Source organism: Myiozetetes cayanensis, unplaced genomic scaffold, assembly GCF_022539395.1.
Source record: "Myiozetetes cayanensis isolate MyiCay16 unplaced genomic scaffold, myiCay2020 scf2-11, whole genome shotgun sequence".
In the NCBI taxonomy this organism is placed as follows: Eukaryota; Metazoa; Chordata; class Aves; order Passeriformes; family Tyrannidae; genus Myiozetetes; species Myiozetetes cayanensis.
The window spans coordinates 91,796,663-91,940,841 of record NW_026087411.1 but is presented as its reverse complement, the minus strand read 5'-3'; the positions used below and the strand labels follow the sequence as shown (position 1 = coordinate 91,940,841).

General features: G+C 36.9%; 2 protein-coding genes across 4 annotated transcripts; one reads left to right on the top strand and one right to left on the bottom strand.

Moving 5' to 3' along the window:
- The first annotated feature begins 51,078 nt into the window (after positions 1-51,078).
- MCPH1 (microcephalin 1) lies at positions 51,079-92,487 on the top strand. Of its 2 annotated transcripts, XR_007629010.1 has the most exons (10): positions 51,079-51,122; positions 53,234-53,325; positions 55,659-55,777; positions 59,260-59,344; positions 59,844-59,964; positions 60,261-60,395; positions 62,982-63,980; positions 71,709-71,817; positions 79,943-80,014; positions 92,318-92,487. XR_007629010.1 is itself a non-coding variant. In XM_050316099.1 (8 exons), the coding sequence occupies exons 1-8, from the start codon at positions 51,104-51,106 to the stop codon at positions 71,771-71,773; spliced, it is 1,635 nt and encodes a 544-aa protein (XP_050172056.1). In that variant the 5' UTR covers positions 51,079-51,103; the 3' UTR covers positions 71,774-71,917. The 2 variants fall into 2 exon arrangements, 1 of the variants encoding a protein (XP_050172056.1); XM_050316099.1 differs by lacking the exons at positions 79,943-80,014; positions 92,318-92,487 and having other exon boundaries at positions 71,709-71,917.
- A 4,117-nt stretch (positions 92,488-96,604) lies between these two features.
- On the bottom strand, positions 96,605-137,855 carry ANGPT2 (angiopoietin 2). 2 transcript variants are annotated; one of them, XM_050316100.1, is made up of 9 exons: positions 137,420-137,855; positions 116,269-116,424; positions 114,071-114,192; positions 112,346-112,578; positions 109,925-110,052; positions 103,167-103,268; positions 102,458-102,624; positions 99,228-99,358; positions 96,605-97,895 (listed from the first exon to the last, which is right to left on the bottom strand). In XM_050316100.1, exons 1-9 carry the CDS (start codon positions 137,702-137,704, stop codon positions 97,735-97,737), a joined length of 1,485 nt encoding a protein of 494 aa, XP_050172057.1. In that variant the 5' UTR covers positions 137,705-137,855; the 3' UTR covers positions 96,605-97,734. The 2 variants fall into 2 exon arrangements, with proteins under 2 accessions (XP_050172057.1, XP_050172059.1); XM_050316102.1 differs by lacking the exon at positions 116,269-116,424.
- Between the last annotated feature and the right edge of the window lie 6,324 nt (positions 137,856-144,179).

Sequence of the window (144,179 nt, the reverse complement as noted above, 5' to 3'; positions counted from 1 at the left end):
TACAGAAAGGTCTTCAGCAATTGTTTCACTAAGACAAGAGCAAACAGAAGAGCAGTTCTCTAATGACTGATGGTACTGAGAGGTCTGTTACATGGCTTGTTGCTTGACCTGTAATGTGGGATAAGAAGCTTCTTTTCACTGCAGCAATGCCTCCAGGTAACGTTTAAGGAGTCTTTTTCTTAATGAAGGCTGCTCTATTTCACAGACATTACCATCATCGTTATAGTGGCACGACAGCACTGGAAACTAATCCTCTTCCAAAGGAAATACAAAAACTATGTCCAAAATTAGCAGGCCTTTAAGATAAAGACAAGGTTATTAGAGTGAAATCAGTGTTAGGGGAGTGGATATCCATGGCTTTTTTATGTATTCCCCTTGCCTTAATCTAGTTCCATTTCCCAAATGTTTATTTGCAGGTGGATCTAATCTTCCAGATTTTATTTAATCTAAAAACCAGCTCATGTGTACTAAGGCCATCACACAGTGTGAATGGAAGGAAGCAAGTGAGGAATTTCAGGAGATTCACTTCAAAAGTTCACTCCTGGACTAAAACATTGTGTCCATATTTTCCATAAATACAGAAGGAGTCTTCCTGCTGGTGTAAATTTACTTCCTCTTTAAATGATATAAAGTCCATTACATTGGTTTTTGCTCATACAAGAGCTGACATTTTACATGCCCATATTCAAAGACAACTTGCTTGTAGTGGTAAATGTATATTTTGTAAACCTGGATACAAGTAACATCAAAGGCAAATCAGCACAAAGTATTTCTTCTAAACATGAGACTGCATATCTCAAACAAGACTCCTGTACATGCATCACCCTTGTAAAAATGATAGATATATTCATCATACCATAGACAAGATGAGCTGCTGACATTTTATGCTATTTCTCTGTGTTCTGAATTTATTAAGATTATATAAAATGCAGCATCAACCACTCTATGCATAAAATTTGTATTTGTTGGACATTATTAATGGAGAACACAAAGCCTCTATCGGTATGTATATGTACATGATCCTTTAAACTATGGTTTGCACGGTAACCATCATTAATTTTAGAAGTCATCCAGTCATATTCCTGCACAAAGCTTTGAGAGTGTAAGAGTAAGCTCACATGTGCACAAGAATGATAAATGTATTCCTTTGCATCACAGATACGATTTATATTCACAGCTGCAGTGCCCATCATTTTTATGTAATGCAATACATTGTAATGACTTCTAAGTAAATAAATACTTTAAAATGAAATAAATCAGGGAACTTCAGGCAAGAGCTTGTTCAAATTTTTCAGTGAAACTTTTATTATTTGGGAGAGACAATTTATCAAAGGTTTTTGTGGGATTAGTACGAGTGACACTTACTGGGAAAGGTTTCCGATCTCTAATATGGACATGCTATAAATACAAAAGCAATGCAGGCAACAGAAGAACTCGTAATTGTGGGAGATCTTTTGATGTACCAAACTCTTAGGAGTCCTTCTTTCTCATGATACTTTTTTTTTTTCTATGAGTGGTACTTTTCTTATATCTGCAATTAACTTAGTCCAAAGAGAAAGAAAAGCTATCAGACATATACTAGAGAGATGGTCTCGTCCCATCCGTTAAAGATTTCTGAACACATACCCAATATATATGCTTATTTATTTATAAAATATGTATATTTACATCTGTATAATATATTAAAATATTACAAAACATATACAAAAGTAGAAATAAAGAAGTATAAGATAAACACTATTTTAGAGTTTATTTTATTTATTAATGGTACAAAAATCATAGAATTATACAATGGTTTGTGTTGCAAGGGACCTTAAAGATCATCTAGCTCCAACCCCCCTGCCATAGGCAAGGATGCCGCCCACTAGATCAGGTTGCTCAAGGCCCCACCCAAACTGCCCTTGAACACAAGGCATCCACAACCTCTCTGGGCAGCCTCAGAAGTGCTTCACCACCCTTTGAGTAAAGAATTTCTTCCTAACATCTAACTTAAACCTGCCCTCTTTCAGTTTAAAACCACTGCCTCTTGTCCTGTCACCATGTGTCCATATAAAAAATCCCTCTCCCTCCTTTTAATAATCCCCCTTTAGGCACTAGAAGTCCTCGATGTAGTCTCCCTGAAGCCTTCTGCTCTCCAGGCTGAACAACCCCAGCCTCAGCCTGTCTTTGTAGGAGAGGTGCTCCATCCCTATGATCATTTTTGTAGCCTTCTGGACTTGCTCTAAGAGGTCCTGTCTTTCCCGCCTTAAGAATCCCAGACTTGGATGCAGTACCCCAAGTGGGGTCTTGTGAGGGTAGAGTAGAGGGGCAGAATCACCTCCCTTGACCTGATGACCACTCCTCTTTTGATGCAGCCCATGGTGGCTTTCTGGGCTGCGAGCACACAGTGTTCATTCATGTCAAGCTTTTCATCCACAAGAACCTGAAGTCCTTCTCAGCAGGGCTGCTCTCAATGAATCCTTCTCCCAGCCTGTACTCACGTCTGGGACTGTTCCAACCCATGTGCAGCAGCTTGCACTCAGACTTGTTGAACTTCACAAGGTTGTCACGGACCTGCTTCTCTAGTTTTTGTTTTCTTCCTGCTCCCCAAGTGATTACTGTGAGCATCTTGAGGTGTGTGCACACCCTACTTTGGAGACCAGTGAACTACACTGCCCATCTCAAAGACATGAGTCCTACTCTCTCATCTGAATTTAAAAGAGCCAGGACTTGGTTTCTCACAAAAACATCTTCCAAGTAGTCTCGACTTTGCTATGACAGTTAAGATAGTAGTGCTATACTCCTTTTGTTTGAATTCTTCTAGTTCACCACTACCAGGAACATGCATTGTCATTTCTGCTATCATGAGTCTTGATCAATTGCAAGACAACTCACTAGAATTCAGTATATATTAATGACATCTATATTCAGCAAAACTGCTGTTGTCCAGCAGAATGCTCAAAAAGTTATCTTTTAATATTTCTATAAGAGCATATAAGTTACTCTCAAATTAACCTCATTTCTCAGTCGCCTTTTATGCATACTCAAATAACTATCATACAGAGATAAACAGTTGCGTACAGGAATGCTTATTCAGTCTTGTTTACGCTCCAACATAATTCCTTAATGCCCATTTCTAAGTCCCAAATAGAAAGTCCTCAAAAGCATTCTAGTTTTTCTTTACTGAATACCTGTCTCTGCTTGCCTGATTTTCCAGATGCTCCATTCAAGTCATGGATGCATGTGCAGAATTCATTTTTCAGAAATACATGCACCTCTCTTTACTGTAATGAGCCATTGCTAACCATGACAAGGGAACCCAGACTCTGTCCATGCTGTGGGAAGCCTGAAAAATCAGTTGCAGTCAACAACACAAATAATTTAGTCTGCTGTGATGGCAGGTTGTACACTGTTTGTATAATGGCTAGCTCTTAGAGAACTCCCATAATGGTTAGAAAATAGAGCAGCCTGAGCTCATCCCAGGAGATGTGGGATTAACCGTATGGCTTTCAGTTATTGTGAGGGGCAAGATATGCCACCTGCCTTCAAAACTGATCTGCCCAAACCAGAAAATAGTCAAGTGGGCCAGGCTAGGCCTGAAACCCTAATGACTAGACAAGCCAGGGAACAGAGACATTTAAAGCTCTGCTTATGGTCTGGAGCCATGACTCAGAAGTTTCTTTTTCAATAAAAAGTGTTCTTACTGCTACAACCAGACTTATCACTGCTGTGTCTTCATCTGGTCTTGTGATACTTTTCATTATGTAAGAGTTCAAGATGCAAAAGAAGGAATGAAAAATTCATTTATTCATATGGGAAAAGAAAATAATGCTATTTTTAGTCAGTCAGTATATTTAAAGTCACCTAATAACTGAATATGAAAACCTACTGATAAGACCAGAACTACAGCTAACTTTTTAATATATTGTTGTGAAATCCCAGATATTATGTACAGTCATAATTTAATCATGGTAATAGTAACTTTGATACCTTTGATAATCAATGAACATTATCTCTGGTAATAAATTAACACTGTGAATTTTACATTGCTGATATAAAATCAATAATAGGTCATAACATTCCAGTTCATCAGCAAGTACTTCATTTTGTGACAGTCATCTTACTATACCAGTTAAAACATAGCTCATTCCAGGGCTGTATTGTTCATACGGGGGTTTTTCTCCTCATGGAGAGACGGGTTCCAGACAGATCCTGGGTATATTGACTCCTGCTTATATTGACTCCTATGCAAACTTGTAGAGTTTTAACTCAAAATGAAAAAAAAATGGTGTTATTTAGAAATTAAATTCTGCTTAATTGTCTTAAGTGGAAGTAGAAGTGGAGACTCATATGCTTCAAAGTGAATGGTAAACAGGAAGATAGGTTTTGGCTGACCGGTCATGGCCTGCATACCAGACTATGTTTATGACTTGCCAAAGGAAGAAAACACTATTCTAGGCCTGCACAAACTGATATTGATGCTCTTTGACCATTCTGAAACATTAAGAATTATGTTTGAAACCATTGGCAAGTACAATGAATAAGCCATGATGAGGCAAACTGTGCCCTCCCAATAACAAATAATCCAGAATTCATTCTCTGACAGAGAATCTTGTCTAAAATACTATCATGCATAAAACCCCTTGTTCAGAATACATATACATATACATTTCGTTCTTCAGGGCAGGAAGCATATTTGCTTCACAGTCTGTGAAGCTCAAAGAAATCCTCAGTGTTGCGAAAACAAAGTACTTATTGACACAATAGTGTCTAGTTGATCTCTTGGAATTATGATGATGTTTGGTCTCACTGACTGCAGTAGCAGCATTTATTGAAGAACTGTTAAGAATTCTAAATGTAACACAAAAGCCTGGTTTGTCAAAAAATGAACATGGAGGGACCAGGGAAAAACAAAGAGAGCAGGCAGAAGAGGCAGGCCCCTGCTTTAGTATTCTCCTGAGCACTCAGAAAGAGAGCTAATGACCTTGCCAGTACACCTCAAGCCTAGACTTGGAGCCATCCATGGGCCCTGTATTGTGTCAGTAAAAATACTGCTGACTTTTTCTTGAACTTGTTCAGGGATATATCTCTTAATATGATCTTCTCAAATTTTCATGGTTAAATGTCTCATAATACTAAAGTCAGAATGTGTTACATGTTTTTTCCATTCGTAATGTCACAGTGACACAACAAACTAAAATGACATTTTTCTGATTAAAATATTTTTCCAGCAGCAAGCCACAGATCTGCAACACTACCTGGCAGTGGGATTTATTTTTTTGTAGATCCACTTGCAGAAAATTAAATATGTGGTTGATACCCACTTTTATGCTTAACATAACAGCAGCTACATCAAAAAGTTAGTATAGATCTGGTCCAAGCTTTCATATATTCCTCTGCAGATGACAGAACAAGTCCCATAGAAATGTTTTCCAATAAACATAAACATTTATTTAAAGTAGTTACTCACAGAACAGGTACTTTTTCCCAGAAATGTTACCTGCAGTTTTTTTCTGAAAGTCACATCTTTGCTTTAAGTGGTTTCTGTAGTGTTTACAAAGTCTTCAGACATAAAAAGCTATTAAGAATACAACTGAAACTGCATGTTGTCTCACCCTACAGCAGTTTGTCGTGTTGCCTGCAAACAAAAGTAAAAGACCAATTAGGCTTGAACACAACCTGTGTCACACTGATAACTGACTACCTTCCTTTATTTTTGTATTTTTGTAACACCTCAAGCAAAGGATAAGCTTCCCTTTCAAGCTCCAGCCCACTCCTGACCTAACAGCTCTCATTCAGTTGTGGTTAACTTTCACCTCTGTTTGTTCTGTGAGGTCAGACTCCACTGTCTACTTACCCCATTTTCTAATAACATCTTCACCTTGTCCCATGCAAACTTGTAGAATTTTTACTAAGCATTGCAGATTTTATTTCTCTGCCTTCAAATCACATGTTGAAACTATGATTTACAGCTGAGATCACTGTCAGCAATGCTAACCAATATGTCACCAATATGTCTTCATGCTCACACATTTTAAGCAACCATTAACCTGTCCTGTGCATAGACTGTATACTGTAAAAGTATACTACCTGAGAAAGAGATTATGACTAGCCTTCCTACGTGCAGATAGAAAGATAATATAGGATAAAAAATAGTAATTTTTGTGGGGAACATCAAGATGAGAGGCATTTGTAAAAGAAGAGCAGTACTTCACAACGTGCTACTGAGGTTTTTGATCAGGATCTACCAAAAAAGAAGAATGCCATCTACTAAGCTGGTCACACAGATGAGTTATTAAAAGCACCCAGGAGTCTTTTTTCAGTAATCATTCAACTTAAGTCAGGTAAACCTACAAAATACGAGGAGGGGAAAAGGTCAAGAAAGCAAGGCAGAAGAAACAAAGGGGTGGAGTTTATTTCTAAAAAATAATTCTTTTGTTTATCTAACATACATCTTCACCATAAGAATCTCAAATTTTCCACAATGGCTATTACGTATTTATACCAAACAACCTGGAACATAAAGAGCTCATTTAATACAGCCATTGTTGCTTATGGTGTTTAAAAATTCATAAACTCATTTTATAAGCCCACTTGCTGCCATTAGTGCTAAATATTCTTCCTTAAAAACAGTGCCACACCTGCATAAAACAAAATTGGGTACAAAATGTCAGAAAAAAAGTACAAAAATTATGTGCAGAACTACTTCTGTACAATATTTAACTGGTTTCGACTGCACTGAGGAAAATACTATAATTAAATAATTACAGAGCTTATCAGAACAATATATTTTATAACATTAGTGTACATCAGACATATGGTGGTCCATAATAAGAAGCTGGATGTGCTACAACGTTTATTTCCCATGAGACCTAGTTTGCATGTATGTTATACAGATTGTTCTACAGAAATAATAGAATTGATTCGTTGTTTGGTTGTGTCTTTTTTCTAAATTAAACACTCTAAAAATCAAGCATTCTTTACAGTAAGAGAAAAGAAAATAATATTTGAGGGCAGCATTAGGGAGAATGATGCAAAAGAAAAATAATAGGGTTGTTTTTTTTTCTTTTGTTTATTATGGTAGCATTTGGGAACCTCTCACTTGGACCAGAAAATCACTGTGTCTGGAACAGCACAGGAATATAAAAAGAAAAAAAAAAATGAGAAGAAAACATTGCTGATCCTATAACCCAAACTTAATCATGACTTGGTTTTGATTTTATAACACATAAGTACACTGAGCTTTGTACTCCACTCAGAATGCAAAGCACACATGCACTTTGTAGTCAAGTGCAATTTTTTTGCTTTATTCAAGTTCTAATAGGAAAGGCCTGCTTATGTGTACAAGCACTTACAAGAGGTTTAGATAAAAGCATGTCTCTTAGGTAATTCACAATATTTTTTACCCAGCAAGATAAAGATGAAAGAAGTTTGCTTCCTCAAATTGGTACAGAACATCAAGAAAGCATGTAGATCTGGTCCTATATGCAATCTGAAAAATTTTTCATCATTAAAAGTCACAATAATCTTGAAAATCTCTGGTATGTCTAAAACATCAGGGTACACCAATACTTCTTTTGGAACATGATATTATAAGAAATTCCAGACCTTTAAATTGTGATGATATAGCAAAAATATTGAAAAAATAATGGTGTGGCACCAACTGCAATGTATTATTGGCTATGGACATCAAATTTGTTAAATACAACTAAATCTGGTGGGTGCATGAGGGCAGAAAATTCAAGAAAAGAAGAATGTAAACATATGAAGTAAGGTAGTCATTTTGTTAGACTGAAAAAGTCCTGCAGAACTTTCATCAGGAATGTTGTTTGCTAAAACATCTGCTAAAATGAGAGTTTTCATCTCCTTGGAGCTTTGCCCACTGTATGCCTGAACGATTCCAGGAAAACAAAATTCTCTGTTTAACTATCTCAGAAAGCATGCAAAGCATGCAAAAAGTTATTTTAATTACTGTTCAGTAGAGATTAATATTCAAGTTTTTGAGGTTGTCTTCATGCTCTCAAGTACTGCTTTTTCTTAAGTTACAAGTGTCTTCTTTTTCTTGTCTATTTAAACATTATTTTCAGTCTGGCCACAACAAGGAACTGACATCAACTTCACTGAATAACTTACCATCAATAAAATAGTTGCCTTCTGAAATTTGGCAGAGAAAAACATTGAAATCGTAATCTTCTGCAGTGGTTGTAACCTGAATCAGAAAATCAAGATACAGATATAAACATCCACCATAAATTTATGGCGTGTTTATCATTTTATTTCCACACTTAGAATACTAAACTACTCACAGTTTTAAGTTCCTCTCTTGTAGATGATTGGGCAAAATTATAAACCTGTACTTGTGATGTTATACATTATTTTAATGACGATGTTAACAGAGTTATGAGCAGGATACTGTTTAACTCAACACACTCTGCCCACTTGCCTACTCAGTAATTATGGGAAGAGACAGAAGTAGTTGTGGTGAAGAGTATCAGCAATAAAAAGAGAATGCAAGGCTACTTCAAAATCTTAGAACTTGCAATAGTCAAATGTCATTGCTTCTGAGATACTGTTTTCCAAAAGCAGGATTTGTAATGCAAGATGCTGCAGTACTGTCTTCTTAAGAGTTAGGAGACTGGTAACTATTTTTCTGTTCAAATCAACCAGACAGCCAGTCAGGTCTGCAAAAAGCAAATATTTCTTTCTTTCTACTTGTCTCCCTTGTCATTTTATCTTGGCACATATCCCTTTCCCTCTCTAGCCAGCAACTATTTGCATAACATTCTATTGCAAATGACAATAAGGGTTGTTTTAAACTTTTCCAAAGGTATTTCTCATTTTTCTTGTCAGAAAAATTAATTTGCAATTTAAGCAAGATGAGAAAATAGCTGAAAAAAACATCCAGTGCTAATAGTGTGATTAGCTCTGATACACAGTATTTAAGATAAGCCAATTTCTTTCCTCCTACTCTGTGGGACTGATTGTGCATACAGAAGGTAGATTAAAATACCAATACAGTTGCTCTGATCACGACTTTTCCTTTGAAGATGGCAATGGCACTTGCTGATACTTTCCCAATAACAGATGGGATGGCTCCAAAGGAATCAGAAAACAAGTTGCAACACACTCTCTACCACTTCATTCCACTAAAGAATAGGAGTTTCTGTCACACATCTTTCTGCCTAGCATGAAACCCAAGTGAAGCTGGGGTAGCTGTGCTTCTTAGCAGGGTACTTCTCTGGGTTACCAGAAAAGGCCATTTTTGCCTTACAAATGTGCTATGGTGCATTCTGAGTTTCATGCTGAATTCTTAGGTTTAGTTGAGAATGTTTCCACTGTCTATCCACTGTGCTCTCTTAGGTGCCCTGGCAGGGAGAGAAGGTAGATACAACAGAAGCCTCTTCTCACCCAGAAAAACATCTCCATTGGCTCCCCCTTTGCACATGGATGGGGAGAGGATAAATGGCTGGATCACTTATAGTTCCATACTTTAGACAAAATTATCCAGGTAATGAAGTTGAAAGAAAGCCTTTAAGAACTGTGTAGACAATAGGGGATAAGTTAACCTTTCGGATGAATCAATGCTCTCTTTTCTCCATATACTGCTCAGTGAATGCAAGCTGAATACAACCTGAACACTACATGAATACATGGGTTAGTTAACTGATGTATCACTTCAAATATATTCCTCAGCTGATCTTTCTATATAAAATAATTTTGTGAAGAGTTTCTTAAAATATCTGTGGAAGTATTTTATCCTCTTTTGAATTACTTCTCATCACTGATTTACATCCTTTGTAGCAGCTTCCAAAAAAAAACTCTGTGCAGTTTTAAATATTGCAAAGATATTTTTAATTCAGAATTACCATTGTCTCTCTTTCCTTGCCCCTTTTCCTGTAAAACCCTTTCACTATGATGTATCAAATATCTGTTGTGACCATTTACACAAAAACTGCATTAGCTATTACTTTCATTTGCCCTTCATTTCCCTGCACTACATGAATTTACAAGGAAAGATGTGTTAGGGAGCAGACAAAGGCATACATCTGGCATATCTATTTCTCTTTGGCTCCTGTTAGGAGTGGAGAGCCAGAAACTCGGTGATAAGCATTAGACGTACTGCATATGAAATATTGTTTTTGAAAGCAGAAAATTAAAAACTTCAGCTGGAGTTGTGAAGCCTTTGAATGGGTGTCAGAAATCAGATCATGTAGCCCTCACTAGTACCTTATTTTATTTTGTTCTTTTAAAGATATGCTACTCAATCAATCCTTTCATGCACAATCACACACGCAAAAAAACCCCTGTATTCTCGTCCAGTGATGGAGTAAATCCTATGGCTAAAAAAACCAATATACAGCTATGAGCAAGTGATAAAGCTACCTGCCAGCTCAGCTGTAAAGGCATGTAGGAGGCATTTTTTTTTTCTCCCTTAGAAACAATGTGAATAGGGTTGTGATTGCTACCTGTGGTGTTTTATCACATAAAGCAAAATGTCCATGTTGTGTTGCGACATTTCATCAGTGTCTTATCACTCTTTATTGGATATGTAATGGCAGTTCAAAACTGCGTGGCAACTTTCCTTTGAAATATGATGATGTCAGAAAGCCTGACACCGTGTTAGTTTCCTCCGTCCTTACAAACCTAAAGCCCAGTTCTGCAGAAGTTTCATCAGAAGTTTCATATGGAAAAATTTCAAATGCAAATGCAAGGATTTTGTGGAAAAAATGCTGATTCAATGAAATAAAAATATTTTTATTAGCATTTTGGCTTCAGAGATGAGTAGAGAAAACATAGGCAGGCATCTGAGAAAAAAAATACCTGTCTATGATATCTGTTCTCTTCCTAGCTAACTTGAAAGGCAGTATCTTGGACCCTGAGTCACAAGTTTCACGATTTTAAGAGGTCAGCAATATGTTAATGAAAACTGGAAATTCGACTGTTTCCAATACTGGAACTGCAGAAGACCTCATTGTGTTTTCAGGCTCGGGTACTGTGTCCAGTTCTGGGTCTCTAAGTTTAAGAAGGATGTTGAGGTGCTAGAAGGTGCCCAAAAAAGGGCAATGAGGATGGTGAAGTGTCTGCAGCACAAGTCCTATGAGGAGAGGTTGAAGGAGCTGGTGTTGTTTAGCCTGGAGGAAAGGAGGTTCAGTCCTCATCACTCTCTACAACTACCTGAAAGGATATTGTAGCCAGATGGGGGTCAGTCTCTTCTCCCAGGCAGTCAACGATAGGATAAAAGGGTGCAGTCTTAAGCTGTGTCAGGGAAGGGTTTAGGTTGGACATTAGGAAGAAGTTAAGGTGTTGGAAGTGGAGGTGGTGTAGTTACCACCACTGGAGGTGTTTAAGAAAAGACTGGATGTGGCACTTAGTGCCATGGTCTAGTTGACCATGGTCATAGGTTGGACTCAGTGATCTCAGAGGTCTTTTCCAACCTAGCTGATTCTGGGATTCTGTGACCTGTGTGTTTCTAAGTGATGTAGCAGGTAGCTGACCATTTTCCCTTGGAATCTGGGGGCTTCATTCTGTTCCGCATCCCTGTCTTCCAACTCAGGGGGTTGGTACCCTGAGAACAACTGTCCTTACTATTGAAGACTGAGGCAAAGAAGACATGAAGTACCTCATCCTTTTCCTCATACTATGTCACTATGTTTCACCTCACATTCAGTAAGGGATAGAGATTCTCCTTAACTCCCTTTTGTTGCCCTCTATAGACCTCTATACTCTTCTAGGGATATGGTTATCAGTCATGATTGTGCAAGGACAGAGACTTTACAAGCTGGAACCTATATAAATATAAATAATATACTGAATTCCATGCGGCACAATTACATATAAAAGTGTACATAGGCCCTAAAGAGAGTAAAACCCATCATTCAACAAGGTACCACCTTATGATGGATACAGATAAACAATTCTTACACTGGGAACAACAGGTTGTCTAGCAACAGGTAAACACAAGGTAGAAAAACTGGGGTATTACATCCAGTCCTTCAAAAAGGCTAACTTTTTTTAACTCAGGAAGATATGAACATAGAGCTGTTTAAGAGGATTGTGAAGGAAGGTCTTACCAGTGTAGTGTACAATGGCACTAATACTCTCCTTTTGCTACTTGAAATACACATCCTTGTGTTAAGTTCCCTTTTCACAGACCTGCCCAATTGTCACGCCCTGGCTGACCCAGATCATTATCCTTTGCTGTCATTTCCAACTGATAAGTCCCCAGCTGCTGGAAGAAATTCTTGTTATTAGTCCCTAAATGCATGACCTGACACTTTTCATTATTAAATGCAATCCTATTCTATTACTGCAGTCCTTTAGGTCATCCAATTTCTTCTTTGTATTGATAATACTTCCCAAATTTTGTCATCAGCAAATTTCATTACCACATTTCCACCATTTCTGCCAAGATCATTAATTAAACTATTAAATGAGATCAACCTCCAAAAAGAATCCTTGAGGAAATCTACAGACAATCTTTCTTCATCACAATTCTTTCAACAAATGCATTGTCATATGTTTTTAGCCAGGTTTTCTGTATTTCTATCAATTTTCTGCTATTCTTCATTTCAACTAGTATCTTCCCAAATAGTAATGTACTGGACTCTCAAATGAAGATCAGATAGACTAGATTTTCAAATCATCTAAGACTGATAAAGAGGTTAACATTGGCATGTCTCATAGCTAGGAGTCTTAAAATGGTTAGTTGGCAAAGCTAATATGATTCATGTTCATATTGCAAACACTATTTCAGAAGAATAGATATGTCATCATCTCAGAAAACATCTTTAAAGCAACAAATGTTTTCAACACCTAAATGACTAGGCTGTCATCATAACAAAGCAAAACTGTGGAAAAACCCAAACACTTAAGATAGGAATACAATTAATGTCAAGAATTCTGATTTTATGGAAAACAGGCCTCATCAAATAAAAGGGAATTCGTTTTTTCATAAGACTGATGAATGGAATTATATACACAATACATCAACTTTAAAAGGATTTTACATGCACATTACATTGTATAAAGAAGCATCATATGATAATGATGAAACATATGGTAAATAGGCTAGAAGTTACCACAGACAGTATATACCTTGAATCCTAGACTGACCCTGGAGTCACCCAAAAAGGTGATCACTGTCCTCTTTGGTGTGTATTATATTCTGTACCATCCATGAAAGCCACCCAGGGGCGGCCTTTCTTTTTCTGTTGTTTTTATATTTCATGGAGTGGAATCAGAGACATGAAGAGAGATGAAGTCAGGTGCAAAAATGCCAGAAATCATTCTTATTTGGAATTTTTCAACACACAAAGCTTGCATATGCAAGAGAGCTTGAAATACCTTTTGAAAATGCATGAACTTACTAAGCAAGCAAAATCAGATTCATACTGGAAATTCAAGAGAGTCCCTGAAATGGTGCTATACCATCTCTATGATCAAGATAAAAGACTGACAGACAAGGATGCCAAGAACATGGACATAATGGCAATGTAGTTAAGATCCAGTATAAGATGCTACCTTACTGAAAGACCTTCAAGAACTCACAGAATCACAGAATATGCTGAGTTGGAAGGGATCATCGAATCCAACTCCTGGCCCTGCACAGGACCATCTCCAAGAGTCCCACCATGTGCCCAAGAGTATTGTCCAAATGCTTCTTGAACTCTGCCAGGCTTGGTGCTGTGACCACTTCCCTGGGAAGCCTGTTCCAGTGCCCAGCCACCCTCTGGGGTAAGAACCTTTCTCTAATATCCAACCTAAACCTCCCCTGACACAACTTCAGGCCATTCCCTCAGATTCTGTCACTGGTCACCAGACAAGAAAGATCAATGCCTGCCTCTCCTCTTTCCCTCATGAAGAACTTGTGGACTGCAATGACCTTTCCCCTCAGTCCCTTCTTCTCCAGGTTGAACAGACCAAGTGCCCTCAGCTGCTCTTCATACAGCTTCCCCTCAAGGCCCTTCACCGTTTTCTTTGCCCTCCTTTGGACACTCTCTAATAGCCTAATATCTTCTGATATTGCAGTGCCCACAACTGTTACAATACTCAAGGTGAGGTTGCCTCAGTGCAGGGCACAGTGGGACAACACCTACCTCGACTGGCTGGCAATGATTTGGCTGATGCCAGTACACAGTTGGCTCTCCTGGCTGCCAGGGCACTGCTGACTCATATTCAAACTTGCCATCAACCAGGATGCCCAGGTCCCTTTCCATGTAATTGCTTTCCAGCATCTCATTCTCCAGTCTGTCTGAACATTCAGGGTTTGCTCCATCCCAGGGGCTGAATCCAGCACTTCTCCTTATTGAACTTCATATGGTTGGTGATTGCCCAGTTCTCTGTCGTGGTCTCTCTGCAGGGCCTCCCTGCCTCTGAGGAAGTCAACAGCTCCTCCCAGTTTGGTGTCATCTGCAAACTTGCTTAGTATCCCTTCCAGTCCTATGTCCAAGTAATTTATGAAGATGTTTAAGAGCATAGGACCCAAGATGGAGCCCTATGGAACCCCACTAGTGACAGTACACCAGTCTGATGTTCCCCAATTCACTATTACCCTCTGTGCTCGACCCATGACTCACAACAGGATGTGTTTATCCAGTTGTGTGCTGTACATTTTGTCCAGAAGGACACTCTTCTCACTGAAAAGTTTTCCATTTACTGTGAGTGTTTTTCAGGCAGTCCCAAAGGCACAGGTTCAAGGCTTGATTCTATTCAACATTTCCATTAGTGAGCTAGTGAAGAATTATTACACATGACCATACAGTTAGCAAAATGATAAATAATGATAAGGAAAAGAAATAATGCAGAACAGTCTCTCTCACTTGCTAAGTTTGGCCTCTATTTAAACAGCATTTAATTTACTAATGTAAAATGTAAAGTTCTATTTGTAGAAAGCAAAACTAGAGGTAAAATCCACAAGTATGATAGATTGTATCCTGAAAAGCAGTGACTAAAAAGAATGTAAGAATTATAGTAGACTACCAACTAAACATAAACACTGGGTGCATTGCTACCACTGTGCTGTATACTGTACTGGTGAGAGTAATCCAAGGAGATTGAATTTAGGTCTAGGAGTTATGTCTAGAAAAAGTTGCTGAAAATTCTGCAGTATAGAAAATATACAAAATACCTCAAGGGTTGTAGAAAATGCCTTTCAGTGAGAGAAAAAATAGATCACTCCAATTTTACCGAAAATATGAAGCTATGAGATGATTACAGAATAAAAGTGCATTTGCAGAGAGGAAACACCAGGTGCTAAGGCTATTTAATCTTATCAGGAGAGAGCAAAGCAGAAAGCAGTGGCTTGAAGCTGAATCCACAGAAACTTGTGTAGAAGCTAAGGTACAAGATTTCAATGATGAGAATGTGTAATCTCTGATTTTTTTCCATTACTGGCAAAAAACTTCAATTACAGACTTGATCCATTTTCAAAAGACGTAACTTTGCAAAACAATGTGAAATGCAATGTTATATGCAACTAGATGATCTAGTGATTTTGGCCTTAAATTTATGCATGCCAAATAAATGAAAACATAATCTCTCTATCATCTGTCAGATATGCTCTGCATTTCTTGAACTTTACCAAGAAAGATTATGCAAATATTTTTTTGTATTTAAGAAATACTATTAGTGACACTTGCTTCAGCAGTAGAATAAATCCTCTAATATCAGGAGTGTAACTGTATGGGCATCTAAAGAAGAGTGAAACAATCACTAACACATTCTAGAAATGTAATAATTATATATAAATAGCATTTTCACACATGTCAAGTGCAAGGTCTGATATTTCAACAATGACATGACTAATAGACAGTACTACACACATTCCATTTCCTTTCCAATGACCTGCCCTACCAATGGTATACAGCTCCCATTTCAACACTGACGGATCACAAAATCCTGGATTTTAATCCTGTCACTGGTACAGAACATGGCTTGTCCTGGGCTTCAAGCCATATTGAAAGAAATTCAGCATTTGTGGAGGAAGCAGAAAGAATGAAATATTTCTCTAGCAAGATATTTATTTTCCTTAGTTTTCAAAAGAAGAAGTGCACCTTGAAACTAGTCACTAACTAACTTAGAATGTTAAAAGAAAAACCAACAGAACTTTATGGGCAAAGTAGAGTAAAAGAAATAGATATCAGATGGATATTGCAACCATGTCATCATCTGAGGTATATGACAGATTAAAAAAAATATGTATTTAAACCTCTGAAACATCTGAAGTGCAAATGAACTAAAGAATTACTGTTGCAAGCAATGTTTAGACTACACTAGGCTGATTAGAATAGAACAAAATATTTGCAGTTGGAAGGGTCCTACAACAATCACCATGTCAAACTGCCTGACCACATGAGGACTGACCAAAAGTTAATCCATCATCCAAACACCTCCTAAACACTGACAGGCTTGGAGCTTTGACCACACATTCTAGGAAGCCTGTTCCAGTGTCTGACTACCCTCTCAGTAAAGAAATGCTCCCTAATATCCAGTCTAAACCTCCCCTGGCACAGCTTTGAGCCATGCATCCTGTCACTGGGTGCCAGGGGCAAGAGACTAACACCTCCTTCTCCAGTTCCGCTCCCCAGGAAGCTGTAGAGAGCAATGAGATCACCCCTTGGATTCCACATCTCCGAACAAGACAAGCAAAAAGTCCTCAGCTGCTCCTCATAGGACATTCTTTCCAGCCCATTCACCAGTTTTGTTGCTGGACATTAAGGTGCTGGAGCATCTCCAATGAAGGGCAACAGAGCTTGTGGAGGGTCTGGAGCACAAGTCCTGTGAGGATGTCGTGGTTTTGCCCACCAGCTCATCCCTGGGGCTGAGGATGGTTTTGTCCAGGTGATTTCCGGACAAAAAACCAATCAAAAAGTTCAGTGACGCCTTTGCTAATTACATCTTTAAGAAAACGGAAGAGAAGGTTGGTTGCGCAGTTGAAATTAGGAGCAGCAGCCATGTAGGAGAGACGCGGTGGGCCCGAGGAGGGCCAAGGCCCCCTCCTCCCCGGCTTGGGCCGGGGGGGGGCAGGTGTAATACTGAAGCCTCCCTTCTCTCTTGTGAGAGAGTGAAGAAAAAAAAGTTTAAAAGATGAACTGCTTAGACGAGAAACCGCTGCAGAAGAATTCCAGCCATGAGATAACAGAATTTTTCAAGGTCAAAGCTGCAGTCGCAGAAGAGAGAAAAAAAGTTCGAAGGGGGGAGAGCTGTTTTTCTCCCTTCCGCTCTCCCTCCCTTCAGCAGGGTAAAGACTGAAAAATAAAACCCTACCACCTGTAGAAGTTTGTTGGGGTGAAGAGACCCCCCATGCGGCTCACAGAGGAGCTTGTGGATGCACCAGAGATTTGTGACTTTAACAGAGAAAGCCTTATGCTGGAGTAAAAGCGGCTCAGATGAGGCAGAGTCCTGTTAAAGACTTTGTGACCCTCGAAGGGATCGATGCTTATGCTGGAGCGAGACGGCTCAGATAAGCTCGGGATCTCAGTGAGAGATCCATGCTGCTGCTGTTGAAGATTTATGACCCTGACGGGTATTAGAACCTACGCTGGAACACAAAACGGTTCAGGTAGGGATGTTGGGATCCATGTGTGGGATCCGTGCTGCTGGTGCTAGAGAGAACCTACGCTGGAGCAGAAAATGGCTCAGGTGGGATATTGGGATCCGAGTAAGGGATCCAGACTAGACCCATGCCGAGAAGTCAATCAAGGACTGTTCTCCCATGGGGAGGGACCTCCATAGGAAAACAGGGGTGAACTCTTAAACCATTATCCCCTGTAACCCTGTGGAAGAAGATCCATAGTAAGCAAGTGTCCCCTTGCAAGTCTATGGAAAGAGACCCTTCAGGACCTGGGTAACTCTCAGCCTTCGGTTTTAACCCAGGAGGGGGGTAGGCCCAGCCCTGGAGGCCAACACAGAATAAGAGAGAGATAAAGAAGTTCCAACTGCAACGAAAGTGCTGCAGAGTTACTGGAGAGAGAGAGAGAGAGCTGGAATTCTGAGAACAGAAAAGGACTGCTTCTCCTCCTTGGACTGATATAAAGGGAAGTGGGGGGAGAAGTATCTTTTGTAAATACATAGTACCTTTTACTCAAGTAGAATTGTTGTAAATATGATTCTTTAGTTTTAGTTTGTTAATAATAAATACTCATACTTTTTTTCAATTCAGTCTCTTTTTGTCTGCATAAACCTTCTCTCAACTGATAGTAATTGTATGGGGAGTATAAAAGTAAATTGAGCCAGGGCAAAACCACGACAGAGGAGCAGCTGAGGGAGCTGCAGTTGTTGAGCCTGGAGAAAGAAGGCTCAGGGGGAACCTTATCACTGTCTACAACTGCCTGAAAAGAGGGTGTAGCCAGGTGGGGGTCAAACCATAAGACAAGAAGAAATGGCCTCAAGCTGCACTAGGGAAGGTTTAGACTGCATATTAAGAATATTTCCCTTTCTTCATGGAAAGGGTTGTCAAGCATTGGACCAGGCTGTCGAAGGAAGTGGTTGAGTCATCACTCCTGAAGGTATTTAGAAGACGTGTAGACACATGTAGACATATAGGGACATGGCTTAGTGGTGGATTTGGCAGTGCTAGGGTAACAGTTGGACTCCATGGTCTTCAGAGTGTTTTCCAACCTAAACAATTCATGATTCTATGAAAGAATACATAGATTGTGCGATTTATTCCAAATGTGGGATGAACATTCACACAAGAAAAAAACACAACAGATTGTGATGGGATTCACTCCTGAGTGGGATGGCAGAAGAACAATACAAGAAAATGCAATACTAATCTTCTCTTGAAAATCCTCAAGTTAGTTTTCAACACTGTATTTACAAGGGCACATAATGTTTGGATACTAATGAAATTAACAGCTATTTTGCAAAGTCACTCTAGGAAGCATGGACTAGTAGTAGGAAGCACTTGCCACTGGTTAGAGGTCTTCAGGACTCATGTTCAAGAAATATTTTATACTAAATATTAATCTTCCACAAAAAAAGCATATGTGCATCAGGCTTGTACTGGGTTGGATTAAAAGACACTAAAATGCTCTAACAGCATATACATTTTCTTTTATGTTTCTCATGAAAACGCCTCTTCAATTAAATATTTATAGTAAGAAAATGAAAGACTAATTTCTTTTCTTTTTCTAAAGTCAATTTTTTTTTCCCCTGACAGGTTCATATGTATAAAGATTAATTAGCAGGGTCTGCACCAAAGCCATAGAGCAAATTTAACAGCAAAAATTACTTTTGGAGAAAAATTAAAACAAAAGGGGTGGGGAAGAGAGAAAGAGACAAAGAAAGGAAAAGGGGAAGGAAAGACTCCACAACTGAGAATGGAAGTGATGGGAGTTTCCAGGCAAGTGTCCTCCCCTGGAAGGTGTGCAGTAATTTGGTTGAAAGTTTAAAGAGCTAGAAATGAAAAACAGAATACAGAAATGGAAAGAGAAGGTCCTTAGCACTAGAAAAGGCTACAGGTCCAAAGGCATTGTGCAACATCGCTGATACATGCCAGCATTAAATTATAGGAAAAAAATCTGAGTAAGTGTGAAGAGTAACAGAATTTGAACTTAAATAGAGATTCTTGGTTTTGTCAATTAATTCAACAACTTCAGTCATTGGGGGAAATGTGCCTTTTCATTTGGTTTCTTATGTGCTAATCAATTCCTAATTACTCAAACGTATTGAATAACTCACTGTTTGTGCCATACAGATTAATGAATGACATTGTAAAGAACACAATATCACACTTGGAGAGCAAGGGATTCATGTATTATTCACTCTACATAAATATATAGTTACCCTTTTTTTGATCTAGGCCAGATTTTGGGACTTGCAGGTTGTTTGTGTGAAGAGATGCTGATAATGCAATCTTGTTTATTCAAATCAACGTTTAAAAAATAGAAAATCCTCTTTCTGTGATCAGAGGAAAAAAATAAGTCTCTTAGCTTGCAACTCTGCCCTGGAATTCTCAGTCCCAAAAGCTTCTTTTCTGAGGACCACATTCCCAAGAGTGGATCAGGCTATGCCTGGTGCTTCCTTGGTAGCTCCTCTCTTTTCTCCTATGAGTTTTCTGCCTTAACAACACAACAGCCTAAGGATGGAAAGCCTGAGTTAAGAATTAAATCAACAGCCCACCTGAAGTGCATGTACACTAATGCACGCAGTATGGGCAACAAACAAGAGGAGCTGGAGGCAATTGTGCAGCAGGAAGGCTATGATGTAGTTGCCATCACAGAAACATGGTGGGATGACTCGCATGTCTGGAGTGCTGCTATGGAAGGCTATAAGCTCTTCAGGAAGAACAGGCAGGGGAGGAGAGGTGGAGGGGTGGCTTTATATGTTAGAGACTCTCTGGACCCTGTTGAACTTGAGGTCAGCAACAATAAGGTTGAGTGCCTGTGGATCAAAATCAGGGGGAAGACCAACAAGACTGACATCATCATGGGTGTCTGTTACAGACCGCCCTACCAGGATGATGAAGGGGATGAATTATTCTACAAGCAGCTGGCGGATGTCTCAAAATTGTCAGCCCTTGTCCTTGTAGGTGACTTTAACCTGCCGGATATCTGCTGGGAGCTCAATACTGCAGAGAAGAGGCAGTCTAGGAATTTCCTGGAGTGTATAGAGGACAATTTCCTTCATCAACTGGTAAATGAACCTACCAGGGGTAAGGCCCCACTAGACCTGCTGTTTACAAACAGAGAGGAGCTGGTGGTAGATGTAGTGGTTGAAGGCCGCCTAGGAAATAGTGATCATGAAATAATAGAATTTTCAATACTCAGAGATTCAAGAAGAAACAACAATAAAACCTCTACGCTGGACTTTCAGAGGGCAGATTTTGACCTATTCAGAAGTCTAGTCCAGAGCATACCCTGGGAAACAACCCTTGAAAACAAGGGAGTCCAGGAGGGATGGATGTGCTTCAAACAGGAAGTTTTGAGTGCACAGGAACAGGCCATACCGGTGTGCCGAAAGGCAAGCCGGCGGGGAAGACAACCAGCCTGGTTAAACAGGGAGATTCTGAAGGAAATCAGGGATAAAAAGAGAGTTTATCGACTATGGAAGAGAGGGCTGGCTACTTACGAAGAATTCAGGAAGACAGCTAGATCATGCAGAAAGAAAATCAGGGATACAAAAGCGCAATTTGAAGTTAAATTGGCCACTTCTGTTAGGGATAACAAAAAGTCCTTCTATAAATACATTAATAACAAAAGGAGGGGCAAAGAAAACCTCCATTCTTTGATGGACTCGGAGGAAACATAGTTAATAGAGATGAGGAGAAGGCTGAGGTACTTAACACCTACTTTGCCTCAGTTTTTACCAATAAGACAGGTGGCCCTCAAGGCAACTGGCCTCTGGAGCTGGTAGACAGAGAGAGAAACCAAATAGCCCCCCTGTATTCCAGGAGGAAATAGTTAGTGACTTACTGAGCCACCTGGATCCTCACAAGTCTATGGGACCAGATGGGATCCATCCTAGGAGTAATGAGGGAGCTGGCAGAAGAGCTCGCCAAGCCGCTCTCCATTATCTTCCAACAGTCCTGGCTCACTGGGGAGGTCCACATGATTGGAAGTTGGCAAATATCACCCCAATCCATAAAAAAAGGCTGCAAGGCTGACCCTGGTAACTACAGGCCTGTCAGCCTGACCTCGGTGCCTGGCAGAGTTATGGAACAGATCATCCTGTGTGCAATCACACAGCACCTACAAGATGGACAAGGAATCAGACCCAGCCAGCACGGGTTTAGGAGAGGCAGATCCTGCTTGACCAACCTGATCTCCTTTTACGATCAGGTGACTCACCTGGTGGACGAGGGGAAGGCTGTGGATGTGTCTATCTGGACTTCAGCAAAGCCTTTGACACTCTCTCCCATAATATACTCCTGGAAAAGCTGGCAGCCCATGGCTTGGACAGGGGCACTCTGTGCTGGGTTAGGAACTGGCTGGAAGGCCCAGAGAGTGCTGGTGAATGGGGCTGATCCAGTTGGGATCCAGTCACCAGTGGTGTCCCCCAGGGATCAGTGCTGGGCCCAGTCCTGTTTAACATCTTTATCGATGACCTAGATGAGGGGATTGAGTCCATCATCAGCAAATTTGCTGATGACACCAAGTTGGGAGGGAGTGTCAACCTACCAGAAGGCAGGAGGGCTCTGCAGAGGGACCTGGATAGACTGGAGAGATGGGCTGACTCCAATGGGATGAAGTTCAACAAGGCCAAGTGCCGGGTCCTGCACTTTGGCCACAACAACCCCCTGCAGCGCTACAGGCTGGGGACAGAGTGGCTGGAGAGCAGCCAGGTGGAAAGGGACCTGGGGGTGCTGATTGACAGGAGGCTGAACATGAGCCAGCAGTGTGCCCAGGTGGCCAAGAAGGCCAATGGCATCCTGGCCTGCATCAAGAACAGTGTGGCCAGCAGGAGCAGGAAGTGATCCTTCCCCCTGTACTCTGCGTTGGTGAGGCCACACCTTGAGTATTGTGTTCAGCTCTGGGCCCCTCAGTTCAGGAAGGATATTGAGGTGCTGGAGCGGGTCCAGAGAAGAGCAACCAGGCTGGTGAAGGGACTTGAGCACAAGTCCTATGAGGAGAGGCTGAGGGAGCTGGGATTGTTTAGTCTAGAGAAGAGAAGGCTTAGAGGTGACCTCATCACTCTCTTCAACTACCTGAAGGGAAGTTATAGCCAGGTGGGGGTTGGTCTCTTCTCCCAGGCAACCAACAACAGGACAAGGGGACATGGGCTCAAACTCTGCCAGGGGAAGTTTAGGTTAGATGTTAGGAAGAAATTCTTTACAGAGAGGGTGATCAGGCATTGGAACGGCCTGCCCAGAGAGGTGGTGGATTCACCATCCCTGGAAGTTTTTAAAAAGAGATTGGACATGGCCCTTAGTGCCATGATATAGTAATTAAAGTTGGATCAGGGGTTGGACTTGATGATCTTGGAGGTCTTTTCCAACCCAATCTATTCTATGATTCTATGATTCTTTTCTGAGGACCACATTCCCAAGAGTGGATCAGGCTATGCCTGGTACTTCCTTGGTAGCTCCTCTCTTTTCTCCTATGAGTTTTCTGCCTTAACAACACAACAGTGCCAAAAAGCTCACCAGCCTTTCATCTGCTTTTCTTTCATACCCAGAAATATGTACCCAGGTTTGGGAGTGAGACTGCAGTCTAGTTCTTTGAAGAACTAACTGCTTTATTTTTTCCCCCGTGGTTGTGCTCCTCTGTCTTAATGTGGAAACAACACATTTGGAGGAGGTGAGGGGCTTGAGAGGTGAAAGCACAGAACACAAAAAGGAAAATGCTGTTGTGTAGGCAGAGTAGGGAAGAGGACAGAAGAAGTCATTGTACATAAACAAAGAAAAAGCACATGCCTCAGGAAAATACAGAAAAGAAAGAAAATAGACTTGGAGAGGAAACTGAAACTGGAGATTCGTTTGAATACTTAGCCAGGATCACAAGTCTTCTTCTCCCATGGCACTCACAATCAAGTTCAGTAACCTTCATGAAGACAATGCCTTCCAATATGCTACACTGAAAAAATTATTCCCAGTTTTGTTTGTAATGTTGAGAAAAAGAAGAACATTCTGAAACTGTACTTTGTTCAGCTGAAGATAGAAGTGACTTTCTGTCTTCTGCTGGTCTTTTCCTAAGGTAACCTAATTTCTCCTGATCAGAGATCAGGAGATTCATTCCGGCTTCTGCCAAATGTCATGGCAGCCAACGGTCTGTCGTAGCCTACCTTCACATCTTCCATGCTCTGCTACTCCTGTGAGGGTAGCTGGGACAGGTGCTTGGAGAAGGGTATTCTGACTTTCTGGAGGGAAAGGTTGAGGTCCTTAGGTCACATTTTTTTCTACTGGTTTAATGGTTTCGTACCAAACAGGAATCAATCTTCAGAATTATGATGGCTGAGTTCTTTGTATGACTCACTGGACGGGACAGGAGTGAGGTAAGAAAGAACTGGTCTAGCATTTTAAACCAAGGTCTGTAAAACAATGAAGCATTTTTTTCTGTTGAAGTAACTAAAAAAGAAGGTTATGTGGAAACACATCAGATACCCAGACAACTCAGTGATATACATATACACCTGCATAGAATGAAAACAAACCCTACACACAGACACAGAGCAAAAAACCAAAATGCCTGTCTGACCTTTATGCTCCTTTAGAGCCTGTGTCAATAGATGAGGTGGGATTTGAGCGGGTACTTAAATTTGGTGCATTTCCTCTCCTGAGGTCTACTCTAAAAGTGCAGTTACTCAAGTTCTGCACAGAATATAAGTGCAATAATAGTTTTCAAAGTCAGCCAGGTAATAATATTATGCCAGGAGACATGTCACAAATAAACACTGAATTGAAAGAGCATTTGTAGCACCATGCAAGCACTTATGCATTTATGCAAGTACATTTCACAATTTAGAAGTTTAATCCCAAACTGTGTATATTTTCAAAATTTAATATTTTGTAGTGGAAAAAAACCCTATCAACTATTGCCTTGCTCAAAACCTTGGACTTTCCAAGGATGGATATACCATTTTATGTGTTTTATCACTTTATCACAGGAAGGGTGATAGCACAGTTTACAAGTCCCTCTCCAAAGCAGAGATTCTATTCTTTATTATGGATTTTCAAATCCATAGTCTTGAGTATCTTTAGATATTCTGCACCATACTGTAAAACTCCTTGCAGGAATATGTGTACAAAATATCCTTTAGAGGAATACATGTATAAAATATTCTTTACAGGAACATATAATTTGCTGCATCAGGGCCCATGTGCTTGCTTATTTCATAGGAGCACAAATGTGCTATTTTAATTCTCTCTTTAATGCTTTCATCTACAGAACAACATTTTCCCCTTCTGGTCCATGACTAAACATGGGACTAAATTTATTATAATCTGAAGAGAAGTGAAAGCCAAGGGGAAGATGAGGATGTGTCCAGGGGAAAACATGAAGGAGGTGGTAATTGCACTCTGCTGCTAAATGTAGCATAAATGGGGGCCGCAACAGGTCCTGTGTGGGAAACTTCTAAAGGAATTAAAAGTTCTTGCATATCTGTAGAGAAGTAATATCACTGGGATAGAGAAATGTGGTGGAACAGATCACAGCTTTTTGTCAAAGTTTTTTTACATCAGAGGACAGACCAACATGGGTGATGTTGTATGTAGCTGTTATATTTCACATGATCAGAAATATCAAAATGAAAGCTTCTTTAGACACAAGACTTTCACATGCCTGGGTACACTTGTGGACTTCAGCCACTCTGACGTCTGCTGGGAGAACATATTTGCTGGGTGCAAGTGATCTGGGAGATTTTTGGGCTGTGTGGACAAAAAGTTGAGTTCCTTCTAATGAAGGGGATCAACTGACTAGGGAGATGTTCTGCTTGACCTATAACTCTAATATAGCTAAGAAGTGGTCAAGGATGTGAAGGTCAAGGGCAGCATTGGCTGCAGTAACCTTAAGACTGTGGAGTTCAAAATTCTGAAAAAAGTGAGCAAGACAAACAGTAGAATCACAACCCTAGACCTAAGGAAAACAAATTCCAGCTTGTCAGTAACCTGCTTGGTAGGATCCCATGACAGACATTTTGGAACAAAAACTGAAACTTGGGGTGGCAGCTACTTACTTTTCAAAATGCTTATACATTCATACAACTTCTACTATGCAATGTTCTTTCACTATGCAATACTTTCACCACACTGATAATAGTACAGAGTAGAGAGAGAATCATTAATCACCATATACTTAGCTCTTCAAAAATGTGAGCTGAAATTAGAAGACTATGTTAGAGTATAAATATGAAGACTGAGTGGTGGTTAACATTTGCATAAGATACGTGACATAGGCAATACAGACAATATGGATTATATAATGCACATATTTTTTATAATGAACATCTAATATATGTATGGCAATTTAAAAAAAAATCATGTGTTATCATTGGGCCCTAACTACACATACAACCGTGTATACCAATCTGGGAAATCTGTTAGGAAGATATAACACCTGTAAATGTTCATGAAAGCAAATCGGGAGGGGGGGGGGGGGGGGGGTTAACATTTTTGAGAGTCCATCCCTTGTAACATACAGATTTGAAAATATAACTTCAAGTTAACAAGTACTGGCAGTGGGTAGGGCAGGCTATACAGGAGCCAGAAGACTAAGCAAGGAATGTTACGTCTCTAGGTTTGTTGTATACAGTAGAGGGAGAACATTTTCTCAACAAGGCATGTCATAGCAAACTAAACTAGGCTACCACTCAAGTATTTCATAAAGGGATCTCTACTAATATGGAGGAAGTCTAGCAAAATTACCCTCCTGTGCCTGAAGGTAGTAATTGTAAATGTCCCTGATGTCCTGCTTGATACTATGTGTTCATAGAAAAGTAGATCAAATAATTGCACTATCATAAAAATATGGCAAAGGTACTTCTGCTGATAAGAAAGGTTTCTCTGATATAAATCTAAATTTTGAACTTCAAGAGATACATGATGATAGTAAACTAAATCAGAAAGAATCTCCATGGTTGGAAAACTAAAAGCAGAATGTGGATTTATCTTACCTCCATTTCTCTCTGACCATTACTTGGAATCCTGAACTAACAAATAAAGGAAAAAAAATAATGTTAATATTTAAATATTAACTTTATTTACTTTAAAAAAGTCGAGTCTTCTTTTCTTACCTTTCTTTACCATTTAATCATTTCATTTGTGCAAGGAACAAAGTCTAGGATGAACTCATTCTAGGATACTTAGGAAGGCAAGAAATACACAATTAAAATTTGCTTGGGTACAAAGTGCAGGATCAGATTCTTTATAAGTCAGAATTTAAAGCAGAAAAAAAATTTGCTGGATGTAAGACAAGTAAGAGAAATGTTTAATGAAAGTTGTTTACACAGCACTATTATAAAAATATAGATATGCATGTGCATCCAAAGCATGTCACATCACAGTCTAAAACACTTAATATCACCCTACAGATGACAGCTGGAAGACAATTTTTTGCTTACTCTGTTGGGTTTTTTTTCCTATTTACATGCCTTGAATATGTACAAGGTTTACTTTGAAAGAGGTGATGCATTCCCTCTGTGCTTTCCATATTGGGAAAGGTATTTTGGATATGTATCTGTTTTATCTTTATTTGAAAGGATTTCACAAATAGATTGTTTTATACTTTTCTCCATGATCAAAAGAGAAAAAGACCTGGATAAGGCATGATCAAAAGAAATTTAAAAACAATCCCATAATACTTCATTTGAGCATAAATAAATAAATAAATGCTAGTCAGATAAGGCTGAATAGAGAGATGGCAAATAAAAACAACATATAAATAACAATTAACTTATGACTGTGCCTAAGACCTTTCATGCGCTACAAAGAATCTACAAAGATAAAATCACTAGCAAACAGTAGTTTTACTCTTTAAATGTAAATTAAATTTTTCTGCTTAGAATTGAAAAGATATTTAGTAAAGATATCTTGTTTCTGCAATTTTGCATGGACTCTTGCAAAATATATATCTATTACAGCTTGATATGCGGAACAATTTTTAGAAAGGAAAACCAACAGAATAACCAGCGTCCCACGTGATAGAAATGTCCTTGGCTTCAAAATATAAAGGCAAAACCATAAATGTTGAAATGTCAGTATCCTTAGTGCAACATTTTGTACAAAAATATTGATATTAAAATATTACAAAGAGTTTAAGTCAGCAATTGAGTCAATATTGAACACTATTTCAAAGGCTGTTCCTTTGTCTTTAGGAATTATGACAGTGCAGAAGATTTCAAACCTTTAAAGATTTAGGGATACTTTAATGAGTAATTGTACAGAACTTCGTCAAATTTAGAGGATAGAAAATTTATTTTGCTTATTTTGCATGCTGTAAGGCAATTATTATGCTGTAAATATTTGGGAATTTATCACTTTGAAGAGCTAAAAATTAAGTAAATCAACATGAGAAAACAAACTCAATGGCCAGTATTTTCTTACTATTTTAAATAATCTCTAATATACCCTAGATAATCACCATATTACAGCACAGAATTCACTTCAACATCAAACAGAGGATGACTTACTCACATAAGAAGTGAATTTAAAAGTGTTTTGAGAAAAATCCTTATGGATCTGTCTCAAATCAATGGAGAAAATAAAGTTCTCAAGTGAAAAAAATTGAACAGTTTAATTAAGGTTGAACTCTGAACCACCTATTAAAGGAGCCTTCCAATTAGCTGTAACAAAAGCCTAGGGCAATTTGGGAAACATAAGCACTAAGAACATCCGCCTCTGACAGTATAAAATTGGAACTATAGCTGCTGAATGGTTGTTACACCTGATGGTGCAAAACTTTAAATAATTATCATTAAGTTTGAAAAAGAGAGGGGAAAAAAACCCTAAGGTTATATCCAGAGGGATTAAAGTAGAATGGAAAATAAATGGTTACTCACATGTTCTAGTCTTGAATTTCAAAATAAGGACTAGGGATTGCATTTTCTAGGATGTCTATAGTGATTTACAGATTTATCATTATTATCTAATATAATTATTACCACTGAACCCTGAGGGCACTGTCAGACTGTTCAGAAGTGTTCAATATCTTCACAAGACAAGGAAGACAGGTAACATTTGGGTGCAGGATAGAGGACTAAAGTAATAATGTATATGCTAAATTACTCATCTACATTTGGCAATTTCTTGCATTTTTATAGATGAGAATGGTGGGTTTGCTTGTTATTCAGATTGCTTGTCATTCACTTTGCTGCAAATAATCTTGCAAAATCTTATCAGTTTCAACTGAAAGTTTTTAATTCAGAGAACAAACTCTTTGGGAAAGTCTTTTTCAACTTGATTCAGGTCCTCCTGAGGGTAAATATAGGGTAAGCTATATTGTAAAGCTCAAATAAAAAGTATTTTGAGGGCTATTTGCCATGTAAAGATTTGGTACTCAAGATCTGGCTTTGACTACAGGCATATTTCTAAAATGTGCCTTATCCAACTTCATGCAAAGCACTAAGCATAATCAGATTCTCAATTTTTAAGAAAATACTGGACCACAGTACCTAGATAGTGGTCTCTAAAATTAAAGTTCACCTTATTCTCTACATCTGGCAGTGACAAATGACCAGTGTGGCTATAAAAACTTAATGTACTACTTAATCACAAATAACCATAAGCCATTACTCTGGAGTCACTAAGGAAAAGGTTTTAATTTGAGTTTGATCCATTTATGGACATGATCACTTGACATGGTCATCAGTAAAAACAGGAAACAGCCTTAGGAGCAGCTTAAAATATTCTCCATCTTTTGCTTTTAGTAAAATTATACAGAGCTACACTTTTCCATTGGAAAATAACACACTTCTCAAGCACATGCAGCAATACAGGACCATTTTGTCTTTTTTGAATTTTATACTGGGAATGTATTTATCTTTCAGCATGATAAATAACAAGTTCTCCAGAACTGTGTGCATTAAATGATGCCAGAGCATAAAAGTGGCAATGCTGGTTCATATTACAAGAATATAAATAGATAAAATGTATGATACTTCAAAATACTTTCAGGAACTAAAAATTTTATGATTGGTATATAAGTAAGTGGTAAAATATGAAGATAAGGCAATTTTCAGTGATATAAAATTTATACAAACTACATTATTTTCATATATATGAGTGAAAGGAGAAAGAGGCAATACCTCATAAATAAAGTACATTACCATAATTTTCTACGTGCCCTAAGATATTTATACTGACATATTAACTTTCATTCACTTGTTCAAAACATTTAATCTTTCTAGAAAAAAAAAAAAAAAGATGAGAAGTGCCTTCCAAATTTCTCTTTAAGATTTCCTTCAAAAGACTTCACTATTTTTCTACTGTGTAAAAGAAAATGGGGTTTATGTATTATTAAGAAAGAACATGGACCTCTGGCCATTTCTATTGGCTTCCATCAGTCTGTTTTCATATCTTGGCCCATAAGTTTTTATCTTGGCTGTTAATCTTGCCACTAAATACCAGACTTAGCAAAATCTGAGAGAGTAAGCATAACTTAAGTCATAACATGGACTACATATAGCATGTGATCAGAAGCACACAGTAAATTATTATTAATTATTAGAAAAAAATCTGTTTTCTCTTCTAACAGTGTCCTAGCACTTTAGGAGATGCTTGAAGTTACATCATAGGTCATGGCTAGGCTTCGCGAACGAAGATTTGAAAGGGCTCTACCCACGCTTGCTACAAGCGCGCTGATGGCTTTTGCTTTTGGTCTTCATTCAGTTATTATCACTGTTCTAGGATTTTTCCCTTCTTTGTGGCTGTCATTACAATAAGGATTGGTTTTAAAATGTAGCATAATTAATTTGATATCATCTCTTAAGGGTAAATAATTTTTAAACATTTTAATGGTTTTTTTAAAGGAATGCTACTGTATGTATTCTATGTATTATATTTATATAACATATCATATGTGTGGATGATTACCCTGCTAAGCACTTGATTTACAATAACAAAAAGGTTGTAATGTTTGGAAAGTAATTGTTCAATCTTTCCTAAATTACAACCTTAACTGTTACTCAACAAGCTTTTCGATGCATCTGTAACAAACATTAGGAACAGAATGATTCTGATTACATATTTTTTTTCTAGAGATCATATCTTGCTTCTCTAATTCACTTGCCTTGCAGTCATGACAATTTCCAAAGCAGAGGAGCACCATCTAGTTGTTTCTATATTAAAGCTGTTGCCCTTCTTTTTAAAAGTATGTACTGGTTTTGACAGTATACTTTTCAAACATTTTTATTAACAATAAGATGCTAAAAAAATCATAATTGCTTTAGCTATATTTAGGCATGAATTCCCTTTGTCCTGTTTAATATTTATTTCTACATGAATGCAAGAAGATATTCAAAAAACTAAGAATTTACCATATTTCATTTGCTTGGCTCTATCGTGTGTGTTTGCAAGTAGGATTTGGCAGCCAGACAGAGGACACTTCAGCATTGTGGCATCAGCACTTTGCCCTGTTCTCAGAGATGTGACTGAGACCTGCTAGCATGGTCTCTGTCAAAGTCCTGAGGACAGGGGAAAGCAGCAGATCGAGAAGATACAATTTGTTAATGCAGGATACACACTGAGGCTCTTCGGCCCTTCCTAAAGTAAACCCACCTATCACTCAGGGAGGGTTAGCTTTTTTCACTTAACTGTACTGGTTTTTACCATGTTTGGGGGAACACAATCAGGATTTTTAGTCCCAGTTTCATCAGTATTCTCCTTAATAAATACAGCAGAAATACTTTATGCAGACTGCAAGAAAGTGCAGAGTCAGGATCTTTACTGTAATAAGCTTACCTGCAGACTAATACTGCAGACTATCTACTAAAAATGCAAAATGGATAATTTTACCTATGAGTTTTATTGTTTGTCAGCATGCTTCCATGCAGTATATGTATTAGCACCGTAAGAAAATAAGTACTTGGCAAAAACTTCATACCTAAAGAGATCTATATAAGCCTGCCTATAAAAGAGTCTGGTAGGAAAACTAAGAAGGTCATTGTATCATTTTTACAGTTTCCCAAGTGTAAATTATCTTCACACTTAAAAACTTTCTAAGGTTGAATATCTGAAGGCACCTGGAGACCTACACTATATTCTAGACATCAACTTAATAAATCCAGAAAGACTGTAATACACAGAGGAAAAACTTACTCTTTTAACAGACCTATTCCTTTGCCCTTGGTTTTTAGAAAAAAAATTTTAAGTTACAAACTAAACAGGCTCAATCACTGGACTGGGATGAATAAAATCCCCTATTCTTGGAGACAGCAGCATACAAGTAAACCAAAGATGAAGAACTGTGCATAGGTCTATAGGCTCCATGAGTGAGTTGCTCTGTGAAGCAAGGAAAAGCACAAACAACACTCTAGCTCATTCAAAGTAGAAGTTTGTCTTATCCTACCATATAATTCCTTTTTAAAAGTTGGTACCCTGGGAAACAGATGGATGCTACAAATTCAATTCTTTAAAAGAACTGTTAGAAGCAGCTTCCCAAGAGGTCAGATTTAATATGAAAGGAGCTAAAGCATTCTAATGTTGGAAAAGAAAATGTGAAGCTAAAATCATCAAAATATATTTTCATGAACTAGTGCTAATGGTAGTGCTTTGTTGGCTTTGTTCCTCCAGGAGCCAGTAAGCCAGAGAAACTGCAGAGACTGACAGAAAAAAATGCTTTAAAACAGCAGATGGCATCCAATTTTCTATTTGGATCCTAGAACTCTGCTGAACCTTCGTAATCTGGATCCTGAAAATTATCCTGACCTGTCAGATAAGTACAATTTGAAATAAATAAATAAACCAAATAAAAATAAACACAAATATAGAAGAGCTGATAATTTCACATATAGAAAAGTTAAAATACCCAATACATGCTACAGAACTGTATTAGGACCATTGTGCCAACACCTACTATGTTTCTTAAATCAAAGTCTGGTAACCCTGAATAAGCTAAAAAGAGACAGAAAAATAAACAGAGGAAATACTTCAATATCTATATCTGTCTGCCACCCTCACTGGAAGTGGAACAGTATGTCAAAATATTAAAACAGTCACTGGCAAATCTCCAGGATAACAGCTGTAGCATACACAGCAAAGTCATATATCATAACAAACAATTTCTGTAGGAACAAAGACCATCTAAATAAAACCAAAAATGGTTACAATGCTCTGCTTCTTGGGAAGACCTAGAATGTTAGCCAACACTTGCTCTTGATGACCAGCCCAGCCATGGTGCTCCACATCATGTACTTTCTGCATCCATGAAGAAAGTCCTGACTTAACCCTACGGAGTGAGGTGTCCTTTTACAAGCGATCTCTTTCAAAGACATCAATAAGATGCAGAAAGGCCTTCCTATTGCTTTGTCAACCCCTTCTTGTCTATACCTCACAGAATAGTTGATTCACTTTACTGTCCCAGATGCTCCTGCCTTTCACCAGCCACACTGACGACACTGTGTCAGTACGTGAAAAAAAGAGGTAATTTGTGAAACTGGGGAAAGCTGAGAAAGAGTCTAAGCCCCAAGAGAGTTCTGTCTAGAGAGAAGCAAAATCCAGCATGGTAATGTCCCATTTTATTCCACTCCTAGTCTTTATTCATAGTGAAAGATTAGAACTGTCCCATGCATGCCCAATGGGATGTTAATTCCACACCTACTGTTGAGATGAGGAATGAATATCAAACTTGTTGCAGGCAAGAAAAGACTACAGTACAGATATCTCAAGCACTCAGAAATTCCACAGATACTATAAAAACATTCAGGCCCACTCTGTGAGCAGCAGTTCATACTGCAGCACCAGGGTTGTATTTGTTATGAGGAGAGCTGTCACTCCAGAAAAACTATGAGAGAAGAGGAAGAACCTAGTGTTGAGCTGTGCCTAGGACTACAATTTTCTACCTAAGCTACAGATACACTCACCACAAGTGTCTCACTTTTTGTTCATATGTGGGCAGCTGCAAGCTGTTGTTTTCTCTTGAGTCCACAGAAACAGCCTGGGCAGGGAGAATGAATTCTCTAGAACTGACCTACTCACTCCCACGCCTTCCTCTTCTAATGCCCCAGTCAGCTGCTGGCCGAGAACCAAGGGGCACGTATCTGCACATACTGGTATTTCTGCAGCTGCTGTTCCTGGTCCAAAATGAAGTTTCCACGCTTCTTTTTTTTTTTTTTCCCCCCCCCATTTGTTTTTCAAGAGGAAAAAGGCAGGACAATGGTGAGGTCAAAACAGCAGTAAGGGTTGTTATGATAGCGTGTAAAAGGAAAGTACACTCAGCATTCTGGCAAGTGGAGATAGTCTACTCTGTCGGGGAGCAACACTAAAATTTTTGGTTGATTTTTGAGTTTGGGTGGGGTTTTTTTATGGTTTGTAGAAATCCCTACTTACTTACAGCTACAATGTTTGTTTAAGGACAGATTCAGTTTAGACCTAAAGTAGACATTACAGTGAGCAGAGACTGACTTTTTCAGGTGAGAGAGAGAGGTGGTGTTGCAGGTGGGCAGGAAACATCCAGGGCATGATTGCTGGTTCCTGGCAATACTAGCACACTCAGTTTAATACTTTTCATTTCCATTACTATAAATAGTCCTAATTTATTTCCTTTGTGTAACAGCCGTTAGGCCAGGCTGGATGGAACTCTGATGAACCTGATCTAGTAGATGCTGTCCCTGTCCACACTAGAAGGTTTGGAACTAGATGATCTTTAAGGTCCCTTCCAATCCAGGCCGTTCTATGATTCTGTGAGAACTCATGCAGTCAATAAGCAGCAGTTTTGCTTTGTAAATGTAGTTGCCCAATTCAGTAAGTGAATTATATGGTTGATGATTCTAGTAACATTACTTTTCCCCTAAAGATTTTTCTTTTTTTAATGTTTGTCAAGAAGTGTAGTAGTCAAATGTCATTGTTAAAGGCCTGCTTCCTTCCTAGCAATCTTACCTGGACCTCAGCCATGTTCCTTCCCTGCTACTCCTCTCATTTCTCTGAAACTGTCTTGCTCTCTCTGCTTCCTCTTTCTCTGTTGCAAGTACTGTTGATGAGAGAGTAAAGCTCTCTCCTTAAAAATATGTACAATTTCATCCTGTTTACTCCACACACAGACTGACCTCCTGGTCAGAACAGTAGAGCTGCACCATTTTATTGCAATAAATTACAGCCTCTTGAAACAATGACACTTGAGTTGAAATGTTTCTGCTGTGTATTACAGGACATAAAGGAACTATTATTACAGGACCTAGGAAAAAAGCAAGGAACAAACACTAACTAATTAATTCTTACAGCATTCCTATGCTTCAGAGAAGTAGGAAGGATTAAATCAGACTAAGAAAACAGAGGTCTCTCCTGACATCTTGAAAATATATCATTGCAGGTTTCTCACACTAAAAAATAAAAATGTTTACATGAACTCCATGCTACTTTCTTCATACCTGTTTGTATTCAGAAATGAAACCCTTTGGTCATTATCTATGAAACACTTTGGTTACCCTTTTGTCACATGTGGGAGTGGAAGGCTTACACAAAGTTATTACTAAGCAAAGCCTTGCTGGAAAGTCTCGAGATATAGAAAGGACTCCCTTGCTTTCTAAACGCCTTCTCAGAGAATGCTGAATCTTATCTTAGCCTTGGACTGTGATAATGGTTTAAACTCAAGGAATTATAGAGATTAAACCACTTTGTCCCAAAGGTTTTAATGATGGCAAAACAGATATATTTATATAAATGAATTATCTATTATGACAAATTAACAGAGGATTAGACAAAAGATCTTAATCAGAATTACTTACTACACAACATAAACACTATAAATCTACTAGTAGAGTCATCATCATGGCTAGGTTTCATGAACGAAGATTTGAGAAGGGCTCTACCCACGCTTGCTACAAGCGCGCTGATGGCTAAAAAGGCCAATGCGAGATAGACAAGTCCGGTTGCAGAAGGCACAGCAGAAAGACTCCCCAGGTGATACAGACGAGACGCGATTCTTTCTGCGTTGTCTTTTCTCCTCGAGAGTGATCCTGCGTGTGTTCTCAAAAGCAGCAGCAGCGTTATAGATGGTGTGTCTCCAGGCCTCCCGATTGGAGGCCAGGGTAGACCAATGGTGGTGATCAATATGGCCAAGGCTGAGGGATTGTTTCAGGCAGTCCTTGTATCTCCTCTTCGGGGCTCCTCTCTTGTAGCAGCCAGTGGCAAGTTCCCCATAGAGCACGAGCTTAGGGAGGTGGTAGTCCTGCATCCTGGAGACGTGCCCTGCCCAACGTAGCTGTGTTCTCAACTAGTAGAGTATAATATAGCGTAAAGTAGTATACTGCACTGTAACAAAGCAATTATTGAAACAATATTAAAGCTAGTAAAAATAAATTACTATTAAGTAGAGATCTGATGTAACTCATCCATACCAACACTCATGGCGAGATCTCTTTCTCTCAGCCTCGAAGAGTATCCTTGGAGGGTATCCCCAGCCAAGGGAGGAATCTCTGTACATACACCCCAAGAAGGGTTATGTCAGAAGAACCTGACTGCATGAGAGGGGACTGGACTTCTACAGTATAAAATGATTGACTACTAGTCACACATTCACAGGCCAGCAACCAGCTTATCTGATTTGAAGTCCTGTGAACCAGGATGGTTTTAGTATAATTAACACCAAGACAACACCCTGGCTCCAGCAGTTGATCTTGCATGATGGTTTGCATGATAGCTTGATTGGATTTTAGGTCTTATCAAGGTGGGTCTATCCTGCCACACCCTTGAATTTAGTAAATAATATCTTTATCTCTGTTGGTCAGATAGCCTACTTTCAGATCAAGAGAACAAGAGCAATGTTCCTATGATGTAAAATAAAATACTACAGAAATTGCTAGCTGTGTTTCATTTTTAGTTTTTAGGTGACTTTTGAAATTCAGTTGAGATTGAAAAGTGATGTGAGAATAGTTTTAAAAAATTAAGAAACTGCTTTCCCTGCAGCATTTCAGTTTAATTATGTTCCTGATTTTCTCTTTGTAACCAGAAGCATTGATCAGCCTTGATTCATGTAAAGATCATCTTCTGGAGTTCTTCTTTCTTGTGATGTGATGGATATAACCTAATTTTCTAAAACTATACTTGCTTGTTTACTGTCAGAAGTTTTTTTCTTCATTCTTGCTGCACCCTGCCCCCTCCCCATCAAATATGTGCATTTCCTGTGTTCAGCAATCAAACATAACTTTTGCAGCAATACATGCCATAGCCTGGCTTCACAGTCAGGGTATAGTGGTCCTGATGTTATGACCACAGACAGGTCTGGGACTTGGACATGATTTCCTTTTACTCTCTGAGGCCAGATATTAATAAAGTCCTGGATTCTTTTGTCATACAGCATAGGGTCACAGTCCAGAAAAAGCAAGATCACCACTGGATAATGCAAAGGAGAGAAGCCATGGATAACACCACTGTCAAAAATGAGGTTTTAGTTGATAATATACTGTCTTTTAACAATGAAGTACGCTTAAGAATTTTCTCATTCTCAAGAGTTCCTTTGGGCCCCACCCATTTTTTATCAATCAGATTACTAAAATGAAGTAACATTGTTCCAAAAAATGAGTCTTGGAGGACAAGACCCATTAACCAGAATGCAGTCAATTACGCATTGTGAAAATTTGACAGCTTACTGCCACTAAGAGGGGACAGCAAACAACAACAGTATTACCCTGTGTGTATAGAAGGGATAATTTTTTAAGCTTGTTTCACCTTCAAAGATATCTTATCATGGATGTACTGCATGAAAATTGTGTGCCCAAATACTTAAGGTCTCTGCATTTAAAACAAGAGGAGGCAAATGTTATCCTTGATATTCTTGTGAAATTCAATATGCCCTTGACATTTATTATACTGAGAATTATGACGAGTCTTATTTGTAGTAGACTTGTTAAATTGCTAGAAAGAAGTATACACCATCCCACTTATATTTTCTCTATGCTTCTAATAAGACATACACATCCAAAGTGCTTCCCTCATAGGAAGTGAAAAAGACATAGACCTCACTCAAAAAGACACAGACCTCACCCATCCTACTGTTTTTTCTCGGCTTTGCTACTCCTGAAGTTTCTTTCTGTAAGAACACTTTGTCTCTTCCTCAGCCGTAAGAGATATTAAAATCTTTTTTATAACCCAATACATTGCCAGTAAGAACTCCTTGTTCCAACTGGAAGGTAAAGCAGATGAATTCCACATCACTGACTATATTCCTAGAGCATGAATCCTTTTACAGTCCCATTTGAGACTTTATATAGTACTTTTTATTCAAGCAAGTGTAGTGATGCAACTTTTTTCCTAGTAATATATTCACTTCCTTTTTGTCTGACACAATTTTGCTGCTATTTGCAAGCCCTACATGAGAGTGCAAAAAGCTACTTCTTCGCCCCAATGTTCTGCCATTTTTGAAAATGTAAGGTATAGGCCTCATTTTTCCAAACCAATTAACAGTTTGAGATGTTCAATCCAAACTTCCCTACAAGTCTTGTTTCAGAGGCAGATGATAAGACTATCAGCAACATACTAAGATAAAAGAAATTAACATAGGTCATGAGCAAGCAATGAATTTGTCATTCAACTATATCAACTCATGCACATACTTTGCCTCTTGTAAACATTTTCCCCAGTCAGTGAGAAAGGGTAATCAATCATTCACTTGCTCCTATAGGTAAGAGTAGTTACTTTTTGGCAGCTATTGAACAAGCTGCTGTTCTACAAATTAGCAAATGTATTTTACAATGACTGCTCCATAGGTCCATACCTTATAAAAAAAAATGTTCTGTATGGTAGCCACACTTAAAGTTAGGCACCCAAAATTATCATAAAAAGTCTAATCATAAGTCTGGAGCCTACTACTCACACCAAAAATGTTTTTACAGCTAGCCATATACTCATGAGTCTCAGCCTTAATTTCCAGCCAACAAAAACTGATGCGAAAACTTCAACTAGATGAACAGAAATCAGTCTTGGAAATATTATGTAGAGCTGCTGGGCTTCATGAAAGAATAGCTTTTCAACTTTATCAATAGGCATATGGAAATGTAATATATATGTGGCAAATTAATACAGCAAGAACAAGGTCATCTCTTAGCTCATGTGGTGTCTAGCTTTGTGTTGCACTATATCAGAACTTCATTATGTGAAAGAATAGAGAAACTAGTTAGAAAACCACCTTAAGGTAATCACATTCTTGGACCTTGTACAAAACAACCTTTGATCTAAAATTTTAAGATGTCTTATAAATGTCAAATAACAGGCCTGTTATCTATTTGTGGGTTTCAGTATTTTCCAGTCTGTGGATCTCTACAGCTTTTCCAGCAGATTAAATTTTCATTAAATTCTCACATCCATTGGGTTATTTCATAACAAATACAGTTCATGGTGCAAATCCCTAGTAAGTGATCTCTGTATCTGTAGTTCACTCTTAACTGCAGAGCACCCTTTTATCTTGTTTTGTTATGTTTTGAACAATCTGACAGAGTTGCTTACTCTTCTGATAGATTTCATTGTATTATGATGATCCAAATATATTCTATCTCTGCCTTGATGAAAGAGAAATTAGAATACAACTTCAAACAACTGAAAAGCAAATGGGCTAATCTTTAGCACTCTCAAGTCTCCCACCTGCCATTTAACTTCTTCCTTATAATCCATTCCTGAATTTTATTCCATTTAATATTAGATGCACCATATTCATTACTGGCTTCAGTAGAATCTCATAAAGGATTAGTTTCATCCCTGATCACCAAAAACATATGATGAGCACTCAAAGAAATCAAAATGGGTTTGCTCTTCTTGAACATAAATAGACATTTATCCAACATTTGTCATTTGTTCCTTTGCTGCTTGCCTACTATCTACTTGCACATGTAGCAGCACTGAGGGTTACACTAACTTGCTGCACTTCTTCCACTTCTTCAATATACTGTGATAACAGATTAACTAAGCAAAGCTAGAGGCATGGGAAAGACTTTTTTGCAGGTCTTAGTCTAGATGCTGTTTAAACATATTTGAAAAGGAGGGAGGTGTAAGGCTTGATATGCACACAGGTAACCCCAGGCACCAGGTTTCGGCTGAAAAGACAAAGGGCGAAAGCAGAAACCCACTTTGGTGCTTTTATAACACCACCTTTTGCACACACAACAAAAGGAAAGGCTGTGTTCTCCCTCTGTGCCTTATGGTCTGCCTGGCCCCCCTGCAGGGGCCCCCAGGCATGTCTGTGAGAATTTTATCACTTGTAGCAAGGGAGTTACCTCTCCTCAGACAGATAAAGATACAGAGCATCCTGCATGAGAATGAATTCCTTCCCACATTAAAGCTTTTTCTTGGCAGAAAACGTTTCTTTGAGCAGGTGTTACCCTCTCCCTCCTCACCATTTCTTCCAAATGTCTCTGCATCTAGAGGGGGAAATGGGCAAGCAGAATTAATACAAACAAACAAACCAATTTTCCAGATCAGTAATTTTATTAGAAAATACAGCACAAAAAAAAACTAAATAATGAGCACTTCAGTTGATTTTATCAAGTAATTTTTATAAATATTGTACTAAAACCTAAGTGCTTTATAGCATCCTGAAGACACCATTTCTAATAGTAAAGTATTCACAGAATTATAGAATATCCCAAATTGGAAGGGACCCATAAGGAGCATTGCATGCAACTCCCTGCTCCTCACTGGACTACCTATAACTGAACCATATGACTAAGAGCATCAACCAGTCACTCCTTGAACTCTGACAGGCTCAGTGCTGTGACCACTTCCCTTCAGGAAAGCCTGTTCCAGTGAACAATCAACTCCTCAGTGAAGAATCTTTTCCTAATTCCAGTCTGAACTTCCCCTGACACAGCTTCATGCCACTTCATTGTGTCCTATCTCTGGTCGCTAGAGAGCCATGAGCTTCTCCCTCACTGCTGGCTGCCTTGAGAAAGTTGTAGACTACCATGAAGTCACCTCTCAGCTTTCTCTTCTCCAGGCCAAACAAGCCAGGTGACCTGCTTCTCCTAAGTCTTGCCCTCAAGATCTTTCAGCATGCTAGTCACCCTTGTCTGGACACTCTCTAATACTTTTATATCCTTCTTATATTGAGGCACCCAAAACTGCACACAACAGTGTGGGGGTTACACCATTGCACCCTTGACTGTCTGGCAATGCTGTGCTTGATGCAACCCAGGACACAGTTGGCCCCTTTGGCTACCAGGGCACTGCTGACTCATATTCAACTTGCCATCAAACCAAATCCCCAGATCTCTTTACTCTGGGCTACTCTCCAGACCCTTGAGGGAGTTCACAGCTCCTTCTAATTTAGTATAATTGTCAAACTTAATATACATTTGATTCATTCATCCAGATTATTTATAAAAACATTAAAGAGCACTGTCCCTAAAACTGACTCCTGGAGAACCTCACTGGTGACTGGCTGCTGGACTGATGTAACCCCACATACTACAACTTTCACATTGACCCATCAGCCAATTGCTTACCCAACCTGTTATGGATTACTACTCTCTCTGTTGCATATTGTATTCAGAAAGACACTGTGAGAGACGTATCAAAAGCCTTGCTGAAATCTCAAACTGCCATATCTACTGGCTTCCCTTGGTCAACTAGATGGATGACCTTGTCATAAAAGGAAATTAAGTTGGTCTTTCTCCTCATGAACCTGTGCTGGCAGAGACCAATGACTGTACTGTCTCTGAAGTGCTTTTCACTAACTCCCAGAATAACCTTCTCTATAATTTTACCAGACTCAGAAGTGAGGCTGACAGGCCTGTAATTACCAGGCTCTTCCTTCTTGCCCTTTTTGAAATATGGGACATTTGCCAGCTCCCAGTTGACTGCAACCTCTCCAGACTCCCAAGACCATTGAAAAATAATAGAGAGAGGTCCCACAATGACATCAACCAGCTCTTTCAGTACTCTGGGATGAATCCCATTGGGCTTCATAGATCTATGCATATCCAGGTGGAGCAGAAAGTCTCAAACAAGTTCATCATTGGCTAGGAGTTCATCATCCCCTATTCATGGTCTTCCAACACTGAACTCCAGGGGTTCCAGGAACCATCATCAGTTTTGAAAACAGAGGCAAAAAAGGCATTAAACGTCTCCACTTTATCTGTGTCCCTATTTAAACAACAGACCAACATTACTTCTGATTCTCTTTTTGTTATTAACATACGTTATAAAGCCCTTTTTGTTGTGCTTCACAAATCTAATCAAGTTTTGGCCACAAGAATTTTCTCCCTACAGTGGTGAACAGAATCTCCTTACTCCTCCCATGTTGTCTGTTCTTGTGTCCATTGTTCATATACTTTCCTCCTCTGCCTAAGTTCTAGAAGAAAATCCCTGCTTATCCAAGCCAGTCTTCTGTACCCCTTGTTTGACTTCTGATATTTTGGAATTGCTTGCCCTGCCTAACCATCCTGTCCATCACAGTCATGGGGCTCATCCTACCAGGTTTTGATTTGGCCAATGATGTCAGAGCTCTGGGACAGGGCCAAAGCTTCTAGCTCTTCTTTCTTATTCCTCAGGCTGTACACATTTTTATGAGGACATTTTAAATGTGGTCCATGTACTGAACACCATTGCTAGCAAACCATCCCTCAAACGTTGGCATGCCATCCTCAGACTTTTCTGTAGGGAGCCCGGTTCAATGAGCTCTGCTAACTCCTATGCAAAGATCATTTTCCCCTTTGAGACAGGTGTATCCCATCTGTTGCCAACAGGCTTGGTGTCATGCAGACCAACCCATGATCAAAAAACCCAAAATTCTGCCAGGAACACCAGGCTCAGAGCCAGGTTACTGATCTGTTGGCTCTTCCAGTTTCTTCCCTCATCATTTCCTGCAACTGGAAGGACAGAGAACACTACTTATGCTTCTGTCCCTTAATCAGCTGTCCCAAGGTCAAAGGAAGGCAGCAGACCTCTTCTCTACAAGATCAAGTTGCAGGTGGTTTTGTTCCAAGTGTTCCACCCTTACAACACTGTCCTGATCTACACCACAAGTCAGATGAGCTTCAGCTCCTCCTTTGATAACATGGCCCTGTCCGCCACTTCACACAGGCACTGTTGCTTATAAGTCCTGCACTGACTTAGTTCAGGGAGGCAGTCTAGTTGAAAATTCACAGAATTACAGGGTATATCCAGTTGGAAAGGATCTTGTGAGTTTGGCTAGTCAGGTGCAACACTGAATTCAGACAATATTTGCTCGGATCTTTGTGCATTCAGCTCTTGAAAAACTTCAAGAATGGATATACCACAACCCCTCTGGGTAACCTGTTCCACTCCCTGAGTCTCTCCTCAAAGGACAGATATTCCAGCCCTCCTGACAGCCCTTAACTGAACGTATTCCAGTCTCCCCAGATCTTTCTTGTACAGAAAGAACCCAAACCACACTTTATTATTGCCAGGTGTCCTTCTTGTCCAGATGTAGGACTTTGGATATATCCTTATTGAATTTAATGAGGTTCTTATTGGCCCATTTGGGTCCATTTGAATGGCAGCCTTAAACACAGGGGTACTGACATTACCCCATAGTTGGAGACATTCACAAACTTAATTGATTCATTTCTTACAGCACTGAGGCTCTTACAAAGAGCTTGGAACTTTAGAACTTTAGAAACACAAAAAATATATATTCTCAGCCAGAGTTTGCCTAACCTGGTAACATATCTCAGATAGAGTCTCAACTTATTAATGGTTTCAGGATTTCCTGAATTAGGCATAACTGTGACATATCTAGTAAGCCACCTGAATTCTGTGACCATTTCTGTCAGCGACATCACCCAGCTGGCAGGAGTTCTACAGTTTAAGTTCCTCCTGTATGGAAAAAACCCACATTTTCTTTTTGCTATGAATATGCCTCCTACCAAACTCTTCTTCATTGGGAAGAAAGAGTGAACAACCTCTCCTCAATATCACTCTCCACGTCCCCCCTTTTTACACACCCACATCCCTACCCACTCCCACCTGGCTGTTTTTCAGGCCATTTTGGGGCCCACTAAACCACACGGAATCTGTCATATACCTCTGTTCACACCAGTCACACTTCTCTGAACCTGAACTCTACTATATTCTACTTAACTTGGGAAACAAGCTCTGCTGATGGGATAGTTACAAGTATAGTAATATTCCTTGTTTTGCTGTCTATTCCCAAAGAGACAGTAACAGAAGGCTCCTTTCCTCTGTGTACCACTTCATCCTTAATACAAGTCAGAAGCTCTAATTGGCAAGTAATGCACTTCAGGTGCCTTCAAATGAGCTTTGGTCATTCATGTCAAGGAGACTTAAGAATTTCACATTTACCATTGTTCTCTCTGCTTTGTGCACTGCTTCAGGAGCTGAGTCAGCTGTAGCAGATGCAAGTCAGCACCTTTTCTGCTTCAGTTCACAGCCTGAACTCCAAATTCCCCCAGAAGATGGACATTTCTTAAATTGGTCTCACCTATACAAAAAAGACCTGCCTGAACACATGCAATAGGACCGTGTTTTGCAACAGTACCTTTTGGGCTGCTTAGCCAAGAGACAATAGGATCATGAAGCATTTTGGATATTTGTTGTTAATGCTGTCTTCCATAGTCTGGATCTGCATCTCCACAGAAATGTATGACAAGCAAGCAGCCTGTGTTCAGTAATTCAGTTCTACATTGCTTGGGAAAATCGCAAAGCTTCAGCACAGAATTTCAGTACAGAGGTTAGATAAACTGTCTTTCCCACCCCTTCAGAGCTGCAGTTGTAGCCTGAACTTCAGGCAGTGAAAACTATTCAGAGGGCAAATACATAAGGCTTCTATGCCAGCATGATCAACATAGACACCTGCTTATTAGCATGTTGTTGAGTCGTGCTCTCAGTTATATGATGGGCTGTTACTTTTCAGCATGGTGCTGTGTTTTTATTCCACAGTAGGCCTTCAGGGTCATAGTGCATCAAAGACATTGTCTTACTGGGCGAGTTAAAACTCAACAAGGATAGGTCTCTATCCTATTATCAGTGTTTCACAAACTCAAAATAAAGCTGGTGCTGTGTCAGCACATTAGCTGTGGATTTAAAAACAGTGATTTCTTAAATTACAGGGTAGAAAGAAAAAATAAAATTGGTGTCACTGCCTCAGCTGAAAGAAGAAAATAGTAACTGCTTTTTCATTTCCTGAAGGTTTCATACTTACTTACTTCATGTCATTTTCTTAATTATGAATAACACATCAGAAAATGAACAAAATCATAGAATCATAGAATCATAGAATTAACTGGTTTGGAAGTGACCTCTGAGATCATCAAGTCCAACTCTTGATCCGACCCCACTGCGATTACTAGATCATGGCACTCAGTGCCACATCTAGTCTCATTTTAAAAACCTCCAAGGACTGTGAATCCACCACCTCCCTGGGCATACCATTCCAATGCCTGATCACGCTCTCTGTAAAGAACTTCTTTCTAATATCCAACCTAAACCTCCCCTGGCAGAGCTTGAGCCCATGCCCTCTTGTCCTACTACTGATTGCCTGGGAGAAGAGACTGACTCCCACCTGGCTACAACCTCCTCTCAGGTAGTTGTAGAGAGTGATGAGGTCACCCCTGAGCCTTCTCTTCTCCAGACTAAATAACCCCAGCTCCCTCACCCTCTCCTCACAGGACTTGTGCTCAAGTCCCTTCACCAGCCTCATTGCTCTTCTCTGGACCTGCTCCAGCACCTCAATATCTTTCCTGAACTGAGGGACCCAGAACTGAACACAATACTCAAGGTGTGACCTCACCAGTGCTGAGTACAGGGGAAGGATCACTTCCCTGTTCCTGCTGGCCACACTGTTCTTGATGCAGGCCAGGATGCCATTGGCCTTCTTGGCCACCTGGGCACACTGCTGGCTCATGTTCAGCTTCCTGTCAATCCAAACTCCCAGGTCCCTTTCAGCCTGGCTGCTCTCCAGCCACTCTGTGCCCAGCCTGTAGCGCTGCAGGGGTTGTTGTGGCCAAAGTGCAGGACCCGGCCCAACTCTCCAGCCTATCCAGGTCCCTCTGCAGAGCCCTCCTGCCTTCCAGTATCATTGATGAGATGATGAGAACATTCATTGATGAGAACATTCAACAATTTTGTAAGACTACATGATCAATAATATTATACTTCCTTTGTGACAGGTAATAAATGTCCCTCAAAATTTTTTCCTTGTTCTGTGAAACATAAATAAGAAATGAGAGCAGCAGTAAAGGGTTTTTTGGCAATGGTAAATACTCATCCATCTGACAAGCATATGTAACTGTTTTTTCCCAATATTACTCACAATGGCTATTAAAAAAACTCTTTTTCTTTGTTTTTTTTACCAATGTATACTAATAGTCTCCATAATATATATTAAAATAAACAGGGAAAATATGAGATAAGAATTTTCTCTTGCCTGTTTAGCTTAAACTACCCTGCAAAACACAAGTGGAAAGTTGAAACATTTTCAAGCATCAGTCAAGGAGGAAAACAGGAAAACAAACAAGTCACTGTTGGCAATCTCAGGAGGCTTTCTTCTTGTGGAGAAGCAAAGAGACTAGAATGCCTCTAAGGCTACTGAGGCGTGACTCCTGTATCTTATTTACAGCAGTTCAGCACAAGCTACTGCCAGCCTGTATGTCAGATCACATGTGGTATGAAAAATGGCAACATCGGAGTTTATTTCACTAGTATAGTCCCAATTTTGAGCGATATTAGCACCACTTTCAGCTGGCTTCCTGGTCTGTAATTCTACTGTGAGTCATTAAGTCTAATCAGCTGGAAATGGCCATTTCTGGGCCCAAAGATGTTTTCCTGGTGCTAACTGGTCAGGAAAAATTTTGCTGACTTTTACACCAACTGGGATAGGAGAAAGGAAAAGGCATTTAGGGGCAACATATGGCACAGAGAAGGGGAAAAAATTGTCAGTTTCATAAATCAGGATTCCTGAGATCATGCTAGCATATACCACTTTTTCATAAGAAAACTGTTTTCTAGACAGAGGTAACAAAGATTAAATCTATGTTCCTTTAATAAACCATTTGATCTATGTTACGTTACTACTACATATGAAGAAGAAGAAGGCTTTGTTCAAGTCCTAAACGGGGAAGGTAAATAGGCATAAGATGGGTCACAGGAGCGGGAGAACTAAAGAATATTCTGATGGAGATCCTGAAGGTGCAGTTAAGACCCAGTCATAGATCCAGCTAAGTCTTAGATACAGTTAAGATTCCATCTTATTTACTATTTTAATTATGAACTTGGAAATAAAAGAGTGCGCGCTAATGAAATTTGCAGATGGCCTGAACAGAGGCTTTATTAAAACAGAGGCAGACCAGAATACAAAAACAATTGGATGACCTCACATATTGGAATGTAATGAAATTGAAAACTAATAAACAAGCAGTTATGATGCTATAACTCATGAACTGGAAATATTAGTCTATCACAGAATAATTATGTGGTTCTGAGAAAAGGATCATAGGGTCAATTATGTAAAGTGTATCTAACAGTCCAGTGTTAATGGCATAGTACATGGCAGATACACTGTACCATTTTGTGTGCTACTTAAAAAATCAAAATTCAAACTGAAACAGGCACAGACAAGAACTGTTGGGCTTACTGAGAAAGTGAGGAGCCTACCTTTTCAGAGGAGATGATGATAGTGGCTGTGGACAATCACAGCTGCTTTCTGGAGCTTTCTCCATGAAGGGAGCATGCAAGTTTGCACCTCCTCCAAGCACTTCTTCCTGCCTTTACATCTGTAGTGCTCAAGTAGCATTTAGAGATGATAACTGCAATTGTTATACAAGTGTGCAGGTATTAAGAAATTGACTGACTGGGATTTACTGATTTAGAGGAAGTACTGCACCCCAGCTGTTTTATCTGGGACATAACTCACACTTGGAAATTTAAGAATGTCAAAAAAAAAAAAAAAAAGAAAAGAAAATACAAAATGTTGAAGCTGTTGCTTGCCCAAATTGGAAACATAAAGCCAACCAAACAAAGAAACAAACACCACCCAATAATCAATACACAAAATTAGACTCCACTTAATAATAGCAAACCTTCTTATTTGTTCTAGGTATCTTTCATACACTTCATGTCATGTTTTAGGGAGTAATACAAAACCCACCATCTGAACTCTGTGTCTGAGAAATTAACCTTGTCTCTGTGATATAGCCTTACAAAATACAATCTCAAAGGTCCTTTCTAATTTATAACAATCAATTAAGAGCTGGCTGAAAAGGACTCTTTTGAATTACCAAAGAAGACTTGAGATCTTTTTCATATTTTAGCTGGCTTTGGAAAATTACTTGCATTGTTGGGGTTTTTTTAGTTTTCCAGATTGTTTGGATGCCTGACAAACATTTCAGTATTCATAGGACTTTTACTCTTTTGGGACTATTAATTCTTTTTGATTAGGAGGTCAATGAAATGTAAGATTCACTGTTCCTTCCTTTCTCAACATTATTTACCCGTAAAAGTCTTTCTTCACAGTGCTGCATTCTATAATGTCCTAGTAACTATGGACTGTAAAGAAATCAAGTCAATCTAATAGTTGATGCTACATTCCTAGCTTTATAGTCACCAAGAAATTGCATATCATCAACCCAAACAACAAGCCTATTAAGATGGCACTTACTTAATGTAAGTAAGCTCCATTTGTTGTCATTTTCAGGAATTCCTTGTGGCACGAAAGCTAAAACAGCCTGACGTATTCAAACTGACAAAATAGCAGCTGTAAAAATATATTGCTGCTTTCTGTAAGTACTACAGGATTATAAACGCTAAGGAGGAACTGACAGCAAGACAATACTGGCACAAGAACAGACGGCTATTAACTACCCATGGAATTCTGAAGGGTAGTCACTATCTGATAACTGAGTTCTTGTAAAGCCTGAAGTAACTCTGAGGTCAAAATGTCAACAGTTTAGGGACAAAACTGTAAATTTGTAGGATACTTTCAGCATTGTATGTATTTGTTTCTGTAATAAAAAGGTGGGCATCTCAAGCCCAGTGTTCTCATGAGTAGTCCTAATCTGCTCCTATAATGAATTATAACATCTTCTTGCAACTACTACTCTTCATTTTCTCTATCAGAGCACACAGAAATAATTGTACAATTCAGCATATTTGCCTTTAGTGTCTAAAAAACCTGCTACTACCTTTCATATAAGGGCTCAAACGCAGCCTGTGGATTTTTTACTAAGTGTTTTCAGTGTACATTTAAATCTCCCCTACCTCCACTTCCGAAATTGCCTTCAGATTAATGTTCATAGATGCTGCATTAAGACTAAACTCCCTTTTCCTTGAGGTACAGCTGAGAACCTTGGTAAAAATATTACATTATTGCCCAGCAAAATACTATGTAACGTACCAAGAGAAGTGCAAAGGACAGGTAAATGTAAACAAACATATATATCTGTAGGTTGACTGGTCACTTTATACACATAATGAATACCAAAGTGAAAGGAAGTCTGTCACAGGTTCAGCAGATGAAGGACCCAAGAACTTGTGCTCGACATGTGCCATAGATCTAGTGCCATATCAATGCCCTGGAAATTAAACAAACTCAATCAGTGCTAAAATATTATATAATAATTAAGATATCTTAAATAGCATTGGTACAGCCATCTGCTTGGAAGACTCCCAGGGGTCAAGATTTTGAGTCTGTCCATGAAAGTAAGAATGGGCATAATGGACCCAAAGCTTTCTTAGGTCAGCACTGTCTCTCCAATGGGACATTACTGAAACAAAGAACAAAAGAAAAGAAAACCCCAAAGGATTCACTGTATCTTCTTAGAGTCCAGCAGTATACAATTCAGGGCTTTACTGAGGGAGAGTTGGGTTTGTACACTTTTTATAGTCTTAAAATGGATTTCACAAATTTGTTGAAACGCTTCTAGAAACCATGTGGTTTGCCAGCACTCTGAACACATTTCCACAGCCTGATGAAGCACAGTGTGGAAATATCTCTTCTGAGAAGATACCATCTGCCAGTCTTTTGGTGCTCGCTATCTCTCATTGGGAGTGCACCACTCCAGGTCCACCTTCCATATATGTTTACGATAAGGACCTCTAGCACATCCAGCTTCCACTATTCCCTTTCCAAGCTGACAAGTTTTTGTCTGAATTGTGATTTCTGCTAAGGAAATTACTCAGTATCCTTGTTTTGCATCTCTGTGGTTTTTCCATACCTGTTACATTATTTTTCAAATGATGAAATGAAGCTTGTACATTAAAGATTTCAGGGCAACCATATTTGTCCAGCCACATAGCAACTCCTGAGCTGTATGAGTTGCATAATGAAGCTGTACAGTATCATTTTGCTTCATATACTCCTTCTTTCTCATGGCAAATATCCTTATACTCACTAATTCTATTATTTATTATACATTTTATCATTTTTCCTGGGGAAATCATCAGTTTTTCTCCAATTTCCCTCTGGTATCACATTTACTACACTTCAGCCGTCTAGCACCAAAGCCAGTGCCTGCTACAGTGCACTAACTATAGTTAATAGTAAGTTGCTGTCAAGCAATTTTGTAAGCTTTCATACATACTGTCTCTACTCTTTCTAATCCCTGTTTTGCTGGCTTTTTCACATCAGACACTGCAGTTTGGGCCACCAGAGTGTTGAGAGACTGCTGGTTCTCTGATACACCTTTCTACAGACACAAATTCTTCCTGAGGACTCCTCACTGTGAAGGGCAACACAGAAAACTCAGTGTTGGGTTTGTCAAAACATCCTGGCATCCCAACATGCATAGAAATAGCATGGCCAGTTGGAATAACGAAATTATTCTTCCTCTGTAATTGGTACTGATGGGGCCATGCCTTGAGTTCTGTGTCCAGTTCTAGGACCCTCAATTCAGGAATTACATTGTAGTGCTGGTGTGTGTCCAGATATGGGCAATGGAGCTGGTGAAGGGTCTGGACCATAAGTCACATGAGGAGCAGCTAAGGGAGCTGGAGTTGTTTAGCCTTGAGGAGGCTGAAAGGGGACTTCATTGCTCTCTACAACTACCTGAAAGGGGATTGTAGCCAGGTGGATGATGGTCACTTCTCCCGAGCAAATAGTGACAGGACAAGACAAAATAGTCTTGAGCTGCGCCAGTGGAGGTTTAGGTTGGACATGTGGAAGAATTTCTTCCCAGATTTAATGATTAGATACTGGAAGGGGTTGCCAGGGCATTGGTGGAGTCACCGTCCCTGGTGGTCTAGTTGACGTGGTGGTGTTTGGTCATAGGTTGAACTCGATGATCTCAGAGGTCTTTTCCAACCTAATTGATTCTGTGATTCCGTAGCACAGGTTCCAGCAGCATTCGCTGTCCCGAACCACCCCCAGCGCAGAGCCGGAGCTGTGCAGAGCACACACCTATTTCTGAGCAGGGCTGCCTGGCGGATGCACCCCTTGGCACCCCACATTTGTGCGGACACGACGCAGGCTCGGACCCCTCCGGATCCCCGCGGCCCCGCAGACCCTGCCGGGCTCCCCTCCCCCAGCTCCCCGGCCCGGCCCCGCGCAGGGCGCAGGGCGCAGGCGCGGCGGGGCCGGCGCGGGGGCGGGTTTGAACGGTGGCGGGCGCCGGAGCTGCCCGGGCTGTGGCGCCAATGGAGCCCGTCCTGACAGGTACCGGCCCGTCCGCCCCGCGGGGGCTTCTCCCGAGCGGCCGAGAGGGGACGCCGGGCTGGCGCGGGCCCCACTGTCCCGCTCTCCGTATTTTCTCGGCCCTTGCCCCGGTGCCTCCCGGCGGGGCAGCCGGCGGGGAGCGGCCGGGCCTGGCTGGTGCGGGGCTGCGGTCGCGGCCGGCGGTGGCGGGGGGACGGGGCTCCCCCGCGGGCTGCTCTGGCTCGCCAGGAACCCCTCGGCCCCGGCTGTGCCCGGCAGGCCCGGCGCGGTGTGAGGCGCAGGGCGGGGCCGGGCCGGGCCCGCCTCGCTCGGGCTGCCCCGCCGGCGTGGCTGCTGCTGCTGCTTTGCCCGGAGCCTCCATCCGCTCTTCCTGCCCGGGCAGTCCTGGCTTCCTTCTGCATCTCTCTTAAATTTCTGCCTCGCCAAGTTGCCCTCTAATGGCAACTGAGCGATCACCTTCTTCTCTGAGACCTTCTAAGCATAAGTTGGCCTTTACAGGAACCAGTCTCAGAGCTCTTCTAGTTGAAAAAAGCTCCAAGCGCTTCCTCATTTTCCTTTCCATCAACTATACAAAAACTACAAAGGGCCTTGGCTTTTGTTGGAGTATATTTGATTACCTAAAATGGACTAATTATCGTAAAATATACCTTTGATCCTACTGCAGGTACATGGAGCTTTGAAGTAGCATCCATCTAAATTCCTAGTGTGACCTTTACTGAAATGTTCCGATCTGTTTTTCTAGGAAAATTATAACTCTGAAGGTTCTAAAATTTTTCCTGTAAGAGGAAGATAGTGTCTTTTCAAATGCAAGTGCAGTGTTTCTCACAATAAAAGAATCAAGTTGAAAAAGCAAGTCTATCAAATGCTGCCCTGGTCTAGTAGTAGAATGAACCCCATTGAAAGTGCACTGGAGTAGATTTAAATTCCCATGCGTATCTGAAGTCGTAGTACTGATAATAAGATTTTCCCAGTGGACTGGATAAGGAAGTGGTTTATGTTCAATATTTCTCTTGTATGTCAAAAGTATTTCTAGTAATTGTAAAAATATGTTAATCTTTATAAAAGTACTTCTACTGTTGAATCATTATTCTGGTTTTCATTTAGAAAGAAGACAGATGGCACTACTTTATAATTAATCAACAGGACATGTGTAGTATATTTGCTAAGGATGACCCTTTTAAATTGAAACTCAATTTAATTTATCAGTTCTAAGAGTTGTCTGGCCTATGGTTTGTGTAAAGGTTTTTTTTTGTGAACTGGCATTCCTCTAGTTTTTGGAACTTTCCTGATTCATCATGCAAAACGGGAAAGTGGCATGGCCAATGGAATTGTAGGACACTTTAGTGCTCACTCTAAAATGAAATTAAAATTAATGAAGGGATTATTATGAGCTTTATTTGCTTATCCCTCCATGTCAGTACTTCTGTGTTGGTGTTTTAAAGACCTTGTTTGGTTGCTTAAAAACCTTCTCAACCAAGGCTGATTTAGTTCCTTGAAGAATTCATTAAACTGCTTGATAAAGGAAGCTACTTAAATGTGAATATGTAAAGTTGTGTAAGGCAACTGACATGAAATTTTATTAGCCCCTGTTATATGTACCTAATTTTGGGTGGTTCACTATAAATAAAGTGAAACTCCAAGTCAATGGGAAACTTAAGTAATATTTCTGTAGAGTTTTCTGGGAGTTTGGGGAAGGAATATTTCTATTGTGGTTATTTCATTTTATTCTGTAGCTTGTGTTACATCAACTTGTCTTCAGATTTTTTATTAACCTGAAGTTAGCAGTAATTAAATAATGATAAGGTTAAGCAATCATGTAAAGATAACACATTGCTTGTTAATCTGGTAGTGTGTTTTATGTAAGTGAAGTGAAAAGTTGTTTAACTAGTGCAAGACTTCTAAGTTACTTCAATTACAACTAGTTTAAGGGACATAAATACACTTAAAAAAACTTTCTGCTGCTAAAATCTGATACTCAGTTTACTAAAATATATATTTGCAAGTGAATATAATATGTATAAAAGCAAAATTTTATTGGAAAGGCAGCTTAACCAGTTTGACCATATTATATACTTTATTAGTTGTTTGTTGCTTTCTCTCTTCTTATCCAGGTGTTTCAGCATTTGTAGAAGTTTGGTCATCTAACAGAACAGAAAATTACTCAAAAACCTTTGAACAGCAACTTCTTGATATGGGAGCCAAAGTAAGGAGACTATTTTTAAATATATAGAATAGGAACACTCTTAATTATGCACTAGCTTGCTTGTTCTGCCTGTCATGTATATTTCTTTTTAGTACGAGTTTTTAAAGGGCAGGAAGGAGGAAAATCACAGACCTGAGAGCAGACCAATGTGCTGTAAAATTCCTGCTCTGACAGATGGGAAATGCATTTAAAGCCTCTCTACATCTAGAAAGCTCTTTGCATACTAATGTGATAGCATGCATTTCTTGTGAAGTATTGGGCTTGCCATGTACTGTGGGCAAAACAAATCCAAGTGTTGAAAACCTTTGGTTTACAAATTTGTACCTTAGGTGGTTTTGTTTTCTTTAACTTGTAGGCAGCTGCTCTGTTATTAGCAAAATATTTTCTAACTCTAACAAATACCATGACGTTGTACTCGTTCATTCCCTCTCCCACAAATGTGCTTCAATTCCAGAAAGTGCTAGTAAAAATACATCTAAGAGTCTCAGTTTATGTCAAAATGATTTTTCCATATCAAATATAGCTGACTTGTAGGTGCAAAAGATGTTTAATTGCCAGCTGTAAAATTTCAGCCAGAGACCAAAGTCAAACTCATGTCTTCCCTTCTTGCACATTATCATTGGTTAATGGAGATTTTTACAGCCCACATCATGCTCTAAAAAACACTTGTGTGAACTCCCAGTCCTCTTTAAGTGGGCATGTGTAGATATATCTTACTATAATTAAGAAAGCTTGCTGATCTCCTCCAGTCCTCTCTTTCTGTATGAAATAAGCTGAGAGTCTGACAGAACAGTAGGATAACTGTTTTATTATAAAAGCAAACATAACTCTCAATAAATAACTCAAGTAACAAATATTTCTTGTTCTTTTGGGCTGTACTATCAGATCTATGTAATTCGATTCTGATGATGTTAGGTTTTTCTCACAGAAAATATGACAAAAGCGTAAGGCTTCAAAATTCTTCAGGTTGATCCAAGCAGCCAAATATGGTGGAAGGTGCAGACAGATGATATGAATGAGCCTATTTAGCAGATCCCTATGACTGAAAAGGGGTGGTTGTGCCTCTTCACTCTTCCAGACACTTCCCTTTTATTGGCTGAGCACATGATAGTAAGACTGCCTTTGCTCAGTGTATCAGGAAATTAAATTCTATATTAGTTTTTCACTAGATTGTTGATTCAGACATCTCAAGGTAAGTTCAGCTGAGCAGCAGAAGATGTCTGGGGTAAGGGAGGAGGTGGGAGGGGTGAAAGGGAGGTATAAGATGGTGCTCCTCCATAATTTGGAGGCAAAGCTATATCGAACATCTCTCTCCTTAGGACATGAGCTGTCAGCTGGATACTGGCAAAAGTGAGTAAGCAATTGTATCTGGAGTCATAACTTATTCCAAAAGAGAGTCATCTGTCCTGGATACCTAGATACTTAAAAATCATGGGATTTTGTCTGCTAAGAAGTCATAAACCAGCTTGCCACCAGAAATTTTTGGAGAAGCTGAATAGTTTTCTTAAAGCTAAATACAGACACAGCATACTGGGAGCCAAGTATAGTGATGCAGCTGAGAGAGCAACATTTGGCTGTGCTGAGAAGGTGCTGATGCTGTAAAAAATGGGTTGTATTGATCTCACTATGTCAACAATCACAACTGATCAAGCAGTTCTGCGTGGGGTGTTTAGTCTCAACAAAGGAAATTTTGATTGTGAAGAATGGAATATCTAGAACTGAAAATATTATCTCTTAGTTGTCAATAGAAGCTGAGAACTGACAGTTTGATCAGATGTGGAATATAGCTGTGTACTGACTTTAATTTTTTGTATTTCTCACTTTTTAAAACATTCACGTATAATTTTTTTGTTAGTAGCACCTTCAACCTTCCCTCAAAAGTGATCTTTATTGATGAGAATTGGTTTAAGGAGTGAAATTAGCTGTACTCTTTAAACCTATGTTATTTGCTGAATAAAAGATATAATTTACTATTTCTTTGGATAGTGGCACCTGCTTTCTGTATAGCTGTTGCATAAGAAATTATGTTGCACTACCTAAGTAAGTGATACAGCTAGAGTAGAGAGTTGGAAACAGTAACCTAGAGAAAAGAAGTTAGAAAACAGAAGGCGACTCTCGCCCTCTAGCCTGCATTGGCTTGAAAAATGAGACTTGGGTTTTGGTTGTCTGAGGATTTTTGTAAAGATGGGAAAGATCAAAAGAGTTCTTGACATAATGTTTTGAATAAGTTTTATGCTAATGATTTATACACTAAAAATAGACTACAGTAGCTAGTTTCATTAGCATTTTCCTATTATCAGACTTACAGATAAGCTCTCTGTGTATTTCTGCAGGTCTCAAAAACTTTGAACAAACACGTGACCCATGTAGTCTTCAAGGATGGACGTTTCACTACATGGAAAAAAGCACAGAAGTTGGGTGTAAAAACAGTCTCTGTACTTTGGGTGGAAAAGTGAGTACTCATGATTATGACAAATGTGGCCTTTCCCAGAGATAATGGATTCTAGTATTGTTTTATTGAAAAACTTCAGAACCTGTTTTATTAATGTACTTGAAATAGTGATCAGTAGCAAGCATGGGTAGAGCCCTTCTCAAATCTTCGTTCGCAAAGCCTAGCCGTGAATTAATGAATGAAATAATGATAAATCCATGAGTAAATTGTAACTTTGTTATGACATTATTCCTTTTTATAAAGCGTGTTACTTGCATAAAAAGGTAAAATGTTAACTCTTAAAAAATGAATGTGTTGAAGTAGTTTCGAAGTATGTTTGTTAACCATTCAGTGTTCTACTGCTTCCTCTCAGATGGCATGTGTAGGCAGTGATGGCCAGATATTCTTCCATTTTCATATGAAAAGGCACATTTCATCAAGGGCATTTTACTATTTCTGTACTTCTGTAGAAAGAATATATCCTAGCAAGAAAGAAAAAGATCCATATGTAGTCTGGCTTTTAAGACATTTGTCAAGTTCAGAACAGCACTACATGAAGATTCTCTTCTACCATATGGAAAAAGTTATATTTATAAAAAAAAGTTTTAAAAAAATTTTGGCTGTGCAGCTAGTCTGTGAGAATTTGCTAGGCCAGAGTTGCTTCTCTTGAGTTTACGAAGTGCTTGAGAGGCCTAACTTAGATTTCAGATGAAGTGTCAAAACACAGTTTATGAATATGCATGTGTTATATTCAAACACTCCAATTGATAAATTGATGTGATGATGGAAATTAGAATATAAGTCAAGTAAAGAGGGCCTTACCTATACCAATTGTAATATGCACAGAGAGATAGCAGTCTTAGTGCAAAAGTTTTGGGGTTTTTTGATTTTCTTTTTTTTTAAAAAGGGGGAACAAATCTGATCTCTTCAACCACTTAATTTAGGCCAATACAACCAGAAAACTTGTGAGGCAATTCCACTAGCATAAAAAGAAATTTATGCAGATCTGCAGAAGCAGGGGTTTTCCTTTTTTTTTTTTTTGGTAAGGGATGTCAGATACAGAAGTTACAGACACACAATCCAGCCAGCTTTAACACCAAGGAAAAAAATACCTTAAGTTCCCAAAAATGTGAGTGAAGCAAAATTGTATTTATGAGAATGTATCTCTCTGTGACTTGGAAGTGCTATAGTAAAAAGAATCTTAAAAAAGTGCAGGTGAGTAGGATCAGCCATGGAAGAAGAATGAGAGCACCTTACAGGGGAGAGTCTCGGTCATGTCATACAGAAATGCTGTCTCCATAATAGCAGTTCCACCACAAGAATCTCCTCTGCAATGCTGGAAGGCACTGAGTGGATGAACACTATAGAAAGTTGAGACGTAGAGACAGCTGGATCTGTGACACTGTAGGAGACAGCAAGGAGCTCTGAAATCCAGGAAATCCTCAAGGAAACTTCTGCTGGATACCAGAAACAAAGGAAAAAACCAAGAAGAAGGATCTGGAGGGAAAACTTAAGCAGTTTGGTAGGAAAGAGAAGGCTAGCATCTTTCTGGTATTTTTTTAAGTGTTTCTAGTATCATATTCTGACCAAGGCAAAGTCTTGATATATGGCTTAGAAGATGAAGTTTGTTGGAACTGGGGGATTCCTCTGAAATAGAGGTATTTTTTTGCAGAGGAGGACCCAACCTGTGAATTATGATTGGATTTTTCTGTAATATTTTTCTGCTGCCTTTTAGTTTAAAGTAAGTGCTACAAGAAGAACAGAAAGACATACAGCTTAGGTTGGTGCATACTGTAGGCAGAATTTGTGGGAATATCATATCCTTGAGCAAAGTATAGGTCAGGAGTAGTAGGAGCTTACAGAAGAGATAGTAATATTCTTACTAGTCATAGGGTTATGCAAATGTTGCACAGGCAGTACAAAATTAAAATCAGTCTGTGCTAGCATTCAATTTTTTTTTTGGTACTAAGATGAGGAAACTGGAGTGCCTGATTTTAAATTATATGCCTTGTATATCAGTGTCTGAGACATTGGTAGGCAAAAGACAGTCTGTTGAACCCTGGGAAAATGTAAAGAGTGTGTGCCAGTAAAATAGTTGTCCTGTGTGAATAGAAGCTAGTTTGAACCTGACGACTGTGTAAGCAAATAATGCAGAGCTCCTATGAGTTGAAGTTATATATACATTCATTTAGAAATGAATGTATATTTTCCTTTCCAGTAGAAAAATTGGAAAACATCACATGAAAATGCCTGGATGCAGATTCAGAAAAAACAGTAAATGACAGGTTTTAACAGAACTCCTTGTTGCATAATCATAGTTAGCAAAGATTTACATGGGTTTAGAAAATTCTTGAAGCAATTAAACGTTTAGTATTATTAAAAGCTAAAGTGTTGCATCTCACCATCTCTAAATGAGAATTTTGTGGAACATAGACAATTGAAGTTCAAAAAAATTCGTAACTCCAGAGTAAAGGTATTTTTAATTTTAAAAAAATTCTTTAGTTTCCTTTTCTTTTGTTTCCTTTCTAAGGATGGTAGATATGTCTCATGTTAAAAACAGTGAACAAAATCATGGACTTGCAATCATGCAAACAAATTTTAAGTTCAATGCAAAATTATTGACAGCTTTGGGATCACTGAGGAAAATCTTTTTGCATCTTCTTTAACACAAATACCTCAGTGAGCAACCTAAAAAAAATCAAAACCCAAAACCAAAAAGAACCCTATAAAGATAGAATTGCTACAATCTGCCTCCAAGTTATGAACACTTTATACTTCCATATCAAACCCATGATTGTGAAACTCTACCTGTGTATTCTTAACTCATCTCACAAATAAATGATAAATCGTTTACATTCGGAATTGTATGCAAAAATTCTTATCATATATTTAGTGGCCAAATTTTCTTCTGTTTAGCTTCTCTGAATCAACAAAATCTCTGAATGAATGTAATTTTTCATGTAGTCTACATCTATGCTGATTATTATCCTGAATTCATTAAGATTCCTAAAGTTTTGAAATCTCTTTTTGATGCTCCAGAGAATCCTAAATTCATTTTGTTTGACAAATGCATGTAGTTGGCTTTTTTCTTCATTCAAAACTGAGTAACTAAGGGTTAAATTATATTTGTACAACCACAGACTTTCTAGCAGTTCCGTCGCTAGGTGTCGGTAGAGCCACACGGGTGGCTGCAGGAGGGACTTCAGCCACAGCTTTGGAATGTGTACAAAATAACACAAGTGGGAATCTTTCCGTTTCAGAGCAGCAATTTAGAGGGCATCATTAGCACAAAAAGTTGTATCACATATCAGGCATTAAGGTATAGATTCGAGTGGTTTTTTAGCATTACAGTAGTTACCTTAAAATTACACTTTTAGGAAGGATTGGTGTTACATTATTACAGGACTCAGACAGCTTTTTTTGCAGTAAAGGTTCTCATTCTTAAAACCAAACAAAACTAAGAGAAGAAAACCCCAGCAAACCTGCTCTAATTTATTGTACAGGTGTCAAGAAACTGGAGTACATGTTGATGAATCCTTATTTCCTGCAGTGGACACTAATGAAGGATTTCCACTACTGATCAAAAAAGTATGTGATTTTTTTTTTAAAATAGGCCTAGAACAGTAAACTTTAAAGTTTGAACTTGACTTTCTGTCAAACTTGACATTTGAACTGTTTATTTTCAGAACATTCTGTAAACTGTACTTATCCATCTAAATAGGATTTTAAAAATAGGCTATTGCTGTGATCATATCTGTGATCTTATCTGAAGAAAGTATACTAAAATACAGGTTTTGTATTGGTGAATAAAAAATGAAGATGTTTCATTGAGTCGCAACAAACTCTATTTTAAAAAAATACCTTTAAAGCTTTAGCTTTGCTGCAAGCAATAAAGATCTGTTAGGTTCTTTCCTACTTCATATTAAAGTTCACTTTGAAAAATGTTGACTTCTACAATTATCTGTGACTGAAGATAAGTAGCATAAACACCAGTAATAAATACTGTGACAAAGTGGTAGGCAAATAGGAAGTATAGTTACTTCTGCCAGTTTTATACTATATAAGTAATAGTTTTGTGTGTTTGTAGCACAAATGTATGCAGCCAAAAGATTTTGTTGAAAAAACTCCAGAAAATGATAGAAAACTTCAGAGAAGACTGGACCAGATGGCTAAAGATTTAGCTCTACAAAAGACAGCAATTAATGATGGTAAGAACTATTTTCATCTAACATTCAACTATCTGAAGTTATTTCTTTAAAGCACTTAATGGAGTTTTTGGTTTTTGGTGATTTTTTATTTCATGGGGTTTTTTTTAGTTTTATCCATCTTGCCATGAGAAATAAAGTTCACTTTTTACAGAGTTCTTTGCAAGTCTGTGGTGTTAAGACATCTGTAATGACCTTAGATATAAACTATTTTTTGTTTTTTCGAATGAAAAATGAAACTTCATCTGAAGTTGTTATAGCATTTAAATGTTATATATAAATACAATTTCTTTGTGTAGATGTACCAGTTTTATTGTTTGAAGACAATGGTTCACTTATATACAGTCCTGTTAATAAGATGAAAGATCAATGCAATGCAATTGAAAGAGGAATGAAGGATATGAAGAAAAAAAGAGAAAATCTTTCTCCTACTGGTAAGAAGTTAAATTTTACTTATCTATGAACATGCACAAATGGCTACTGTTTTTATTGCTGACTTTTTTGCACACTTGTTGTGTTCTCACCTTCAGAATTTTTTTTTCATCTCTCACTTGATTGCATGTCTTCCCTTTTTCACAGTTTTTGAGTAGGTACTGAACAACAGGATTTATAAATTAAATAAATTTGAATAACCTAATTGCATAGTTGATTTCAAAATGCAGATCCAGGTGAATTAAATCTAGATTATAGTTTTCAAATGTTTTTTAGTGCTTGCATTACCTTACTGAGAAAATATTAAGATCGAAATCATTAGGTTTTGCCAGCTGTTGAATGTGGAACATCTTTTGGTGGGACGAATCCGAAGTACTTGAAATTTTAAGGTGACATATTATAACATATTGAAAAGCATAGAATCATAGAATAGATTGGGTTGGAAAAGACCTCCAAGATCATCAAGTCCAACCCCTGATCCAACTCTAATTACTATATCATGGCACTAAGGGCCATGTCCAATCTCTTTTTAAAAACCTCCAGGGATGGTGAATCCACCACCTCTCTGGGCAGGCCGTTCCAATGCCTGATCACCCTCTCTGTAAAGAATTTCTTCCTGACATCTAACCTAAACTTCCCCTGGCAGAGCTTGAGCCCATGTCCCCTTGTCCTGTTGTTGGTTGCCTGGGAGAAGAGACCAACCCCCACCTGGCTATAACTTCCCTTCAGGTAGTTGAAGAGAGTGATGAGGTCACCTCTAAGCCTTCTCTTCTCTAGACTAAACAACCCCAGCTCCCTCAGCCTCTCCTCATAGGACTTGTGCTCAAGTCCCTTCACCAGCCTCGTTACTCTTCTCTGGACCCGCTCCAGCACCTCAATATCCTTCCTGAACTGAGGGGCCCAGAGCTGAACACAATACTCAAGGTGTGGCCTCACCAACGCAGAGTACAGGGGAAGGATCACTTCCCTGCTCCTGCTGGCCACACTGTTCTTGATGCAGGCCAGGATGCCATTGGCTTTCTTGGCCACCTGGGCACACTGCTGGCTCATGTTCAGCTTCCTGTCGATCAGCACCCCCAGGTCCCTTTCAGCCTGGCTGCTCTCCAGCCACTCTGTGCCCAGCCTGTAGCGCTGTGCGGAGTTGTTGTGGCCAAAGTGCAGGACCCGGCACTTGGCCTTGTTGAACTTCATTCCATTGGAGTCAGCCCAACTCTCCAGTCTATCCAGATCCCTCTGCAGAGCCCTCCTGCCTTCTGGTAGGTTGACACTCCCTCCCAACTTGGTGTCATCAGCAAATTTGCTGATGATGGACTCATCAGCATTTCTACTATATCAAGTCTTTGATGCTTGGTATGTATTTGTGCAGTGTTAGTGATAAGTGATAGCTCGATACTGGAAGTAGCATAAGTGTACCAGCAAACTTTTTTTGTTTCTGTAAATTAGTTACATGTTGATGAGGTAGAACGTGGCAATTTGAGAGCTTTACCTTCAGTAAGTCCCTCCAACATTACAACCGCACAATGTAATTTTATGTTAAGAATAGATCACCATATCCCATGAGAGCATTCGGTGTACCTTCCATCTCTGTTGCTTTGTGACAATTGCCCTTTTGTTTGTACTTCAGAGATATATGAGATATGTGGGCTAATAGTGGTTAAAAACTTCAAGAAACCAGTTTTATTTGAGGACTGAATTTAAGACCTCTTCAACTGTTGGTTGAGAGTCTGATCCTTTCTTCTCCATATATTTTATTTTTCTTAATATAGTTAGCTACACTGTATGTTTAAAAATATTATCTATAAGCAAATAACAAAAATATTGTTTGTAAGCAAATAACATCGAGACTTCCCCTAAAATCCACAGGAGCACTTGCAGAAATATTGCTGAAGCTTTACACTCAACGTGTATTTAAGCAGAAGCATCTATTGCAATTATCAGATTGTAGAACAACAGAATTTTAAAAAAATATATTCTGAATAATCAGAGACATTATCTTGTTTCAGAGGAATTTATTGTGAAGTGTTATGAATATATTCTGTACACCACCTCGCACAAAATAGTTTCATAAGAAAAGCTACAAGAAATTACACATTTTCCCACATTCTAATTATTTTTAACACATTGTGTTGATGTATGTGGTATGATACTATGATGTTGTATTTAATTTCTTGACTGCAAAAACTACAAGGTGGTGCTAATGCTGTGGTAGCAAAAATGGTTACTGAGTTTCCAGTATTACTCTAGCAAGCTTTAGCAGTAAAATCTTGCTGGTTTTTTCCCCAAATACAAGATGGAAAACAAGTTCCTCTGCTACTTTGTTTCAAGAAAGCAGAATAGGACTTATGGGTGCTTAATGACCAGCTAAGGAGATATGATAGCTAAAGCTGTTGTAGGTTCTTGTCAACATAGAATGTGCTTTGTTTCTAATCCATTTTCTGTTTAGTTTTTGATGACTTGCCCTATAATATCCAGAACAGTGGCTAAATCCTCTTTTTTTATTCAGTAATTCCTGATATAGTTTACTGAGAAATTGATACTCTTTCTGTTTTGTTCAATAAATTTATATCAACACTTCTTTTATTCTGCAGGAGAACAAATGGAAGACTGCTTGAACTCAAGTTATGATTATCTTTGGGGAACTGAGAAATTAAAGAGGCAGAAAACAGAGATGGTAGAACACTCCTGTGATACTTGGACTGATACTCTTGTATCCACGAGTGCATCAGTGAAGCCTCCATCACAGGGCAATGAGCAAAAGAGCTTAACACCAAAACGGCATACCAGAAGTAGTTTAACAAAGAAACGGATTATACAGCACACTTTGGATGACAAATTGTCTTTAGAAAAGAAACAATCAAAGTTTCCAAAGAAAAATCAGAAGAATGAAAAGAGCAAGACTACTGCAAGTGCAAATGAAAGTTCTCTTCTCAGGGACTTCGATTGTATTACTCCTTCCAAAAAATTAGTGCAACTAAATACTGTTCCTTCTTTGATTGACAATCTCTCTAATTCACCTATGAATAGTGAAGCCTTAAATACACGTTCACTGGATAAAAGCTTCCCTGTTGACAAAAATGATAGTATTCTTGAAGTTAAGAAGAGGAAGGAACTACAACCATTGCCTAGTTTGAAGATGGTTACCTCAGAACTGGGTGCATCAGGGTCTAAAGGGCTCTTGCAAGCAGTTACTACATATAGCAAGTCGTTTTGTACTGAAGAGGCTTCTTATGAAGACTTCTTTTCATCATCTAATTTAAATGAAAATGAAGTACCGATAAGAGTACCAAATGAATCACAGAGTCGTCCTGAAGTTTGTTACAAAGACTCTTTTACAAGCATGGACTTCTGCCGTGTGAGTTTCTCTAAGCCACATACTACTACCAAGAAAAGTAGGAAAAGCTCTATCTCATTTAATGATTTTCCAGTAAAGAAAAAATTCAGACCAGCTAAACGTCCTGGAAGCATGTCATTGAATGTATCAGATGGCACTGCAGAAGTTCTAGATTCTGATGATGTGAATAGGCTGCCTCAGCATGCTCAGGAAAACTCCTACAGAAACAATGTGAATTACTATGCTCATACTACTGGTAAGTCACTACCTAGAGCTGGAAAATCAAAAGATATCATACTGCATTAGATATACTCATGCAACTAAATTGGAAAACGTATCGACATTCCAAAAGGAAAAATATTTCAGGAACACGCCAAAAGAAGAAAATGCTGCAGTACTGACTTTATTTCTGAGTAAAATAAATGAGTGCATAGGATCCAAAAGAACACCCATTTGTTTCACCATACATTAAAAATACAAAGAAGTCATAAGAGATAGGAAACTGCTTACTATATACAACAAAAGTAATGTTGAGCCTTCTTTTCTCCTAATGTTCGTTATTTTGAACACTTTCTGATGCTATTCAAAATCTGTTTAAGACACCAAGGTCTTTCTCTTTTAAATGTTATAGTGCTCTTGTAAAGTAGCTCCGCATCATAGGTTCCCTTGTTCAAACTATTTTTATTTCACAAGTAAAAATTTCTACTAAAATTGCAATTAAGAGCATAAAATCTCTGGTGAAAAAAATATTTGAGTTAGCAATTTCTAACTTGTGCAGAGGTAAAGATGGAATAAGACATAAGTTGCAATGTAAGCATCTTTTTCTACAATGACTTTTTTATGTGAACTGATCTTCATCTTTTAATAATAATTTTAGAAGTATTTTTTATATTTAAGCATTTTTTAGTTAGTTTAGCTCAATGTATTACAATGAAAATGTATACTAAAATATTGAATCTCAGGAACTTCTGTGGAAAATGGTCCTAATTTGCATTGGGGTTATCATTTTCCAGTTTTGATATTTTGAACTCTGTTTGTCAAACTTTACATGGGGGTGAATATTTGTAATTGTATATTTTAGTAACTTGTTTTTCCTAGAAAATTCTGTAGCAGTTCATCAATGACTTCTGTAAAATAATTATTAACTTAAAGGGCTCAAAAAAGTTGGTATCAGAGTTATGAAATCCAGTTGAAATATTGAACGGTGACTATGAGTAATTAGTGATCACTGAACTGTGATCTGCTATTTTGGGTTCACTACATCTGTATTTTAATACCTGGAGTGCATCGTTATAGCACAGTTTAAAAAACAGTGGATGCAAGTGTGTTATAAACATACATCCATAAATGACCACTTCCTTCTCCGAGTGATAGAGGAGCCAACAAGGAGAGGTGCCATGCTGGACCTTGTCCTTGCCAACAGGACAAGGTGGGGAATGTGAAGCTCAAAGCTAGCCTTGGCTGCAGTGACAATGAAATGATGGAATTCAGGATCCTTGGGGCAGTGAGGAGGGTGCACAGCAGGCTCAACACTCTGGACTGGAGGACAACAGACTTTGGCTTCTTCAGGGATCTTGTTTGGTACTGTGGGCTAGGGCCCTTGAGGGAAGAGGCACCAAAGAGAGCTGGATGATATTCAAGGATTGTCTCCTCCAGTCTGAAGAACAATGCATCCCTACAAAGAGGAAGTCCTGGAAGAAGGCCAGGAGGCTTCTCCAGATGAACAAGGAACTCCTGGACAAACTTAAAACACAAACAGGTAGTTTACAGAGGACAGAAGCAGGAAAAGATAGCCTGTGAAGAATACAGAGAAATTACCTGAAGAACCAGGGATCTGGTTAGGAAAGCTAAAGCATGGGCAGAAGTAAATCTGGCCAAGGATATCAAGGGTAACCAAAAAGCTGGTTTAGGGGCATCAGCAACAAAAGAAATATTAGAGAAAATGTGGGTCCTCTCAGGAAGGATACAGGAGACCTGGTTACCCAGAGCATGGAGAATTCTGGTTTATTCGAGTTTTTTTGCCTCAGACTTCACCATCAAGTGCTTCAGCCACACTGCCCAAGTTGCAGCAGGTGAAAGCAGGCATTGGGGGAATGAAGAACCACCTGCTGTAGGAAAAATCCAGGTCTGACACCATTTAAGGGACGTGAAGATTCCCATGCACAAATCCATGGGACCTGACAAGATATATTCATGGATCCTGAGGAAACTGGCCAAGGAAGTGTTTAATCCACTATCCATCATAACTGAGAAGGCATGACAGTGCTGTGAAGTTCCCACTGATGGGAAAAGGGGAAACATAATGCCCATTTTTTAAAGGGGCAGTAAGACTCAAGAACTACAGGTCAGTCAGTCTTACATCGGTGTCTGGCAAAATCATGAAGCAGCTCCTCCTGGAAACAATGCTAAGGCACATGGAAAATAAGGAGGTGATAGGTGGCAACCGGCATGGCTTCACTGAAGACAAATCATGCTTGACAAATTTGGTAGTCTTCTACAATGGTGTTACAGCAGTGATGAAGGACGAAGAAAGAGCAACAGATGTCATCTCCCTGCATGTGGGCCAGGACAATCCCAATCACAAGTAGAGGCTGGATGGAGAGTGGATTGAGACCAGTCCTGGGCAGAAGGACCTGGGGATGTTTAGTCAAAAAGCTCAGTATGCCTTGGCAATGTGCGCTTGCAGCCCAAGAGGCCAGCCACATCCTGGGCTGCATCAAAAGCAGCATGACCAGCAGGTCGAGGGAGGTGATTCTCCCTGTCTGCTCTACTCTTGTGATACCCTGCATGGAGTGCTGCATCCAACTCTGGAGTCCTAGCATGAGAAAGATGTTGATCTGTTGGAATGAATCCAGAGGGGACCCCAAAGATGATCATATGGTTGGAGCACTTCTGTGATGACAGGCTGAGAGAGTTGGGGATGTTCAACCTGGAGAAGAGAAGCCCTGGGGGGACCTTAGAGCACCTTCTAGTACCTTAAGGGGGCTACAAGAAAGCTGGAGAGGGACTTTTTATGGGGTCATGTAGTGATAAAACAAGGGGGAATGGTCTTTAGCTGAAAGACAGTAGTTTAGCTTAGATATTAGGAAGAAATTCTTTACTGTGAGGGTGATGAGGCACTGGAACAGGTTGCCCAGAGAAGCTGTGGATGCCTCATCCCTGGAAGTGTTCAAGACCAGGTTGGATGGAGCTCTAAGTAACCTCATCTGCGGAAGTGTCCCTGCCTAGCTGAAACTAGATGATCTTTAAGGTCCCTTCCAACCCTTTCTATGATTCTATAAAATATATGAACATACTTTATCTGTATTTTTGCCTTATGGCAATGTGCTAGAAGACTATTCTTAAATTATATATTTCCTAATGTCAAAGAACAGTCAGTTTTTCATTTAACAATCATGGAAACAAATATAGAAGGAAAAAAATCACAGAATATTCTGAGTTGGAAAGGACCCTCAAGGATCATTGAAGTCTGGCTCCTGGCCCTGCACAGCCCCAAGAATCACACTGTGTGCCTTGAAAGCATTGTCCAAGCGCTTCTTGAACTCTGTCAGGCTTATTTGCTACATTCAAACTTCGGTATGCAAGTTCATTTTTTAAAATCTGGTGATTAAATTATGATCAGTGTTCTGGCATGTCATGCTTTTATTTTCATGGTGGACAAGTTGTTTAAAATTAAGAGATTTTGGAGGAGAAAAAAAGGAACAGTATTTAGCAAACAAAACTTATCCAATGTTTATTCTTTTTGTTAGGAACATCTGTAAGTCTCAATTTGTGTTTCTAGTGATTTTAATAGTATTTGTGATTTGTCAGTGATGGCCATTTTCCCAAGTATAATATATTCAACTTCGTACATCTGTTGTGCTGTTAAGTAGAAACTCAAGTTTGACAGCTCAAATGAGCTGACTTAAAAATGGAAGGAGTCAATAATGAAAGAGGAGTTGTGTTTTCCTCAATAATGCAAGTTTTGTGGAAGAAAATGAAATTCTTGTTTTTAACTTACTGCTGTGACTCTGTATGCTGGAATAATTGATTTTTATTAAATGTAGGTCAAGTGTTTCCTTTTTTTTAATTAAATGTAAGTTGACTCTTGTCCCTATTAGTAAATAAATAGTAAATTGTTTTGCTGTATATTGTACATTATTTTAAAGCTGGTAAATGCAGTAAAATATTTTTACAAGCCAAAGAACTATTCTCACTCATCATATATATATATAAATATATACACACAGTTAGGAGTAATATATACAATTAGGAGTCATATAAAATTTTATTATATCTGTATATATTTTAAATACCAAACATTATTCTTGCCCATTTTTTTGGTTATAATTTTATGTCAGTAGCACTTTTCCCCAGTGTCTTTAATGACAAGAAGATTTGATAATCTTCCTTTCCTATTTGGAACAGACTCTCTGGAACATTTGATGTGTAGAAGTGTAATATGCAGGCTAATCTGAAACTAACTTTTCAAGTCCTAATGCTTATGTGGTAGCAACTTCATGTTCCTTTGTAGGGTCCATTCAAGGCTGCTCAGTTGTTCTGCTGAGCAACAGAGACATAAATATGGCTACTTACTTTCAGTTTGGTCCAAGTCATGTGATTTCATCTGCAAGCTAAAATAATAATGGGCAAGGAGTGCAAGAGTATGCTCATTTAAGCTTTTATATATTATTATTTATTAATTTATTATTAATTATTTTTCTAAAATAATTTAGAAATTTGAATTCAGACTTAGCATTATTTCCAGTCTTAAAAATAAACTTAAGGCTTAGCTGAGTGAATTTCAGATATTTATGGTGAATGTGGGAGGCAAATATTAACTGGCCAAAAGACATAAACTAAGACCTGTTGTAGTGTAATTAATGTAGTTCAGTGTTAAGATGAGAAATCTGAAATACCATTCTGTTATTTGGCGCAAGAAATCATTACATTTAATTTAGGTGAATAAGTTTTACCAGAGTTTCTACGTGCTATGGTGCGTAATGCTGCCAAAATACTGTTTACGTCTTTAAAAGCACACACATGAAGACTTCCATAGACTCGATGTACCTTTTGTTTTTTTCAGTTTTGGAAGAAGACAGGCTCACTAAAAAATATTGTATGTTGTCTTCTATTGACACTTTATTATATCTTTTTGCAAAACAAATGAGGCATGAAGAAGAAAACTATTTCTTCCTGGATTCCTATTTTGTTTATCTTCACAAAAAAATTGATTGTAATTAATTATTGAAACAAAAATGGACAAGTATGTCTGAACAGAGGATTGAGGATTATTTTGATGTCAAATTTACAAAACCTGATGACACTTGTCCTAGAGCACCTAAAAAAACCCATTAAATTGTTCTAAACCATTAACAGGGTCTCTTTGAGAATCTGGGGGTCTCATAAGTTTCCAGAAGTCTTGAAGAAATTGTGTTCTGTGTAGTAAAACTTGGTATTTGCCCATGCTGGATTAATATCTTCAACAATAATAACAAAAAAGTTAATAAATATTCTGTGCATGTGTACCTGAAAGATTACTGATGATGACAAATTCAGACAATTTCTTCATAGTTGGGGTAAATAACTGTAGATAAGTACAAAATAGTAGATACAATATAGCTTAAGTGACACTTCATTACAATATTTTTTTAGTAGAACACTACAGATAAAATTTTTATTAGACGTGTTTTATTTGATTGAACAAAACTAATTCATTGTGCCTAATCATTGCTTTTTACCTCAATGGGAATATCAAATGTAATTTTGATATTCTGGTTCAAAACTTCTCAGTGGTGATAAAATTATCATGAATGAGTAGAAACTTAAGTTGCAAAGTAAAGGCACTCTGATTTGTTATAATACCTCAGAGAGCTGTTGTTTTTGGTACCAGTCACTGAGCAGTGTTTTAGAAGAGCATTTGGGAGATCTAATGGACCACAGTGGCATGAGTTACCTGCATATTCAAACTTAATTTAAGGATAACAGTGGATGGAATTTTTTCAAAAAATTCTGTCAACTTTATCTGAAACACCCTAGGAAAAGCTACTAAAGGTGAAAACTCCTTACTTATGCCTGAGTAACCGCTTTAAAAAGAAGCAATCAGGGAAAAATAGACAACATCAAAGCTTGAGACCTACAGAAGGGAAAATCTGGAAAGTGTTTTAAAAGTCCTGATACTCAGGAGAGAAGCAGCAGGAACTGGATTGCAAAGAATAGTCCTTATTTATGTAATGCCTAAGATCCCTGAGCTGATAATCAGAGATGAGGGACATTATTCCCTCTTCCTGCTTTCCTATAAATATGAAGAACCCATGGGAGTGAACCCTAACTGGAAAGTGGTCCAAGAATACAGGTCTTGAGACTTAAATCCCAAGTGGGACAAGAGCTGTAGAACAAGAACTGTGGAGCATTCAGGTCAAGAGTGGCAAAAGGAGTATTGCACCACTTTTCACTGTCATACCCCAGCCCAAGCCAACCCTCAAAAAAAAAAAAAAAATCAGGTGTTGCAGTACCTGAAATGACTTAATGAATATTTGGAAATTAGCAAGGGCTGCTTGGGGTAAAGCAGTGGAGTAGATGATCTCCTGACATCATATGCAGTCGTGTAGTTTTTAGGGGTTTTTAAGATTAAAAATATATATTTAAAAGGTCTGTTTTTCTCAAAACAGAGGTAAAAAAAAGTGAATTTTCATAAAAAGAGGGTTTTTTTTTAATGGCAAGGGTTTTTTTCTCCTACTTGCCATCAGTCTTGCTCAGTGATTGAAAATGATAGGCCTCAATGCAATACTAAATAAAATTAACATAATTAAGTAATTAGTTCTCCCTTTATTACATGACACTTTGTATTTAAATATTTGATTTAAATGAAAAATTGCACCTGAAAACCAGGTTTACTGGTATTACACAAAAATTACTGCAATAAATTTTGACTAGTTTAAAGGCTATAATTTTAAAATGAGTAATCAGTAATGGATTGTAATTTGGTTTTTTTCCTACCACCTCGAGGAATAAGAGTTTAACTAGCTGACAGAGGAAAACCAAATGATTCTTAGTTATATATGCATTCAGGCTAGTAAAGATGGAGAGCACCCTTTAGTATTTTCCAAAAGTAATCAAAGAAACCTATTTGGCAGTAGCTGAATTTAGGCTTCTTTAATCACTAATTAAACTTCCTTGAACTAGTCTCATGCATTTCTTTGAAATGAAAAATTAACAAATGTTCTAAAGTAGACTCCATTGAATTAAATTTGGGAAAAATTATCTCCTTAGATTTTGAGCAACTAAAACTTCATTGACCAAGAAATAAAGTTTTTCATCTTATGCAAGCAAGCTAATTTCTCAAAAAATTCGAGATTTTATTATTTAGTTCTTATACAAGTCATCCTGACCGTATTGAAGAATTAAATATACGTTAATTCATAAAATATGTAATGTAAAATACTACTTTTTGGCAGACACGTTAGAGTGCATTCTTATGAATGGTGCCTTTTTTTAAATAATAGGGCTGATATGCCTGCATATGCAGGCAACATTGCCCACTAACAGGTTGCTAGATTTGCTTGCAAATTGTTTGAAAACATATTTCAGACTTTCAGGTCATTTTAGATAAACTGTGTGTACTGAAACCGTTGATGTTTCAATATGAAAGAGAAAATCTAATCACTGTTTCTTTAGACTCAAATATCTCTGTATTCAGAGCAATTGCAAATTTGGTAATTAATAGAAAGCAATTTAGCTGATTCTCTACTTGTAGGTAATATACGGTTTTCAAATACTGGAAATTGGGAGTTTTGCAATTAGTTCATTTACAAAAACAGGTATTCAAAGATGAAGTCAGATGCTTGAAAGTCATTCTTTTTCTCAAATTGAAATACCATGAAAAGTAACTGGTGCAAATTAACAAGTATCTTACCTGCGCATAGCACTGTGCCATGATAAAATATTTGCTGGTAGTTTCACAAGATTGCGTATTTCATTTCAAGTTTCCAAATTTTGTTTCTAGGTAATAAAAATGAAGTTTCAGAGTGTCATGTTACTGATGGCTCTCGCAAAGTTTTTAAGGAATGAAAGAACGCACTGGGGGATTAAGAAAAGCTGGAAGACTCCAAAAGGTCAGTTTAACTGGACATTTGGTTTGTTAAGCTCTTTCTTTTTCTCGCTTTTGTACGTACAAAAGATAAATGTATTCTCTATGCACTATCAATTTAAAAACTTTTCTGAATCTCACTTTTCTCGAAATATTACACTAGTGGTCATCATGTATAACCATAGAACTCAGGCTTCTGAGTTCTGAAGTTCATGCCAAGCTGACATCGTAAAGGAGTTTGATAAGCCAGCCTGAACTGTTTTTCCTGAAAAGCCACTGAAGTAACCTGAAAAGATGCCTGTCCCTTTTTGAGGAGTTACTAAATATGGTAGTAGTTTTTAATTGTTTTGTAGTGGATCATCACCAGTGGATGTTTCTGCATGGAAAAGATTTATGCAAGATTGTCTATTAGGTTCCAGTAAAACTAAATATCTTAACTTCAGTATTTGAGCACAGTTTGGCTGTAAAAAAGGGGGAGAGGCTTGGGTTAGCACTGAATCTTTCTGTAGTTGTTTTTCCCTTCTAAAAGTTTTTTTTAAGTAAACATAAAACTAATCAGGAAAATAAATATTAGTTCTTTTTATCAGTAAGTAGCAAGTCATACAATTAGAATGACTGCTGAGTTGTTTTGAGAATGAGAAGTCCTAAAGTACTAAAGTTTCATTGGTACTTATTGGTGGAGTTTCAAAGAGGCTGATCACAGATTTTGATCCCCTTTTATGTAAAAGATGTGAGCAGGTGCAATTACTAGGTTCAATCCCATCCTGAAGATGGGATATTCATCTCCATGGACCAGTGATCTTCTCTGCGTTAAAATTATTATTTGACTTGTTTGCATCTTACTACTTGTTACTTTTCTTATATATTTCCTCCCTTTACTTTCCTAAATATGTAGATATGTATTATTTGTAAAATTAATAACCAAGTATTAGGTAGAATGTATAAATCACTTGGTGTCTGCTTGCGAAGAATGCTCTGTGAGGTGTTTAACAGTAGCAAAGCTAAGAAAGCTCTGGGGGAAATTCTTATTCAGTGTTTCAAGATTGCTGCTTTCATCCATCCCTTTCAGCTGGGTGATAATACAGTTTCACTCAAATATCAATAAAATAGCAGTACATACTTTCATTCATTTCATGAATGCTTTTTAAAACTAATTTTAAAGGTTTTCATTGTCAGTTTAACTATGAAGATTCATTTAAAGACAATTTTGGGGAGGGTGGGCGTTTGATTGAAAAGTAAAAAGAACTTCACAAAAAGATGCTATGTGATTAACCAGATAGTCTAGCAGCTAGACTGTTGCACTGAAAAGTTTTGCTTTTAAGAGGTCATTGTTTTGAACAAAATTAGAATGTGTAAATTTTTGTAAATAATTAAGTGGCAAAACTTCTCAGGTACCAATCAGAGTATGTTCTTGAAGCTTTATAAAAACAACCAAACATTATACAAGTTTTTATTTAATACTTTTTTCCAGTGGCTACAACTTAAAACATTGCAATGTTTTGCTAACTTTTGACAATGTGAAAGTGAAGTTAGGAAACATTAGTTTGTTTCCTTTGCCCAAACAAAAAAGTGTCTGAGAGAAATAGCATGAATATTTTAAAAACTGTTATTTTATTGAATCATTAATTATTAAGAAGTATTTTCTAATGTTTATTTAAATCTTAAAAGAAATTTTATGTTAAAAATACAAGTCCAAAAGAAATGCCATTTCCTAGATGTTTTAATATACAAACATTTCCACAAATGTGGTGACTATGTTAATCTTCAGACAGATTGTATTGCTGGAAATCTGTTGTAAGTGTAATCTGTTAAATTCATTATTTTGCTTCCCAAATTAAGAATGGCTACATAAAATGCAGTTAGGTTTTTGTCACAGAAAAAGGGTATAAAAAAATCTACTACCTCTTTAAAAATATTTTAGTTGTTTGCTGAATGTAATTCCTGGACAAGGTCTAAACTGGAACTTTTACGTATACTTTAGTTACAACTCCTTTGCTGTGGTGTATGCTACCGTGATCACAATTCTAACTCATTCGGTACAGTGAATGCATATCAATAAGCATTTGGAGTTCACTATGTGATAGTAAATATTAAAAAAGCCATGGAAAAATACCTGTATGACATAAGACTGGTGTAAGTGTTAACATTATTTACTTCTCTGATTATTTCTTTTTGTCATTTTTAGTTTCTTTAGTTTAATATAAATCAAGCTGTAGATGCTGTATTTCTCTGCTTTGCTTATTGTGTTATGCATTTGTTTTCTTCAAAACCTCATGCAAGTTGAGTTTCTTGTATTTTGTTTTAGCTGAAATCAAAATCAAGAATGACTTTGTTCAGATGCTTGTATGTAACAATTTTAAATTACAAGTACTCACAATTTCTTTGTCTATACTCTTTATATAGGCATGCTTATTGTACTCTTAACATGGAAGACTTCTAATCAAATTTATCTAAAACTGTACTGTCAACAAACAAAAGCCATGAAGACAGAGCAGTTTATAATGGCAGCTGCAGACATGCTGGTGGAAGATAAGTAAGATTTTCAGGAATCTTTAATGGCTTCAGGAAGAAGCTTTCCAGATTTAACACAACACTATCATCCCAAAAACACGACTTTTGGTGTGTTCAAAGACAGTACATAAAGATAAATTTATAAAGTTGACTCTTAGTTTTGAGACAAAGCAACACGTAAATGAGGATAGTTTCAGATTCTTCACCTACAGAGTTGTTAAGGATAAAGACTGTCGATTAATGCCTGTGAATGTCATCAGGAGTCTTCCCTGCTCTAGAAATTTATGTTGATGATACTGGATTTTATCGATAAAATAAACCCTGTATATATGGTGATACATTTTTTAATTATTCCATGAATTTGGATACATAGTTCTTTGTTGCTTTGCATAGGGAGGATGAAGTGAAATAATTAAAGTTAATCATAAAGCCAAAAACGTATTCAAACAAGTTATTTACGGTGGTGATAAACTGTTGGTATAAGGTTGAGTGCTCATTTCATTGCTGATTGTCACAAAAACGTTTACATTTACCACAGCGCCTGCTGCATGTCACAAATGTAAATATTTTGTCCTTTAAAAATATGGGAGACTCATTATTAATAACCGGTTAACTGCCATTTTTATTCAAATACAAATTTTTTTTCCTAGTTTTAGAGGGATGTGAGAGGTAATGGATGTCTTTTAAAGCATCTAACAGTATCATATCACTAGAAATGCAACTCAAATTTTACAGTAAAAAAACAATATACTGTTTTCTGAGTTAATAGAAGAAACTCTCTAATCACATGAAAAAAAACAGTTAAACATTGTGAGGGATAGTTAAAACTGTATTTTCACAAAGACGACAGTATGGACTGTGCTGGAATTCCTTCAGTTTTGTTTTTAAACATTCATCTTGGCTTGTATTTCTGTAGCTTTTGGATTTGGTGAAGGTGCATGTATCAACACTGAACTGACAAGATTTTTTTGAGAAGAGAGAACATTTTTGCAAAGAGTTTAAGCTTGTGCTGTGTAACAATTGGTGTCACTAAATTTCTGCTCACTCAACAAATTACATATTGGTTGTTTTTTAGAACCTTTTTCAAGAAACACTGGCTTAATTAGATAGAGAGTTTTGATTTTTTTTGTCTGCAAAAAAACCCACTTCACATTTGTTTTTTTTCCTAGAAGATTTGTAGGTATTGTGATTTTTGGTTCAGAGACTATTTATGAGGTCTTACATAAAGTCAGAACATATTTTTTATTATTACTTTTAGGTAAGTAGGAAATCGCTCAAGATCTATCCATGGTGAACAGCGGATAGGGATAAGTATTGAGAATAAAATCCTGGAATCCCAGGTTACTTGAAGTACATCTGTATCATCTCCATCCTTTTATTTAAAAGTCTATGCATTCTTGGATTTCACGGTGGAAGGGAGGCTTTAGCGCAAGAAATAGATGCAGTTCTTTCTGGCTCAGAGCATGAGGGGAACAGTACATAAACATTGTGCAAGAAGTGAGGGCTTGGAGTCCATACTTGAAGTGTACATACCTCATTGCTGAACAGAGGTCTATATTCTGTTCTTTTCCAGTTTTAGGGTGCACTGTTACATTTAGGGCTGAGGTCATAACCATCGTGCCAGAAAACCAACCAATCCACGGGATTGCAGCTGATTTGACAGAGAATCAGTGTAAAACTGAAACTGTTTTCCCTCTTGGCATCAGGAACTACCAGGAGGAAAAGGAACTGCTGCTAAGATCCTCTTTTCTTTTTTCTCTTTTTTTTTTTTTTTTAAATTTAAGTGTTGGAAAAATGAACACCCTGCTTAAACGTACTGGTATCTGGCGTGACTCTACAGGTCGGAAAGCCTTCAGCTGATGGAACTGCTTTCTAGATGATTCTCACAGATCTTGAAAATTGTTGAAAATCAATCTGAAAAAAAAAATATCTAAACTCCATTTTATCAGTATTTGAAATGTCTTCATGGAGATTTTTTTAATATTTTAAAACAAATATCACCATTCTTTTCTACATTGAAATTAAACATTTTATAGATTAATGGTATCACCTTTGTAGAACTGAATTATGAGCTTACAAAAAAGTCTGTGTGGAACAGAAATATAAATATGCAATCAGCTAAATAAGAAAAAAATCTTGCAACACATTGCACACACACTACAAAAGTCTTTTTTTTTCAAAGATTTGTGTGCAAGTATGATTAACTCTTCATGATCCTAAAAAAGTTTTGAGTTGTTTTTTTTTTAATTATTATTCTACCCTTCTTAATATTTCTGTTGCACCTCAGAGCCTGAAATAAGTATCGTTCAGTTGTTTACCATATTGTCTAGAGGGCTGTATAGCTTTAACTCAGGTTGTTGACTATCATCAACAAGTGAGTTACTAATCTTGTCAGAGAATTATTTATTGAGGTTTACAATCTTATATCTTAACACAAAGTTAACATAAATCCTGGCTTGATTCTTTTGGGCTGCAAACACGTTCAGGATTATCTTCACCTCAAATTCCACTCATTGCTGCATAGCTGGCAATCTCCAAAAGACTTCAACTATCCGAATTAACCTCACACTGTTACTGATTTTGCAAACCCAACATGTAACAATTGGGGGGCTTCAAAATGGTTCTTTCCCTCTAAAAACGGTTCCATCCCTTCAGCCTGCACAATGGAAATTTGTCTGTGCCTCAGTTGCTTCTGCCCAATGACCCACTGTGAACAGAATTAATAAACCAGTGATGTCTGCAATGAAGTAGCTGAGGCAAACATCATTTCTAATGAACCTTCCATGGTGAGTAGCAACCACTGTTACCAAAAATCAAATAAATGGCTGATGAGGTCTTAAATATCAAACCATTAATTTTGCTGAAGCTACTCTACTGTTGCCCACTACCCTTGGGCTTGTTTTTTATCTTGCAATTCGGGCATAGGGTATCTCATCAGAAACTTTATGAAGTGCTTTTAGTTGGTCATAAGTCAGCTGTCCAAAGAGATTGTTCACTTCGTTGGATCATAATGAAAGCATAAACACTTTTTTAGTGTCTGAACAGATGAAACACATTCACTCCTACATGAAATTATTCACAGAAGAGTACAAACTAGTTTTCTTAACCGTGGTGAAGCTGGGGTTTGAGGGGAGAAGTTCATGTTGCTTAAAATTTCAGCAGAAACTGCATGACTTTCTCACAGATCATTTGGGAAGGTGAGTACACATTGGACATTATTTGGTACTAATGACAGAATTAATTTGTGCCTTGGTGTTGTCTTTAAAATGTTTCTTCTTGCCTGTATGAGTTTTCTCTGTAACATAGTGTTGCCCTGTGATATAGCCCTTGTTCCTCTTTCTCCTGTCTTGTGACTTTTTTGGGGTGAGCGAGTGCCCTTCCTCACCCAATCTTTTGTCTTCTGTTAGAATCTAAGCTATAAAGTAGCTTTCTACCCTTCTTAGCATCCTTCTTCTTGAAATTCACTTCTGTCACACTGTTATCTACCTGTCTTCATCTCTTTCTTATATTAGAAAAAGGTTCTTTACCCAGAGGGTGGCTGGGCACTGGAACAGGCTCCCCAGGGAAATGGTCACAGCACCAAGCCTTTGACAGAATTCAGTAAGAGTTTGGACAATGCTTTCAGGCACACGGTGAGATTCTTGGGTCTATCCTGTGCAGGGCTAGGAGCTGGACTTGATCCTTGTGGGTGCCTTCCAACTGAGGATATTCTATGATTCAGTGATTCCTCAAGTGTCTCATAATAAGGTCCAGAGATGAAATTTTCCTAGTGAAAGACAGTTGAGAACTGGACTGGTGCTTTTCCTGAGCAGTGGACCAGGAAGCCAACCCCTAACTGGTACCTGTTGGAAAGACTTAAGCTTCCCATCAGAATGGAAATCCCTGCTGCCTGTGCTTATAGAAATGATAATAAAACTTTTCATGTTGTGTCAATTTACTTGGAAATTTTTTTGTTGCAGCCAAAGGATTGGAAAGGAGCATCTGCTCTCCCATTAACCTTTGGCTATTCTAATAGAAAAAATCCATCTCCAGTTTTGCTAATGATCACAGCCAGGTAAACATGTCCCTTAAAGTTGCAGAATGCTGTGAAAGCTGTCCCTTGCTACAGAGGTTTGTATCCCCTATGATTGATTTTTTTTTTCTTAAATATAGTTGTTAGCTACACTTGGTTGCATGCAGAAAACTGAAAATGTCAATAAGTTGTAAACTCTGACATTGCTGGTCTGAAAAGTCTGAAACCACTCATCATCTTTCATCTTGCAAACAGAAGTTCTAGGGGTTGCTATATCTGGGATTACAGGATTTCTCATTTTTTCTAGTATTTTACGGTGAAGGAAAAATGGTACCCAGGCACCTGTCACATCATCTTATTTTTCTGTCTTCTAGTAGCATACTTTGTTTTTTCATCTTTCCCCATGGCAGGATTGAATTTAGTTAGAATGGGTGCATTTTTTCATATCTTTCTAGGACCAAAGCAGAGATGCTATATTTGGTTAGGAAATTACAGTTGAAATTGACTTTTGCAGCCAGAGGAAACTGGAAAAATATCACTATCAAAGGACTGATAAGAGGAGAAAGGCTAGCCAGAAAGTAAATTACAGCTTTGAATAATTGCTGTTTTTAAAACATACTGAATAATAATCATTCATTACCATTACAAATTATTTTCAGCTGTGAGCCACAATTACTTGAATAAATTAATGTATTACAATTTATAGATTGTTTCTAAAAGCAGACTTAAAGTTACATTACAACCTTCCTAGATAAAAGACTGTTGAATATTCCTGTGCTACACATGGCTCTGTCTTTTGGCTCATGTACTAGTAGGACTGAAGATTGTTACTTCTGAAATATTGCTGTAAAGATCAAAAGTCAGTATAAGAGTTCTATACCAGTTTCAAAACCATCTGATGGACTTAAAAGAGCCAGAGAAGAAGGAATTTGAAGAGTACAAGCGAAATAGCATAATAATCCTGTACATAATAATAATAATAATAAAATAATTATTAAAATAATTATTAAAATACATAATATAATATAATAATTATTAAAATACATAATAATGCCTTACACTGCATTTGCACACACACGCACTGCTTTCCCCTGCCTCACTCCTGGCCTCCAAAAAGAACTTTATCTGGTACATTGGCCAAATCACATAAGGCAAGTATCTTCTTGAGTCCTAAAGGGGAAGGCATTTTTTTGCTCCATCAAAGCATATATCTGAGATTGAGAGTACTCTAAGGCTTTTTTCTTTCAGAACTTCAGTCAACTTTAAGGCACAAGAGGAGCATTTGGACTCAGTAATATACAATTCAAAAGTGCTATTTATTGGTTAAAATCCTTTCTTGAAAAATATCTGAGGCCTAGGTTCTTGACTCAAAGACAAAATGAGATCTAATATACATGAGATGGAATTCAACCAGTTACAGATGTAAAATTATTATTATTATCAAGTTAATTTTTTATGTGAATGCACTTTATTCTTGAAAACTGACCTGGAAAAACATTTTGTGGTCTAATTTTCATCTGTCATTTATGAGACAAAACTCATGACATGCTTAAGAAGGAAAATTTGAATTCACTTTCTTGAAAAGCAGGTTGTACAAAACAGGACTTTTTTTCTTCTTGTCCTTCAGCTCCAAGAAACACCTACTCAAACTTGGAAGGAAGAAAAAATACATTTTGAGGTTGGACACCTTCTTTCTGGGGTCAGTAAGTTAACATACAGGAAGTATCACATTGTTTTTTAAATACTGTGGAGATTTAGAAATACTATTGCCTCTTAGCTACTGAAATGCATGTTTTATATTTCAGATGACTTAGAAAAATCTTTCTTTGTTGGCAGACTCTGAACAAGTACTTAATGCAACTGTACTTCTAGAAAATATATAAAGGAAAGCTAAACTATATAGTTTATATAAAAGCTTGTATTCCAGACCTCAACAATAATTCAGAAAGAAGTGTGTTCTGAGTCAGAGAACAGATAATGCAACTCTTCAGGATTCAGAGATTAATGATAAATAAAAGGACCAGTTAACTTAATACCACCTTTTCCAGTGTTTTATTAATAATAATCCTGCTACAAACATGCATTAGAACTCACAGTAATGCTCAGCAGATGTCTTTTTGCTGGTCAGAAAAGAAACTGCTAACTCAATTTTTTTTGTTGTTTTTGTTTGGTTTGGTTGGGGTTTTTTGCAATAAAAGCAACATAAAAAATAAAACAGACACAGAGAGTACAGAAGAAAAATTGCATAGCAGGGAGGGAAGCAATTAACTTGAAAAATGTAGAACTGAAAATGAGAACATATTTTGGCCAAGTTTTCCACTTGGTAATTGTAATTAAAGGGAACTGCTTGTCTCACTGAAGCAATAAAACAAAATATTGTCTGTTTAGCGAATGACCTCTAACTTGCAAAAATATGCAGTTCTGAATGCAAATGAAATAACACTTTGGAAGAAACTAAATTTATTACAATTTCTATGTTTTGTGTACGTTCTTCTGCATTCTGAAGTCTTTGAATAACTTTTAAGTGCACTGAAAGGACATTTGTTCAGAATACTCCCTGTACCATCTTGTGTATGTGTTGTAGCATAAAAACCACAGCTCAAAAGCTGACTTTGCAGGGTAAGGTCAGGACAGGCTGCAGGTTTCTTCATTTGTGTGGATCCAGTATTTTCACTTACCTATAGACAAGGTATTAAGAAACTGTTGACAAACATTTCTGCTCTAAAGCTGAAGAAGCAGCTGTAGGATTTCAAGCTGCTCTACTCCTGGTTTATATTAATGCACTTTTTTTAACCCGCGTTTTGGCAAAAGTAGTAGTAATGATTAGTAATAACTTCCATAACATGTATAAAAATTGTAGGGAAGGATATTTTTTTGCACATTCCAACACACCAGGATCTAGCTTTGGAGCTAATGCTACGCAAGGAGCCCCAGGAACCTAGTGGAATTCCTTTTTCAGATTTAACTCTAGACTTTGACTAAAAGAGCTTAATTTAGATAGCAGCAAGCCTTCGCTTTAGATACTTAAGGGGAACAACATGACCATGCTGAAACATACATATTTGACTTTTAGATGAGTTTTTCCACGCAGAAAGATTGGACAGAGCAAAGCAAAACCTTGCCTTTAAGCCTTGTTTTTTGCCTTCCCAGGCTGTCACATCCCAGAATCCTTTATTGTTCATGATTTTTTGCAGATCCCACAATATGTATTGACAGTATGAAGTATGTCCTCATAATTGTATAATGTGACCCCATGTCTGATTTCAATCATCTGACCTAACCTGTGCACTACTGTGTCTAATATTGCAGTCCTTTCACCACAAGAACCATTATTTAATTTCTTACTAGATGTCTTTTTTGAGTTTTTATTCTTAAATTTTGAGTTTATGTAACTTAATACTAATTATATTAATGTTATGACAGTCATATCTAATATATATTGCTGCATTTTTGTTATTTTTGCACAAACTCTTTGTGTATAAAACTCCAGCACAGAGTTGAGTTGGAACTTGCAAGAGTAATTGAATGCGACTGCTTGTTTGGAGCTGGAAAATAATGCAGCAGAAAGTCTTTTGGCTAAGAACAGAACAAAATTTGATTACAGATAAGCTCACTTTATCCTCTCTTCAACTGTCAGGCTAGTAGTAGAGTAAGATATCAGCAGTAAGTATTGCTGGCAACAAGTTAGAATTCAGAAACTTACATTTCCAAAAATACTGCATTGAATTTCTCTCAGATATTTCAGTGTAAATGTTGCATCCTTTTGTCTTTTGAAGTTTTATTCCATTCTATTATTGATTGGGTTTACATTTTGACATTGTTTACGTTTTCAGTTCTGAAGTTTGTAGATCTTACATGTTTATCATGACTTAAAAAAATATTGAATATGCTGCATTATGTTACTTCTGAAGACTTAAATAGATGGAGTTTGTGGTTTTCAAATTTACGTACCCACAAAATGAAATTACTATGTCTATGTTGAAATTACTCCTTATATAATCTTTAATATCTGCCTTGTCAGTGGTATCTAAATTGTGTTCTATTTATGCAAAGAATGTTCATATAATGAACAGTCATGGTGCACATTATTAGTCTACATTCTGTAAGTCTAATAGTCTACACAGGTAATTCCAACTCCATTCTTAAATGTGACAAATTACTTGATTGCTCAATAGAGAACAGTTCTGTACTGATAAGAGATGTCAGATGGAGTTGCATTAGAGTATGTTCTCTCATCTGTTTTTTGATTCATTACTGGGTAAAATGAGTTGCCCTCAATTCTTTTTTTGACCTGTACCAGCAATTCAAAATATTTTTATGGTCTCAGCTCAGTACATTACTCACAGGAAACTTTGGGAGTTTACCACTTGGGTTGTGGTAATATATTGTGGTGCAGAAGTGGGAATTGTTTTTTCTTAGGGACCATTAGTTATCTGGAGAAATAATTTACGTTCATAAATGGAGTTTGAAGGTTAGGACTTTTGAAATAATTGTGTAAAATTTCATTGATCTACTTTTTTCTACAAAATTAAAGTGTTTGTCTATGTTTATGTAGCTACAAGTAATTCTTAGCAAAGGTTTTCAAAAGCTCTTCTTACATGCATTTTTTGATGACAATGTTCTGTTTAATTATGTATTCTCTGATGCTGCTAAAATTCATGTTCTGTGCTACCTTTGTGCATGTTGGAGGCCATGTTGGTCATTGCTGATGAACTCCCTTCTTTCTGACTTCTATAATACTAATTCTTAAAAACTTTTTTTTAATAGTCCATATGGGGCAAACACTCCTGCTTTGTATATAAGCTATGGATGGCATTGCAGAGGAAGGCAGGGGTGCTTTTTAAAGTGTTTCAGAGTTGCTAGTTTGAGGATTGCTGTACTCTTTGAGTATCCCTTGTGTGTTACATTACTTGGACAACTTCTATTTACTAGAAAATACTGAAGAGTGAAGGAATATTTACTTAACCTAAACATAAAATACTGAAGTTATGCCAAAAAACCCCACTATACTATAAAAATAAAGTCATAAAAATTATATTTTTCAATAAATATGCTCTTGTTTCTGTGGCATCTGAGCTAATCTGTGCCTTTTTTTGGAAGAAACTGGAATTTTAAATTACAGGTTTTCTGTGTTGTAGGTAAGCTGCCTTTTCCTTTCCATCTAATCAGAAAGAGAGGGCAGAAGACAAATACTGGCCTTTTTTCTGTGGCATCTCAGACTGGAAATCCTTTTTGTTTTTGCTAATGAAAGCTTACACTACTGTCTTCTGCTATATCAGATGCTTTGAAACAAGACATGGTGGAAATGGTTTCCTTCATTGTTCTCAAAGTTTAATATTTCTAGTATATGTGTTAATTTGCAGTCTCTTCTCCAGGTAATACTATAATTATGGAGTGGTTTAGTCCTTTTAGTTGAAATTTTTTTTCAAAGGGGAATTTTTTTCATATTTTTGATTTTTTTCTTGTCTCTCTCACATCTCTAGCCAACAAAGATACTGATTATGACTGGTATCTTCTAATTATTGAGCATTCTGACTCTTCATTCAGCACACGGTTTCAATTTGAATGTGGATAATCTTATTGTGTTGGTTACAAAATTTTTGGGCTGTGCACTTTATTTCATTCTGTATTCTGGCTAGAAATTCATACACACGTGATATGTCACTGCTATTTGCCCTGTGTATGTTTCTGTTGCTATGGTGCAGACTGAAGTAGTTTCATAGGTGAGCTCAGCAGAGCTTCAGAGCAATAAAACTGAAATTTTAAGCAAGTTTTGAATTTTTCTGAAGAAAATGGAAATAGTAGTTGTACGTAGTAAATAGTTCAGCCCAAGACTTAGGTTTTCCCCATACATTTTAATTATTTCTATTTAAAAAATCACAATCTAAAACATAAGCTTAAAATGTTTTCTTTCATACAAATAGTTGCAGAGTAAATATCAGTTGTAGGCTTTTTAGCCACTTAGTTTCAAAACATTTGAAGCAGCTGCCACTGCATATTTTGGGAGAGAGTTAATAATTTTCTGGCATGCTCTTATCATTCTCTTAAAGGTCTTACAGCATAAAGAACATCCAATAAAAACACAATTCCATATTTTAGACTACACTTGCTTACAGTTTTTTAATTCATTTTGAAAACTCAAGATATTTTTACTATCCACAAATCTGTTTCAGGTTTGATGTACTTAAATCTTGACAGTTACATAGAAATAAGTGCTCAGAAACAGCATTTAGTGGCTACTCTTTCAGAAGTTTTATGTAAATGGTTGTCAATTGCTATTAACAAATATATATGTCAGAAACATAAAATGGAATTAATATTTTTCTTGTACTTAATGTGACTGGATGCTGGTAATGCCAAGCTTATAAAATGAACTTTGTAAGTTGTGCAATTCAGGATCACTGTGGAGGAGGTACAGATCACATCTGCAGTGCAATAGCAGGGGCAAACAGAGGCTGTGTTCTGCCTAAAAGAGGAGAACAAATCCTGGCAGAGCTGGGGAAAATTTAATTTTTCTTAAAGAGGTCATTATTTTTTATTTCTTTTATGTTGCTTGTATATTGACTTTTCCCCTAGCCAATTACTATTTCATTAAATTAAAATGTCTGGTGATAACAATTGCTTTTCTTCAGAACCTTTTTGTCGAAACTGTTCTTTTGACTGACTACAGTTGTAGGCATGCATCAGCTTTTAAATGGGTGAAAGGAAAGGGACTGCTTCTGAAGGAACTAAAGGACAGAAAATAGTCCTCCAAAATCCAACCCAGTGGTCAAAAGCCAATTTTACTACCCAGTAGCTACATCCTCAAAAGTGGTACATTATAATTTACATTTTAAGATGCATGAGTTCAGTGGTTTCATGGCATTGGGTTTTGAGATGATATTAAATGCTGCTCACTGATTCACAGCCAGCAGATACCTATTTTTCTGATTTACAAATGCAATGAAGTTTTGCTGTAAATTTTCATCCATCAGTTTTTGCAGTTGACTCAAGTATAAACTGGTGAGTTTTCTAAGATATCTTAGATTCAAGTCTTGTACAAGAATTTTTCCTCTCATTATAAGGAATTTTGTGTAGACATGCGAAAGAACTAAGGAAAGGTTCAGGTAGAGCATGGAAATACATTCACTTGTAGGCTATGTCAACTTAAAGCTCACAAAATGTGAAGGGAATAGTAAATATTCTAGTAACAATCAAAGCCATATAGCCAAGGCCAGAATTCACACTAGAGTGGTCAGTTGTTTGATTTTTTTAAGTATCTCAACGTTTACCTTTTGACTTGTGTGAAATCAGTTTGCTGCACTGTTTTTACTATTAATTTATTTGTTTTAAACTTCTTGAAAAATAGATTACTCCAATCTCTATGAAGAAGTTTTTGCAGTTTTGTTGGAATTCTGCTAAGTAGGGGGTTTTTTTAGCTGGGTTATTTTGGGAGTTTGTAACAGATTTCCTTTCTATGGAGTTAAATGTAGTGAGAATGAAGTAACCCCAGAGGCTTCTGGAGACACTCTGAGTGCGCTTGAGCTCTGAGCATCAGTGATTAACTTAAATGTTTTACCTGGAAAGGTCACCAGTGTGATAGATGTGACTGTGTTCAGGATTGTGCTTAATTGCTTTAACTTGTGTCAAATGCCCTGGATTTTCAAAGTCAGTGGGGGAAACAGAGAGGCCACCAGAACTAGGCTTTCATTTATGGATCTTTAATGATCATTTATAGTTGTAAAAATAATCATTAGTAAGAGCAATAAATTGTTCTCGCACAACAGCTTTTCTTTAGTGATACCAAGATCTTCCTGTTTTCACAGTGATGTATTTATGTGCTTCAGCGTAGCTATGTAGAGACCTCAAATTAGTATTCTGGAATTTATATATAATTTTAATTGTATTTAAGGATAAGTGAATTTTTAATTGAAACATTTGCTCGAATGTATAGGTAACAAGTCAGACAGAACTTTAAGATTTCTCTCTAAATTTAGATGCAACATTTTATTCAGATGCTGAAAATCTCATGCCTCCTAATAAAAACCTGTAAAGAGTACTGTGTCTAAATGCAACCAAGAATTAGGTGCTGTTGTTCTGGGCATTGTACACAAACAACATATTAGATAGTTCTGCACTCAAAAGCTTTTATTTAAACAGACGAGATAGATATGAGGGACAAAAGGGCTTTGAAGTGCAAGTAGATATGACTCTGTGATAACAGAAAAAGGTCTGTTTGGACTCTGTTGAGAGGCTAATGTATTCAGGGCTACCAAGTGTGTAGAGGCTTAGTGAGAAAGGGACAAGAAATTATTAACGAGGAGAGATATGAGTTTGAGTTAATTTGTTTTACGCTTTTATAATTCTGTAAATCCACTCAATGTTTTTTGGGGTCCTTTTTTCCCTTTTCTTCTTTTTAGGAAGTAATATAGTAATTCAGGTGATGAAAACAGCTTGGAGACTTTTGTTCTCAAATGATGTATGGGAAACAAGAAGTCATGTAGTTACTGGGGATCCTCATTGTACCTTGAATGTTATGCTGAGAATTGCTTATGGGTGTTGGATTGTTTCTTATGAATAAGTAAGAAATGCTTTTTAATTCTACTACACAATAAATTAGACTTATTTTATATAGCTGAAACCATTGGGTCTATGTTACATGCAGTGGTGCAATGTTCAGATATTCAGGCTTACCTAGAATTAATTCAATTATATGAAATTTGTCTGTATGAAGCTCTCTGTTACTGTGAGTTACAGTCTTTCAGTGCTTAATCTACCAAATTATTTCTGTATTGTACCTCATTATGTATTTTAGGAAGGCCTGAACTTTTATCTCCTGGATGAGAAACTCATGTCCTATGTGTAATTTTTGGACAGATTAAAGGCTAAATAAACCATCTCTGCTCCACATTAGCTAACTCACAGTATTTGGATTGAATTTTTTATATCCTGATTTAATGTATTTCTGTTCTGTTCTGAAACATGCATCTTGTTCAGCATTTGGTAAAAATGAAGGGGAATTGTTAGGTCCTTTGCTGAAAGTAGGAAAAATATAAAACTATATTATATATATACACACATATATATATAGACTGGGTGGGGAGCTTACCTGTCAGCCCAGGCTTAAGCCATCTCAGTTGCTTACTGTGATAATGGAACTATTTCTGGAACTATGAAACATAGCTGTTGGAATTTGTATGGAAATAGCTCTTCATCTTATACAGAAAAGGTTTGTTGAATAACTTTCAATTTCTTGGTTTCCTTTTTCTTATAAATACTTGAAAATATAATTGTTGGCTTGAAAATGAACTTGTGTTGCCTTTTTGTTTCTGAGATGTCTGACACTTAATAGTGTGAAGCTTGTCTTGTGTGATATATATATATATGAAGTTGCTGGGGTATCCTTCAGGGTTTTCATAAAGTTTTGGTGATTAATTTCCCTTGGAATAGAGGATTTGCAACTTTGGTCACCTTAAGGGTTCAGTAATGTGCCTTTGTGGCAAAAAAAAAAAAAAAAAGACTAATAGCTTCATTAAGCTTGACTGCATTAAGAAAAACACATTTGAGCAGGGGGTCTGGAAGAGAAAATCTCCAAAGGTCCTTTCTAACCTCAGCTACTATATGATTTTTTGCATCTATGAATTAAATACACTGAAATATCGATCCCACACTGGGCTTTGTATGGAGCATTTAACAAGTCAAACATAATTCTATAAGCTATTTTTTCATAACAGGGTAGTCACATATGAAAGCTACATTTTATCTTGGAAAAAAGCGTCAAATAACTCCTAAGGCAGTAAAGATGTAACCAGTACAAAATAGCTTCCTGTCTTTGTACATAAGGCAGTATTTGGATAATCAGTATTCTGACAATTGCTGTCCTGAAATTTCACTGCCCATTGTACACTCTGAACTTCAGTGAACAAATCCATGGTGAAGCCATCTACCCATGCTTTTCACAGAATATACTGATCAGTAGTAGCCCTAAATTTTGTCTTCCTATCTCATGGTCTACCTTGCAGACTTATTCCCTCAAGTAATTAAGTAATCTCTTTCACTGAAATAAATTAGTGCTTTGAATTTATTAAAAAAAATACATCTTAACCTGGTTAAATCAACGAACCTTATAATGTAAGAGCTTTTTTGTCTTATTCCTGATTGTGTCACTGGCATAATTTTGCCATCTTTTAACCCAAATTGGTTAACTGGAAAGTAGAGAAGAGAAAGCTGAAGCCATCATGAGGAATTCAGTAGCAAATTAGTTAGGAGAACTTCATTTAAGCAAAATAATCTTCTCCTTTTATTGATGCTACATTATTGAATCACTTAAATGTAATCAATGCTATCAAAAGTACTTTCATTGGTAAAATAGTTCAAATTGGATAATTAAAATAATCAAGCAATCTGGAGAAATTAGTTACACTTTTTAAACAAGGTACTACTTTTGACCTATGATGATTGTCTTTTGTAAGATGTCTCTCAATGTTTTGAGAAGTTATTTACCTGTGCCTTTTGACTTGTAACGTGGAGATAATTTAGGCTGAAATATTTTTTTTCTTCTGAGAAAAACTTAAAATTGTATTTTTAAAGATGGATGTTGGAGAAATACCAAATTTGCCATCAGACATTTAATCTTCATAGCCTCAATTTATATATTCCAAGATGAATTATTTGAGTACAAATACCATATGATCATTCAGTGTGCTATCTGGATGGGGTAAGAGACCATAAATAATGACTACTCAAACAGTGTGTTTTCAGATCCTTGAGAACTTGATGTCTGGCATACCTTCCCCTGTATGATAAAAGAACATAGCTGATATGGATGTGCAGAGGAAAACTGGCACCAAGGCTGAACTTTTAGCTGTATAACCTGCAGAACACTTGTTGGAGCTCCATGCCGTACAGATTACCTGCTACTGAATTAGTTGAAATAACCCATACTTGAGGATGAAGTAACAGATTGATCAACTTGATTCTAGAGTCCAACGCCAAAGGAAAACATTCTTTAAGGTTGTAAGAACTCCACAGAAAAACTATGCTTTTCTCACTCTCTTCTTCCCTCCTGTTTTCTCCTGACATGGGTCCTCCACGATCAGGAAGACTGTATTCTACTGGAATCTGATATATTCTTAATATCTCAATGTTATCAGCTGTATTTTCCTAACTTCTGATACTCCTATATCCAGCATTCCTACTTGATCCATGCAGTACTGCTTTATCCTTACAAGTTAAATCTTCTGTAACTACACATTTGAAAACTTCTAGATAGCTCTTTCTTCTCAATAGAAAAATGTTTATATTCTGAAGTATTTCAACTCAGAATAATATTGCAAAATCATAACTTGTTTTTGTCCTATATGAATTTCAAGCATTTTTTTTTAGTGTTGCTGTGAAAGTATACTGGTTGAAAATTCGTCAAAGGCAGAAACAAACTTTCAGTAGTTTGCAATGGAAAGCTCTTGTCTTTGTTTTCATGAAAACTGAATGTTTTAGTGAGTGTTGACCTAATTATTTACTCCAGGACCTGTTCATGAACTCAGTATCCGATTTTCTTTTTATCTAGGAACGTAGATACCATGCCTTTGTACTCAATTCCAGAACCATGATAGACAAGCATTAATCCATCTTTTGTTAAGACAAGCACAATTCATTTCTAAACAAAATTCTGTAAATACTACAAGGATTGATAGATCTGTTGCTGTAGAATTGGCCTGGAAAATGGAAAGGGATTACTTAATCATAACTAATCTTTTGGGTTTATGTTTTAATCTGTTTGGGTCATTGTCCAGCAACTTTTGGTACAAACATAATTTTGATACTATAAGGACATGATGTACACGTTACACAGCATGGTACATCTGTTCCTGCTGAAGATTATTTATGAAGAATTTATTTTTGTGTAGCACGTCTCTATGAATTGTGTTAGAAGTTACAATTTTCTCAGTTCTGTTAAAGTTGTTTTATGCTGGATTTAAAAGAGAAATGGCTTGGATTAACAAGTTTTTTTATTTTCAATATTTTTTTTTATTTTCAATAAATACATACAACTATAAGTATAAAGCTCACAGAGTTCAATATTCTTACTTTAAATTACTAAAAGGAATTTATAATTTACAATCCTACGTTGCAGTCTGTGTGTTTTTAAGAAGTTACTATACTTAGCTGAACGCAGCAATGCGTTATTGAGTTTTGATTATTTGTTAAATGTCATTGATTTATTATTGTGCTTAACTCTTATTTTTGTGTTTGGTATGGTATAATGACTGTAGAAATTATTTTCTCTTCTTGTATATGTCTTGCATTTTCAAATATTTGGTTGTACATCTTCTTAAAGAAAACATAATATTTTTTGGAATTTTGTAATCAAGTTCAGCAATAAGTTTGAAGATATGCTGTTTTTTATTACCTGCAACAAATCACTGTTCACTTGCAGTCGCCTGCAAAATTGGATACCTCCCCTCACAAGTCAAACACAACTTGTCACATCACACAAAGCACCAGCTTTTGTAGCAGTTCACATTAAAGCTTGCTAGTTTCCCTGAAAGTTGTGAGGCATATGCTGCTTTTGACTGAAAACTGTAGAACTTAATTTAGAAAATAATTTTTTTATTGAAAATTTTTGAAATTTTACTTTGTGTAGCAATAGATTTGAGGCAAGAGAGCCCTTTATAGAAACTTACTTATTTTCCTATATACAGTTAGGCCGTTTTATAAGGTTTACATTGCTAGTTTACAATCACTCTGTTCAGCTTAAAATTTTTCATTAGTGAGCTTTATCATTGTAGAGGATAACTTTATCGTGGTCAATATCTGTAATGCCAGTTTTTATCCAAGTGGAAGAGCTCGCAGACTTGCTCCCAAATTTTATGAGGTAATGTTTTATAATTAAAATTAATAATATATGGATTTGTATGGCATCTTCCAAAAGAAAAAAAAACAAACAACAGAGTGTTTCAGTTACTGTGAATCAAGCGTGGGAATAATTTCATGCACTGATGAAATTCAGCTTGTTCTAAGGTGAATAATGACAGTTTAATGGTGCCTGGCTGTGCTAACAGTAAGAAACAGACATCATCTATTTAAAATGGTTACAGAGCTATTTAGGGAAAATGTGACAGAGGTAGAATTAATCTAAAACAGTGATTTACTCTCTGATAAATTCCATATATCCCATTTTGGGGGTATATGTATGCTTCTTGTTCCCTTAATACTATCTGTTGCTCTAGGAGAGCAGGGTAGGTACTAGTAAGCAGCATTTGTTGCTTTGACTTGTATTTAAGAAGTGCTTGATGGCAACTACTGGAAGCTTAAATATCTTTAAAAGGGAAAAGTTGTTGAATGGAATGAGTGGACAAAATTGGCAAAGAACTTACCAGTCTTTTACCTATATAAGAAGCTTTATGGCTCACCACTGATGAAACCAATGAGGAAAATAATCTTGTCTTCCATCAGAATGTGCTTCTAAATTTAGACTATCTACAAATTAGTAGCAAAATGTCCTTTATATGACTCAAGGGCAGAGCCAATGTAGAAACTTCACTCTTTTACATTTTCCCATTAAGACGATGCTTTTACCAGTTGAGGGATAGTACCTAAACATTGACTGGGGGCTTTTAATATTATAGTCTACCAACTGCAAGTTATGGTAAATTGTTTTGAAGAATGGTTTAGAAAATCAGTGTGGAAAAAATGCTGGATGAAGTAGTTTTGGGAAAGTTTTAAAAAAAAAAAAATTAACGTCTTTCAGAAATTAAAAATACCACCATTTTAAGTAGGTTTTTTGGGCTAACCGTGATGGCGCTGATGGGAACAAAAGTCTGAAAGTAGTCCAAAGTGCTAGGATTGCTAATCTCCAAGGATCATATTGATCCAGTGTTTCAGAGCTCAGTTGAACACAAAAGATTATGTATTTTCAAGAGAGTCAATATTCTGCACTTTTTTTTGTGCTCTAGGAAGGGGAGGGGGACACTGACAGAGGAGGGGACCAAAGAAAATGAAATTAAGTTTTTCTTCTTTGCAGGCTGATTTACATATGTAATGTGTATTCTATGCAATAATTGCATAATCCTTGTCACCATTGTTTAACATCTTCATTTACAATCTGGATGATCGGGAAGAGTGCACCCTCAGCAAGTTTGCAGATGTTAGAAAACTGTGGAGGAGTGTTTCACACACCAGATGGGTGTTCTTGTTCAGAGGGACCTTGAGAGGCTGGAGAAACGAGCCAACAGAAACCTCATGAAGTTCAATGATTAACTGAACCAAGAGAACAGAACTGATATAGTATGACTTCCCTTTTGGAATCTTTGTTCTAATTCTATGTATTGTGATGAAAATAAGTTGACTTTTCTAATATCATCACAAGGTTTTAAATTTTAATGTAGCTATGCACAGAAATATGACTGGTGTTTTAATGGTTTGTATCAGTTGTAAAATTTGTATCTTTTCTGATTGTGTGATTTTTCAACAACTGTTGCAACAACACTGTCACTTCTAATTACACATTCAAAGAGTTTATTTTTTTAGAAACTATAAGAGTTCTACTTACTACCTATTTAATTCTAGGTTCTGTGGTCTTTGGAACTAGGCCATTGGATTTCAGAGGAACCATATGAGCTTTCATCCAGCTTTCCTGCAGCTCCTGCAAGTTTAATGGTCCTTTAAGCTTCTGAACCTTCTTTTGTTTATCTGGGAAATGACTGGCCCTCTAAACAGGTTTTGTGAACAAGAAAGCCTACTAGAAAAAAAGTATTTTTTAAAGCAAATACTGTAAGGAGTTATCTTCTCCTTTTCCCACTACTTTTTGAAGTGTGTGCAAAAACTCTGGTATTCGTGGAAAATGCAAAAAATTGATCCACCAATTAACATATGAATAAGCCAAGATCTTATTGAAGTATAGATGTACTTTAATTTTATTTCTACCTGTGCTTGTATATAAAATGGAGAGGCATGCTATTGCCAAATGGAAAGATTTGCAGGTCATGGACTCAATTTTTTTGGTCCAGAAATTTCTTGGAAAATGGAAAATTACTGTGGCCTTCTAGAACTGCCTCTAATGATCATTCTCAAATACTGAATCAGGAACAAATGCAAAAGTGTGCATATGGGGGCACTGTGTACCTGTGCAGACCTGCGAGTATCTGCACTTCATATGTTCTAATTGATTAAACAGTAATTTTATTTTTTAAATAAATCAAGTAGAATTCTAGCTAGTTACTAGTCAATCATTCCAAGAAAGGTTTCCCCATTTCTCTTATATTGTACCAGCTAGTTAAATATGTTACCATCTGCTATTTGTTTCTCAAAGTTTCATACAGACTTTGAAGAATGAACAGTTAATGGAGTTTGAACTTTATTTTTACTCTTATTTTATTAAGTGTTAAGAGCTTATTTTTAAAATTCTTTTTAAACTTACAATTTATGTAAAGTTGCATATTCAACATGAAGTCTTTACTTCATGATTATAAGTCATGTTTTCAAAGTGTAGGGAAACCGTAACAGTTATTCTGAAATAAGCTTGAAGAAATTAATCATCCATTATAATTTTCTAGTTTCTTCTAAAAGGACAAAGGTAATGTTTTTTATATAGGAAACACATTAGGAATGGTCAAATTTAATATGAAAAATAAATAAGAAGCATGTGGCATTTTTCCCCTTATTTCTATGAAAAAATTACACTGTATTTCAGACTGTTTTGAGTTTTCTGTGTCTTTTTCAGACTACCTTGTTTAATAACAAAGTATGCTATCAGTAACAATAGCATTCTTTGGAAGTGATTCCTCTCGGGGTTGTTTTTCAGATTCCATTTAGAGTTTTTATTCCTAAAGCAGAAGTAAAGAGGGTTTGAGAAATGGAGATAATATAAAATTGAGGGAGGTTATGGTTCTACTGAGAACCTGAATCACTTCTCTCCTGCAGAGAAACAAAGTTGGTGTCCAAGGCGATATTTCCATCACCATTCCAATCATTCCCTTCTTTAATCACTCTCTTACTGTAACAGGCATCTTACTTTTTTTAAAGATATGATTATTATTTGAGCATGAATGGTGTTTATATTCCCTTTCTTTCCTTTTTTATATTTCCTTTCTTTTCTTATTGTTTTCCTGCTCCATAAGAAGTATTTAGAGAACATTGAAGTGCATTCTAGTTTTATACACTGTTTATTTGATTACAGGAAGGAATTAAAAGTAAGGGTTACCTTGCTGGTTTTTTAATTTTTGGTACCAAGCCCAAAGCTGTTGTTGAAGCGTTCTGTTTGCTGTTATTTCATGCCTTCTTGAAATGTCCTCCTCTCACTTGACTTGGTGTTTGCACCATGGTGATTGTCATGCAATCTTCTTTAGAGAAAATGTCATTTAAAAACATATTCACTCTAAAATTTCACATTCATGTGGATAAACTCCTCCCAAAATGAAAGTCTCATTAAACAATTATCTATTTAGTATCTACATCAATATTTTTGATCACTTTCCCAGAATAGTCATCAAAAAGTCTTAAGCTTTATAAAGACTTGTTTTCAACAAGAAAAACTAGCCATGCAATATTAAATTATTTTTGTCATACAGTGTTTTCTTACCAAAATAAATAAAGTTAATGTCAACCAGAAGTTAGTACTATTTTCTTCTGCCAGGTTGAACATTCATACTGTGCCAGATTCCATCGTGGTTTTCAAGAAGCTTTTTGGGGAGTTGTTTGTTTGGTTTTGTTGGCTTTTTTTTTTCTTACTCTAGATTATTGACGTGGATATGCTTAGTGTCACAAATTGGGAGCATTTTCTTTAGTTGTCTAATTAAATGCAGGAAAGCAGGAAATGCAGTAATGTATACTCAGCATCCCTATTAGATTTCTCAGGATCATAAAATATTTTAAATTAGCAGGGACCTCTGCACATTGCCTAGTTCAACACTCTGCTCCAAGGGACTCATCCAGTCCACCCTCGTAGTAATGAGTGAATGAATTAGAAAGAAAATTTACATTCTCCAATTCCAACGTGTGTTTGCTGTATTTTGTCCCTGTCCCTTGTCTCACTGTGGTGCACCTCCGAGAAGGGTCTGCCTCTGTCATCTCTGTGTCCTCGATCAGGCAGTTCTAGACAGCAGTAAGGTGTCTGCTTACCCTTCTCTCTCTAGGCTGAAAAATGCCATCTCTCTAGGTCTCTCTTCATGTGTTGTGTGCTTCTTGGTATGCATAGCTTCCTTGCTACCTGCTTTACTGTTTGCTCTCTAAGACATTTCTTAGGAATTCATGAAAGCAATTTTATGACATATTTTTTTTTAGTTTGGGATACATATATCCTTACAAGTTTACTATGAAAAAACAATAAAATATTAACCAGTAATTTTAAGTACACTATTTTTGCAAGTCTTCAGACAATGACTGTTAATTTATATTCTTTGGATTTCATGAAGTAATATTAGAAATATTTTTTGTATCTGCTATACTTTAGTAGTGATGACACATTTTCAGTGGTGGTGTTCTCTGACAGCAGCTTTAATGACTGTCAGTATAAAATGGAGAGTTTTCTTCCATCTTTCTCAAAATCGTTTACTGCTTTCAAGATAGAATCATGGAATCATCAAGGTTGACAGAGACCTGCAAGATCATCCAGTCCAACCATAAACCCAGCACTGCCACTGTAACCCCTAAACCACATCAGTCAGTGCCAGATGCAGATGCCTCTTAAACACATGCAGGGATGGTGATTCCATCACCTCCTCCCAGGGCAACCTATTCCAATGCCTGACCACCCTAACAGTGAAAATTTTTTCCTAACCTCTAATCTGAATCTCCCCTGTCTCAGTTTAAGATCATTTCCTCAATTTCTCTCACTGCAGGCACAGGAGGAGAGACCAACCCCCACCTCGCTACAACCTCTGTTCAGGTAGCTGTAGAGAGTGATGAGATCCACCCCGAGCCTCCTCTTCTCAAGACTAAACAAACCCAGCTCCCTCAGCTGTTCCTCATGAGACATGTTTTCTAGACCTTTCATGAGCCTTGTTGCCCTTTTTGTTAACTAAGTTTGCCAAAATTTTGTGCCTGAGGATTTTGTTTTGGTTTGGGCTATGTTCTTGTGTTTTAACTAGTTCAGTCATCTGCTGAAAGTAAAGTTTTACAAAATAGTACTTTAAGGCTAAGACTAAGCATAAGAAGTAAAAGCTAAGCTTAATTTGAGGAAAAATCTCAAAAAAATTATTATATTTTGTGTGATTTTTGAAGAAATATCTTCTCAATCCAAACTGTAGTGTTTAGTACACAATCTTAAAGCATATAGTAACAAAATGAGATGGAGGAAAAAAAAGCAAAGATCACCTAGTAAAGTAATTTATTCACATTGTGGCATACATTGAGGGCCTACCTACAGAGAATTTTTAGGGAGAATTCCTAACCTTACTTAAAAAAACCCCAACAGTGTGACCGTAGATTACTTTCAGATTTTTGTTTCCTGGTTTTAAAATGTAGTAATTTGTATCTTAATTCATAAGCATAATTTTAATTGTATCAAAGAACATGCATATATTTTTCATTTAAGTTATTTTTACAAAACATATAGATATAATACAGCACCAGGTGATACATGATTGTCATAGACAACCGGACATCTGGTGTTAATGCCGTTGTCTCAGTTTGTAGAATACTGGTCAATTATTTTACAGGTAAATGACAAGGGAAGAAAAAAGGTGTAGTCTTCATAAAAATATAAAGAAATACATACTATATTGTAATTTATAGCAATTTTTGTAATTTAAAGAAACTATAATAGTACAAACTGAAAGAAATGGTGATTTTTGTACATGGTATTTCCCCAAGAATAAATGCAAACTATTCAAATGTTGTTTTTCCACTGTTAAATAACATAATATGGGCTATTGGAAAAAATCCCCAAATAAGTGTAAGAATTGTTTAGGAGATTATGGAGGGAAAGAATGTATTCTCTGCCTACAGTATTGAACTAATTACAGGAAAGTATTTTTTTATGTACATAAAGGGCAAACATGACACAGAAAGATAAAGATAAATAGTTCTAGATCTAACTAAATGTTTTATATTAATGTTTAAAGTACAGTGGTGAGGCAAAATGCGTATTTCTAAAACTATTTTAGGGTTTTTTTCACAGTTCCAGTTATTTACTAACACATACATAGCGTAAATGATCGGTAAAACAGAGTCCTTGTCTGACAGTTTCTTGGATGTTCTTTTTATTCAGTCATTTGGCCAAATCACTATCAGGTTGATGCTTTAGACTTTGTGTCTGGTTGAATAATATGAGCTTTAGCTGATCAAGGCTATTGCAATTCAGGAATTGTACTGAACTGACCCCTTCAGAAGACTAGTGCATGTTTTCTGGGCTTGAAAAATGAGACAAGTTGCAGATGTGTGTTTATATGCTTGGCAAATTAAGTCTTTGAAAACTGTACAATTCACATAACTCAAAAACATTTAGAAATCTGCTGGTCGTATCATCATAGTTGTAGCTTTGAGAGAGTATCCCGAGCCCTTCCAATAGTACCACTTGATCCCATTAAACTTGTTGTTGTTCTGTCGTAATGGATAATACATTCCATTGAGGTTAGAAGGACCACAGGCATCAAACCACCATCCTGCAAGACAGAAGACAAACATCAGCAGAAGTAATTTTCAAAATAGTATATAAGGTCACTTTGTTGTCTGAAAATGAAAAAGAAATCTAAACCCAGTTTTTCATTCTTATGATTTGGAACTGTCAGTATAAAACACTTGCCTCAAACTCAGAAAAGAAGTGTATTTTATGTATCAACTACATATTCTTGAAGCTTATATAATACATTGTACTTTAAAATTGAGAAGGGAAGGTGTTCAATCAAGCTTAACAACATCAGACATTGTTGACAGTCTGAGAGCAGAACATGAACTATAATGATACTGAGTTGTCTTTGATTTTATTTACTCTTTGGTAAATTCCTGTTCTTCAGAGATTTGAACTCATTTCTTAATCCTTCCTAGAGGGTTAATTCAGTTCTCTGTGCAGATCAATTCAAAACCTTCTGAAACTTGGTAAGAAGGAGAAGGAGGAAAAAGCAGCCCTCGTTGTCCTGACCTGTTAGTGGGTCATAAGGAAAATTTATTTTTATTAATATTATTTTTATACTTCTGTTATGATGGTGATAATATATGTGTTCTGTTTTGCAGGGCAATAATCCAATTATCCTTTTGGACAAACTGAAGCTGTCTTTTTTTTCTTGCAACTTGCGCTATAGGAAAACAAACCATTGCTTAAGAGATAACAGGAAGAGAAGTCAAATTTACAAAGAAGTTGTTTACATTTCAGAATGTGGAATTCTGATTAACAAATTATAGAATTTGGTTGAAGATAAAAATATCACTTAGAACTCAAATAAGTAGTGAACAATCATTAGAAAAATGTAGATATATCTGTGATGTATCTTTACCACTTCATAATTTTATCAAAATGTATTTATAATTCGTGTTGCCTTCTGTAACATGTGCAGTACACAGCAGCTTTTGGGGATTTTCTTCTCTGGGTAGTGAGGGAAAGAGTTTATACCTAAAGAATCAGGAGCCATTTCACTGATGAGCTGGATCTCTGAAACAGGTTTTTTGCAGGGAATTGTGTTTTGATCTCTGACTATTATCTCATTCCTTGGAGGAAGAATCTGCTATCTCTCTGATTAGTTCCACAATTACAGACTTTCTTGTACCCCAGCTTTAGAGACTTTTTTCCTCTGCTTTAACTTCTCCTGTTTTACTTTAACTAATCATTGTCAAATGATAAAATACTTCATTTGGAGTCACCATACTAGTGTTTCTATCTGTGAGCTTTGAGCTTTTTTAATAGTCAAAATTTACTAATTCAAAATTATCACTGTTTATCTCGTAGACAATTTCATTGCCAATAAAAATAGGAAGACTGAAAAGCATAAAAACATTCCTACCTCCTGTTAACATTTGTGAACATTTGCAAATACATTTGTCATTGTCTGCATCCTTTGTGCTAAAATCATTTCCTGGTTGGCTTATACTACTTATTTTGCCCGCTGTCCCAGTAAGTCCTTTAAGGTAAATCCTGTAGAAGTGAGAAATGGAAAAACAATTATTAAGTGGAAGTTGATGGTATCTGATCTGCAAAATAATGATGGAATAGTTTGCAATAAATATCCTGTTTAAATGGTTAAGTTCTCTTCTGGCCAATGTACTGTTGTAAGCTGTTTTTCAGCATAATGTTTTCATATGAACAGAAGTGGTCAGCACAACATTCTAATGAACAGCCTCCACATTTATAGAGATGATTGTTTGTTCATGCCATCATATTAGAAGCAAATTAGAGCAAGTATATAATAACTCCTGGAATTTTTCATGTAGATCATGTTTTTCTTAATACTGAAAGTACACTGTTGTACTCTTATGTAACAGTACTACAAATATTTGTTTATTAAGTTTAAAACAAAAATTTTGATTCCCATTCTGCTGTTAGCACAACATAGCAGTTTAGCATGATAACTGCATATATCAGAAATAATAACATTGTCTGGAGTATTAATTACAAGCTAGTAACTGATATTTTAGAAGTTTCTCAGTATTTCCCTTTTTACTTTCCTAATTATTCTTCTTTTTCACATCTCTCATAGATTTATTAGCATGAAATCCTCGCAAGTATTTAAGTTTTCTTCAATTCCCTGGCAAGGTAAGCTTTCAGTGAGGCTGCTGCTGTGTTGGGATGTGCTTACACAGGTGCTGATGCAGTCTCAGTGGGGAGAGACACAGGACACCGAACTGGAAAGACTTGAACCCTCTGCTCTCATAGTATCTCTTTGGTGGTTGAATTTCTGTATCAAATAACTCATGCTTCTCAGAGGCATTCTGTTTGTTTAAGGAGGAGATCTGAATCTCTGAGGAGAATTAACTTGTCCCTGAATCAATCTTTATCTTCCATGTAATTCTCGCTTATGATAGAAGTTGTCTTTGGGAGTTTAACAGATTATTTTAACACATTTTGTATTCCTTATTTGAAAACATATTGAATGAATGAATTTTTACTCATTTAGGTTTCAAAAGATCAGCTCATTACAGATTTTCTCAAAAATGTCTTTCCAAAAATTTATTCTGTTTTTTTTTTAAGATGAGTTCAAAATTATACAAGGCAATTTATAACATAAATTATTATTAAAATTTCCAAGTGTAATGTATGTGCCTAGGCTTGATTCTTAAATATAATTTGAAGTCGAATGTAGGCACAGTATTATTCACTTACTGTTATTAATAAATTTTTTAAGTACAGCTTAATATAACAGAAGATGAGAGGGAGTGGATGGAAATTGAAATGAGAGGTTCTGACTGGATATCAGGAAAACCTTTTTTGCCATGAGGACAGAGAAGCAGATTGTGCAGTCTCCACCTTTGGAGGTTATCAAGACATAACTGAAAAGCCCTGAGAAACCTGGTTTGACTTCTTAGCTTTGAGGTCAGAAAGTTTGATTCAAAGTCCATTCTATCTCAGTTTTATGGTCCAACTCATAATCTTTCCAGCATTTGGAATGTATTAATCGTTTCTTACTTAATGGATCACAGATTCATAGAATGGTTTGGGTTGGAAGGGACCTTAGAGATCACCTAGTTCCAATCCTCCTTACACTAAACCAGATTTCACACTTTCACTAAACCAGATTGCTCAAAGCCCTGTCCAGCCTGGCCTTGAACACTGCCCCCTAGATGGGGCATCGAAGATACTCTTAATTGAATACTTTCTTTGTGGTTTGGATTTTTTTTTTCTTTTTCATAATGTTAAATATATTCTTTAAACCATTTTATGATTCATTCCATGTTTGGTTGCATATTATAAGAAAGTTTCTTTTACCATCTTAGTTTTCAGTAATTATTTTTTAATACTGTAAGTAGACAAGGGTAATGACCCAATTTGCAAAGGTTGCCTTTCTAAGTATTTTAAAGAATTACTTTAAAAAAAATCTCTGCTGTAGATTCTGACTGTTACCAGATGAAAAAATATTTACTTTGGAGTTGAGACAACTGTATACTACGAAGGCATTAAGATCTAATGTTTTCTGGGGGGCAGATGCTGATAGTTTGGAATTGCTTTGCTTGCAATAAGATTTGAGTTGAAATAACAGCATCAAGTTCTCTCAGGTGTCAGATTAACTTTATTTACAACAAATAGCTGCTAGAAATCTTGGAGAAATTCACCTAAATGTACATAATTTTTCTGTCCAGTCACCTAAAGCTCCATGATTCTGTATGATTACTAAAAAGAAACAGTTCATGGACCATGTAGTAGGAAAGCATCTGTTATGCTGTGGAGTCTCTAGTTTCTTCTAGAGCAAATCAAACAATATCTCCTGCATTTACAGAGAGCCTGGAGAATAAACTATAAACTGCCCATATATTTCAGCTGTGGATGATATTATTTCAAAATGTATAATACTATGATACTATTTAAAGTGTATAATACTTTGATAGTATTTATACAAAAATTATTTGAAATTTGTATTATTTATTATTCTAACTAAGATATAAGAAGAAATTATGAAGCTTTACATTTTACAGTATGATGGGAGCATAAACAAAAGGTCCATTAAAATCTGGTGGTTAAATTAAGAAGTTTGTTGGTGGTTAAAATGCACATTTGCTTCATTTTCACAGGTAAGAGAGTTATTCTTTGAAAATCTTAACCAGTGGGTCATGGAGGCATCAGGTCAGATTACCTCAGTCTGCTCTTCATGACAATAGAACAGTTCCTACTAGCCACTGACTTAAGTGGGAAAGCCTTCATCTTAGTCATCCATCTTCCAGAAATGTATTTATTGCAGGGAATCAGGATTTGATAGCAACTGCAGACAGGTTCCTATTGTCCTGATGACTGTGCACTCCTATCTATTATACTGGCACATGTATCCTATCTTATTCTCTACCATCTCTTCATCTTTGCATTTTTTGTGTTACACTCAGGCAGTGTGCACTAGAATAATACACAATTTCTCCTTTGGAAAAAGAAATAATTATTTAGGCAATAGGTGAAAAATGAAGCAAACATTATTTTCTGAGTGAAATGGAAAATAGTCATGACTTGTACAAAATAAGGTCATGCATCTACACAGTTTAGAATGATTACTGTAAAAGCTTTGTTTTATTCAAGTCTGATTTTTCTGCTTACCTGTATTTTAGTTCTTCACTTGCTAGAGAGAAATGGTCATACAATGAATATGCCTCATTTCCTTCCCAGTCTTTCAGGTGTATTTTAAGAACGTAACGCTTCTGATTAGTCAGTTGAGAAACAAACTCATTTCCCAGCCAGTACTCCCCAGCAGGATCACCAAATCCCTGTAATTCAAGGTGTATATTTTAAACTACATGTTATATTAAAGCTTTGTTTTTGTTGGGTTTTTTTGTTTAAGTTTGATATTATCACTTTATCTATTTTCAAGTTTAATAGTTTTCAAGTCTGTCAACTGACGATTTTGCTGTATCTATGAGGGTTACTGGTGTGTAATATTTCAAAAAGTTAATTTCAGCAAAGACAAGCTCAGGAATCTGAAACAGTGAATCAGTATTACTTCATAGATTTGTAGCAGTTTCGACTGTTGCCACTAGAAACACAAATATAAATAACTCAAAAAATGTAGACGTATGATGGAACAGTTGATTAAAGAAAAGTAAGGTTTCTCTTTAAAAACAAACATCACACTTGCAAGTCTGCTTAGACAAACAACTTATTTGATTCTGACATTTTCTGAATGAGCATCTAAGGACATGGACAACTTTTTTAAGTTGTTTACATTCTAAGAATGCTATTAATGTAACTCTAGTGTATTAGATTTCAAATAATAATAACTAATATTAAGGCTTCAGAAAACACTGCTTACCATCTTGTACTCTTTCCATGTCCGATGGAAGTCCACACTACCATCTTCACGTCTCTGAATAACTGTCCAACCTCCTCCACCAGTTTCCATGTCACAGTAGGCCTGTCAGAGTAAGTGTGTAACAGCTGAAGTGCATGCAGTCATGGCAACAAAAACCCAGAAAGGCAAGTTGTGTGCAAAATATGTGTTACACAAAAATGCAGGTTTTTCATAGCTGTCGTACAAATCAGTTGTGGTTGTCCACAAATAGATGTGATTCCTCTGTATATTCCTCTGTATCACACTTAACAGAATACAAATGACACCTTAAAAATAGCTGGTAGCTGCTGTTAAACGAAGGAAAAAAAAAAGGAATGTAATTTCTTATTCTGTACTTCCCTCTTGCACTGGTATCTTTGTGAGTTTCCTCATGATATATTTTTTCTAAAAGATGTTTTCAGTTCTCCATCTTTTCTGTGAGAGATCTGTACAAGTTCCCATGGCTTTTCAGAGTATGCTGTCAAGTTCAGGCAGTAAGCAAACTGAAATATAGTTTTATTTCCACAGTCATTGTTCAGTGCCTTTGCAAATGGTCTGACCCCAATGTTAAATCTAGGTGTAGAACTGTTATTATCTCAAAGTTAAATCCTGAAGTCACATTATACAGACTGCAATGAATGTCTTATATTCTTGAACACAAAAGTAACAACTATAAGATGTTTCCAAATATTCCTAAATCACCTTTGATTTTACCAAGTCATTGCTAAAACTTTGAAAGGACTGACATGTAATAGGCAGTTCACTGAACTCACTGTTAGAATTCCCAATAAATGCATCCCTGGCACAGTAAAATTCAAGTTTATAGGTGTCTTGCTCAGTCAGTCTCCTCCTAGATTAAATCACTACAGTGTCAGAGATGAAAGGTGTTACTGAAGGTGCCAGTGTATTGGGGAGAAGTTGATGGAAAAAAAGTCTTTTGACAATTAACAGGAATTTTGGGGTGATGTTTGGGAGAAATAGAGGACAAATTAACAAGAAAATGTTGTAAATATGTGAGTAGTACAATTTTTCTTGACAAAGGATTTTAAATTGTTGCATCTAATTCTGCTTTTGTGAAACTAACAGAACTTATAGCTAGATGTGTGAAGTTAATGGAGATGTTAATGGAGCTTGTGTAATTCAGTACAACGAAAGGCAAAGTGAAGTCAGTATCTATTTAAATTGCATGTTAGTACCAATACTATCTTTAAGAAAAAAATTAAATTGCTTGTACAAGTATTCCTGTCTGGAGAATTCACAGTTTATTAACTGTGAATTAACTCTCTCATTTGTAAGTTTAATTTTTTTTTTACCACTTTCTGCCAAGATACTAAAGTTCTGAGTCTTCTTCAGAATTGTTTCACATCTTTGAAAAGTTTTTGTATTCTATTGTGAATATTAAACTACTAATATTAAATTAACTTCTAATCTGTATTCTAGGTCTTTTCATCTATTAAGGGAAGTTGTGTCTTCCCATTTACAGCTGTGGAGCTAAGATTTTACTTCCTACACTTTGATAGGATATTTCATCTGTACAGACTAAATAAATAAATAAATAACCTAGCCAAGCATTTCAGTATGAATTTGGATGTTTCCTTCTTTGTTTAAAAATTCTCTCAGTGGTCTTACTTATTACCTAACTTATTACTGCTGCTTGTCACAGTGTGCCTATAGATGTCCCAAATCGTGACTGAATAACACTGAAGCTGTATGGCTTTTTCATCCTCTTCTTTGGGTCACTGGCTTATCAGTGTTAGCAGTTAGCAGATTTGAGCTCTTTGAACTGTTAAACATCCTGCAAATTCATTGAAAAAGTGTGACTTCAGAGAAGCCAGAATTTCCTTCTGTCCTACGGCAGTTTTATGTGTGTCATTTTAGGAAGTAAAGAATTCTCCTTACTAAATTTTCAGTGTAGTTGGTTCTTTTAGGATATGTGGATTGTACGTATGTTATGCACACAGAAACGTATATATTTATATAACTCAAACAATGTATTTACAGTTCAAGCAGTGTCTTTTCAGAAAGAAAGCCCTTTCAGCTGCAAATATCAAATATTTTAGTGTTTCAATAGGCCATAGCACATTAGAAATCCAAAGCAGATACTCTATTTTAAGCTTGTATCTAGACTCTTTGTTCAACATCAGAGAATAATGAGACATTCAATTTGAGATTTTAGGAAAGATAAAATATATAAGGAAAAGAGTTGGATTAGGGATTACTGCTTAAAGTATATCATGTGAATTGAATTTAATTGAAAGCAGCAACTTTAATTTGTACTGATGTATGCGATTCCTTGCACCTCTAAGCCTGGTTTTTCTTTGTTTTGAATAACATCTGTATTTAATGATTGGTAAAAAATTGGTAACAGTATATAAATTTTATTTAGTTAAAATAAAAATTACCTTGTAAAGAAAAGAGAAAAGATGTAAGAGATTATCAATCTGTTTCAGAAAGCTAATTCATGAAGTGTAATGTATATGTGAAAACTAATTTCCACAGAGGGCTATGAAGGATACTAAGAATGGGCTAAAGCAGATGCAGATACTTTTATTAAGCATTACTACAAGTTTAAAAGCTGATTTAACAATGGTAAAATATCATTGGTTGTAGAGAAAGTTGTTGATTCTGAAGCTTCACCCCACTTGAAAGAACAGTATAAGTCAGATGGAGAACAGAACTGTTTCACCCTTCTCTGTAACATGGAGTTTTTAACTATGTACAGTAGGAGCCCATGTATTAATTTACTAGAGCCGCAAGTCCAGTTGAGATTGCTACTGTAGATGTTAATTGATGGGTTTTTTGAATGTTACATTCCATTTCCTTGATGCCTACCATCTAAATTTTTACTCAGTTGGAATTACTACTTTGAAGTAATAAATGCCTTTAAATAACACTTTATTATGTTCTAATTAGATTAAAATATTCTTGAACAGTGAATGACTGTGGATGTCCTACATGAAATATTCCTGTAACAGGCAGTATCCATTTTGTAAGTGAATGGTAAGATAACTAGCTGTTATAGGCACTATAGGTTTATTGGAATAAATGCTGGGGTACTGCAAATTTGTTCTCAAAAGGAAAAGCAACTCACTAGGAACTGAAACACATAACAGGAAATTGGAGAAGAGATATCCATAAAAATCTCATATAGATTTTTTTTACCAGTAACAATTTTTAGAAGTTTATGTAAATTTGGGAGTATAATGTTTCCACACCAAAAATATCAGTCATCTCTAAGGCTTTCTTTTATCACTTGTTACTAGAACAGAAGTCTTCTGACCTTTCAACCTAGCCTAGGTTTTATATTCAAAAGGAAGACATGTAACATTTGATAAAACTAGTAAAAATAGATACCGAGATTAGACTGGCAGCAGGAGTCTTCAAACAGATGCCAAAAAGAATAAAGAGATTAGCCTCTCAAGTTACAACAAATTAGAATGGGGAATATTTGAAGTATCTTGTGAACTGCTTCAGTGCTTACAATTCTAGCAGCTGTGGCACTGTGAGAGGGTATTTGGGATGTGTTTTCAGACCTACTTTGTGAATGGTAAGGCTCAGGCTGAGTTATCAGGATGAAGATCCACTACAGTTTTTATGCCAAAGCAAGTGCAGTTCAGTGATTTTGTATTCTGCTGTCTCTGCCTCCTAGAGATGTGACTAGATAAGAACTGCAATCTGAGTTTCCTTGTTCTGGAAAAAATAACTACACACAAGGTTTATAATTTAATTTAACTTAATACCAGCTATCAGTAAAAGACAGATGATGAGACTTCTAAGATTCATAGAAAAAAACCCATAATCATCTTACTTATTCTTACTGTATTGGTGAAGCTACAAATATGATCTTTTTTAATGCTTGGCATTGGAAACAATGTGTATGTGTATTTTAGACATAAAGACCACTGCATAAGCTCCTTTTAAAATGACTAGTTTTTTGGAAGGTTCCGATAAACCATTTTGTTGGTAAATCCAACCTTGCCCAAATCACTGTCTGCAAGAAAGTTTTGGTTAAAAGGCCTTGGCTCTGAATGTGTGTCAGTTCTGGGACAAAAATTCAGCTACACATGGGTGGAAATGGGAAAGAGCTTAGCCACTGTTTCAGTCACTATTTTAAGCTTTGGGGTAATATGTTGGTAACAGTTTTATGTCCTCTGCCTGGTTAAGACCAGGAGGTTAATTGGTTCATGTGGTTGCTGTAAACATGAAACTATTGACTTTTCATGGGTTTGCCTCTGCCATTTTTCCTTGTGTCAGCAGTCTTCTGCTGTTTTTCCTCAGTGTTTTTAAAAGGACTTAGCTTTTGTCCTGGTGCAGAACAGGAAAGCTTGAAAATATTAATGGAATTAAATAATTGTTTTCCTCTCGACTCTCATATGCAGTTCCTTAGTTTTGGATTATGATGGGAGACAAATTAGTAAAGTGGGATCAGTTACAGATTACACAGGAGTTGTTTATAAGCCCGTTGGGAGGTCAGAAGGTGTTACAAGAGGAAAAGATGAAAACATAAACAGCAGTGCAGCACTTTTGGCAAATAAAAAAGGTCACTCTGTTTCCTGGTCTGAGTAGCCATCCACATCATAAACAGTTGAAAATGGTGTAACATGTTGATTATCCCTAAACCTTCACTTCCCTTGACAACTCCTCTATATTTGTATAAAAAATCAGCATCAGATTAAAACTTTTTTAGTCTCTTATTTTCAATGTCATATGGTAAGTAAAACCTTCCCTGTCTTTTTTCTATCTGAGGTGGGCAGAAAACGATTTAAATTCTTTATAATTATTAAATTACTGATTTAATAGTAACTTAGTTAAATTAGTACATTTTAACTACTTTTTATCCTAGTTACCAAAATGGGTATTTATGTTAAGTGTTTTAAACCTCCATGTTCAAATGTAAAGCATGTAATATTTTATAGTCTATGAAATTGTGACTGTACTTTTGAAAATGCAGTGTTAAAGTTTATGACAGAAATTTTCATTCTGTAATATGTCCTGCACTTGCATCTGCTTTTAGAAAATATGCATGCTCTGTCTATTATATATGACAGTAAAATTAAAACCAAAGAAAAAAGCTTGAGACAAGTAATAGTAAGAGATCCAAGGAATGTAAACCTTCCTGAGATGTCTAACAAAGACTGCTGCAATCTATTACTTCAGAGGTGTAGTCGCTTGCATCTCCTTTAGCTTTTAAAATTGTGATTGTAGATATCTATGCTATTTAAATATCATTCAGCTTTGCATTTTATGCCATCTTATGTAACTAACTTTCCTGTGAAACAGTTGTATTTAGATGAGAATATTTGACAACAAAACCAGCTTTTTTTTTTCCCCAAGAAAAGCTGACTGCAAATAATTTTTCTAGATGATATCTGCAAAAAATTTGCAGGTTTTATCTGTTGTATTTTATAGGTGTTACCCAAACAAATTGCTTATTTTCTTTAGCTGAGAGCTTTGTAAATATAAAGATCACAGTCTGGCTTGAGCTAGATGAAGTTCTGGCACTTCAAAGACTAGTCACTAGTGAATTTCATCTCTAAACCTTTGCTATCCAAGCTTGGGGGAAAAATAATTTCTCTGTCAGGGTTTTATCAATTTCTTTTCACATGTGCCTCATTTTTCTCTGGGTTCTTTTTAATTTTCTGTTAGTTTTTCTGATGTAATAAAGTAGAGCCTTAGGAGCTCCACTAAATATTTCCCTTTTTTTGTGTAAGAAAATGTCTACAGTAGAAATTAGAAAATAAAAACATTAGAAAATTATTTAGTGTTTGTCTAAGAAATATATTAAGCAATTTTTTTTTATATTCAAATGTTCTTTAGCCTCGTCAGCTGTGTCTGAAAAGTTAGAAACAAACATTCATCGTTTGTGCCCCATTCCTCCCAACAGGGTTTGGTTTTTTATCCTGACAATCCATGTGTGACTTTTCTCCCTTTCACGTTCTGTTTACTGTTTCAATTGACTTGTACTATCTGAAGCTTTATCATTTTATTTATTTCAGTAGATGGAGCATCTGTCAGGCATCCAATGTTTTATCTACTGAGTGCCATTTTTAGCTCGAGCTCTCTTCTATAGAGCTATGGTGTACTGCTTTAACTGAAATTGATGCTGAAGTTCATTTCAGTTAAACACATAGGGAAAAAATACCCACAGAGGAATTTAAACTGATCTAGTGAAACCACTGCAAACTCACCTTTTATTTAAATCAGAGCAGTATTTTCCAGAAAAGTTACCCAGTGTCAGTCGTGCTGATCTAATTGTTAATGCAATTGTTATACTAATGTCCTTAAAACTCTGTCATGAGTCTACATCCATGAGTACTCTTCAGTGTCCCTGATTTTACCTCCTTTTGCCACGTGAAGAGACTTGGGCATATGAAAGAACTAAGAACTTAAGAGGAGACAGGAGTCTGCAGATCATGCAGAGAAACTCTGATGGAGTTACAGACTTTATGAAGAAATAACAGTACATTATTGCTTTAGCTGCGCTAATTTTGCAGAAAAAGGAATTAAATTCTGGCATGCTGACACAAACAACAAAATGCTCACTCATTTTAACTGAGCCAAGGTTTCACCTGAAGGATTTTTTATTTCCTTTTAGATATTGTGACCTAGGAGTGATGAAATGCTTATAAAAAGACCTTAGTAAGTAGTAAACTTCACTATTAACTAGCCTTCAAAATAGCATATTTGCCAGATCAAATAACTTTTAACATCCAGTATGCCTAGGTAGCTCTTTATCCTACCTTCTTTTCTTGTGCAGTGTTTGAAACTGTTAAAGTGTAGATTCCACTTGTTGTCAGTCCAGATTTGAAAGCTTCAGCACAGTCCTTGAAGCTGATTTGCTCCTCTTTAGCTATGAAGTTGTTCTTAGCTATTAAAAATACAATTGAAATGGAAGGCATTAAGAGAATACAAATAAAAGTTACTGAGAAGCAATTATTATGTAATCAGCTTAAAGCTTTCCATCTCAGAAAAAAATGTCTGGTCCTGAAAGAAATGACAGATCAAGATACTTACTATGCATGTTGTTACTTTGTATTATTTACAGACATTATTCTGATAGGAGTCTGGTTGCTTCATAAATTGAAAATGCCAATACTTATGTTGAATAAGAAAACTTAGGATATTGCGTGACATTCAGTTAAACAGTTTCTGCTTCCACTCATTGCCTTTGCTGGACTCTTACGTGTATTACAACGTCTGTGCTCATTAACTATTACTACATAAATACCTAACTAGCAAGTGATTATGTTAGTAATCATTTTTGGGCAATACTCTAATACTGTAAAATTCAGTGTAAGAGTTATGAAATCTTTTATAACACAGCAGATTGGTGGAACTACTCTTGCAAAGATTTTAGATATTTTTCTTTGCCCCTGTGCTGAGCAGGAACAAGTTTATATGTAGCAACCTGAAGCTTGGTAGCTTAGCCCAACCCACTGCAGAGACATCCCTTCTGGCATTGATTTGTGTAAAAAACACATTTTCATATGTCTAAGCCTTCTTATTCTACAGAACAATCTGAAGTTCATCTTTTTGTTCAGTTCTTTATAACTATGGAGTTTGGAATTTCCTGGCATTTCGCCTGCTGACTCATATTTCATATTTGAACCTTTTGGAGTTGGTTCTGTGTTGGTTCTGTGTTGGTTTTGTTCCCTTTTAATTCAATCTAAAAAGCACAGTCAGTTACTACAAACGTTTAGGTGGCATATAAATACGTGCTTATATTACATTTGCTTATTATGTTCTTTTTAGCTTGCTTATTCATTATTTACCTGTTTAAGTGTTTTGCCTTAAATATAAAAATAACACGTTCAGTGTTTTAATTGCTTTTCCACACTCTATTGTTTGTATACTGTCTTAGAAGCTTTCCCTGCTAATTTTGTCTTTTTGGCAAACACTCATTATTTTTTCCACTCTGGGTTTAACGGTGCTGTAGCCAACATGACTTTGACTTGTTTACTTATTTGTGCACTAGCATAGCAGATAACATCAGCAGGAACATGTACAGCCTTGGTAATGGCATTTAAGGGGATAGCGTCAGTTATCAAGACAAAAAAACTTGGGATTTACTTTCTTTTGAAAAACCTACAACATCATATTATTTAGGACACAACTGAAAGTAAGGACTTCTGGACACTCTTTTCCTTTTCTGTGATCTATCTTACAGTAATATAACACATGCCACCTATACTATCTTTTAAGTTGTAATTACAACTTTTAAACATTTTTCGTGGTATTTAATTTTAAATCCTTTTTAGGGGTTCTGTATGCTTGTGTTTTAAGTCCTGAGAACTTTACAGGCAAATGTGCCAGATTCTACAGTCTTTTATATGGAACAGCTATACCTTTTTAATTTGTCCAGGTTCCCTGTCAGACATAAAATTCATGGCAAGGAATGTTTAAATCTTGTGTAGCCATAACTTTGTGGTTTGTGGGGGGTTTTTTATGGAGCATGTGAATCTGCATAAATTTGGAAGCTGTGCTCTGTGGCTCTGATTTGTTGCAGGGTTGTCAGGCAATTAGAGGTGAGATTATTGCCTATAAATTATCTGGGCTGAGGGATTTTTAGGATGATCAAGGAAATTTCAGTGGAGGACTTTTGGGAGTACCTGTTGCCCTGGGCTGCTGCTTTCTGTTGTTAGAGGTAAAAACTATGCCTGTGCTGATTCCTTTGCCTTTAGCAGCCACTATAATTTGTCCTTTCTTCTTTGTCCTTTCTCCTATGTCCTTTCTCTATGCACATAAAGCAATGAGAGGTGGCAGAAACAACCTGTGTGAGCCAGGAAGAAATGTTGCAGGCCTACATCATGCAGTCTAACCTAGATACATGGTCAAGGGATTGTATATAGCTGCACGAATGCTATGTGAGATGAATGATACTCTGTAAATACTCTGTATTTTGCTGAACCACTGGAGAAGTGGGAAGGCAAAGCAGTGTAAACCACAGAAGACGAACAAAATGTTGTAAAGAAACCATATAAAAGATGTGATTGTTTCCCCTACCCCCCTAAAAAGTAGGTTAATTAACTCAGGCACAAAAAAATACAGACTTTTTGAGAAGCAGAAGTGTGGCAGAACTAAGTGTAAGGCTTTATAGGTAATAATGTACACAAATTAGGAAATAGTACAGAAATTTTATAAGCATGTCTGCTTTTACTTACAGTTTGGTGTAGATATCATAGTAAGCAAGTTATGAACAGTCTCCATCAGATCGTGTTGCTGCTTTTGCAGAACTGAGTTGTTTACTGTAGCTGTAACTAATTGTTTTTCTAGTTCTTCTATAATAGAATTCTGTCTGGATACTAGGACTTGAAGCTGATCTTTTTCATCTTTTATTGACTTCAGTTGAAGTGTGTGCTTGTCTTCCATCTCAAGAACTCTTTTTTCTAGAAAGCTAAATAAAAGATTACAATTAGGCTCCCTAAAACAGTTTTGAGCTGATGTCAAGCCTGTTTTAGAAGTTTCAAGTAAGTACTTGATTTCATTCTCTGATGCCATGCCTGCAGTAGGTGACTAAATGAAAGTTTGGTTTCATAGTGACTAAAATTTCATGGGTTTACCCTATTAAAAGATGAAACTTATTTTCATCTTCAAAGAGAATGAATGAAACTGTGAACTTTTCAAATGTCCTATAATTACAATAAAATATATACTTAATATGAATTAATGTTATGGCATTAAGACAGGGAAATGTGCAAACAGTTACTTGAAAATGTGTTAGCCATCTCCAGTTCTGGAGCTAGTATGATTAAGTCTCTGGATGGAACATTATTTCACTGCTAATTGTTCTGATGCAGACTCTGAGAAAGCTGATGTTAAAACATGCATGGCCAGAAGACAGAAATTCACCTAAAATCCATTGCTGTTATTGGGAAAAAAAAAAAATCTTGATTCTTATGTTTCAAGCAGATTAGCTCAAAGTCAGATTACCTTTTGTTAGGTGAGAAACAATGCTTTTGTATTTACATGAATGTTACAAGAGTAGTCTAAGGTCTGCTGAGTTCAACACCAAAGAAAAGTGACCTTTAAAATTCAGTATTTCCTTTGCTTTCCATTTGATAAGGATGCTTGCTTTTCTTAAGCTGGTAGATAAAACCTTTAGGGAGCATATATAAATGTAGTAGACTAGTGAACAAAATGTCATAACATGTCTCATGGGTTTTTTAAGCTAATTCTTTCAAAATAAAAAGCACTTTGCACATATGGTTCTCATCAAAAAACATGGTTTTGAAGGATAAAACTTACTGTTATTGCTTCTTTTAAATTTCTCTGTAAACTATTTATTGCCAAAAGTAAAATAAGACCCTGATGATATGGAAACCAAACCAGCTGAAAAAAGCTATGAGCCTTTGGACCACAGCTGAGTAGAGAAAAGGAGAGGAGTAACAGTTGGATATTAGTCTGAATTTCAAACGTTGACTAGTAAGGAACGTTGAATGTGATTAGTGTTTTATTTTTCTCATGTTAGAAAAAAACTGTGGCAATGATCTGGTTGGTCATTAGGATAGCTGGGTACTACATGGAATTAAAATTTTGGAGATGTGGTTGCACTCAATTAGTTGGAATCAGGTTACTGATAACTTCATCTGGATAAGTCTAAAGAAGAATATAAATTGGCGTAATGAGATGTATTTCAGTTTTAGCCTTAAGTTCCTCAAATAAAGGAGAACTTTAAATAGTGAAGGATGATATATAAACAAAATACAAGAAGAAACTTGCATGATCTCCTAGGCTTTAAATAATATATGACCTTTGTAATGAGAATAGCTGTGTGGGGGGAGCTTGTGTACCAGGGCTTATTTTCTGACTTGAGTACATTTGTTTCTAAAAGTATTAGAAGGGCACTTCAGGGAATAGCATTTTATTGGGCTGATAGGCATACTTACCTGTTTTTTTCTTGTAATTTTGTTATCTCATTGGTTTGATCTGAAATCTGTCTTTCGAGTTTGTTTGTTGAAAGAGAGTGTTCCAAAAGCTGAAGTTCAAGTCTGGTTGTCTGGTTTAATACCTAAATAAAATTTACAAAAAAAATTTGACAATTAAGATACTTCTTTTAAATAAATTTTAGTTTTGTTATGTTCTGAAATCGTGCAAATCTCTTTTAAGCTTATGATTAAAAAATATATTTTTTTCAACAATGTGGGCAAAAATGCTCATGGAATCAGAATGAAGAATACACAGGGTTGCACTAATTTTGTTATTACACTACCATATATGAGTGGGAATATTTCAGTAGTCTGCTACATTTCTGATCAATGGATAAGAGTTACTGTGTACTTTAGCTTTGCTGTTATACCTTCCCCTCTGTTATGATAATTCCTACTTCATTACTGGAACTGTTATGGTTGTTACTCAAAGAATGAGTTGAGTTGTTTTCTCAGTCTGGTGTAGAAAGTAAGTACTCTCTCACTTGCTGAAATCTTGGCCCAGTCCTAAAATCACTTGATAGTTCCCTCCTTGCTATTTTTCTCAATCCCAAATTATATTTTCAGATGTTTTCCATGTGAACCACACTTTTGTCAGTTCATTCTTTCTGTTTGAATGGTACCTTTTCTAAATATATTGTTTACACTTCATTTGCATCTTTAAATCAAGTGATGCAGATACTAGGAAACACAGAAGATACTGCTTGCTCTGTATTGGATTGCATTACTTTGAGGCATGTTTTCTAGAAATATTTTCTCATTGTCTTAGAACAGCTTTTTTTAATTCAACAGAATTTGGCTTTCCTTGACAGGAAGAATTGATTACTCATGTCCTTCATGTTAAACAGTCATTCAGGACATGATTTCACACTTAAGTGTAATTGAAAACTATTGCCAAAAGTAAGTGTCCTTGAGAGAGCAATTGTTTGCTTAATTTCCTTATGTTGCTAATTAAGCCTTTAACCCAGTCACCAGTAATTTCAAGCAGAGAAGGAAAGTTACAGTCATGATTTTCTTCCTCAAAGCAGAAAATAATTAAGTAATTTCCATAAAGACATTATAATGAATGAATAAATACATCTAAACATGTGCAAAATATTGGGCTCCTGAATAATGCAATCACAAAGTTAAATTCAGTACCTCTGTGAGCTATGAACTATCAGTTTATCAGAGAATTCACAGAGGCTTGTTTAAAAGTGTGATTTTATTCATTGGATGAGTTCCAGAGATAGTAAAATGTCTAACAAGGATTTTAGGTTTTGTACGCTGTTTATATTATGTAAAATGTTATGTACTGAATGCTAGATTCATTATATGTTTTGGCAATTATAGACCTGAATTTTCGCACCATGTCTGCAAAAATACAAATACATACCATTCTACATTGATTGGACTTGTTCTCCTATTAATGTCTGCATTCTGTGTAACAGAATGTCTTATTGTAGTTAATGCTTTTCAATTAAAACCATAATTAAGATAAACCCTTTTTTTTTAAGTAAGTTAGCAAATAATATGTATAGTAGGCAGGTTTACTTCTGTGTGAATATGCTTTACTAGGAGCCTTCTAATTTCTTTTTTCTTGATGTAGCTCAGATTTGTTTATGTATCCCTCTGTTATCTGTTATATAGTGCATTTTGCTGGAACCACATATTTTTCTTGACAAGTTTAAAAAAAAATAGAAAAGTTTCAATTTTAAAAAGCAATGAACCTGGTAAATGGAACAAAGGCAGTTTGAAGGAACTTTCTTTTAGCCAAGGTGGTAAATAATCAACAAAGATATACAATGAAGGTTGTATGAAAGCACACTAGGACCAAACTGATGCTTAGATATAGTATAGTAGTTTTAAGTACATTCTCTTTAAAGATTAATGTAACAGTTGTCTTGCTAGACTTACTTCAAATCCTGCTGTAAAGGAAATCACTCAAGTGACAACACAGGGCTTGAGATGGAACTAGGTATTATCAAATACTAATGTAGTATTACTAATACTAATTAGTATTATCAAATACTAATGTATCCTTAGGCTGGGTGGAGCTCTTGGTGATAATGATTGACATCTAATTGTTGAACTAAATAGTGTAACATTAAATGGTATTAAATGTATAGTTGTAGTATTTGAGAAGCAGAAGCATTTTTAGGTTGAAATTCATTACTTACTTGTGCTTCAACATCTGTTAATTTGCGGGTCTGTTCAGCTGTTTGATTTAGTAAGTTTGTGCCTATTTCAATCATTACTGCAGTCTGGTTCTGCACTGCAGTTTGCTGGATCTCTACCATTTCTTTCTTCATACTGTCTTGGATGTAATTCTCAAGCTACATGGGAAAGGAAAGAGAGAAGATAGTTGCATTCTTTAAATGTTGGAAAGGGGAGTAGTACAGTAAGCCTGCTTGCTGCCTTGCTGAACAAATTTGTTCCTTGTCCTTGTTATATATTTATGTGAAGTTTCCCAATGGTAAGTTCTGTGAGAGGAAGGGCAAATGTGATAAGGAATGTGTGGCCACTCATTTTCTAAAGGAAGGAACTGAGATTTGCAGTGGTAGATAGAAGGTACAGTGGTAAGAATGCTTGTGGGCACTTGGAAGATTTTTCCGCCTTAGTGCTCCCACTATTTTAACCATCAGAGGAGCTTCACCAGCTTTGGCAGCGATGGGAATTTTTTAGAAGACAAAAGTTTAAGAGTTTAGTCATCTTCCTGTATTTACACTTAAATATTTTCAAAAGCATTTTTCATCACATGACTAGAAGTCAGAGGAGAGGTCAGATGTCATTTAACACTCTTACATGCACATTTTTATCAGAGAGAATTTCAAATAAAGACATGAAACAATAGAAAAACCTATAAATACTTTAAATGCTTAGGATTTAGGACTGCAAAAGTTGTTTAAAATACTTAATTCTGAATTAATTTCTGTATTTGGGCTTTTTAGTAGCCATTTTATAACGCAGTACTCAGCCTTCAAGGAAAGCAAGGAGAAAATAAGTAGCAAGGATAAAATTAAAGTAACCTTTTATATGTCTCCTTCCACCTGTCTGGATTATCAAAAAGCCCACACTTTTTTAATATCATTTTCTCAGTAACATTGCAAATACTTCGTATTTCTTTCATGGCTTATGTTTGAACTCAAAAATCCAGGCTATGTGATTTCATTTTTTTCCATTGACTGCGGAAATTTTTAGAAATTTCTAGAATCCAACTTCTACTTCAACACTGTTCTAATAAGAGATCCATAATAAATTTTAAGCTTCATGTTGTACCTACAAAGAGGATACTAGCTAATAAAAAATAGCTAATGTCATTAAGCACTAATTATAACACATCACCAATTCCTAATCTAAGTAAAATGGTAAAACAGGTTGGTATCTTGAATTTTTAAAAATATTATTTTGATAATGCTATCTTGATATGAGTGATGGCTTCTAGTAAGGAGAAACTTTGAACATTTCTGCGTAGCTACTTTCCATATCAGTGAGGAAAAAACATCCTATGATTTCATATTCTATCAAACCACTGATCAGATACAACCATTTCACTTCTGACCAGCTTAAAGTAAACTGGTGTGAGACATCTCAGATATCAAAGAGCTACTGTATGAGAAAGCATTGAAAATATTGCATCATCTTTAATTTAGAAAAAAGGCCCACAAAAAGTAAAAAGAAAGACAGCAATAAATAGACCAACAAAGATAGATTGTTCATGAGCTTTGATTCTTTCGTGAAATAGTTGTGGATATTAAAACTCAGTCTTCAGGGTTGGTTCCTTGTTCACTAGAAATCAGAATGAGAATCTCAGCGAAGTCATCTCCGCATACAGGATTACAGAACTGCATGACTTCTTTGAAATTGTTATCGCTGAGTTATTCCAAAACACACAACTAGAAAATGAGTTAATTCTGGGCTTAAAGGTAAGGTAAACATTTTATGGTAGGCTTAGGGAATTGCCCAGTTCAAACACACAGCTGTAAGGTTGCTCTGATTACAGTATGCAAAACCTGTGATTACAATTTAAGGCATCTGGTGGTTCTGGTTGCCAGATTTTTATTCCCCTTGTCACCATACTGGCAACCTTAGAAATAAGTTGTTTAGACACGGAGATCTGTATTTTCATAATTTATCTTATTTGAATATCTGTTAAGTATAAGCATATCTCCAAATATCTGACCTCTTTCAAGTAATCTCTCATTTATGAGGTGAATTCTAAGTCATTGAAGTATTCTCTTGATTCCAGTTTAATGGTTTGCCTTCACATCTGTTTTTCAACTTAAAAATAGTCAATAAGTAACTTAGGGACTATGGTATCTATGCTTAATTGAAAGCATGAAATATGAGCACCAAAAGGGATTTATATTAAGATTTAAAGCCAGTTTCATTATCTGACTTATTTATTCTAATTTAGAGTGACACAAAGCATCAAAATGATATTGACCTATTAAGTGGCTTTGGAGCTTCTTGGGTTTCTTTCCCTAAAAGTCCTACAAAGTATGATTACATAAATCTCTTCTGTTTTTTGCCTCATATTCACTAATCCTTTCCCACTTTTGTACATTCTCTGCATGCACACATCATAAAATCTCTTTTCCTGACCTGAACCAAGATACACACTCATCCCTCTCTGCTTATGTTCCACCCTCTCTTCATCATAATATGCAAAACTGTAGAAAGCAGGACTTTTTACAACTACATTTCCTAATTTTTTTAAGTGGCAGGTGCTTTCATCTTTCTTCAAAGAATTATGTTCATCTAAAATGCCCACCATCTCCCACTGAGCTTAGTGAGAGCAGAACATGTTCCCATTGCATACTCTCAGAAAGCAAGGCCCTCAGCTTTCCCTGAGAGGGAGGTGGAAGAACTTTTTTAATTCAGACTCGAGTTCCCACACCCATGGCTGAGCTTCATTGACAACTCTGAGGATTAGCAGCCATTTTGCAGGACTGCAGTTCTTTGTGGCACAGTTCTTTGTAGGGTACTATTCATCAGCTCCTGCCAAGGAGCCTCCTTCCTTTGTAAGCAGTAGCACACTCAGAAATTTCTGAAGGGAGAAGAATAGGCTGGGTCATTTAAAAGAGGGAAGGACACAGGAATGAATGCTGCAGTCCCCATCCGCCAGCTGGGAAGTTTGGCAGTTTGGTTTGAACAGCATGTCTGTCTTCCTCAATATTTTGCTCAAAGTTGGAGGGTGCAGCAGCGATTATTTGCCAGATTTCTCCTTTGTCATGTAGCTAGTTACGGGAAGATAATTTTTAATCTCTTTTTAATTCAAATAATATTTGGCATGTATCAGAATGGTGTTGATATATCGTAACCTTGATTACATAATGGTTATTTTGGACAAAGAAATTGTCAAAACCTAACAGCTGACTATTAGTGATGCATCTTCCTTCAGAAATTCTGTTTTTGAGGGACTAAGTCAATCAACGAGTCCTAACTTAAGGAAATTACAGGGGAAAGGGAAGGAGGTATTAATACATTCAGTTTTGAAAGAAAGGATATTTGATAGCATTTCAGTGATTCTTTGTGGGATTTTTTTACAAAACATTCTATCTTTTTGTGTAAGAAGTTAGCTTACATGTATTTTGGAATAAAGTAAATATAAAAATGAAAACACAGATGGGGAAAAAACATGCCTCAAAGTATGCTTACATTGCAAAAACATCTGGGAAAATTGAAATAATTTCATAGTTAAGATCTGTAACAGTTATAGTGATGCATTTTTAGAGAGAAAAAATTCTCTAAGGTCATCACTTTGGGGATGTGTCATGGTTTATTACTTCAAATTATATAAAATCATAAAGTTTGATGAAAATGCTTTAGCTAAGTTGCCAAAAAAACAAGGACAGGTCATTCCAACACAATGGTTTTATAGCCAAGACTTTTTTAAGCAAGCTTTAAATTTACAAGAAAGAAAAGATGACATATGGAGTATGCAGTAAAAGAAATTTGTTTTCTAACCATAAGCAGAGATAGTATTAATCGTTTATGAAGAGTTGTCAGTACTTATTCAAATGAAAAGCCTTCCTGACTGCTATCGTATAGTTTGTGTACATATTGCAGAACAATTTTACGAAGAATCAATTACTTATTTTTGCATTTCAAAGACACTTTGACTTACCATTGTTTTCATTTACAGTTACAGATGAGAGCTTGCTTTTGTTCTTTGCTGCCAAATGTTTAATCTGTACTAATTAAACAGTAGTCACATTCCTGTCAGCATTTATAGCTACATGAATACATACATCACTTCTTTGCCAAATGCTACGCCATATAAATGGTATAAATAATATGGGCTGCTTGTTTTTCTTATATAGAATTTGTCAGTTATTGGAGCAGGCTTTCCAAATAAAGTTTAGTGATTTTCTTAATGTTTATAATCTGATTCTGTCAACTGTAACATTTATTTTCAGGGAGAGATAATGTTAATCATGAGTTTCTATATAGTACTGTGTCCTGTATGAACAGGTTGTATTACAACACATGTCGTATGTTTACTCATCTAATAGAGATACAGAGAAAATTGCAGGGCACATGACATGAATGCAACGTTTTTTCCTCTAACTTTTGTTTTGAATTTCCAAGAGTGGAGTAGATCCAGCAGAAAACCTAGCAACAGAAAATACAACATTTATAGCTAGGCATTTTTTGAATGCTTTACTTTACATTTGAGCTACAGTGTTTGACATACTGTAGAAGCCTGGGCAGGAAGGCGTGAACTGTCAACTGAGGGTCAATCCGCTAGAAGGGGGGATCAAGACCATCAAAAGATCCTCAAAGTCCCCCAGCCTATTTCTAGAAAGGTCCAGAAGAACAGATTGTGCTTGATGACTCCTTTACTTGAAGAGTGAGAAACTTAATCCCAGGGTGGGGAAAACTCACATATAGAAGGGTACCCTCCAAAGCCCGGGTGGCAGCACCAGGACCTTGGACACCCTCTCAGCTGGATTGATGCTGGACCCAGGACTGGATATCTACTTTCCTCTCCAATCTGACATCTCTTCCTTGCTATATCTTTTCTCTCTGTTATTCTTTTATTGATCTTATTATTAGAAGATAGGGGCAAACATATGCCAATTTCCATGCCAAGCGTGTAGTTTGTTAATAAAAATTTGTGAGCTTTTTTTTTCTGAACCCTTTTGGCTTTTGCCACTCTTTTTCAAACAGAGGCATCTACAAATTTTGGGTGTTGTCTTCTGCATAGGAGTGAGATGTGACATATAGTAAGCTGTCAAAAGCTTTGTGAGTTATTGTTCTCATCCCTACTAAAAATGTCCTGTGCTTCATTCAAAACTTACCTTTGTGAATTTAAACCATAGAAACTTAATCAGCCCTTCCAATATCTGTGGTCATCATCCTGGTATTTTATTCCCCAAGATGTTCAGTATATTCACAAAAGTGAGCAAGACGGAAAATGTCCTTAAGCGTCCATAATCAGTTTTGCTTAGTTCTAGTGACAGGGCCAAATACAAAAACTGCTGATGAGTCTCACCAGTTCTTTTCAAAATACGTTTTCAAAGTACAGATGAGACCTTCCTACTTCTCATATTCCAGATGTCTTGATTTATCTTTAACGCAGTAATGCTTGGTCTTAGTTGCCCTGCCCTTTTTTCAGAGTGGCTGTGATCTTTGGATTGTGGCCACATCTGGTTTCTTCATGAGTCATCTGAAGTAGAATTTAGCCCATAAATTGGAACATTTTTTTCAAACTCTGTGCCAATGTGCAATTGTCTCATTGTAGAAGATTATCCTTATATGCCATAAAATCCTTAAATTTCTGGTTCATAAATACATTTTTGTACATAAAGACAAAAATATAGGGTTTTAAAAGACTATTTTAACATACTTAACTTTCAATTAAGATACTAAGTATTTAAATTGGGGTTTTGTAGTATAATTGAAGTCTCTACAGGAGGAAGGGTTTCTTGGGATGAGCCACCTTGGATCCTTGGATATGGTTAACGGTGAAATGTAATGTAGTATTTAAAAAAGAAGAAAACATGGTCACAGTTTCATCACAGCACTTCATATAAGCAATATGTAGTATTTTACCTATGGATATATATATCTATGCTACACATGCTGCTTAATGTGCATGTATGTAATGCACGGAGGACCATGTTGCCAGGCTCTCCATATGTGCTTATATTTGTGTTTCCGTATCACTCGTATGTGATATGTGTTGCTGTTGTGAAGGCAAAATACTGTACAGATTTCAGTTTTGCAGACAGTTTTATTCTCTTCAGAAAAGCTTTTCATACTTGTTTTCACAGTCTGTCAATGTTGCTACTGCTTAAAGTCAGAATAGAAATAGAAGGGTCATTATCCCTTCCAAAAGTCATTTATCTTGACAGACCTAAGGGAACACATTTTTAAGGGCATTGCATCAATCCCCATCAATCAGACTTTAGGCTATTTTAAATCAGCTTTTAATAAAATAATTTATTTCTCTATGTTTTCTGAAAGTCAGTTATCAATTTTAGTAGCTTGTAACTTTTGGAAAATAATAATACACTGCAGAAGGAAAAAAGCAACATTTTAAATTGTTGCTTTTTTTCCCTTTTTTTTTGCTTTCTTTCCCTACAGCAGGATGTCCCCATGGTCTATGTGCTGTTTCTCAAGGGAGGGAAAAAATTCTTTTGGGAATGTATATGGGAATGCTTGAGATGTCTCTACACTCTTAGATTCTTACATACCCCATCGAACATGTCTGCCTGTCCAGACCTCTGGCTAAGATTTTTCTCTTATCTTATTTTCCTGTCAGCAAACAAAAGGTGAAAAGCACATCATAAATGAATACTATCTGGAAGTGAGCTGAGATTTACTGGAAAATATTCAAGCTAAAATTGTGTAATAAAATACTAAAGATTTAAATGCTAATTATTCAAATAGTAAATACAGACTTTAAAGTAAATGATATGCAGGAAATGGTTCTGTTAATTACTCTTGTGCATTAAATGAAACCTTACCAAGTTATTCTCACATCTGATTACATTTCACTTAGACAAAGCTATTTGTTATGCTTGTATAATTTACACTTGCTAGCAGAAAAAATCGCCCCCCCTTTACTTGCAATAATTTACTTAAATAAAAACTAATTACGTCATTAATATAACATGAAACAAAATGCATGAAATGCCTTCATTGTCTATGCAAATATTTATGAAGAATGACTTTCTGTTCTTGAATGGAAATATTTTGTACCTAATACTAAAAGTTATTACAGCACAATCATACTTTCTACTGTATGTTTTGAACTACTACGAATGTTACAATCCAAGTGATGATGCGGAAAAAAAAAGAGCACATAGAAAAAGGGAAGAGACTTTGAGAGCTGAAACAGTCCCACAGGCTGCTGTAGAGCTGAGCTCCCACCATTCCAAACTCTGAGCTTGTTTTGTACACATGATGCCACACTACTGCTTTCCTAACTAATGTGCATTTTCAGGTGTTTTGTCATTTGGAGGATGACATGGGTTCTTCATACTATATATGGTGCATATAGTTTCTATGGAGCATTTGGGGGGGAGTTGTACATTAAATTGCAAATGAAAAATGTTGTTGAGATTTCAAAAAAATGTTATTAATAGAAACTAAATAGTCAACTTTACAACTGTTTAATAGTATGAATTTAGGTAAGAAACTAATCTGGAAAAAAATTAACAACAATATCTTCAAAATTAAAATCAATTATTTGGTGATTAACCATACTCATTAAGAATTAAGGCTGTTCATTAAGGCAATAATTTAAGATTCTGAATTACCATTTTTCAGGATCTCAGCTAAGTGGTATTTCTCTTAGAAATCAGGGAAGGAATTCATAAAGTTCCCATTAGTCTAAAAATAAGAATAAATAAATAAATAGTGTGAGTCATGAATGGCATTTTGCCGAAGTTCAGTAGCACTGAAGCCAGGAAGACAAGAAGCCAGTGATGCTTCTGCCATTCACCGCAATGAATATAAATATTTTTCATTATATACCACAAGCCATCAATATTCAAAATTAGAATTCTTTATGTATAAACAGTATAAGAAATACTGCTAATCAATATTTAATTCTTAAATACTAGGTTGTGGCATTCAGCTGTAATTTCACAAATTAAATATTCAAACTTTTTGCAGACAAGCCTACATGTTCTCAGTCATATCTTATACTTGTATGCTACCATCAATCAGGGAATCAGGACTTTACCAGACTGCTGTAAAGTTGAGATTCTGCCCTAAAAAGATGATATCTGAAAAAACACTTGCTATCCCAGATCTAAACAATCCTTTCCCGTTTGCATTTTTTTCCATTTCACTGAGTAATAGGCAGCTGAAATAAATTTACTATCAGATATGCTGGTGGGGATACTTATGACATTTTTTATGAAAAGCATTGGCTATGTAGCCTTATAAACTTTACAAAATATTTAGCAAATTTATCTGCCACAGACAAAGCCATTTATCTTTTTTTATCTAAGAATATCAAGTGATTTTTTTTATGAACTCCTCTTTCAACAGGACTGGCTGTTTTAGAGAATAGCTCATGACGTGGTGGAGCAAATCAGAGTACGAGTTTGTTAAGAAATATGAAGCAAATTCCTCTTTTCAAAGCATGTTATTGGGGAAGTGAAAAAGAGCTAGGCATTCACAGTTCATTCTCAGTATTGCTTTCTAGGGAAGCAGTCATCTTGCATTCCACTTCCAACCAGAAGGAAGAATGATTTGGAGTTCAAGGATCAAACTAGTTAGGAAGCTGTGGAACACAATTAGTCCCTTTTGTAAGCTATAAAACTGGGTGTCTCCTGTTTCAAATCTATATTTACAGAGCATCTTCCAGCATGAAAAATCATTAGATTTTCTTTTAAGCTTCACAGATAAGGAAACTGAAAGCATTTTTAGTAGTTCTTAAACTTTGCAACATACTGACATCTAATTATAGTTTATGGTGCTTTTCTAAGATCTTTTTTTGAAGAAGTTTCAATGATGATGCTACCAAGAGACAACCAGTCATCTGAGCTGAAGGCCTGAAAATTTCTAATGCTCAAGACTTTGGGGAAGTACAAGTCAGCTGCTGATTTTAGTTTTGAAGGACTGAATTTCTTTGCTAAGAATGCATGCACTGATTTTGGAGGGGGGGAAATGTAGTTTCCTCTCAAGTGCTGTAGGCTCTTTTTTGAAGACATGCTGCATCTTTCTCTTTACTGTTTCCATTGATAATATGTTAGATGGGCTGGGGGGGGTGTAGGGTGTCTGAAAAGCTGCTACATTTACATCACCAGCCTGAAAATTCCTCACTTGCTGGACTAGACCTGTCAGAGAACTTCTCTGAGGTTTCCAAAACATTGGGAAGGGAAAGCAGGACCCCAAAACCAAAATAGGCTTAACTCTGACTACAGAAGGCACTAAGGGCTGCCTTAAGTAATAGAAGCTCAGGTTAACCTTAGCTTAGTTTGAAAAATTAGCATCTTGATATGTTCTTGTCAAATGCCACTTACTTATTTCTCTTTGCTGATCCATTAGCACAGTTAAGAGGCTTTAATGCAAAAGCTTCTGAGGAATTTCATGCTTGAAAGATAAAACAGGAAGCTACTGTGTTAAGCTACTGCGTTAAGAGTGGACAAACACAAATATTTGGAAGCAAGATCAGTGCATATAGACAGCATATTGCAGAAACAAAATGTAGTGTGTGATAAAGAAAAAAATTTTAATTATGTAATCCTGATTAAAAATACATTTTTTTGTGCCTCAATAGCTCAGATTAGCCATCTAAAAGCAGGTAGTTTAATTTTTTGGAACAGGAACAAGATGACAAGTCTTTCCATCCATTGCTTGCAATAGTTCCACAGAAGGTCTGTGGTACCCTCTAAGCACTCAGGCAGTGATGGAAAGTCACCACTTGAGCTGAGTTCCTGAAAGCCTGACACCAGGCAGCTGCCAGTTGGTGCCCTTCGATGAAGACCAGAAACTGAAGCCAGATTCTCACCCTAAAAAAATGATACTGTTGGCATTAATAGTAGTAGAAGAGGAAGAACTCTCAGCAAAAATGACTGAGAACCAAAGCTATGCACTATAGGGTCGATATTTTATGGGAGGACACTGTTCCCTGTCTGTCAAGATGAGATGAGAAGGGCCACTGAAGAGGGAGACTTCTAAATGCACTTTCCAGAGACTCTCTGTTGGATGCAAGACTCTGCTCTCAAGATGAGTAACCACATTAGCAATGGAGAAAGTACAATGACATAGATAATTCATGCATCTAGCCAGAAAAAGAAGCTATCTGTCTCAGACTTGAGAGGTGGGCCCATGCAAACCTCATAAATTTAAACAAGGCCAAGTGCACAGTCCTGAACCTGGGTCAGGGCAATCCCAAGCACAAACACACTCTTGGCAGTAAATGATTGAGACCAGGCCTAAGGAGGAGGATTTGGGAGTGTTGGTAGATGAGAGGGTGAACATGAGCCAGCAATGTGCACTTGCAGCCCATAAAGTCAATCATGTCCTGGGCTGCATCAAAAGGAACATGGCCAGCAGGTCAAAGGAGGTGATTCTGCCCCTCTAGTCTGTGCTTGTGAGGCCCCACCTGGAGTGCTGCATCCAGCCCTGGGTCTCCCAGCGTAAGAAGGGGACATGGACCTGTTTGAGTGGGTCCAAAGGAAGGCCACAAAGATGAACTTATGGCTGGAGAACCTCTCCTGTGAAGACAGGCTGAGAGTTGGGATTTTCCAGTCTGGAGAAGAGAAGGGTCTGGGAGACCTTAGAGCAGCTTTCCAGTACTTGAAGGGACTACAGGAAAGCTGCAGAAGGACGTTTTTCACAGGATCATGTAGTGATAGGACAAGGTGGAATGGCCTTAAGCTGAAGGAGAGTAGGTTCAGGTTAGATAGCTGGAAGAAATTCTTTGCTGTGAGGGTGGTGAGGCACTGGAACAGGTTGCCCAGGGAAGTTGTGGACTCCCCATCCCTGCAAGTGTTCAAGGCCAGATTGTTTGGAGCTCAGAGTAACCTGGTCTAGTGGAAGGTGTGCCTGCCCACAGCAGGGTAGTTGGAACTAGATGACCTTTTAGGTTCCTTCCAACCCAAATCATTCTATGATTCTGTGAACTCTCAGGAGAGTATCCACACAGTGGAAGGTTAAAAACAAATCTAACAATAAGGACAAACAAATCCAGGACTGAGAATCCTGAATAAGAAAAAAACATAGAGAAAAGGGACAGGCAGGAAGCTGGATAGCTTTAACAGAGGGAAAGATACGGGGGGTGGGGGGGGAAACCTGAAAATAATCTGTGTGAGCAGAATTTTAGAAACAGATGTATTAGGGATAGGAATTCTTAATGCCAATGAGTTGCAAAAGGGGACTGGAAGACTGCTCTTAAATCCAGCTGAGAGAAGGAATTATCTGGTTTGCTTGAAGTTTAAAAAGTATTGTATAGTTGGAAGGAAATTCACTGAGGAAAATTATGAGTGTGAAGGACTTGACTGGATGAGACTCTTGGGAGATGTTACTCCCATGTGGACTTGAGAGGGACAAGAAAAGGAAAATTTTTATTTCCTTATGATTAAAGTTATCACTGTTTTTTTCTATTCCAATAGGATCCTTGCTTAGAGGTGGTCCACATGAAATAAGCCTTAAAGCACACATCTACTCCATTATTAACTTACTTAAAATACTTTTTTCAGTAATTTTTTTTTAATACTTCTGAGTGAAACTAAACAGTTTCACTAAGAAGTCAATGGGAATTTTTCTACTTGTTTAGAGCAGAGCTAGGTTTTTTATGCTGTCCTCAGAGCCTTTTTAAAATAATAAAGTTTACCATAACAAAGAAGCTGAACTCAAGACATGCCTAAATTTTCTCTAGATGCAAGTCAAATAAACTTCTATGTCAGGGGAAAAAAATTAGGGTATTACTAACTATATTTAAACTTTCTTCCATAGCTGTAGTTGTCAGAATCCTTGCTTGTATGTGCTAAGATTTCAGCAGGTCAGATTGTTTATATTTGTTGCAGTTTATACTCTTTCTAAGGGTTAGGTTATTAGTCTTGGAGCTTACCTTCGAGTTATTTGAACTTTCTTTCATCACATCAGAGTACTTTTCAGAAAACATTCTCAGTAAGGCTCCAGTAGCAGTTACAATGGGGATTTTTAATTTACTATTACTTTATAGGCAAACGTTATATCTGACAGAAAATCTGCTATCAGGATGACAGTTTAACGTAAGTGAAAACACAAGGATAGTTAATATGGTCAAAGTTCAGACCTCATGCAAGGAAGCTCAGAGTTTTTTAAGTCAATTCCTTAAAAGAAGAAAATACAAGATTTTGTCCTTTTTACTTATTCACTTAAGCTGTCTTTTGCCTACTTTATCTTTTTTTTAAGCTGTTTAAGAAACTGGAAACTAATGTTCCCTTTGAATAGTTGAATTGCCCTGTTTGAAAAAAAATTCTGAAAAGAAAAGCAAAAATATGGAAATTGTTTCATTAAGTCTTCACCAGGAAATTTGCTTGAGTAAGAAAACTGTCTTAATGGACAGAGTATTGATGCAATAGTAAAGTATGGCAAGTGTGTTTTCCATTGCTACATATGTTTCTGCAGCTTTTTGATGTTTGAGTGTTAACATTTTGCACAGCTGAGATTGTCAGTTGACAGCTGGTACCATGGGAAAACGAGCCTACTACTTCTTGACAGATTGGCAGATTCTCCTTAAGGTGCGGGTTTATATGTCACTTTGAAACTGTGGGTTTGAACTAGTGTCTTGCAGGTAGTTACACCTTGTAAATGGAAAATGAGGAGGAAAATTGTTGCACAGAACATAATGTATTTCATGGGAAAAGACCTAAAGGAATTATATGAAATGTTTGATGTATGATGTCTACAAGTTCTGTCGAGGAGGACAAAACTGAAATGATTTTTAGGTGCCAGCAATCAAAATTAAACCTCTCAGCTTACCCTGATACCTCAGTGTCAGTCGGTGCATCAGGTCACATGATGAACAGCACCCCTGCTGTACACAGACGTCACTCCACGTGTGAGGGAGCTGCTGTGGGGGCTATGGCTATTGCCCAGGAAATGTCCTTTCCACTGAGCTGGGTGTCTCCCCATTCCCACACCCTGACAGAATGGAACAAAGAGGCTTTTTCCTTCCAGGATCACGCACATCAGGTGCAGGCCTGAACCAAAAGCGAGCATAGCGATGAAGCTGATACCGTGAGTGCAGGAGGTGAATGACTCCTAATGCCTGCAGCGTGAGAATGAACAGGTCTGCAGAGGTGTTGTTTGGACGGGGCTTAATACAGTGCTCAGTCATTTTATGCTACAGATTTTGAGAAGATCCTTCCATTTTTAAATGGATACAATTATTTTCTCCAAAGAAGAGAACTTTGTTTTTCTTTCTCCCTGTCAAAAAGTTCTTTTAAGTGGAGTGATAAAGATCAAACATTTGCTTAGTGTGTTTTCATATGGTTTTGACAAACAGTTTATTTTTAAAAAATACTAAAACATTGCTTCTGAAGTATCTCAAATTATCACATTCTATGAGAGATTATGCTGTACCCCACTAGAATGCTCTAACACACTAGTTTTGATTTTATACTGAATTACTCTGGTCCTTGCCAATGCTTTAGTACAGCTTTGGAAATGCACATAGCTATTTTCAATCTCTTGATAATTATATTATTAAAAGGTACTATGGAGTCTAACAATTGAATGCCTCTTAAAAGTATTTCAGTTGCTAATATTGAGAGAGCTGTAACGTATCAAGCAAGGCTTCCCCTCCCCCCAATCTAGACACTTAAATAATAAGTTGTCATACCTAAATATTCAATAAAATAGTCTGTTAAGCTCCCAACTGTGTTAGCACAAGCCATTGATTTTAATACCTGACCAAAATCAATGATGGATAGTTGATATGTTGTTCCTCAGAGCTTAAAAAACTATAGAGTTTTGGGTTTTGGGTTTTTTTTATTTTAAAAATCTATTGGGATGCTTGAGATCTGAATAAAAATACAAAATTAAAAAAATACTTTTTCCCTACAGTATTAAAGGGAGTATGAGCAAAACTAGGACACTTATATGCCACTTAGGTTTAACAGGAATCCTCAGAGAGACCTGAATTGGAAAGAAAGTTGCTGTCATCTAAGAATTCTGAAGTATTTGCTCATCTAGAGAGGAAAATGCTTCCTTACAGCTGCTGAGAATAATGTAGCTGTGACGAATATTAGATTTCTATTCATACTTTTATTAACAGAGGGGGAAGTTAATAGAGAGAGGATTGCATATTCTATCAGCCTTCCCTTGTTAGCAGTAAGACCTTTTTATGACCTTAGTAGGCCCCTGGAAGACTGTTAGCTAAACTTACAAAGCTACATATGGGCAGTATAAAGACAGCAGAAAAGTTCCTGTAGCTTCCCTCTCTCTCTCTCCAGACTAAGCCATAATGTGCTCCAAGTTGGAAAGAGAACAGATATCTTATAATCATATAAATTGTGGGATATGTTTGCTGAGCTTTGTAAACAACATCTTAATTTTAGGGTTAACCTGTTCTACAGACAGATAAAAACTAATGGAATTTTCAGTAATTACTTGGATCATAGCAAAAAAAAATTAAAAGGCATTTAAGGAGTAGTAATGCCTTTCCCTAGGCAGCTTGAAAACTGACACAGTGAGTGTTTGCAGAACTATTTAGGTGTGGGATTTTTTTTTATACAAAACATAGATCTGGATTTTGTAACCCAAGGAATTCTCTAACATCTCCTCTGAGCTTGATTTACTTGGAATAGACTTCAAGTTCAGCAAACAATATTTCATTTCTTTTCACTTGAGAATAAATACAATTCTTTTTTTGCCTCTGCCCCATTTCCTAGAAATGTCTGTTAAAGAAAATGAAACAATCCCACTATTTCCATTTATAAAGCACTTTTTAACTTATTGTATCTGTGAGGTTATTTGGTTTAACCTGTGTAATATGCCATATCTCTAAGGCACTTCTTAGTATTAAATTACTGTGATATACCTTTTTTCCCCCAAATGATTTGCCTTTTTATATTATCTGATGTTCCCGTTATTTTTCCACCTGTAATTCATATTTGGCCAGTCTGAGAAATTCAAGTAATAAAATAGCAAATGATAAGCCTTTGCTTATTTCTGAAACATCTTATTCAGTGCCATAGAAATTTTCCTTTTCTTGAAGGTTCTACGGTCCACTGACACATGGTTTTCTCATTGCTTTCACTGTTATTACCACAGACAAAATTCCTAGGGTGCATTTGGCCTACCAAAATATCTTCTGTGTGTGACAGCCTTGTTTCAGCTTTTTATTCAGGAGTCATCTTTTCCTATTTTCCCTTCTGCAGTCTGTACAGGAATCCTTAGGACTCCCATCGGTAGCTTACTGTTAATTAGATGCTGAAACCATTTTTGCCTGAAAGTATAGCTTGCATCTTCTGTTCCAGGAAGGCTTTTGTTTTTTACAATAAGAGTGGTGAGACACTGGAACAGGTTGCCTTGAGAAGTTGGAGATGCCCCATCCCTGGAAGTGTTCAAGGCTGGGCTGAATGGAGCTTTGAACAACCTGGTACAGTGGGAGGTGCTCCTGCTCGCAGCAAAGGAGTTGGAACAAGATGTTCTTTGAAGGTCTCTTCCAGCCCAAACCAGTCTGTGACTCTATGATGCTGTCAGAATGTGGGAATAGGAAAACACCAAACTCTATGGAAAGGCCATAAGTTCTGCTTTGACTCTTGTACCTAAGCTGGTTTTTAACAAGTGGGAAGCATAATGTTTATTTATATTCATATAATATTTGCACTCTAGTCCACAGTTCTACCTTCTACCTCTGGATTCTGAGGCTTACAAACTTCAGTGCCAAAGTAGTATGCAGAGTGAGAGTCATGCAGCATGCTAGTTTTCCCAGCTTCTTCAGCAGTGCTGATAGATCTGCCTCTTCAAGCAGGATTTCTGTTAAGTTTGCTATTCCACTGTTTCTCTCTTTTCCAGGCTGAAGAGGCAGACTGAACTTACACTAGGGAGCTAATTTATGCAGACTGAGGCACCTGATGAATCTCTGGTTTTGCCAGGTTCCAGAGAAAGATCCATGAGTGGCACTGCTCTGTTGAAGACCCTAATCTAAGATATGACACTGTGTCTTCTAAAGCAGTTGGCAATATTGTGCAAGTCTAGCCCTGTAATAATGGTAACAGTGGGGGAAGACTGTCTTACTTTGCCCCCATCCTGCATTTCAGCTAAAGCTGTGTAAAACCCCATGAAACAACAGATGCAACAGGAGGTTCTTGATATAAAGCATGTAAAAATTATTAAAGAAATAGTAATTAACTGAGCTGCTTAGCATTGTAAATAATACAATATGGTGCATATTCAAAAGCAAATACTGTACTCTGTAAAGGACACTATTAGACAGTCAGTGAGGATACTAGCTGTCGCATTTTGAAGGTTAGACATGGGTATCTGTATCTTCTAGGCCATTCTAAGCAATATGTATGTGATAGCTTAGGAATCAAGTAAATTATATTGTTTCTCTCGGTAAATTAAGGGGGGATGCACACTGTGGAATTTGTTCATAATTAACAAGAAAAGAGGAGCAGTAAATTATATTGTCTGTAAAATAAACACCAGTCTGAACCTCAGTCTACCTGCCAAAATTTCAAAGATATTCTAAAGGTTATGGTGTTAAATTTTATATGTTAAGTGGGTATGCAAACTAAAAGGACTGGGAACTGGCAATTCAGGCATCTCCAAGCTCATTTCCTATATGTACACTTGAAGAAAGAAAAAAGAAGAGAAATTAAGTACTTGATGTTGATAATTGGTGGAGAAAGTCTCCCAGTTTACTGTTTGGACCAGTCAAAGATGAGAAGCTTATGACTATGTTAATCACAAAACACAAAAAAGTGTATCTTGAATGCTAGCAAGAGAGTGGTTCAGTAAAACAAGACTCTGTTTATCACATTTTTTACTGATAACATCTCAGAGATGGCAAACTGTCAACTTCAATTGTCTTGTAGATCTGTACAAGAAAAATCTCATCTTCTTTGGTGGTTTCATGCAGTTTCATACCTGTATCACCAATTTGGTATTTGTGGAATGATGCAGAAATGGTCTTTGCAACATAGTTTTTAAACACATGCAAAAGTGTCTTTTCAAATCCTTTCGCTGAAATTTACCTACAGGATATTCAACAATAAACTGCATAGTTATATCATCCAGAGTACTGTGGAAACTTTATCTGGTAACATGTACTAATCTGAAAGTAAAAACATATTTTCTTTTGAGTCCTGCCAGTTCTCTTTTGCTTAGCAAATACATCGCTGATAGACAGAAACAAGCACTTTTCACAATAAGTAAAAACAGATGCATTACTCAAGAAAGGAATGCAGGATTCAGAGGCAGAATCATCTCTTGCGTACTTCAAAATCCAGCACTGTACAATATATTTGTCTTTGTCCATTGTGTGCTGATGGCTTTGCATGACAGTATGTCAGAATATCTTTTTGTATTTGAGAAATGAACTTCAGTATGACAATAATTACAACCTTTCGTTGGTAATTACTCATCAGAAATTATAAACATTCATTCTTGTATATATTAAAACATCTGATTTTGTTAGGCTTTAGAAAGAAACGTATTTCAAAGCAACAAATGGGTTTTGACTTTCGGGATATCATGACAAGGGAAAACGAATCTCATTTCAGAGTATACGAAGATTCTGCATTTCTATCAGCAATGCACCCATCAGTCTGCTGGGATAGTTCAGAATGAAGTTCTAATCTTAGGTTTAAATGTTGATTCCCAACACAGACTTTTATTTTCTAATCTTTTGATCTGCTGATAAACTACAAATAAATTACCCATATTCCATTTGCTGTAAGCAATTTGATCATACATTGTTTCTCAGCTGTTTGCATCAGGAAATACTAAGAAAAAATGACCTATTGCATTTACACTATTGCTTTGGACAGTCATATCTCCTGAATCATAGTCTAGTCAATGTACTAAGAAGCAAATTCAAGTCAGCATTCAGTTATTTCAATGTCTTACTACCTGAAAAAATGCAGTTCCTTGAGATCAAATACCACGATCCAAATGGTAAAGCTGACATTTATTCAGACAGAAATTTGTTTAATTGTTGAACTGAAAGGAATTGCCTGTCTTTTAGGACCATCTGAAAACCTGATGTTCTATATAAAAAGTTCCAAAATATAATAGCCAACATACATGTCTGTATTTAAAATTTCCAGTCTTGTATCTCATCTGTATACCAATCTGCTATCCTCTCAAATTAATTGAAGATTTTATTATTGAGAGATTTACTCTCCCTGCTGACATGCACATTAGAAAAAAAATCTTACACTTCAGTATAAAAATTGATCCCAACATAGGGAAAGACAAATAGAAAAGTTAATTTCAGGTATGTTACTACACAGTTCATCTAGGGTTTTGACCTTTGCTTCACAGTATCACTTACTGGCTTACTGCTAAACACTGGATTAGGTGGAATAGTGGTTTATTCTAGTATGTCATCTGAATGCTTAAACATAATCTACTTTTCAGAAGACATTCTCCAGTTTTATGTATGGCACGTACAGTAGTAGCATAAGGCATTATTAAAGTTCAGACCAAAAAAAAAAAAGGTATTTTCATGAAGAAGCAACTTGTAGTAACTGTAGGAAAAATTCTCCTGCTCTCTACACAGAAGGAGATCAGAAAAGAACCTGGATGTATGTAACTCATTTTCTTCCCATTGTGTTTGTCCATTAAGCAGATGAAGTGCACACTTCCCATGCGGTTCCATTCATACAACCCAGTGTTCATTCAGAAACAGAGCATTTCCTTTAGTTGATGGATTAAAGGCAGGAGAGGGGGAGGTGTGTAAAAATGTTTTGGGATGTGCAATAGTTCAGGAACAACATTTAAAGTTAATTCACACTAGAAGTTTGTAATGTGTTTTTTTACACAACTTCAAAACAAAACAGGTGCTGCCTCTTAAATGAACAAAAGTAACTTTTAAAGAGCAAGACCTAATGCTGGTTTTTGTGCAAGTTAATGTCAGGTTATATTTAAAACCAGTCTTATATTATACTTTCAGTTCACTAAAAAAAAATTAAGTGAACACAATTTTTTTGCCCTGCCTTGACTGATATTGCATGGTATTTTGGTAAGTTGAAATATGAACCTAAAACTGTGTATTAGTGGCCTTAAAAAGAACAGCAAATAAACTCTAAACAGCTTTAAAGGTTGTTGTTTGCTTTTCATCTTCACTTGCAGACCAGGTGTCTCTAGCAAAGCAAATCTGAGGAAAAGCTACTTTTTGTTGGAGGTTCTTTGTGAACAAAACAGATGACATTAAGAACAGGTGTTAAAATAGTGAAAAAAGCAAACAGCAATTATTTTACAGGATGTTTAGCTGTGGAACAGCTAGAAAAAAAAAATCAGGCTATTCTAAAGCATCTTATTTGGAAGTCTTTGCTCAAATGAAAGAAACGTTTCTGTCTAGTAAATCAGACTCTGTCTTTCAATCCCCCAAAGAACGGGTTAGAGATACTTATCCTATTCCTCTTAGAACTGATTTCCCAGGGACTGACAGGAAAAAGCATAGTTTTTACTAAATAAGGATGCTGGAATTTGTTTACTGGATTCTGTTTACCTGATGCCACTTATGATACTGTGTTTGCCTACTCAAGTAGCATTTAATACTGGAGTCTTGAGTGATTTTACTATTTATGTTAGGAAATTGCTTAGCAGCTGGGTAGATTGGACTGGTTTTACTTTGTGTGGTTTTCATCTTGCATTGCACATCTGTTAGTGTTGGTCTTAACACTACAATAGTGAGCATTGTAAATTAACAAGTAGAATGGTAAGTACATATATGGAGAGAAGTATGTTTGCCTGTTAGATTAAAAACACAAGAGCTACTCAACTGACATTATTTGGGTGCCTAAATTAAGCATCCTAAACCTATAAAGAGACATTTAGAGTCCCACACTGGAGCCTCCAAGTGTATGCATTTTGGATTTAAACTTCAAGGCTCATTTTCAGGTTGATGAAAACACTGTACTGTCTGCTTTGGAATGTGACTTCTGTTTCTTACACTCAAGTTTGCCAGCAGGTTTCTTTGATTGTATCATACTAGTTCTATAACTTTGTAACTGATGAGAGGAGTGAACCCTAATGCAAAATAATTTTATAGCTATGTATGAAGTGGCTACTCATTGTAGAAAACTGAATTCTCTCCGTTTCCAACACGTATTTCTTACATTAAAAAAAAAAAACAAAGACATCACTAGAACACTTATTTGGAAATACAATGTCAAGTCCTCAAGATACTTTTTGCTGAGAAGATAGGCGTCTCGGTATAGAACATAAATGCTTATAAGTTTACTATGCAATTAAAATGTATTATCACACTTTTTCAGGTACTAGTGAAATAAAGGGTTTTAAAATCAAAATCTGTTCAACTGCATAGCATTTTGAATCAAATTATTTTCTATAAAAAAAGTGAAATAGTTATCAGGTTAATTCTCCAGTAATATTAAGAATATGTACAGCATATATATCTGCTCTTTCAGATATAATGTTAAAAATGTTGCCACTTTCAGGTATAATGTTACAAATCTTTCCACATTGGCAATAAACATGTCATTTTCCCTTAGTTCCAAAGGAGTTGCATTAAAGGAAGCTTTGTGGCATCTGCAACACCTTTTCCAGAATATTTTCCTTTGAATGTTGTACATTTGAGTGGAAATGTTACAGGATGCAAAGAATATCCGCTAATGAACTTTCTTGAAATTCTATCACTTCACAGGACTAATTTCACTGCAAGTCTGACTTGCAGTCTTTGCTTAGAATTACAGTTCTTTATCAATGGCGCTTAATAGGTTAATTTCTGCATCCAACTTTTGAAATCACATTTCAGATAACATTTTTTAAACGTGCCCTGGATAAACGTACATTGCATATTCTTTGAATAGGGCTAGAATACCCCTTGTTAGTTATTTATAAATTAGTAGCTGGTTCTTCATGTCAGAAATTTCAGATGTGCCCACGATCCGCATCTGTATGTGGTTACTATTTGTCCAAGCAACTCCAGTATAATGACAAACTTTAAGGCATGATCTCTGCAGAACTGTGCGGTTCTCTGGTCCTTTCTAGTCAGTAAAGTTATATCCCCAGACTTCAAAAGAACTTTTTGACTGAAAGGTAATCCAAAAATCTATCTTAGACAATGCATTTTGTGAATTTAGAAACTGTTAGAGAAAACAAACATACAAACAATTAAAGAGATAACAGGATGTTGCAAACCAGATTTTTAGGACAGAAATCATATTACCCCACCTTCATTAACCACTGAGTGTTGTTTTCCATGATGTTCTCAAGTAGTTGCAGTCTTTGAACTGAATCATCATAGTCCAGCGGCGCATCCCTCTGCACCGCGTTGGACACGTACGGAGTGGAGGACCGGCAGTTGTCCGTCTCGGGCAGGAGGAAGGTGTAGCTGCACGACCCGTGCTGAACCTGGTACTGCTTCTTGCCTATCGTCTCCATAGTCTTACTGAAGGAGTTGTATCCTGAAGCTAGAAAGATACCGCAGCCCAAAAAGAAGCAGGCAGCCAGCTGCATTTTAATCCCTGCGGTAACGCGGCGGACCGAGAGAGCCTGGCTGCGCTGGCCGGAGCCCGGCCCTAGTTAACCTGCGGAGCAGCGGAGCGCTCTGCTGCCATGTGCCGCCAGGGCAGGGCTGGGCTTCTCTCCCTCCCTCGCTCCCTCCCTCTGGCGCCCGGGGCGGTGCGGCCGCTCCCGCCGTGCCCGCAGCTGTCAGGGAAGCAGCCGGGCCGGCCCCGCCTGGCCCACCGGCCCGCCGCCTTCCCTTCCGAGCTCCTGCCGCCCCGGCACCCTGATCAATCCCTTCCTGGCCCTTATATGATAAGTTGGGAGAGCGGGCAGACACCGGGAGCGGAGCTGCTCCTCCCTCCCCCGCTCGCCGGTGCCGGGAGGGGGGCACGGCGGAGCGGCTGGAGGGAGCGGGGCGGCGAGAGGAAACCCCAGGGAGGAGCCGGCAGAGCAGGACCCCTGCGAATTCCTGCGGCACGGCTCTAATTAAGGGTTTCCTAGACAGAGCAATCAGTTCCGATAGCCTCCAACTATGCTTGTAAATTATTTGCGGGGGTAATGGTTTTTAAACTCTTCCCCCTCCTTCCCCCCCCCCCCACCAAAAAAAAAAAAAAAGTTCCTGGGCTTGCTTATTCTTAAAAAAAAATTTTTTTTTTTTTAAATGCGCTGAACCAAGATGTAATTTAGTTGGTGTTTAAAGCATTGTGTAATAACAGAGAAAGATACTGTCCCAAGCATACAAAAGCAGGCATGGGCACGTCCTTGCGAACAGAACAAGGGGCTGTTTTTCAGCTGAACACAAACTTCATATTTTACTGAATCTCTGAGATGAATACTCACTTTTAAGCATATCTTTCAAGCTTAAAAAGCTTTCATATCTTAAAAAGCTTTACAAGCTTTTTATTTATTATTTTAAAGGCCCTTTTTTCTGTATGAAATGGCTTACTTTGGAAGTGTTAATGTTAATAAGAGTTAGAAATCACGAGTCAGCTGGGACTGGAAGAGGGAATAACCATCCATAGGCAGTGGCAGTAAGGCATGGCCCAGGAAGTGGCATGGCTGAATAGCAGTTACCCTGTCAGCTCTCCCTAGCCCAATTCTGTGCCCTTAGAAGTGAGAAATACCCATAAAAGGTGAGGGAAACTCTAATAAATTAAGTATTTGAAATGTATATGTAAGAGTAAAAAGGAGGTTACCCCTACTTCCCACTCCCATGATCTCTGCAGTAATCAGTCATCTTGAAAAAGTGGAAAATTACTAGCCAACTACCAGACCCTGGGAAAGAGTTCATTCCTCTGAAATTTTGGAAAAATTTACTTCTCTGTAGAAACAAAATGACTTCTTGAAACCAACATGATAGGACTCTGACTCCTGAAGACAAACTGCCTGATGAGATTTTGGCTAGGTCTGGATCTGGAAACTATAGATTTTTTTTTATTAAAATAAACAGAGAGAATGCCATGCTCATCAAACTAACATGAATTACTGACCAAAGTTTCTCTTATTCGAGGAAAATCCCAGCATGCCTTGGGATCTCTTAGGACAGATAGTCTTACATAATTTGCTGTATCTCATATAGTGTATTAATGTGGTTTTTACTTCTTAAATTGTGGTAGCCGTTTCCAGGGGTTGTCAAAAACAGTTGTAGCAGCTAAAATGCGTGTCTTACATTGTTGGAAGCTGCTGGGATTTCATTACATACTACACAGTTACCTCTGGAAAGGACAATCTCTAGACTTCAATTCTGGAGAATTCCAGAAAGATTCTAATTATATCTGGACTATGACAAGTGGAACCAATTTGTCAGATTTTTTCCTGTGGAGTATTCATCTGTCATTGTTCATCCTTCCAGCCAGAGGAAACAGAGGAATATGTTTGGAACAGTCTAGATTATTTTCTACAAAATGTACATATTTGGAGAGTTTGGTATATAAATTGTGCATTCTCTATCCCTTCAACTTTGTATTGCAATAGCAAAGCAGATTAATGTGATAGCTGCCTGCATTGATAACAAAAGTTTCAAACTTCTGTGTACTGATGTCTAACTTTCAGTGTATTAAAGTCTTCGAAAGGATTCAGTTTAATTACATGTGAATAACCGTATTTTGTGAGGTACTTGAGAAACCTGCTATTACCCAGGGAAGACAGAATGTAGCATTAGATTAATGCACTAGACTGTGTGAAGCATTTCTAAGTGTCTAACCAGACACTGAAATTCAGTATTTTCTGTTATTTGAGTACTTTAATTAATTTGCTAAGTTAAATGAGAATTTCCTATTATGACTTGTACTTGCTCTTAAATTGACGTGTTCTGTGTTTTCTTTTCCTTGAACAGCTAGTTCAAAAAATACAGGGCCATATCTTACTAGTCATTCCCCCTTTCCCCACCATTTGCTTATACTCAATAGAGTAGTGCTGAAAATTAGATTGCCCCAGCCCTGAAAATATCTGTCTCTTAATGAGGAAGAACTGGAGGATAATCTTTATTTTTATGATTATATTTTCATGGATTTTTTTTCATTCTTTAGCTATATATGAAATGTAAAGATGAAACTGGGCACTGTAGTCTTTTAGAAGTTTTCTTTTTAATCATTAGGCCTCTACTCAATGGACTATACATATATAAAAGGCAAGACTTAAGGAAGAGTCTGCTGAGAATTCATTAGACAGGATCTCTATGAGAGGCTTGATTAACTCAGTAGTTTCTGAATGGCTATGAAGAAGCTTGACATCTGTGTGCCACCCAAGTGAGTCGGATCACCACTGTAATCTGGCAGCTCAGTTTTGCTGGGTTTTTGAGGAGAGACTGGAGTGTCTCTAAAGGTTTGAACTGGAGTCTGTTTTCCTTTAGGAAAGGCTGAAGCATGACCCCCGGGAGGCCCTTGCGCTGTAATGGGGCCAGGAGAAAAACTGAACTTGGAGACTGCCTAGGAAGGCTTGCTGTATCCTGGGCCTCCACTAGGGAGAACTGTGGTTGTAGGAATACTGGAGAGAGAAACAAGTTCATCTTTTGCTGTATTTTTGGATAGATTTGTTTTTTGGGGTTTTTTGTTGTTGTTTTGAATCAATGAATGAATGAATGAGTAAATGGCCAGTTGCTATGGCAGCAATTTGGCAAAAAGGTATGGAAAGCACAGGTATTATTCTGAGAACTGACAACAGACTACTAGTGGAAGACTCTTACCAGCACACCAGGCATCACCAGTTAGTTACTGTTCACTGTGCTTCTCATCTAGCTCGTGGAGTAACCTGAAGTTCACCATGGCAATGTTTTCCCCAGCTTTTTCTTGATACTCGCAGGCTATAGGGGCAATAACTGGAATACAACCCCCAACACACATAACTGAGAGAGGGTTTTCTGTTTCCCCATCTGGGTCCAATGGACTCACTTTGCTTTTATGAAGTGTTCTGTCCTGCTGTCGGGAAAGTTAGTGAGCATTCACCTTGCCAACAAAATAAATATACATTGCTTTAACCCTTCACTGCAGGATAGTGCCGTATTTGGTACATCTTTTGGAGCATTTGATTGTGATCCTTCACCCTTTCTATCCCTTTGGGAGCAGCTTTCCCAGCTGTGGAGGAGGAAGTGGTCTTCTCTGCCTCCCCAGGGAGTCAAAGCCAGTCAGAGTTCAGGGGGAAAGAAAGTAGTAATAGCTAAATTTAGAAAACTGGTGTGAAAAGTTAGGCAAGTTAAATACATTTCTGTCCTTGCAATGTGAGGAAGAGGAAGGAAGATGCCTTTTTAGTGAGCCTAAGGGGTGTTATAACAAGTCTGCTTGAAGGGAAGGGCTTATTCCAAAAAAGCTGAATGACCAGGATCTGTCCCCTGTCAGTTATGAGAAGGACCATCTCTTTATTAGACATGTTGAAATAGGGAGGAATTGAAATAATTTGGCATGGAGTCTTATAAACATCAGTATGAAATTGAGTAAAAAGTTATAATTCAGACTAGTTGCTTCCTCTCAGTGTGTTTCTTTAGTGGTCATTGTTCCCTTTATCTTTAATTTCTGTTGTCAATATGGAGTGTCATCTTTACATTCATGATACATTTATTCTGTAAGCTAAAATATAGCTGTTTAGCCTGTAATTTCCTGCTTGCTTGAGAGCTGAGTGTATACAGTGTTTGCCATAAAATAGCAAATAGTGGCTTTGTATATTTAAAGTACAAATTAGATCTTTCCCTTTTTAGAAAGAAGATACCCACTCTACAGAACTCACCTTATAAGCAGAGCTGAAATGTATATTTTCTCAAAACTAAACATTTAGAACGTTTTGCCAGATGTGTGCAGGCAATTTCATTTCCTGGGAAACAGTAAATTCCCTTACTCAGACAATTCTGGTTCTATTCCATACAGCATATGACTGAGCTGCTTTGAGAGAGATGCCTGAATTCTGCTAACATTGTCTTTCCAATTATCATTTTACTTACAGCTGCACAGCTTCTGTTTGACAGGCAGGTACAGAGATCTTGTGAGATCTCTGATAGAAAAGGAAGCATATAAATTTTTGAAGTAGTGTAAGAAAATGTTGTTGACTTGGCTTTAGTCTGCTATCTGTAGACTTTGCCACCTAAAACTTATAAGATGTTGATTTAGTAGATAAGTTTCCATTTCAGCAGTTTTCTTTTTTTAGCAAGGGAAAAGTACATAATGAAATATGTGCAAAATAAAGGCAGAACAATTTAAGCAAGTAGGTTTTAGTGCTGCTTTCTTACAGGGCTATTTGATCTCCATATAGAAATGAAAATGCTGTAATGTGAGAATATATAACTTCAAAATCAAATCTGAGATGAAAAATTATCTGAAACATGGAATAAATTAGTGAATTATTTTATATATTCCTGGTATTTACATTCCTTACATTTTGACACTCCATGTTAAGTCCCCACCTTTGGTTCCTGGTACTTTAATATTAGTTTATGATAGTTCCATTTGCTATCTTCAAACTATTTTCTTCCACTGGGAGTATTTTAGCATTTTTCTCAGGAACAAATGTCAACAAGGACAAGACTCATGAACTTGTAACTTAAAAAACAGGAGGCAGGATCTAGGACCCCACAGGATTTTCAGTCTGCTAAAAATCTTATCTGTTTTTACATCTTTCACTCTCTTTGAAAGAGAGGAGTGACAGGTTATTATGTTTTCCTAAAAGCCAAACAACTTCTTTTCATCAAGACTCACAGTTCAAATCTTTAGCACTTTAAAATTAATGATAATATCTTACCAATCATTCCTCCATTCCCCACCATTTGCTTATTATCCTTTTTATTCAATCTGAACTTTTCCATCAGTCTCTCATGATTTCTTTAACAAAATCTCAGGATCCCCCCTCACCTTCTCAGCTGCAGCTTGTTTCTAATCACTCAGAACATCTGGTGTAACACCTTGTGAATTCATAATCATCTTTATGTTCCATCATTGATGTTCTGTCACGTCTCCTTTGAGTGCTTTTCCTTTCAAAAGAGGGCATTTGCCCAGTAGTTCTCATATTGTACTTCTGCTGAAGGGACAAGAGGTCAATAATCTGATCCACTGAAAATTTCAGTTACCACTCTGTCTTGGTGACTCAGTCTGTTTGTTCCCATTTTGCCTTGTAACATCCAATCCATCATTTCAGTACACAGTATTTTTCCTAGATGTGACAGCATTAGTGGAAGCATAATGCAGCCAAAACCAGACTTTGTGTATTCCCTTGGAAATGCTTGCATGCTCCCTTTTTCTCTTTCACAGTTGATATTGCCACCATCCTTGAATGCATTTAAATCTATAATCTGCAAGTTATGTTTATATTCCTTCATTTCTTTGGTATTTTATTCTCTCCCTCTTTTGAGCTATGCTTTCATTAATGTATCTTGATTCCTATCTTGATCCTTATCGTCAACACCTGAATTTCATAACATATTCTGTCTGACTCCTCCATAACATTTGAAATGTGACTTGCTTATGAAGCTTGTTATAGTAGTTCTGCCTCACTTAGTAAGTTACATTCATCTTTGCTATCTGTCAGAGCTTCACACAAGTAGACTATCTATTTAATTGCTTTGAATTTGTTTCATTTTTGGAAGGTCTAAGTTCAGCACCTCTCCTACCAATATGTCAGTTCCATTGCTTGCTTTGTAGCCACTGGCTGGGTTGGCTTTTGTGGGCTGTCTTGGGTTAAACTCAGGATGTCTTTTCTCAGTTAATCTGACATTTAACGTGACCATATTTTCCGATTATAAACTTATTTTAGTGTCCCACTCTTCGTTATATAATATTTGCTCAAGACGTTTTTACTAAGATTGCACCGACATTAAAAGGAATTATACATTTTATATATACATAATTATATCTGTCTATACATGTGTGCTTGGTGTGTTGTGGATGCTAAAATATAATTGGTCATGTTAATTTAGATGGAGACTCTGTGAAATCACACCTTAAGCAATAACAATAACATGAAATAATGTGGGTTTTTTAAATTCCTGTCATTATCACTTCCAGAT

Coding starts and splice junctions, on each gene's coding strand:
- MCPH1 (XM_050316099.1), top strand. Junction 59,965..60,260: donor AAAGACAGCAATTAATGATG/GTAAGAACTATT, acceptor TTCTTTGTGTAG/ATGTACCAGTTTTATTGTTT. Junction 60,396..62,981: donor AGAAAATCTTTCTCCTACTG/GTAAGAAGTTAA, acceptor TTTATTCTGCAG/GAGAACAAATGGAAGACTGC.
- ANGPT2 (XM_050316100.1), bottom strand. CDS start 137,704: ATGCAGCTGGCTGCCTGCTTCTTTTTGGGCTGCGGTATCTTTCTAGCT. Junction 116,425..137,419: donor ACACTCAGTGGTTAATGAAG/GTGGGGTAATAT, acceptor TTTCCCATGTAG/CTTGAGAATTACATCCAAGA. Junction 114,193..116,268: donor TAACAGATGTTGAAGCACAA/GTAAGTAATGAA, acceptor AATTTTATTTAG/GTATTAAACCAGACAACCAG.